The following is a 139,605-nucleotide window of genomic DNA, read 5'->3' as shown; positions in this document are numbered from 1 at the left end:
CGGGGTGATGAGGCAGATGGGTGCACTCAGGCAAGGATAGCCTCCATCCCCGAGGATGCACTTGCCTGCAGGTGGATAAAGGCCGCCAGCATACACTGGACTGTTCCTCAGCACCCTGGCATCGTGCACAGACCCAGGATACCCCACAAACACATCAAGGAATTTCCCCCGGTGATCAGTGATGGCCTGGAGTTGGATGGAGTGAAACAGCTTTCTGTTGAAGTAGCAGTGGGAGTTATTTGCTGGAGGTTTGATAAGGATATGACAGCCGTCTATTGCACCAACTGCTCTGCTGAAAGCTGGTGAGCCAGACAGCTGTGCAAATCCTGCTCCCACTGCCTCCAGGTCATCTCCGGTCGGAAAGCAGATCACCCTCCTCAAAATTCCCATGATGGCCTTGCTCACTCTGTGCACAATGTTATACACAGAGGTCTTTGGGATGTCGAAGGCCTGCGACACCACCCTGTAGGATGCTGCATGGGCCAGCCAGTGCAGGAACACAAGGACCTCAATCTCCCGTTCCCATCCATGGTCCGATTCCAGTCTGACTGCAGCAATCAGGGACCTGATGGACAGCAGAGACAGGCGAAGGTGGGCACGGTGGTCAGCTGCTTCATCAAGATAAAGCCGCAGAATGGGAACCGCTCTATTGAGATGGCAGTATGATGTGGGGTTCACCGCCTGTAAATACATCATAGTTTGTTAGAACAAAAAGCTTGAATTAAGCAATGTTTCATATGGTATTGACTTGTATATGTATTTCTTTATAGTGATATGATATCTTTTATTCATTCATTTATTTTTATTCATGTTTCATATTAAATATTTATTCATGTTTCAATAAAATATTAATTTCATTAATTCTTGCATTAATCATTGCTTGAAGGAAATTGTATGTATTCACATCAGCTGCATTTGTCTAGTGTGTATTCATACATCTATGTCATATGACAATACAACAGTTTGCTTGTTTTACCAAAATATATCATTTTAATTAAGAAAATGTTAAATAATTAAGTGCTGGTCAGCATTTGTCATTATTGTGCATAAGTGTTGGGGTGGGCTAGTAATGCAATTCATTCTGGGGTAATCTTAATTTTTTAAGTAGTAATACTTGCTTTGTTTGAGTATAAAATCATCAGTCTTCTCCAAAGGCGAGATCTCCGAGCAGCAGCCCGACGTCTCCTTTGTCCACACATTCGTCTAGCTATTGCAGACATGCCAACCATTTCAGACGCTGATGAAAACAGTTCTAGTTAGGTTGTACTGATGCAGTGAGATGTCGGTGCACCTGTTGCTCATAACTTTTAAATTGTTGCGCTTGTGATAACGTCATAGGTCACATGATAACGTCAACATGGCGTATGATGTCCGGATCGCATTCATACTCAACGAGATTTGGCTATGAAGTACCTACTCTTTTCGCGCTCGTTGAGTAAGTACTCATTGAAATTAAGTACCTACTCATTGAGTATGCGGTTTGGAACGCAGCCAAGGTGTTAGTGCTGATGCCAGTGCCTGGGTCTGCATTGCAGGCTCGTTATTATGGTCCCTACCAAGTGAAAGAAAAGGTGAGTGAGCTTGACTACGTTATTTTGACGAAAAAAACTCGTCTTTGTCACATTAACATGCTTAAGCCGTACTTTGAGAGACCGCCAGATTTGTCTGGTAGGAAGTCGGCTGTGTTAATTGTTTCACCCACAGACTTTCCGGTGACCGGAGGACAGGTGCTGTCCAGTGCTGATGTACCTGAGGATGAGGTGCTGTCCAGTGCTGAATCTTTCATCCGCCCAGTGTGTCCTATATCGAACAACGTTGTTGATACCACTTTTGAGGGGGATGTTGAGTTCCCTGCTGTAGAACTGGTGGCGGGAAAATTGAAGAATTCTGCGATGATTCGAACCTTGGACTCACATCTTTCACATTTAACCGTTACCGAACGAGCTGATGTGACTAGTATTATTCGGACATATGGGAATTTGTTCTCTGATGTTCCCTCTTGTACTTCGTTAATAGAGCACGATATCGATGTTGGCGATTCATTGCCTATTAAACAGCACGCATATCGGGTGAGTCCTGAAAAGAGAAATCAGTTGCAAAACGAGGTGACCTTCATGCTTGAAAATGATTGAGGGTGATATGATAGGGGCGGCCGAAAACAGTCACCTTGGAGGTCGATATGAACAATCGCAGTGATCGGAAGGAATGGGTGTATTGTACTGCAACAGGAAATGACAAAGCAGTGCCGCCCGTCGGCGCTGAATACCGCAGCTAAGAATAATGGAAAAGGACTCCGGTTCTATTTTTTGGGATCTTGGAACTCTGCTGCAAAGATTGAGGGGGATGTGATAGGGGCGGCCGAAAACGGTCAATGTGAACAATCGCAGTAATCGAACGGAATGGTGCAGCTGCTATTACCATGGCAACTTCTCCCTCAATGCTGCCTTTGAGATCAAGCTACACTGGATGTTGTTTTTATTAATCAAGAACGAAAGTCGGAGGTTCGAAGACGATCAAATACTATAAGCACTTAGTAAGAAATGTAAAACAATGGGGATAAGCAATCATCTGTTTGTATCATAGTAAAACTTACAACACTATATTTATTAGTGTCTTTGTTACATATGCTTTCTGTGAAGGATGATGTGACACTATCTCTTATAGGTCCGCCAGAGCACTTTACAGATGCTGAAAAAACTACCACAAAAATGTTTTACACACTATTAGCTAACAGGTGCGGCCAGGAAAAAAGCCAGCCAGAGTGCAACCTCTCCGGCTTGGGTCACTGCATTGAAGGCCCTGGAGCTTTGAGACCACTGCAACATTATGGACTTTGGACTTCTCCTCAGGCCTGATTGTTGTGAAGTACAGCTCCAAGCACTGTAAAAAAAAGACCAAAGAGTTATTAAATGTAAAACAATGGGTGTCTTTGTAACATATGCTTTCTGTGAAGGATGATGTGACACTATCTCTTTTAGGACTCACCAGAGCACTTTACATATGCTGGCTCCGTTTCTGGCTGATCATCAGGCCTGCATTGGGCGCGCAGCGTTTACTGAAAACTGAGGCAAGTTAATAAAATGTGCAAACAACATGCAGTGTGTACGTATTCTTTCAGAGTGCAAACTGTGTTTGTTTGTAGCTGCTGCTTAAGCAAGCCCAACTCTCTCTCTCACACACACACACACACACCATTGAAATGCTAATGAGTTGGGCCACTGCTGTTACACACAGAATCACTTCATAAGTTTAGGGATCATATGTCGATTGGTGAAATCAAACAATTGTTTAAGGGAAATTGTATTTTATTAACAATTATTAAAAGGTTACATTACAACAAAAAGTAAAGAGAACGTTTTTGGGGTGGTGATGGCGCAGTGGATAAGACACATGCCTGTGGTGTGAGAGACCCGGGTTCGAATCCACTGTGAGACACCAATGTGTCCCTGAGCAAGACACTTAACCCCTAGTTGCTCCAGAGGCGTGCGACCTCTGGCATATAGCAATTGTAAGTCGCTTTGGATAAAAGCGTCAGCTAAATGAATAAATGTAAATGTAAATGTAAATGTAACTATATACAATAACATTCAAAGCTTGAGTCCCGGATAAGATTCTCCCCAGGTCTTGCATCTTTATCCTGCTCTCACCAAATTAAAGCAGAGAGGCATAATAACTAGGAATGCACAAATAATAAAGATTGCATGTCTATATATGCTCATCAGGCCTGTTCTCCTCCTGTATCACCTAGCTGTTTTCAGTTATTAATGTTCATTACAAATGAAAAAAGCCACTCACCTTCTCCCTAAACACATACAATCACGTGTGTTTGGCGCTTAAAGCAGTCTTCGCCGATTTTCTTCTGAGATCGTGACGTCACCGCGCGCCCACTGATCTCCGCGAAAACACTACTCAAAATCATGAAACATATATTGTTCTTTTCAGTTCGTCAAGGCGGTTCAAACGAGCTCAGTGTTCGCCAAATCCGTTGAGTTTTCGCCGAGATATTTGCGTTTTTAGCACTCGGGAAACAGTATCATAGCGCATAATGGTCGCGGCCATGTTTGTTTTGGTTGCAAAGCACTCTGGGACATGACGTCTTAGCGTCTACCGCGCTATCCTTCATGTAGACAAAAAAAACTTCGCTTCCCAGAATGCATTGCAACAAAACACATTCACTTCCTATCTGTATTTCTCATTCGAGCTTATGCAACATTGCATTTAAAGTGACGTTAAGCCAGTGATCTAGGGGCTGAAGAGAGCTGAAACAGGAGGTAGTACAGTGCCACTGCTGTCATGACAATGACTGCTAAAATTAAAGAAATAGTCAGTCGGAATAAGAGGAGGTACCAGGAGGATGGGTTCGATTTGGAGACAACACTAAAACGTTAAAGCACATTAGACGTGTGTGCTTCGCCACAAAATAAAACAGTGAAATGTGCCCGCGCACACCCACTCACACTATGGATCTGCATGCATAGGTCATATTCCTGATCCTCCTCCTCCTCTTCTTCCCCCTCCTCCTCCAAACAGCCCCAATTTGCCCCGCCATCCGCCCCCATCTCCTCCACAACCTCTTCCTCATCAGAATGCTTTTGATGAGTCGATGGACATACAGGTATCCAATGTAGGCTGTCAAACTCTGTTACAATTGTGTCAAACTCTGCTGCAATTGTGTTGATAATTTTTCGTTTGATTTTTATTTCTCTCCAGTATTTTGCAGACGACGAAGAGGAGGAGGATGACTACTGATTATTTATTTTAAATAAAAATAAATATTTTATAGAGATGCAGTGACAGGTGCAGTGAGAGATGCAGTGAAAGGTGCAGTGAGAGATGCAGTGACAGGTGCAGTGAGAGATGCAGTGACAGGTGCAGTGACAGGTGCAGTGAGAGGTGCAGTGAGAGATGCAGTGAGAGATGCAGTGACAGGTGCAGTGAGAGATGCAGTGAGAGATGCAGTGACAGGTGCAGTGAGAGATGCAGTGACAGGAGCAGTGAGAGATGCAGTGACAGGTGCAGTGACAGGTGCAGTGAGAGGTGCAGTGACAGGTGCAGTGAGAGATGCAGTGAGAGATGCAGTGACAGGTGCAGTGAGAGATGCAGTGACAGGTGCAGTGACAGGTGCAGTGAGAGATGCAGTGAGAGATGCAGTGACAGGTGCAGTGAGAGATGCAGTGACAGGTGCAGTGAGAGATGCAGTGACAGGTGCAGTGAGAGATGCAGTGAGAGATGCAGTGAGAGATGCAGTGAGAGATGCAGTGACAGGTGCAGTGAGAGATGCAGTGACAGGTGCAGTGAGAGATGCAGTGACAGGTGCAGTGACAGGTGCAGTGAGAGATGCAGTGACAGGTGCAGTGAGAGATGCAGTGACAGGTGCAGTGACAGGTGCAGTGAGAGGTGGAGTGAGAGGTGCAGTGAGAGATGCAGTGAGAGATGCAGTGAGAGATGCAGTGAGAGATGCAGTGAGAGATGCAGTGACAGGTGCAGTGAGAGATGCAGTGAGAGATGCAGTGACAGGTGCAGTGAGAGATGCAGTGAGAGATGCAGTGACAGGTGCAGTGAGAGATGCAGTGACAGGTGCAGTGAGAGATGCAGTGACAGGTGCAGTGACAGGTGCAGTGAGAGGTGGAGTGAGAGGTGCAGTGAGAGATGCAGTGAGAGATGCAGTGAGAGATGCAGTGAGAGATGCAGTGAGAGATGCAGTGACAGGTGCAGTGAGAGATGCAGTGAGAGATGCAGTGAGAGATGCAGTGACAGGTGCAGTGAGAGATGCAGTGACAGGTGCAGTGAGAGATGCAGTGACAGGTGCAGTGAGAGATGCAGTGACAGGTGCAGTGACAGGTGCAGTGAGAGATGCAGTGAGAGATGCAGTGAGAGATGCAGTGAGTGATGCAGTGACAGGTGCAGTGAGAGATGCAGTGAGAGATGCAGTGACAGGTGCAGTGAGAGATGCAGTGACAGGTGCCAGAACCTGAAACCCCTAACCTGAAACGAAAATCAATACAAGTATAAACACGTTAACTATATATTTAATTTAATAAATTTGTAATGTAACCTTTGATTAATTTTGTTAATAAAATAGTATAAAGTCAAATTATTAACACTGAAAATAATTAATTAGCCTAAATTTGCCTTTTTCCAGAGGCCCACTGTGAAGCACAGACCACAACTTAGTACCATCTATGTGCCTTTTTTCAACTTTTTAATGTTGGTATGTTTTAGAGTTTACTGAAATGGTTGTTTATATATGTATCTGTGCTTTGTTGTATATAGTTCCTTCGTGTTCCCGGAATAAAATGTGCTACAGATGTTCCCGGTCTTTTTTTTAAATTGACAGCCATGATTGAGGAGGACATGATTGTGAGGGATGGCCGGGGGCATTTGTATTGCGATGAAATTCTTGTTCGCAGCCTGAGAGAACAGGGATCATATCAGGGGTATAAACACGTTAACTTTTATTCAAAATAAAACAATATTTTCTAACAATATAAATATTTACTCTCAATTTTTTTAAATTTAATATTAACTTGCTCAGCATTAATTTATTCCACAAACTTTGATGGTAGGCCTATGCTGGAAATATATATTTTTTAAAAACGAGAAGAGTCATAATGATATATTATTTTTTTTATTAGAAATGTATATTTATTTACTTTTTAACTTTTATTTACAATTTTTATTAAAATTATTCATCATCCTCTTCCTCATTGTCGGCGAAATACTGAAGAGAAAGAAAAATCAAATGAAAAATAAAAGCTTTGAAGGCCGAAGTGGAGAAGCATTTGAGAGCTTGGGTTTAAAAAACGTTTGCTTTTGGAGAAACAGCAGTGCTGATTAAATCCCATTACAGAGAATCAAAGTATTTACATGACTGATTTGAAAGGAAGAAATTTTAACAACACAAATGAAACTGGAGAGTTTGACAGCCTACATTCAAAAAACATCAACCTGCGCCCTTGATGCACTTCCCACATCTTTTTTCAGAACGCATACCTTCAGTCTAGGGGTCAAACAACTAAAAATCAAGTCAGGAATCTTGGTGTGTCTCTGGAGTCAGACCTTAGTTTCAGTAGTCATGTCAAAGCAATAACTAAATCAGCATATTATCACCTGAAAAATATTGCAAGAATTAGATGCTTTGTTTCCAGTCAAGACTTAGAAAAACTTGTGCATGCTTTCATCACCAGTAGGGTGGATTATTGTAATGGACTTCTCACTGGCCTTCCCAAAAAGACCATAAGACAGTTGCAGCTCATACAGAACGCTGCTGCTAGGATTCTGAGCAGAACCAGAAAATATGAACACATCACACCAGTCCTCAGGTCTTTACACTGGCTGCCAGTTACATTTAGGATTGATTTTAAAGTATTATTACTGGTATATAAATCATTCAATGGCCTAGGACCTCAATACATTGCAGATATGCTCAGTGAATATAAACCCAACAGATCACTCAGATCATTAGGATCAAATCAGCTAGAAATACCAAGGGTTCACTCTAAGCATGGCGAGTCTGCTTTTAGCTACTATGCCAGCCGCAGCTGGAACCAGCTTCCAGAAGAGATCAGATGTGCTCCTACAGTAGTCACATTCAAATCCAGACTCAAAACACATCTGTTTAACTGTGCATTTACTGAATGAGCACTGTGCCACTGTTCGTCCGACTGTTTGCACTGTATTTTATTTTATGTTTTAATTATTCTGATTTCTGTATTTTATCTTTTATTCTAAACTGTTTTAATTATTCTGATTTCTTTTGATTATTTTAATTTCTTCTATGTAAAGCACTTTGAATTACCATTGTGTATGAAATGTGCTATATAAATAAACTTGCCTTGCCTTGCCTTGCCTACATTGAATATGTCTTACCTCATCATCAAAGTCCTCCTGAGGAGGAAGAACTGGTAATTTTGGAGGAGGTGGAGGTGAGGGTGGTGGTGGTGGATGATGAGGGAAAAGAGGACGGTGAAGAGGAGGAATGGGTCCTATCTCCTCCGAGGAGGATGAGTGCTCGCTGTCCTGCAAAATAACACAATACAACATCTGTACAACTGCACATCATACGATAATCTGTCTAAAACAGATGCACTGTTTACTGACAAGTGTACTCACAGTGCGGCTAATGATAACGGTGGTGGCCTGGGGTAGGAGAAAACATTGAAACAAAAAATGAAATGTGAATCATTACCACAAGCCTCTCGTTTGAATATTTGCTACTTAATAAAGATTAAGATTTGACCGAATGACAAAGCATTTTATATGAATACTTATTACTAAATGATCCTATCTAAAATCGTATTGTAATGAGAGATGTTTTACAAAGTTTATTTTAAAGTATAAAAATATTTCATTGCTTTTCTATGTGTTTAGGTTACTATTTGTGAGTGGATAAACAACATCATTGACAGCACATTAATGACTCCTCTTTTTGTCCACAGGTGTTGTTGCAACCAAGGCCTTCGGGAAGGACTCCATCCTGTGTGAGTGCCACTGCATAGTCATTCGGAATAAGAGGAAGTACCAGGAGGATGGGTTCGATTTGGATTTAACCTATATCGACCATCTGTGCTCCACACTTTGTTCAATGGTCCTCCAGTTGCCCAGAGCCACAGAAGAAAGAGTCCGTGTGGTGAACATGCTACTGGTCTCAGTAGAGAGCAGTGACCCGTCCTGCACCACCATGTCAACAGTGGAGTCATTAAAACTGCAACAATTCTATTTGTAGATCATCGGCCTCTTCTGCTGTTATGTTGTTTGTGTAAGCTTTATCTGTGTCTGGCACAAGTGAGGATGAATAAGAGCAGCTTAAAATCTTTTCTTTCTTTTTTTTTTTTTTTTGCATGTCTGTAAAATGTCACAGCCATGTTTTTGTTTTACAGATGTAGATCTTAACATCATTTCTTGAATCTCTATAAGCAGAAGTCACTGACTTATTTTTGTTTTCCAGTGATTTGACCTGCTGAGATGCTGGACCAGAGGAGGACAGACATGTTTTACGGACACACGCAACCAGTTAAGGTCACACACACGCACACACACACATACTGTTTTGTCTGTACATGGCTGTTTGACTTCTTCCAGAAGAAAGAGCCCAAAGCCGTGTGCTGCCCAGCGGCCCAGCAGATTCGGAGATGTGCGATTTCGGAGAGGCGTTTCTTTGATGTGCTCCGCTTCCTGGCACCTGTGCAAAACATTATTAGTTAGGGTTAGTTAACATTATTGTGTCTGGCACAAGTGAGGATGAAGACGAGCAGCTTGGGGAGGAAAGTGAAGACGAGCACACGGACGTCTCCCAGTACGGAAGCGCAACCAGGTATGGCACCTTAATCTTTAAGATTGAAGTGAAGTGCACATTAAATTATACTTTGACTTCTTTCATGTTTTTAAGACATTTAAAAATATTTGCTTAAGAGCGGTGTTCCCTCTCAACCGTGCATTATCTGGCAAAGGTGAGGATGAAGATGAGCAGCTTGGGTTCCAGGCGACTGGAGGGTGTCCACAGAAATAACATTTATAATGTGGTGAGATTCCTTGATTCAAAACAGTGACTGATTCACTTAATCATTTTAATTATAATTTAATAATAAAAAATGTTGTTGCAAATTAAAAACAGGAACCCAAAACAGGAGCACATTTCCAGTTTGAAACTTTGAATCTCCTGTTAAAATGAATGTGTATCATAATAATTATTAATAATTTTTTGCATCATATTAAATTTGTACTTATCAATGCTAATAATAACCCCCCACTCCCTCCATGGTCTTTATGGATTCTAGACCCAAATCGCCACCTGGTGGACATTTTTGGGAGCACATTTCCAGTTTGCAACTTTGAATCTCCTATTAAAATGAATGTCTTTCATTCAATATTTATGCAAAAGCCATGTTTTGCATGTCTATTTAAAGCTTATAATTTGTAGTTTAATGTATTCCTAATACATTTTCTGTATCTCTTTCAGGGAGAAAATTAAAGGAGAGAACAGGCTGGATGGTGACACTGCACAAAAACGGCTGAACGAATTTCTTTATTGTTCATTAAGACAAAGTCCAATCGGATTGAGCCTTACATCTTTGGAAAGCTCAAGTTTTGCACTTTCACATGAGCCCAAGCTCACTATTGTACGTTGTTCGCAGCCTGAGAGACCAGGGGTCAAATTGGTGTCGATTAAGGGCCCTAGGTTGTATGGTGACACTGCACAAAAACAGCTGTACGGATTTCTTTATTGTTCATTAAGACAAAATTCAATCAGACTGAGCCTTACATCTTTTGAAAGCTCATGTTTTGCACTTTCACATGAGCCCAAGCTCACTATTGTACGTTGTTCGCGGCCCGAGAGACCAGGGGTCAAATTGGTGTCGATTAAGGCCCTTCGGCTGTATGGTGACACTGCACAAAAACGGCTGTACGGATTTCTTTATTGTTCATTAAGACAAAGTCCAATCAGACTGAGCCTTACATCTTTGGAAAGTTCATGTTTTGCACTTTCACATGAGCCCAAGCTCACTATTATATGTTGTTCAAGGCTTGAGATAAAATGGGGTCACATTGGCCACCATTAAGGGCTCGCCGGTGGAAGGTGACTCTCACCGCACAAAAACGTCTCTCTTTCGGGCTGTGTACATGTACATATACAAATCTTTATGTCATCGTAAAGCTCATGTTATGCCGCTCGCAACGAGCCAAAGCACGTTGCTGTGTTTCGTTCGCCGAGCGCGAAATCCCACGTCAAACACGAACCTTCCTCTCGGACCGATTGGTCCCTCTCGAAGAGAGTCAGGCCAAAATCGCAAAAAGGGTCGTAAAAATCGACCCGAACTCCGTACGTCGAAAACGAAGGCACCGATGTTCTCAGGAGAGCGGGCCGGACGCTCCGATGCCAGACTCGATGGGATCGGGCGCTCGCTCACGTTTCTCCAAATTCCAGAGTGTGCTCTCTCGGCTCACTAAGCGATTTCCAAAGCTGTAAGGGGCCGCGCAAAATTGTGATGCCCGCACGCCTGGACAGTACGGCACGTGAGGCAAACGAATCAGGCGTCGTTTCGCCGTTCCGACGCACTGTCACACTCTTGGGACGATTGACACTCTTCTGCGGACGTCCCGATGGGGCTTTTTTTGGGCCTCACTCTGAAAAAATCGTTCCATACAAAAAAAACGCCGTCATCTCGATCGCGCCGCCGAGACGGTCGCAACGATGTAAAATTCACTGTTTGGACCTGGGACCAAGTGAGACTGTTGATTGTTTCTTTGACTTTAGTTTATTTGTTTAAACCAGGTAGTGGTGTTATTTTCTTAGTACACTTTTTGTTATTTATTTAGGACAGTGAAGGTAAGCAGCTGCCCGGAAGATTCACGCGTTCTAGTTCTTTTCGGGAGTTAGGTAAGATCTCGCCTGGAACTACAGGGTTAGTTAAGGGTTCCTGTTTTTCCTGTAGCTGCCCTAACTGTGTTGTTTATTTTGGTTAATTTATGATTTATTGCTTGTTCATCTCATGAGGTGCTTTGTCTCTGTCATTAAAGCCTTTGGTGTGATTAACATCAGAAACGCTACCCAATCACCTGTGATTTTTGATATGTTCGGTCCTTGTCTGTTGTATGATTTAAACCAGCTGAATTAGATTAAGGGCCGTAACATATTTATAAAAACAATAGTTATGAGTACTCTGAACTTATTTTAATCAATTCCACTAAAACAAGGATATTTCTTAATACACAATTAAACTTTACACTGCATTCAAATATCTTATATAGCTGAAACTTCACTATATTGAGTAAAAACAGTGAAATTACAAACTTTAAATGAACTTCTAAGTGCTTGTAGTTACTGCTAGGACACATTATCACACACAAAGTCAAATCCTTTAAGTTAAGCTAACTCATTACATTTGAGGACACCGAATACCTTAATTTAATTTTAAAAACTAAAAGAAGATATACATTGCAGTCAAGAAGTTAAGCGATTAATTAAGTGACTAATGAACTGATGATTGAGCATTAGTGATGAACACCTGCTGTTACCAAGCAAAATCACTGAAGGAAAGAAAAACTTTAAATGCAAATGAGCTGATGCTCCCAGCACAGGGGGCGGAGCTCAAGATGTTCTGTCCTTTTACCTCAAACAAACATGCACTTAAAATTTCAAAAATGTTTAGCCTTTTATTGTCAAACCGGAGTCAGACATAGATGGAGAGACACAAGAAGTGACAGAGGTTTAGAAGGTGATGATTTATTGAGGTTCGTTTAAGGTCACCATATTGGAGATTAGCGGTTGTTTTAGTTGGACTTGTGAATAATAAAAACTGTTGTTGCAAATTAAAAAGCAGGAACCAGAAAGATGGCTTCGACTTGGATCTGACATACATTTACCCAAATATCATTGCCATGGGTACAACATGGATGTTTAAAATGGGAACCGTAGTCTGCATGTGTTACGTTATTGTGTTAATAATAACTAAAGTACCTAATTATGTTACATAATTATTTTGTATGAAAACTAGCGCATTAGTTACTTATGGATTAAAAAGTACCGTTGTATCAGTGCTGCGCGAGCTCTCTCTCACAAACACAGACCGCGCGCACAGAGAGAAGATAATTGTAAATTGACGGGCTAAGTTTAAATTTTGTTCTTGGTTGTGTTTTTTTCTGTCAATGTCAGAAAGCAGTTTGTATTATCCATCCGTGTTTTTAAAATTCGTTAAAAGATAGACGTTTTACTATTAACACAGCCCCATATTTCGGATTCATCTCTAAACTTATACTTGATATTCTTTTTAGATTAAGTGATTCGTTTTGCTATTATTGGACTCCTGTCTATTCATTGTCAACTATTTTCTATAAATATGTTTGTATTGGCTAACATTTATTCAGCTAATGTGTGTCCTGTTTAAAATGTGCAATGTTCAAATGCAAAGACAGCACGTCACAAATAAAAGTCCTTTTTTCTGTGCGATTTAGTATCATATTTGGATATTGGAATAATAAATTAGGTAGCCTATCTTAAATGTACACATCTATTTATTGTTGTTTTTCACGGTTTCTAGGGGTTTCTTAATTTTAGAGTAGTTGACCAATACACATTGTATGCAATGCAATTTTTAATCATTACTAAAAAATGGTTTCGAGCAGTATTTTGGACTTTTACCGCAATTGCTAAATTGCTAGCTAAATTTTAAAACTTTAGAAGTCAAAACTACAATTATGAAGATAGGCACGTGTTTGAGTGTGTCTTGCATTGTCTCAAAAATATAAAATATAGAAAATCTCAGTCCCACGAGGGCCTTTAAGAAAAGCCAAACCCGGTGGTAGCTCAACAGAACCTGCTGAACTACCAACCCCTAAACTCCAGTAGAGACAAGGACCCAGGTCTTTGGTATTTTCGAACGCCAGGAACATGCACAAAACAAGTATGCCAATTGGTCCCCAAGTCCAAAAAAAACAATTCTGTTTCTGGGGGCATCAAACCTCTCTCACCTGCCCAAACTGAATAATGAGAAAATTCAGGTAGTTAGTTACCCTGGATCAAAGTTAGAACATGCCTAGCACATCTTAAAAAACAAAACAAATCACTCCGGAGGTCCAAATTGTCATCCTTAATTATGGAATAAATAACCGCGAACAGGGAAATGTCACAATCTTCAACAAAATAGCTGAGAGACTGTTGGGAGCGGCCAAACAAGCATTTCCATCGGCAATGATACTTTTTCAGTTCATCAACTACGACAAAAAACTGCCCACGCATATTAGAGAGAATCTAGAATTTTTAAAACAAATTTTAAAGGACAAGACACAGCACATTCCACTCTTGCCGACAAAATCATTCAGAATGGTAGCAGATAACATCCACTGGACCATGGAAACGGATTGGTTGAAATTTCTGAGATTATAAGAACAAAAAGGAAACAAAGCATAAAGACTCTTCGAAGAAACATAAGAACAAAGAGATCAATGGGAAACAAAGACAAAATATTTTAAAAAAAGTTTTGAAAAGTGTATATATAAAAAGTAAAAAAAAATATATATATATATATATATATTTTTTTTAAGAAATTAAGCCTACTTTTTTATTCACCAGCTCATCACTATTTTTATTTTTCTACCTTTTTTTAAATTTATTTTTTAAACACTCTCCTCTTGCCAGGGCTATATGATCAAGAGAGCGATCAGCCCAACAAATCGGCATATCATGTTAATGACACAATGTCTGCTTTTCAGTGAGTCGGAGAAGAGAGTGTCTGATAAGAAGCCCGCAGGAACGGTTTCTCGTTCGGGATTCGGTCAGTCTCTCCACTGCTCATAGTTTGTGAAATATATTCCAGATGTTTTCTTTGATTGTGTCAATAATTATTCCAACAGGCACTTATAATCCGTACAGAAGCTCCTGTTCCAGACGACTGGAGGGTGTCTACAGAAACAGCATTGATGTGGTGCGATTCCTTGATTTGTGGCTGGTGAGTGTTATTGTTATTGACGAACACAGCGACATTACGCCTTAATAATTTAAATTGTGATTTAATAATAAAAACTGTTGTTGCAAATTTAAAAAAAGGAACCAGGAAAGATGGCTTCGACTTGGACCTGACATACATTTACCCAAATATCATTGCCATGGTGTAAAGTTTTCCCACTCTCTTTTGTTTGGGTTTTTTATATGCTGGGGTGCCAGACAGGACTTCTGTCAGTAATTTAAGTTTCAGTTTAGGAAAATGTACAAAGATCTTGTGCAGTCTGATTGTTCTTTCACAAAACCCGTCACTTAATGAGATAAAGATTTTACACCAGTAATCAATACAGTAATACCCATAATAATCACTCTTAAATAGACCACCAACCATTCAATACGACAGGACACATAGAATTGCATTCAAAGAAGTATATTCACCAAATCCACAATTTCAAGTGTTTCAAAATTGACTTGGAAGAAGAAAGAAGAAAAACCAAAAACAGTTCATAAATTGTCCAGCCATAAAACAGGCTACAAAAAAAGAAACAAAATTAGTCCAGTTCAAAAAACCATCAGTAATCCCCACAGTAATCCACAGCAAAAATAGTTCACATAGTCAGTAGGGGAAAAAAGAATAACTTCCCCACTCAAAAACAGTCAAATGTTAAGTCAAGTCAAACAGTCATCCAGTACTGGCTAATTTGTACTCATGACTCCTTTTCCTTTTAAGAATCTGGTCCACATTTTCCAGGACTTCTCAGACGTGAATATATAGGCTCTAGACTCCCCATCCGTCAATCCAGTTCAGGTTTTGGAACTACCCACTCGTTCTGCTTCCCCTTCAGTGTCTCAACGACAATCAGCTAGCCACAGAATGACGAGGATACTTTCCTTTTAGTGATCCAGAGCGCGATCCGCTTAGAACGCCGACGATAAACACTCTTGCCGCGGATAAAACAATAAACCCCCGCGGGAGTCTTCTAGAGGAGCTCCGCGAGGTACACTCAATGCCTCCCGATAGCCACCGCCATCTTTTTATAAGCGATGCACGTCATCCAGATAAAGGTAACTAGGGGCTGGACTGAAGACGTCGCCATCTTGATTCTGGCACTTATGTTATGATGATTGTAGATTCATATAATATAGAGATGTTTTGATATTTGTAGATAATGATCTCAGAGTTATATTACAGATGAATGATGACTGATAAATGTAGGACAAAAACTTTTCATTGCAATTTATTTATTTATTTCATGATGACATCGTCACACTGGGTACAACATGGATGTTTAGAATGGGAGCCTAAAACCGGATCAACTTGGCACAGTCCCAGATGAGCCAGGAGGAGGAGCGATCACTGGCTTTTAATGAGGCTGACAACCTAATGGTTGATCTGTTGGACAACATCGCTACACAAGTGCAGGTTGTTTAAACACTTTTTCAATAGTGTGTGCAATAATTTTTTTTTTTTGCAAATTCTAAGCAGCTACATGATGTTGACAACAAATATGGTCAACTACTACATTTTCCACAATCGATCAAAATGGGCAAGTATTGTTTTAATGGCATACTTACTTGCGAATGTCCACTGAATGTCCAACGTAGCGTGTTAAACAAGATAGGGACCGTCTAAAAAGTTTTAATTTTTTTTTCATGGTGTGCAAATAGACAACTACATTTTAGCCAACTACAGATGTACCAGCAAATATCTCTCACATAATGTGTTCTAATGCTGTTGATTGACCTTTAGCAACAATAAAAAGTGCATTATAATGATTGTGTTTAGGAAACCTGCCTCACTGTACACAAATATTTTTTAGAATCAAATTACATCAATTTACCAAAGTGATTTTTTTGTTATCCAAAGTTTGTAGCATGTTCCTATTCACCAGACTGACTTACTACAGGTGAAATCTTGACAATACCTCCCTTACTGTACGTACAATAATAAAATGTTTATGAAAAAATTACTGTAATTCATCTAAAGTATTTTTTTGTGTTCCAAAGGCTGTAGTGCTTTACTAATGACCAGACTGACTTAATACAGGTGAAATCTTGACAATACCTCCCTTACTGTAATAATAATAATTCGTTACATTTATATTGCGCTTTTCTGGGTACTCAAAGCACTTTACATAGAAGGGGGGATCTCTCTCAACCACCACCAATGTGCAGCATCCACCTGGATGATGCGACGGCAGCCATATTGCGCCAGAACGCCCACCACACACCAGCTTACTGGTGGAGAGGAGACTGTACGTACAATTGTCAAATATGTTTATGAAAAAATTACTGTAATTCACCTAAGCTGTTTTTTCGTGTTCCAAAGGCTGTAGTGCTTTCCCAGTGACCAGACTGACTAACTACAGGTGAAATTGACGATACCTCCCTTACTGTACGTACCATTGTCAAATATGTTTATGCTAAAGTTTTTGTACAGGAATTTGAGAGCACTCTCTGCTCAATGGTGACGGACCGTCACTGTGGTTTTTATTACGGTATGCTGCCACATCCTGAAGGCAGAAAAGCCAGTTGCCCAGGGAAAGTAGGTATGACTTATTATTTTTTTTATTTTTAAACTCACTGGCTCATTATGATGAGATCTACTTTGTACAGGTCTGTCAGAAAGGGCGTTTTGAAATGCTAAAAGGGTAAACTAATTCCTATGATCCAGGAAAGCCATTCGCCCAGGGAAACCAGGTATGATTTTGGCGCCTTTCAGCGCCGATGTGATCATGTCTGATACAAAAACCGTAATCTTTTTCCATCTTAATCTTCATCTACCTGAGGACAGCAAAAAGGCCAGGCTGAGCATCAGTAGCGAGAAGGAGATATATATTGTGCAGGTGAGGTGTAAGGAAAGGTATGAAAGGTTGAAGATGATCAATGATGGTTTGGAATTTAGCGATGTTATGTCTCCATGTGACGTGGTCAAATACCGACAGAAACTGACCAGGCAACTTTAAAAAAGGCAACAACAGGAATGGTAAAAGATGGACGTGTCTGCTTTTACTTCCATGTCACAAAGTTGACTGGTTAGTAAAAATGCAATGTTTTTGTTTGAGTTCTTAATTTTTGACATGTAGTTAATTTATTTTTGCAGCATCCCCTGCTGACTGATTTTTAGGGGTTCAAGCACGTGGTGCTGAAACCGTATTGGTTTTGTTAATTTTCCCATGATGCAACATTCTCCATCTAAAACTGATCGGGCAGACCGAACAGTAAGTCGTAGAGACTTGAAACTTTGAGGGCGGATAGTACTCAATCCACCTACAACGTCACCAAGGCCCGATCGGCCTAACGGGGGCGTTACAGTGGTCAAAAGTATGAAATGGCTCATAACTCCTAAACCGTTGGGCGTAGGCTCAAGTGTCTTAAATCGTTGAAATCCTTGGCTCAAGGCAGACAACACACGTGCCTCGGATTTGCTCGCCTTTCAGGCTCCAGTTCTGAGAAAATTTAGGTTTTTCAAGAAACATACTTTTGCGAACTACTAGGTTTTTTGCCTGATCGGAGCCAAACCACTGCAGAAATATTCTCTGGACAGTGACTATAAATAATAATTTCAATTCACGATCGCTAAGGGGAATCAAAATATTCAATGTGTCCAGGGCCACTTTTACTAGAACGGCTATAACTTGTGAACGGAAAGAGATATTTTCTCTAAACTCAGGACGCATGTTCATGAGCTCAATGTGAGGTCACATGAAAAAAAAAATTGCGACGATTGGCCACTTGGTGGTGCTATAACAGGGTAAAAAATCATGAAAATGGCTATAACCGCACCCAACCATTAGTCCGATGAAAATTGGCATGCAGTGTCTTTGTCAAGGGTGCTATGATAGTCTATGAGAACATTGGCATATCTCAAAAAACTCAGTATGCCCTGAAAGAGCCTGAGAAGTTTCAAGCCACCGTTTTTCACGGGAGTGACCTCCTTAGACTCCTGAATCATTGCCGAGTCCAACGATGCCAAACATGCCAGGTTTCGCCTTATGGTTTGTGTAATGGTGTCATTTAGTGCTTAAAAAACTTGTGATTATCTTCGAAACCATTAATCCGATCGAAATAAAAACACTGAACTGACAAAAAAAACTATTTTTGGATGGATCACAGCAGAGCGCACAACACGACACTTTGGAGTGCAACCTGCAGATTTTTGATGTCTCTCTCTTATCTCTTGGAGTTTTTACGAATGAGCTGATGAGTTGAATCAGGTGTGTGTTTGATTGTCCGACCGTTGGTGAGGATTGCGGAGAGGGACAGGGTGCCTCTGACGGGAGGCCTGGGAATTCATACTTACCTGGCAGGGGAGACACCATGATCAGGAAGGTGGTTCACCCAGGGCGAGGCTCGGCCATTGCACTCCGGTTGTGCTGACCCCTGCGAATGGGGATGTGCTGTATGGAAGTGCAATTGATCTGCAACGTGATTGGATGGTCTATTGATGTTTTGGTTTCAGAACCCTCCCCCCCTCTTCTCCCATGTCTTTATATCATTTTGTTAAAAAGCAGTATATATGAATTGTTGAACCGACTGTACTGGCAGTTGCGCATCATATGTACATTAATGAAGTAGCCATTAAATTTATAAAGTCTGAATGATAAATAATATTTCATCTTCATACATGTATGTTGTATATATGAATATATGCGTGTATAACAATGTGCATGAGATGTATAATTTAGTGATATGCAATAAAATATATGAAATAAACTAAGAAAAAAATTATATTATATTTGTAAATGTAGGTTACATGAGAAATATTACTTGGATGAAATATTTGAATCTGTGTGTAGCACATGTGCTACTCACAGATAGTTCTAATATTTGTACATGTACGGTATATGTAGGATCCTTTTTATGTGTTTTAAAATGCATCCTGTTTATAAATGAAGTAGCCATTCACTTTGCAATTGTTTTTGTTGTTGAATGATTTATTCACTGAATCAGTTTACATAAAAATAGTAATCAGTAATCAGTTTACATAAAAAGTTAGTAAATAAACTGAAGCAAATAAAAGTTGAAATTAAATATAAGATAAATAGCAAAATAAAAAATACTGATGAAACATAAAATTTAAACATCAGAGGTAGATGAAATCTAAAAATATTACTTGCATTAAGTAAACAAACCTAAGATTGTAAACAAAACTGAATATTGACTTTGTTTACATGACACATTATTTGACATTATAAAACTATATAAAAACAAAATAAAAATAAAAACAATATAATCAATCAATATAAACTGTAGTAAACTTTTTTTCACTGGATTGCATCAACGACTGTGGTGAAATGTTCGTAACTGCTGTACACTACTGTGTCCAATCCTGCGGACGTAGACATCATTTTCACGTGACAGAAAGTCTTTTTTTTTTATTTTTGGTGCCCCTGAGTTGGTTGCTTGCACAGTCTACAGGTTGGCAAGTTGTGTACACGCGATACCTTGGCTCCGACTGGAGTAAGATTTTCTGTGTATTTTCTTTTGTATAACGTAGCTCGGGACCAGGCTGGATTGTTAGCTTGGGACCAGAATGCGGTGTTAGCTCTCTGTGATGTGTCGCCATGGCTGGAAGCTGCTTCCGCAAGTGTTGTGCTGGCGGAAGTGTCGTCATGGCTGGAAGCTGCTTCCGCAGGTGTTGCGCTGGCGGAAGTGTTGTCATGGCTGGAAGATGCTTGTGTTGCGATGGCAGATGTGTCCAGAATCTTAGTATTGGTGGTGGCAGCGGAAAAGAGTGGTGGTGGTGGTGGTGGTGGTGGTGGAATTGATTGTGCAGTAGTGGTAGATCCCAACATTGTAGGTAGAGGACTGAAGATGTTAGCAAAGACTGAAGGTTTCTGCTGGGGTATGAGAGATGTTAGGGGAGATTCATAGACGGAGACCTGGGACGGAGTCTTTGGAGCTGGTGTTCCGATGTCTGATCTTCCTTTTAACACTTTGGTACCTGCCTTGCTGGGAATGTGCTTATACACTATCTGTTCGTAGTCGGGTGGAGGGAGAACCGACGGTTGACACGGTGCCGGAGGTAAGTTTTTTGAAGAGATTGACGTAGTCTTTAACACGGTGGCAGATGGCATTCTTGTCGACTGCAGATTGATAAGCTTCTCCTGACGACGGATGAAATCACGCAGTGTCTTGATGTTGATTTTTGGTAGAGGAATACCCACTTTACTCAGAACTGGATCCTCCACCAATATGCAGTGCTGAATTCGTTCGTAAGCCTTCAGGATTACTGTTTTGTCTGGGTTTTGGGTTTTGGAACTTGTAGGTAAACCCAACCAGAGTAGTTTCACCAGCGTGTACATGAGTCTGTTGTGCTGAGCACTGATGTCTTGTTGAGCTGGGGCATAGCGTTTGGCCATTTTGACTTTCTGAATCACAGCAGCATCGACGAGATCATCTCTTTTTGTACGACAGTACAGCGTGTTACCCCAGTGTGTTCTGTACAGCTGATCAAACTTCTGCGGTAGTTTATCATGTTCCTCTACGGCTTGCCACGTTTCGATCAGCTCGTTCCTCTCTTTCGTCGTCAGGCTCAGCCTATTTACAGTGAGGCCAAAGTCTACCAGCAGTGCACAGAACTTTTCCAGCTTCTGGAGTCCAGGAAGTGGGCTAGGGCTACAGGTGTCCTCCTGTTGAAAAGAACAACGATCACATGTTAAGTTAAAATGTTTATGTAACTGAAGTTTAAAGTCAGTCAACACTAAGACTATAAAAAAATAAACATAAACAATACATGCTAGCGATGCGTACAGGTGAGCAGAAAATTACTCACAAAGGCTGGAGGGTGAGCAGTGGTGGTTTCATCGGTGGTAAGGGTTATGTGAGCTGGGTCAACAGCCATCCTGTCGTGATCTGTCTCTGGGTCACTCTGGTACGCCTCATCCTCCTCATCGAGGTCAGTTTGGCCTGGCTGAACCACCTCCTCCTCTGGGCTGGGTCCATCCTTAGAGAGGTCACCAATTGAGAAGGCACCAGATTCACCCGTGCTTTGGTTGAATAGGTATTCCAAACCAAGCAGCTCGTTGGACATCACAGCAGCAGGGGTGCGAAAATTGTCCTCCACAGTCTCTCCAAACAACTTCCGGCATCGGGTGTTGAGGCGTTCGATTAGAGGTGCAGAGTAGGTTCTGTGAATGCGCCCTTTGCCACCAAACACCGCGTCGCAACTGCGATCTGAGTTCCACCGCGCGATTCCACTAATCAAGTAAACCTGATAGGGACGTGCAGCACAGTGGGAACCTTGAAATGACAGAGAAGGACATTAAAATCCCGACACAGGCAAACAAAGCAAAGACCCAATTTTTTTGCAACCCAAAGCAGTGTTTTATCGGCAGCATATCAAGGAAGAACGCTACAAAAAGCATGATGGATGGCACAGCAGGGTGACTATGTCAGGTGAGTATGATAGAATTCGTCAGGAACAGACCGAGAACTGCTGATATGAAAGGCAGAGCTGATGATCAGACCGTCAGCAGGTACTGATTAGTCGAGCTGCAATGGCTATCCAAAGGTGGTAAGTACAGAAAGGTAAAGCTCTAATAACTGGCAAGTTCCCAAACTCACTTGAAGAATCCTTTTTTATAGGAACAAGGAGCTGTCTGAGAATGCGTTTGTTCTACCGGACAATACTGGTGACCAGGAGTAAGTGCCATCACAGCATGCGTTTCATGAATTCATATACGTGTAAAACTGCAAAATTCAACCCAGTTTACAACTTAATGCAATAAACAGTGAGTGTGAAAAAGACTCATTCCACTGGACTGTGAGGTGGTAAGCATAATGTAAAGGTATGGAATACGAATATATACAAATTTGTGGCGTATGTGCCGCTTCTTGTACCTGGTATCATGTGAGGAAGAACTTTGTGGAATCCCTCCAGACTGTTGCTTCCACGCAGACACTTGTAGTAGGGAACATCCACCCCATTGATGCTGGTGCTACGCGCCACCCTGTACATACTCATCTCCGGAGGATCTTGTATGCACTCGAGGTGTCGCTGCTGGCCTTCCCACACACTATCTATTGCTTCTGTAAAGAAATAAGAGCAAATATTTACATTTAGTCATTTAGCAGACGCTTTTATCCAAAGCGACTTACATTTGAGGATTAAACCAAGCGAGTTTGTATAATGCCGTATAATGCTTAGTAAATATTTAAGCATTATACGGTGTCAACACAGTACATGATAACCATAATAACATCCCCATACACGCTATGTGTTTATGATACACGCTAACAGTGGATTACAATATATAGATCATATAGTTTACCTGTGCCTCATATGCCTTGTGCCGTGTTTTCAATATGGAAAATGCTTGTAACAATGTTTTTAAATGTTTGCATCAGATTACTTACCTGCTGACGTGAAGAGGGGGATTCCACTTTCATCCAGCCCCACCGGACCTTTCAGCTCATCAATGGCTGTCTGGACAAGACGTAAGGTCTCCTGAACCCCAAGCGTGACTCTACGAACATGGTGCTTCAGCTGTTCCCGCACCACGTAGAGTCGCACCATGTCTTCATCGGTCACCGTGTCATAAGCCGGGTGCTTTGCTCTGACCGCCTTGATGAGAAGCTCCAGGTCTGCGCGGTTGTAGGCCAGCACCGCTCCTGCTAGGGCAGACTTGAAGACCGCGTATTTGGAGTGGCTCTCGGTACGGATGGCTGCATCAAAACGATGTATCCAGTGAAAAATATCCAAACGCACAACCATACCCTTGTCCACCCACGTCTGGAACAAGGTCTCCACAGCGGTTGGGCCTTGTGCGCGACAGCACCCACGGTCAATGTACAGTATATGAGGTACAGGTTGATTGGCCTGCTCGAATCTCTCCATCACCCCCTGGCACATGAGTCTCAGACACTCCGTGGATTCTTCGCAGGTTAGAACAAATGAGACAATCTGAGATTGCTCATTGCCTATACTTGTAAACCACTCCGCTGAGCCTTTGCCCTCTCCACTCAGCTTCTTAACCACCTGCGAGACACAAGGAACACCATTCCAGATTAAAATTTTACGTTCTGTATTTTATGTAAGTGTATGCCTATTCAAAAAGGTTTAACTTCTCTTTTTTTAGTTTTTTATACAAGCGGCTAAATATATTCTCTTCATTATTAGTGTTCTTTATTACATGTTGTCTGTACTATGTTTGTACTTCTGTACTGGAAGCTCCTAACACCAAGACAAATTCCTTGTGTGTGCAAACACACTTGGTAATAAAGCTCTTTCTGATTCTAAATGTCACCTTTTGTGTGTTTACAGAAGAAAGAAGGTGGTCATACAGGTTTGGCTAGTGGAGTAAATGATGATGTTCTAAAATATGTTGTAGACACAGCCCAGCCAGCACAACACTGATTCAGTGTTACATTTAACAGCCTGTAGTGTGCACACTGAGCAGTGTTCATTTCATCTGGGCAAACCCATGTGAGGCCTACATGGAAACTGAGGACAAAACTGTCTGGGTCCCAGTTAGATAGCCCAGGCCAAACCCATTTGGGCCCCACATGGCTGTGCTGGCTGGGAGTGTATTGCTTCATGTACCTTTTTAGTGGAGTCCATTTTAAGCACGGTGCCAAATGTGGAGAGAATCTGGGTCCTATAATCCTGTACGTTGTTGGCCTCTGCCAGCAGGAAGGCATGACGGAGCAGACGAGCAGAGGGAAGCTCTCTTTGAGGAGGTGGAGCCTCAAATGTGTACCCCAAGGCTGGCACGATCCCCCCAGGCTTCACCAGAGTCATCAGGAGGGTGGTATACAGATCCTTCCTGTGGAGATAGTCTTCCACGTGGTTCTCTTGAATCTGCCGCCACACTTTGGTCATGGTGTTACCCTCGGTCCGGTCCCTCAAAAGCCGCACGACGTTCTTGTCCACACCACGTCTATAAAGTTTGATAATCAGCACGTCAATCAACCGAGAGGTAATTGCTATTACAAGCGGACACCAGCTATTTTTCAGTATTCTTACCTAAATGTGAGAATGGCTGGGAACATGGCTTGGTGAGCCTCGCTGAGTTGGCAGAGGATAGCATTATCCCATGCTAACCAATGACCCACCTTTCCACCTTCACCTTTCCTGCCCGCTTTAGTGCATGGTCCACAGCAAAGGACCTCCGTCAACATGGTGTACCAATTGGACACGTCGCAGATGTGGCGAACCTGCAATAGCAGTAGAACATTGTTATTTGAACCTTGAATGTGTTTACATGAAAATCAATGTTGTAAAAATCTACCGTTGAACTGAAACTCTAGTAATAACAACAACAACCGATCCAATTATAGATATGTCGAACCTTGGTGTGGTAGCCAGACTTGTAGAGGTGAACGCCCTTTCCTCTACCCACGCATTCTTCACCACGGGGGCACTTCAGCGAGTATCTCCATACCCCAACAGGCCGCCAGACAAAGATGCGACTCCGAAAGAAGAGGTTTGGAGATGGCACAGCGCCACTAACGTAGCCTGGAGGTTCAGGAGGGTAGAACCACATCCGGTCTGACTTCATCACCCCCCGCCTCTTCAGCGCACCGGTACTCTGCTTGTACACCTGGACGTGGGTGAAGAGCCCTCTCTCTGTGTCATCCTTCACCCACGAGAGGTCCGCTGGAGAAATGCAATTAGCATTTTCCCATAGGCGTACCCATCCCTCAAGCTCAACCTGCAATATACATCAACACAGTAAATCACTACAATAATAAAAATTAATGTTGGATAATTTTTCACATGATATGAAATACTCACAGGGGAGTCACTCAGACATGGTTCTCCCGAAGAAGACTTCTGACTCATGGCTGTGGACTGTGACGCTTTGTGCTTTGAAGCAGACTTATGAAATATGCCCGTGGGAATGGCGGTCTGTGACGTGGCAGTGTCCGTGGCTGAAGTGGCAGCAGAAAGGACAGTGCACGTAGACATAGCAGGCGGCATGGCAATGGCAGTCTCTGATGTGGACGTGGCTGTGGACACAGCAGCAGATGTGGACGTGGCTGTGGACGCAGCAGCAGCAGATGTGGACGTGGCTGTGGACGCAGCAGCAGCGGATGTGGATGTGGCTGTAGACGCAGCAGCAGATGTAGACTCAGATCGGATCACCTCTAATATATGGCTGTCGTCCAGCCATGAAGGATCATTGCTGGGAGATTTTGACTGTGTAACAAATGCATTTAACAGACTTTTAAATCAAACATGTCTTGCATAAAGAAAAAAGTCACGTCTTGCATAAAGAAAAAAGTCACATCTACTTTTTTTTCCTTTTGTTTCCTGATATGTATTCATAAATATATATATATTTTTAAAAAAGTTAAAAAAAATTAAAAAAAATTTGCATTGCAGGCCACTTACTTGGTCATCCTTGTCATAAATGTACATCCTAAACCTTTTCATCTGAACACTGGTGATGTGTGTTACAGGTGTATGCAGCCACCGGCAGACAGAGCTGTGCGCCTTCTTGATCAGATCCCTCTGACTGCTGCTGAAGTCGTGTGGCCTGTCCTTCTGGGCAGAATGCTGGCTGTAGAGCTTCCACATCTCCTTAAAGGTATGATTTTCAAACCCTTTCTGCCCATATATACAGCGGTCGATGTTGGCCTCCAGGACGATGGATATTTGAGGGAAGCTCTCAGCGTACTCTGCCAGAAAGTCCTTTATCCAGTGATGGTTAATCTTCTTAGGTTTCTTAGCAAGTTCTTCTCTGTGCTTGTCAACCACACTGCAATTACACATATTATTTATACCAGCTGGTAAAAGCTGCACACTGAAAACATCATTAAACATAAAAACAATGCTTACTACTTCATGTAGCCCACATCATTTTCCACAAGCCAGTGGAACGGAGCATTAAGGTACTGGCCAAATGGCACCACCAGCTTCCCCAGGCACAGCTGCCGTGATGGTGCTGCTGGGATCCCTCCTGCACGAAGGAGCTTTTTCGCTTGGGCCAAGGCAGTGGACTCGTCTAGCAGCTGTGCAGGTGGCAGAGGGAAGGTCAGCCTTCTCTCTCTATACGCACGGGCCTCCTTCGTTGCCATTATTACAGCCTGCTGACGATCCGGTGGAGCACTTGGATTTAAAACTCGGATCACTGGACTTGCCATGTCAATGTTTGCTGAAATTAAAATATGCATATTGTGAAAGATAACATGTGGACATCCAGTTTTAAATGTGAGGTAGTAATAAGTTATTGATAACTTTAATAATGGGACAATTTAGTAATGGAACAATACAATTGCAATAAAATGCTATAATGCTTTCATCACTAGCTAAAAGGCATCAAAATGCATAAGTATGAATGGCTGATTAATGTTGGTTCATGTATGTCTTCATATTTAAATAAATATTCATTCATAAATGTTTGTTTTCACAGTCTTATCAACTATTGTTTGATGTTGTCGCCCAGGTTAAATGCTGCTTGTGAATATGCTGAGCCAGACATCAAATGCCTGTATACTACATTAAATGCTGCTTGTCAATATGAACATATGTTGTGATATTTTTCTACCAAATTTACATTGTACTTTACAGTATTATGAGGCAGACATCAAGTACCTGTATACTACATTAAATGCTGCTTGTCAATATGAACATGTGTTGTGATATTTTTCTACCAAATTTACATTGTACTTTACAGTATTATGAGGCAGACATCAAATTCCTGTATACTACATTAAATGCTGCTTGTCAATATGAACATATGTTGTGATATTTTTCTACCAAATTTACATTGTACTTTACAGTATTATGAGGCAGACATCAAATACCTGTATACTACATTAAATGCTGCTTGTCAATATGAACATATGTTGTGATATTTTTCTACCAAATTTACATTGTACTTTACAGTATTATGAGGCACACATCAAATACCTGTATACTACATTAAATGCTGCTTGTCAATATGAACATATGTTGTGATATTTTTCTACCAAATTTAAATTGTACTTTACAGTATATCTACTGTCTGCCGCGATTAGGAAAACAATAATAGATGCAATTGCCTTGACTAACAGTTAAGAAAACTATTTGTACTGTCAATACAAATTAATCAGTGAAATTAATTGATAGGCTTACCCTGCACTTTGTTGTCGTTGTCACTCAAAGTTTTTGACATCTTCTTCGCTCGTAAATTCTGGCTTTTACTAGTAGTTGCCGCTCCACTCCGTGATTGGCTGTCTACATCCAAGTCGTGGGTCTGTGATTGGCGGTTTACGTTCGCAGATGGTTCACAGCAGTTCTGGTCTGCAACTGGCTGTCTACGTTCGGGGAGGATATCTACGTTCCGATTGGTAGTCTACGGTCGCGGCAGAGTCTACGCTGAGTCTACGCTCAATGCACTACCGTAGACACGACCCCTGCGAATTCCCCAAATGTGGGAATCTCGACTGCATAATTTATGGTAGTGGGGGAATGCGTTCGCGCTCTCCCCTGGACACACTGGTTAAAAGAGCAGATTGTTCGAGTTCCTCTTCTTCTGGTAGTTAACGACCTAGGAAGTCCAGAGAATTGAACTGCAGTGGTTGATCGAGAGATGTAAAACTCTCAACCTAGGACCAGTCTGCAAAAGTAGGGCTGTTTTTTAGTTTTTTTTTTCCTTCATTCTTCAAATAATCTCCATTATTCAACCAGCGCTTTGATCTTTGGCTAAGATCAAGTGTCTGGTCCTAAGGTAGAGACAGCGATCGCCTCTTGTCGGACTTGGTCTCGTGTGTTGCTTGTCACACGGGACACACACCCTTCAGGAGGTACATTGACAAGCGGCTTTTAATTGACGACTCGTTCTACGAGGAATCTTCTGGTTTTAAGGTAAGCAGGTTTTAATTTATTTATTGTATATTTATTGTTGGGTTTTAGCCGCAGCAGGCTAGTGGTGCCTCCAACATGTCGGCTGCTCGTGCCGGCATGAGGAGGCACCACAGCGTGCGTTTTAAATTTAAACCAAAAGAGGATGGCACTCTCCAGGTCATGTCCAGGCTGGACTTTTCTAGGAAGTGCATCCAACAGTTACTCGGTTTTAAGGTTGTGGACATAAACTGCCTGTTGACTCTGCCCCTGAATCATGGCTTTGATGTAAGTTTTGCTTCTGCTTCCTTGCTAAGTACTTTTTGGACTCGATTTGAAATGTGTAAAGCCAATTTCTCCATGTTCACTGTGGAAAAACTGACTGATAATTCACTGAAAGTTGTGATTGTCAGGATGTTTAATGAAACAGTTAGTGGAGAAGATATTTCTGTATGGTTGGCAAGATATTGCTCTATTCGTGGACAACCAGTCAAGGTTTTAGATGAAGACGGTATCTGGAGCTGTGCGTGGAGAGTGCCCATTAAACAATGGGCAGATCCCAACAGCTACCATGGCCTGAGTCAAATACCTTCTATGATTGTGTTGGGAGAGAATAGAGGCTACATCCATTACCAAGGGATGCCCAAGCTATGCCGCAAGTGTGGCAAACTTGGACATCTCGCCGAGGCATGCCAAGAAGTAGTGTGTAGGAAGTGCAGAGAAATTGGGCACATTTTTGAAGAGTGCCAAAATGGCAGAAAGTGCAACCTCTGTGGAGAATCATCCCATCTCTACAGAGACTGCCCTAAAAGTTTTGCCAACAAGTTAAAAAGCAACAAAATGGCCGCCCCACCCAAAGAACAAACAATTGAGGAGGCGGGCCCCGAGGTTTTGGCGGGAAATTCAAACCCCCAGCCAGCCTCAGTGATTGGACAGGAAGGAGGAAGTGGGGCGGCCACAGGGGCGGAGTCAATTCTGGCAGTTGGTGAGGGGGAGGAAGCCAATCCTCAAAATGAAATTGAAAAAGAAGACAGTATGGAGGATGAAGAGGAGGAAATGGCTTCCTCCCTAGTAACCGTGTCTGAGGTTAGTGTGTCCACGAGTGGGAGTGAAACAGATGTTTCGCTCCCTAATGCTCAAGTGCAGAAAAGAACTGCGAGATCTCCTCTGGTTCAAACAGAGGAGAAAAAGCTGCGGGTAGCGCATCGGCTAGATAGTTCCCCCATGGAAGATCTAGACCGTATGTGGCCCGCAGAATCTCCTAATGAAGTCTCTTTTCTGCATTTCAAGCTAAGAACATCATCGCCAAAGGATTCGCAAGAGGCCTTCTCTGCGAGCCCTGAGGCGTCAAGCACTTGCCCCCCTGATCCCAGCTCATCTGGGGAAAAGGGAAGGCAAGTGCAACAAGAAATAACATGATTTTAATTATATCTCTGTAGTCCCTTGGTTGCTTTTAAATGTCTCACACCCTTTTAACCATACTGCTCATGGCTCTCACTATCTCCACAATCAATGTGAGAAGTGTGAAGAGCAATATACGAGCACAGAGTGTGTTATCCTTTTTAAAATCTTTTAAGTCAGATGTGTTTTTATTGCAAGAATGTGGTCTGCCTTTTCTAACAAATTACAGGAAGTGGGAGGAGATTTGGACCCCAGGACATTCCATCTGGAGTGGGTCCAATTTTAACAAAAATGACGGTGTTGCTATTTTAATAAAAAATCCCCATGTTTTGGTGAAGGGCAGCACTGTGGTGAGGGATGGGCGGGCAATTTTAGCTAATCTGACTTTTTTAGGTAAGGATTTTAACATTTTAAATGTGTATGGTTTTACAGGCAAAAACAACAGGTATGAGCTTTTAGAAGACCTGCAGCCCCACATGCTCGGGAGGGCTCCCCTAGTGGTAGCAGGGGATTTTAATTGTGTTTTATCAAGACAGGATAGAAAGAGGGTAGGAGAGGATTTTAAGGTCGACAAGACATCGGTTTTATTACAAAATATAGTCAAAGATTTTAAGTTAGTTGACTGCTTTAAAACAATGCATCAAAGAGAGGAGGGCTTCACCTGGTTCAGTGGTGATGGCGCCAGAGCCTCTCGAATTGACTATGTTTTTACAAGGGACTGCCCGCCGACCGATGCTACATTGAGCCCCCTCTTCTTTTCTGATCACATGATGCTCTCCTGCACCCTTTCACTACCCACGGGTGTGACCGTAGGGGGAGGGCTGTGGAAGCTGAACTGCTCCCTATTAGAGGATGAGGAAGTGATTAGTGAATATAGGGAGCAGTTCAGCCAATGGCAGACCCTCCAAGACTTTTTTGACTCACGTGCACAGTGGTGGGAGATGGTGAAACAAAGGACAGGACGGTTTTTTAAACAAATTGGAAAAGAAAAAAAGAATAAAGAAAAAAGACGCATGATGGGGCTGCAAAAAAGACTGCAGAGATATTTTAACCTTTTAAACAGTGGATTGGATTTTACAGAAGAAATTAAAGAAGTAAAGAAAGAAATGTCAGATTTGTCCGAAACAAAGACTAAAGGTGTCATTTTAAGATGTAAGGAGAGAGAAATAGAAGAAGGGGAAAAGTGTACTAGATATTTTTTTAAAAAGACAATAACACGGGGAGGGTCAATTAATACCTTTAAAAACTTTTACAGGTGGGGAGGTAAATACAACAGATCTGATTTTAGGGGAAATTGAAAGTTTTTACAATAATTTATACAGCACTAAAGAGGTACACAATGGCATCTTAGAGGAAGTTTTAGGGTTTTTAGACAAAAAGGTAAAGAGTCCAGATGTGCTTTTATCCCAAGATTTTACTCTTTTAGAAATGCACAAAGCGCTAAAAGGTTTTAAAAAGGGGAAGTCCCCAGGCTTGGATGGACTCCCCTTTGAGTTTTATCTGACTTTCTGGGACATTTTAGCACACGACTTATTGACAGTTTTTAAAGAACTTGAGACTCTTGACAGACTTCCAGACAGCTTTAGAGTAGGGATAGTTACATTACTATACAAAAAAGGGGACAAGACTGACCTGAGAAACTGGCGACCAATCACTCTTTTAAATTATGATTGTAAACTTTTTAGTAAGATTTTAGCTACACGTATGTCGACTGTTTTAGAGGACGTAATCCACCTGGATCAAGCATGCGCTGTGCCCGGCAGGAAGATCACGGACAGCCTGGTACTGATCAGAGACGCCATCTGTTTTGCGAGAGACAGAAACATTCGGCTAGTAGTCCTAAATTTAGATTTCGAAAAAGCCTTTGATCGCGTCTCGCACCAGTACCTGTTCCAGGTACTGGAAAAAATGGGTTTTCCTGGGAGGTTTATAGCCTGGGTGGGACTGCTGTACAACGAGCTGTCTAGCAGAATTTTGGTTAACGGGCATTTATCCAAAGCTGTAAATCTCTACAGCGGCGTCCGTCAGGGGTGTCCTTTATCTCCCCTTCTGTATGTGGCTTGTATTGAGCCACTGGCACAAATCTTGAGAAGGGATAAATGGATTAAAGGACTAGACATCCCAGGGACTGGTGGACTGACGGCGACCTGTGTTTTATATATGGATGACGTGACCCTTTTAGCGACTGACCTTTTATCAGTACGAAGAGCAATGGACTTGACTGACTGGTACGGTCGGGCCTCGGGCGCCAAGCTCAATAGGAGTACGTCCGAGGCCCAGCTCTTCGGGCCGTGGGGGAACGTAGACACAGCTGGATTAGATTTGGATTTTAAAGACAATGATTTGAAAATTTTAGGTGTAAAATTTGACAGAGAGGGTGGAGGACAAGGAAACTGGACTGACATGTTAGGGAAAGTCAGGCAAAGACTGGGCTTTTGGGGACTGAGACAATTGACGTTTGAAGGCAAGATTTTAATTTTTAAAGCAGTGATTTTACCACTAATTTTACTTGTCTGTTCTGTTTTTAGTCCCCCAAGACGATTCCTGGCCAACCTGGAGAGGGCGGTATTTTATTTCCTGTGGGGGTCCAAGTGGGAACGACTAAAGAGGGAGGTCGTCAAAAAGAAAAAAGAAAATGGAGGGAAAGGCCTCCCAGACCCCCACCTGTTTTTAGGCAGCCGCTTTGCCGCCCTCCACATCCAGTACGCACTGACCCCATCCAGAGAACACAAGACAGCAGCCATGACCCGATTCTGGATGGGGTCATACCTAAGAACTTTGAAAATTTTACCCATTGATCTTAAAAGTCCAGTGTCTTTTAATTTGTCAAAAGAGCATAGTTTTATTAAGAAATTTTTAAAGAAATACCTTTTAGAGACAAATGATGCCACTGTTTTAACTAATCACAAATCTCTTATCTCTCTTGTGCAGGATCGAGAATCGGTGAGCCCGGTTCCAGGCCTCACACTAGGTGAGGCCAAAGATGTTTGGAGGAACGCAGCCCACCCAGCTCTCCAGAACAGGCTTAAAGACTTGTCGTGGATGGTGGCCCATGAGATCCTCCCGGTCAGGGCGGTTATGCACTCCAGAGGCATGGCCAAAAACTCCACCTGCCCACGGTCCGGATGTGGTTCCCCGGAGACCGTTCGACATCTGCTCTGGGAGTGCGGCGCTGCGCGGGACCTGTGGGCCAAGACCGGCCCCCTGTTTTTCCCGTGCCTGCCAGCGGGTGGGGCCCAGGTGGACTACAAGCTCGCCATCCTGGGGGTGGGTCAGGGCTTGAAGGAGCTGACACAACCAAAATTTTCCTCGCTCTGGCTCACCCTAAACGTGGTCAAGGATGCCATCTGGGTCACCAGAAATCTGCTGGTGGGGAAACGCGTGACGGTCCCCCTCCGCGCGTGCGAGCAGAAAATAAGATCAACGCTGCAGGGTGGGCCGCACGTCGTTATTCGGATGGGGGGGCCGGGGTCACACGTAGAAGGTCCCGGCCGCCACCGACCCTGGCCGCCCGTAGATGCACCCTCACCACACCGGCTACGGGAACAGCGGGCCAGCGGGCCGGAGGAGAGGGGATCTCCGCTGGGCACCAGAAGCGGGGAGTCTGGGGCCTGTTCTGGAGACCTGGAGTGAATGGACAATCTTGATAGGGACTCACCCTCGATCCTGTACAAGAGATGTTTTATTTGGCATGTTTTATTGTTCTATTGTTTTTATGTTTTATTCCTATTTATTTTAATCCATTTACGTTTCCTTTAAAACAACACAAATATTAACATACATGGACTTTTACACAACACACAATCAATAATTGATTTTTAACTATAAATTGTGTCCTTTTATTTGTTTGTTTTGTTGTTTTAAGATGTGTAAATAAATACTTGATTTAAAAAAAAAAAAAAAATGTAAATGGAAAACATGGAATGAAAACTTGTGACAATAAAACTTTTTCGAAAGAAAAATCTGTTCTTATCAGTTTAATATCTGATACGTGCCCTACCCGGGCACCATATATTAAATTGATTTTTTGAACTGGGAGATGGAACAGGGGCTTGCTCCGTCCACTCCACGCATCGACCCGGTATTGCAGTACTTCTGGGAACGGTGCACCCCCCAAAACTGCGTTCAATGAAAGAGATGTTTTAGTCTTGTGTGGCAGCAGGTGTTAATGGAAGTAACGTATATTGCTGTGTATGGGTGCTTTAAAGGTGTTGTAGGTGATCATATGCTATACAGGTAATGGTGGTGTGAGAGGGAAAAAAACGGGAAAAAAAACAACAACTCTGTTCTGATCTCGTGTAACATCTGATTCGTCCACTATCCGGTGACCGCGTGTGAAATTGATTTTTGGCTCATGGATCCGGAGCATGAAAACAACATCATCCACAACAACAACAGCAAAAGAGCCCGACGCTGCAGATTTTTGATGTCTCTCTCTTATCTCTTGGAGTTTTTACGAATGAGCTGATGAGTCGAATCAGGTGTGTGTTTGATTGTCCGACCGTCGGTGAGGATTGCGGAGAGGGACAGGGTGCCTCTGACGGGAGGCCTGGGAATTCATACTTACCTGGCAGGGGAGACACCATGATCAGGAAGGTGGTTCACCCAGGGCGAGGCTCGGCCATTGCACTCCGGTTGTGCTGACCCCTGCAATTCCCCAAATGTGGGAATCTCGACTGCATAATTTATGGTAGTGGGGGACTGCGTTCGCGCTCTCCCCTGGACACACTGGTTAAAAGAGCAGATTGTTCGAGTTCCTCTTCTTCTGGTAGTTAACGACCTAGGAAGTCCAGAGAACTGAACTGCAGTGGTTGATCGAGAGATGTAAAACTCTCAACCTAGGACCAGTCTGCAAAAGTAGGGCTGTTTTTTAGTTTTTTTTTTCCTTCATTCTTCAAATAATCTCCATTATTCAACCAGCGCTTTGATTGGCAGCAGTGGTCCTAGAAGCAAAGTTGTTCCGAATGAGGAGTTCTATCATGTGGTATGAATACCTTGTGCATGTGTGAAAAATCACCTGACATACAGTCGCCTATGGCCGTATTCATGTTGTTGTTTTTACTGTTTACAGCGCCACCAAGTGGCCAGTCGCCACATCCCTTTTCACCTGAGCACAGGCTGAGCCCGTGCACAGGTGTACCGACTTGGGTGTAATTGTCTCATTCCGTTGGAGAGTTATGGCCATTTAAGTAGAGCCCGCCTCGCCCACTCCCAACGTTTTGGTGTCCCGTCGCCAACGTGAATCGAAATTCCGACTTTTTTCCCCATCGCTGTCGGCAATCAGACTCCAGGGAATCTTTCTGCACCGGTTTGGGTCAGATCGGGCGAAAGACCAAGGACTAGTGTGCAAAAGTAGCTTTTTCACAAAATCCCAAATACCCGAAAATCTCGCCAGCGCAACCATCGAATCCGAGGCCTGCGTCTTGTTCGGCCAGAGCCAAGGATTCCGGTAATGTAAGACACTTGGGTCTGCGACGGACGGTTCAGGAGTTACGAGGCATTTCGTACTTCTGATCGCTGCAGCGCCGCCTTGGGGCCGATTGGGCCGAGCCTTGGTGATGTTGTAGACCGGGCGGGTACTACCATCCCTCAAGAGTTTCAAGTCTCTACGACGTACGCTTTGGTCTGCCCGCTCACTTTTAGGGCAGAATGTTTGTTGGTCCAAAATCCCAGGTTGCACTCCAAAGTGTCGTGTTGTGCGCTCTGCTGTGATCCATTTTCGGTGTCAACAGTCAAGCTGAGCTTGTTTGCTGTGAGCTGAGCTTGTTTGTTGGCGACCTTTAGACCCTCTCGCCACGGCCCAGGTGGGCGTGGCCTTTGACGGCTCCCCCGCCTCTGCGTCATTGTGTCATCGCTTCTCGGCCTTTTGGCTAAGATCAAGTATCTGGTCGTCAGGTGGAGTTGCGATCGCCTCTTGGAGGTTTCCTGGCTCGAGATCGCTTGTGTCCCGGGCCCTACACCTTTCGGGAGGTAAATTGAACTTGCTGCTTTCTATTTTACAGATTTAAGGTACGACCTTTTTTTATCCTTTTATCTTGTTATTTATTTATTTATTTATTCATTGTATAGTTTTAAACCTTTTATGCTGTCAGTGCCTCCATCATGTCGGCTGCCCGTGCCGGCGTGCGGAGGCACCACAGCGTGCGTTTTATATTCAGAGAGGTTGAGGGGAAGCTCCTGGGTATGTCCCGTATGGATTTTTCCAGGAAGCTGATCCAAAAGACCTTACATTTTAAGCCAGACGTCTTGAATTGTTTGATGACTCTGCCCCTAAACAAGGGATTTGATTTGAGCTTCAAGACTGCTTCCCTTCTTAATGATTTTTGGCAAAGGTTTGAAACTGTTAAGGCCCAGTTCTCCATGTTCACGGTGGAGAAACTTTCTGATAACACACTTAAAACTGTGATTGTCAGGATGTTTAACGAAACAGTGACTGGAGATGATATTTGTGTCTGGCTGGGTAGATTTTGCACTGTTAGAAATCAGCCTGTCAAAGTGCTAGATGAGGATGGCATTTGGAATTGCTCCTGGCGGATTCCCATCAAACAATGGGAAGACGCTGGGGGCTACCAGGGCCTGAAACATCTGCCTTCTATGATTGTGCTGGGAGAAAACAGAGGCTACATACACTATCAAGGGATGCCCAAGCTGTGTAGGAAATGTGGAAGAGTTAGGCATCTTGCCGAGGAATGCCAAGAATTAGTATGTGGGAAGTGTAAAGAAATTGGTCACAGTTTTGAAATATGTACCAATGGCAGGCGGTGCAATCTTTGTGGAGAATCAACCCATCTCTACAGAGACTGCCCAAAAAGTTTTGCCAACAAGCTAAAAATGGCCGCCCCACAAGCACACCAAACAAAAGAACAAAGGAAGGAGGAGGCGGTCCCTGAGGTTTTGGCGGGAATTTCAAATCTCCTGCCAACCTCAGGGATTGGGCTAGAGGGAGCAAGTGGGGCAGCCACAGGGGCGGAGTCAAACATTCAAACTGAAAGGAAAGCCACCACGAATGAATTGAAAGCCACCATAATTGTGAAAGATAAGGAAGGAGAGGAGACAGAGGAAGAAACGGTGTCCTCTTTAGAAACAGTTCCGGATGCGTTTTCAGAAACCAGTGGGAGTGAAACTGAGCTTTCACTCCCAAATGCTCAGGTGCAAAAAAGGCCTGCGGGATCTCCTCTGTTTGATACAGAGGAGAAAAAGCCTAGGGCAGCACATCGTTCGGATAGTTCCGATCCGGAACGTATGTGGCCCCTAGATTCCCCAAATGCGGTATCCTTTTTGCACGTAAAGCTAAGAACATCATCACCGAAAGAGCTGCAAGAGGCTTTCTCTGTAGCCCCGGAGGTGGTAAGCATTTGCCTTCCTGACCCCAGTCCATCTGGGAGGAGGGAAAGGCAATTGCAACAAGAGATCACATGATTTTAATGATTTTATTGTAGTCTTTTATTTTCTTCTGTTTTAAATGTCTCATACCTTTTTAACCTTACTGCTCATGGCCCTCACCATCTCAACCATCAATGTAAGAAGTGTGAGGTCCACCATACGAGCACAGAGCATTTTATCCTTTTTAAATACTTGTAAATCAGATGTGTTTTTAATACAAGAGTGTGCTTTGCCCTTTTTAAATAGGTACACCAAGATGGAAGAACTGTGGCCCCCTGGTCCCTCCATATGGAGTGGATCAAACCAAAATAAAAATGACGGTGTTGCTATTTTAATTAAAAATCCCAATATCTTGGTGAAGGGCAGCACAGTGGTGAGGGAAGGGCGGGCTCTTTTAGCGAATCTGACTTTTTTAGGTAGAGATTTAAATGTTCTTAATGTGTATGGTTTTACAGGTAAAAATGAAAGGTATGAGCTTCTAGAAGACTTGCAGTCCCACATGTTAGGTAGGGTTCCCCTAGTGGTGGCAGGGGATTTTAACTGTGTTTTATCAAAAAAAGATAGGAAGAGGGTAGGAGAGGATTTTAAGGTCGATAAGACAACGGTTTTATTACAGGGCCTAGTGAGAGATTTTAAATTAGTCGACTGTTTTAAAAATGTTTTAAAAATACTAAATTTAGATTTCGAAAAAGCTTTTGACCGGGTCTCGAACCAGTACCTCTTTCAGGTACTGCAAAAAATGGGTTTTCCAGAGAGGTTTATAGCTTGGGTGGGACTGCTGTATAAGGGCTTGGTCAGCAAAATTCTTGTAAATGGGCATCTTTCCAAAGCTGTAAATATCCACAGCGGCGTCCGTCAGGGGTGTCCTTTATCTCCCCTTCTGTATGTGGCTTGTATTGAGCCACTGGCACAGATCTTGAGAAGGGATACATGGATAAAAGGACTAGACATACCTGGGACCGGTGGACTGACAGCAACGTGTGTTTTATATATGGACGACATCACTCTTTTAGCCACGGACATTTTATCCTTACGAAGAGCAATGGACTTGACTGACTGGTACGGTCGGGCCTCGGGCGCTAAACTCAACAGAAGCAAGTCCGAGGCCCTGCTCTTCGGACCGTGGGACGAGACCGACACAGATGGACTCGATATAGATTTTAAAGACACGGATTTCAAGATTTTAGGAGTTAAATTTGACAAGGAAGGGGGTGGACGTGAAAACTGGACTGACTTGCTAGGGAAAGTTAGGAAAAGACTGGGGTTCTGGGGACTACGACAGATGACTTTGGAAGGTAAAGTTTTAGTTTTTAAAGCCGTCATTTTACCTCTAATGTCACTTGTTTGTTCTGTTTTTATCCCACCTAGGAAATTCCTGAGGAACCTAGAGAGAGCGGTGTTTTATTTCCTGTGGGGGTCCAAGTGGGAAAGATTGAAGAGGGAGGTGGTCAAGAAAAGACCAGAAAATGGTGGAAAAGGCCTCCCAGACCCCCACCTGTTTTTAGGCAGCCGTTTTACCGCCCTGCACCTAAGATACGCCGTGACCCCATCCAAAGAAAACAAGACCGCAGCCTTTGCACGATTTTGGATGGGGTCTTATTTAAGATTTTTAAAACTTTTACCAGTTGATTTGACGACCCCTGTGTCTTTTAACCTCCCAAAAGAATACGGTTTTATTAAGAAGTTTTTAAAGAAGCATGTTTTAGAGGATTTAGATGTCACAGTTTTAACTAATCACAAGGCTCTTGTCTCTTCTGTGCAGGACCGGGAATCAGTGAGTCCAATCCCAGGCCTCACCCTTGGTGAGGCAAATCAAACATGGAAAAACGCGGCCCACCCTGCTCTCCGGAACGGGCATAAGGACTTAGCGTGGATGGTGGCCCATGAGATCCTCCCGGTCAGGGCGGTTATGCACTCCAGAGGCATGGCCAAAGACTCAACCTGCCCACGGTCCGGGTGTAATTGCCCGGAGACCGTGCGGCATCTGCTCTGGGAGTGCCGTGCTGCGCGGGACCTGTGGACCAGGACCAGCCCCCTGGTTTTCCCGTGCCTGCCAGCGGGTGGGGTCCGGATGGAATACAAGCTCGCCATCCTGGGGGTGGGTCAGGGCTTGAAGGAGATGACATCGAAACAATTTACCTCGCTCTGGCTCACCCTCAACCATATCAAGGATGCCATCTGGACCACCAGAAACCTGCTGGTGGGGAAACGCGTTACGGTGCCCCTCCACGCGTGCGAGCAACTTGTAAGATCAACGCTGCAGGAGGCGCCGGACGTCGTTATTCGGATGGGGGGGCTGCGGTCGCACGAAAGAGGTCCCGGCCACCGCCGTACCTGGCCGCCCGTAGATGCACCCTCACCAACGCCGGCTACGGGAACAGCGGGCCAGCGGGCCGGAGGGAGGGGACCTCCGCTGGGCACTGGAAGCGCTGGGCCGGTTGCCTGTTCCGGAGAGAGGAGTGAAGGGAAATCTTGATAAGGACTCACCCCGGTCCTGCACAAAAGATGACTTCCCTTTTTAGCATTTTATATTTATTTTATGATTGATTTTTATCTTCTAAAGATGGTTTTTGAAACATTCTAACAACAACAGCACCAACAAGACTCTTGAAAACACACATGGACTTTACAAACAAAACACAAGCACAAAGACTTTTAACAAACATGCATACATACATACACAAATTTTGTTTTCTTAAATGATTCCACCGTGGTTTTTAATTAAAAAATGTAATGTCTTTGTAAGTTGTATGATGTGAAAACTGTGACAATAAAACTTTTCGAAAGAAAAAATCTGTTCTTATCAGTTTAATATCTGATACGTGCCCTACCCGGGCACCATATATTAAATTGATTTTTGGAACTGGGAGATGGAACAGGGGCTTGCTCCGTCCACTCCACGCATCGACCCGGTATTGCAGTACTTCTGGGAACGGTGCACCCCCCAAAACTGCGTTCAATGAAAGAGATGTTTTAGTCTTGTGTGGCAGCAGGTGTTAATGGAAGTAACGTATATTGCTGTGTATGGGTGCTTTAAAGGTGTTGTAGGTGATCATATGCTATACAGGTAATGGTGGTGTGAGAGGGAAAAAAACGGGAAAAAAAACAACAACTCTGTTCTGATCTCGTGTAACATCTGATTCGTCCACTATCCGGTGACCGCGTGTGAAATTGATTTTTGGCTCATGGATCCGGAGCATGAAAACAACATCATCCACAACAACAACAGCAAAAGAGCCCGACGCTGCAGATTTTTGATGTCTCTCTCTTATCTCTTGGAGTTTTTACGAATGAGCTGATGAGTCGAATCAGGTGTGTGTTTGATTGTCCGACCGTTGGTGAGGATTGCGGAGAGGGACAGGGTGCCTCTGACGGGAGGCCTGGGAATTCATACTTACCTGGCAGGGGAGACACCATGATCAGGAAGGTGGTTCACCCAGGGCGAGGCTCGGCCATTGCACTCCGGTTGTGCTGACCCCTGCGAATTCCCCAAATGTGGGAATCTCGACTGCATAATTTATGGTAGTGGGGGACTGCGTTCGCGCTCTCCCCTGGACACACTGGTTAAAAGAGCAGATTGTTCGAGTTCCTCTTCTTCTGGTAGTTAACGACCTAGGAAGTTCAGAGAATTGAACTGCAGTTGTTGATCGAGAGATGTAAAACTCTCAACCTAGGACCAGTCTGCAAAAGTAGGGCTGTGTTTTTTTTTTTTTTTTCCTTCATTCTTCAAATAATCTCCATTATTCAACCAGCGCTTTGATTGGCAGCAGTGGTCCTAGAAGCAAAGTTGTTCCAAATGAGGAGTTCTATCATGTGGTATGAATACCTTGTGCATGTGTGAAAAATCACCTGACATACAGTCGCCTATGGCCGTATTCATGTTGTTGTTTTTACTGTTTACAGCGCCACCAAGTGGCCAGTCGCCACATCCCTTTTCACCTGAGCACAGGCTGAGCCCGTGCACAGGTGTACCGACTTGGGTGTAATTGTCTCATTCCGTTGGAGAGTTATGGCCATTTAAGTAAAGCCCGCCTCGCCCACTCCCAACGTTTTGGCGTCCCGTCGCCAACGTGAATCGAAATTCCGACTTTTTTCCCCATCGCTGTCGGCAATCAGACTCCAGGGAATCTTTCTGCACCGGTTTGGGTCAGATCGGGCGAAAGACCTAGGACTAGTGTGCAAAAGTAGCTTTTTCACAAAATCCCAAATACCCGAAAATCTCGCCAGCGCAACCATCGAATCCGAGGCCTGCGTCTTGTTCGGCCCGAGCCAAGGATTCCGGTGATGTAAGACACTTGGGTCTGCGACGGACGGTTCAGGAGTTACGAGGCATTTCGTACTTCTGATCGCTGCAGCGCCACCTTGGGGCCGATTGGGCCGAGCCTTGGTGATGTTGTAGACCGGGCGGGTACTACCATCCCTCAAGAGTTTCAAGTCTCTACGACGTACGCTTTGGTCTGCCCGCTCACTTTTAGGGCAGAATGTTTGTTGGTCCAAAATCCCAGGTTGCACTCCAAAGTGTCGTGTTGTGCGCTCTGCTGTGATCCATTTTCGGTGTCAACAGTCAAGCTGAGCTTGTTTGCTGTGAGCTGAGCTTGTTTGTTGGCGACCTTTAGACCCTCTCGCCACGGCCCAGGTGGGCGTGGCCTTTGACGGCTCCCCCGCCTCTGCGTCATTGTGTCATCGCTTCTCGGCCTTTTGGCTAAGATCAAGTATCTGGTCGTCAGGTGGAGTTGCGATCGCCTCTTGGAGGTTTCCTGGCTTGAGATCGCTTGTGTCCCGGGCCCTACACCTTTCGGGAGGTAAATTGAACTTGCTGCTTTCTATTTTACAGATTTAAGTTAAGACCTTTTTTATTCTTTTATCTTGTTATTTATTTATTTATTTATTCATTGTATAGTTCTAAACCTTTTAGGCTGTCGGTGCCTCCATCATGTCGGCTGCCCGTGCCGGCGTGCGGAGGCACCACAGCGTGCGTTTTATATTCAGAGAGGTTGAGGGGAAGCTCCTGGGTATGTCCCGTATGGATTTTTCCAGGAAGCTGATCCAAAAGACCTTACATTTTAAGCCAGACGACTTGAATTGTTTGATGACTCTGCCCCTAAACAAGGGATTTGATTTGAGCTTCAAGACTGCTTCCCTTCTTAATGATTTTTGGCAAAGGTTTGAAACTGTTAAGGCCCAGTTCTCCATGTTCACGGTGGAGAAACTTTCTGATAACACACTTAAAACTGTGATTGTCAGGATGTTTAACGAAACAGTGACTGGAGATGATATTTGTGTCTGGCTGGGTAGATTTTGCACTGTTAGAAATCAGCCTGTCAAAGTGCTAGATGAGGATGGCATTTGGAATTGCTCCTGGCGGATTCCCATCAAACAATGGGAAGACGCTGGGGGCTACCAGGGCCTGAAACATCTGCCTTCTATGATTGTGCTGGGAGAAAACAGAGGCTACATACACTATCAAGGGATGCCCAAGCTGTGTAGGAAATGTGGAAGAGTTGGGCATCTTGCCGAGGCATGCCAAGAATTAGTATGTGGGAAGTGTAAAGAAATTGGTCACAGTTTTGAAATATGTACCAATGGCAGGCAGTGAAATCTTTGTGGAGAATCAACCCATCTCTACAGAGACTGCCCTAAAAGTTTTGCCAACAAGCTAAAAATGGCCGCCCCACAAGCACACCAAACAAAAGAACAAAGGAAGGAGGAGGCGGTCCCTGAGGTTTTGGCGGGAATTTCAAATCTCCTGCCAACCTCAGGGATTGGGCTAGAGGGAGCAAGTGGGGCGGCCACAGGGGCGGAGCCAAACATTCAAACTGAAAGGAAAGCCACCACGAATGAATTGAAAGCCACCATAATTGTGAAAGATAAGGAAGGAGAGGAGACAGAGGAAGAAACGGTGTCCTCTTTAGAAACAGTTCCGGATGCGTTTTCAGAAACCAGTGGGAGTGAAACTGAGCTTTCACTCCCAAATGCTCAGGTGCAAAAAAGGCCTGCGGGATCTCCTCTGTTTGATACAGAGGAGAAAAAGCCTAGGGCAGCACATCGTTCGGATAGTTCCGATCCGGAAGATCCGGAACGTATGTGGCCCCTAGATTCCCCAAATGCGGTATCCTTTTTGCACGTAAAGCTAAGAACATCATCACCGAAAGAGCTGCAAGAGGCTTTCTCTGTAGCCCCGGAGGTGGTAAGCATTTGCCTTCCTGACCCCAGTCCATCTGGGAGGAGGGAAAGGCAATTGCAACAAGAGATCACATGATTTTAATGATTTTATTGTAGTCTTTTATTTTCTTCTGTTTTAAATGTCTCATACCTTTTTAGCCTTACTGCCCATGGCCCTCACCATCTCAACCATCAATGTAAGAAGCGTGAGGTCCACCATACGAGCACAGAGCATTTTATCCTTTTTAAATACTTGTAAATCAGATGTGTTTTTAATACAAGAGTGTGCTTTGCCCTTTTTAAATAGGTACACCAAGATGGAAGAACTGTGGCCCCCTGGTCCCTCCATATGGAGTGGATCAAACCAAAATAAAAATGACGGTGTTGCTATTTTAATTAAAAATCCCAATATCTTGGTGAAGGGCAGCACAGTGGTGAGGGAAGGGCGGGCTCTTTTAGCGAATCTGACTTTTTTAGGTAGAGATTTAAATGTTCTTAATGTGTATGGTTTTACAGGTAAAAATGAAAGGTATGAGCTTCTAGAAGACTTGCAGTCCCACATGTTAGGTAGGGTTCCCCTAGTGGTGGCAGGGGATTTTAACTGTGTTTTATCAAAAAAAGATAGGAAGAGGGTAGGAGAGGATTTTAAGGTCGATAAGACAACGGTTTTATTACAGGGCCTAGTGAGAGATTTTAAATTAGTCGACTGTTTTAAAAATGTGCATCAAAGAGAGGAGGGCTACACTTGGTTCAGTAGTGACGGCTCCAGAGCCTCTCGCATCGACTATATTTTTACAAGAGATTGCCCGCCAACCGATGCTACAGTGACCCCCCTCTTCTTTTCTGACCACTTAATGCTGTCTTCCACCCTTTCACTGCCCACGGGTGTGACGGTAGGGGGAGGGCTGTGGAAGCTGAACTGCTCCCTTTTAGAAGACGAGGATGTAGTAAAGGAATATAGGGAGCAGTTCAGCTTCCACAGCCCTCCCCCTACCATCACACCCGTGGGCAGTGAAAGGGTGGAAGACAGCATTAAGTGGTCAGAAAAGAAGAGGGGGGTCACTGTAGCATCGGTTGGCGGGCAATCTCTTGTAAAAATATAGTCGATGCGAGAGGCTCTGGAGCCGTCCCTTTTAGAAGACGAGGATGTAGTAAAGGAATATAGGGAGCAGTTCAGCCAATGGCAGACCCTCCAAGACTTTTACGATACACATGCACAGTGGTGGGAGATGGTAAAGGACCGGACAAGACAGTTTTTTATGAAAGTAGGAAGGGACAAGAAGAATAGGGAAAAGAGATACATGATGGGGCTGCAAAAAAGACTACAAAGATATTTTAATCTTTTTAACAATGGCTTTGATTTTAATGATGAAATGAAAGAGGTCAAAAAAGAAATGTCAGTTTTATCCAGTTTTCAAAGTAAAGGGGTTATTTTAAGAAGTAAAGAGAGAGATATAGAAGAAGGTGAAAAATGTACTAGGTATTTTTTTTAAAAGATATTAACAAGGGGAGGGGCTATGACCAGTGTAAAAGTAGAAGGGAGGGAAGTAAAAACAACACATGAAATTTTAAAAGGGGTTGAGCATTTTTACCAGGAGTTATATAGTCCAAAAGAAGTACATGAAACCACTCTAAAGGAAGTTTTAAATTTTTTAGTCAAGAAAGTAAATAGCCCAAATGAGCTTTTAACCCAAGATTTTACCATTTTAGAAACACAAAAAGCACTCAAAGGTTTTAAGAGGGGTAAATCCCCAGGGGCAGATGGGGGGTGCAAGTGGCATGACCGCAGTACCTGGTGGCTGAAAGTTTGAGAAAGAGTGGTGGAAAGATGGCGGAGGACGGTTTTGAGAGAAGAGTAAAGAACACGACGAGATTCTACTGGGAAGGATCCAGAGAAGAGGAGATGCCAGAAAGGGAGGAATTCATCCAAAAAGTCATTATCGATCTGTTGAAGATTGAGCCTCCGGGGATCCTTGGAATTCAAAGAAATGGCAAAGACAAGTACTTTGATGTCACAATGAAAGACAGCAATTTGTTCCAGGGACTTTTGGAAAAGTTCAGAGAAAAGGAAGGTGAGCATCCTCTGGATAAATTCAGAATACAGTCTTTGGGGAGAAATAATTTTCGGATTTTGACAATTAATATGTTTGACATGAACATGGAAGATGAAGAGGTGGAAGCTTTTCTCCGAAACCATGTGAGAATAAAATCTACAGCAAGGTACAGAAGAGACAGATTCGGGGTGTGGAATGGACAAAGACAGTATCAAGTATTACTCAACGAGGACCCAGCGGGTTTTCAGGGTTATCATCATCCTCCGGCCAGTTTCAAGATTGCAGGTGTAAGGGGATACATAGTGTACTCTGGTCAGCCTCAGTATTGTAGGAGATGTCAGGAATTTGGACACTTGGAATACCAATGCAACATAAGATGTCTGAATTGTAAAGATCCGGGACATGCTGCTTCAGAGTGTCAAAAACCTAAAGTGTGCAAAGAGTGTGGGGCTACTGATCATCTCTTCAGGACATGCCCAAAACGGAAAAGAACGTATGCCAGTGCAGTAAGAGGAGAAGAAGGAGGAGACCTTAGGCCCATTGATGTGGTTATTAAAGAAATACAGGACCAGATGGGCTCACCCACAGATATGGAAATAATGGAGGGAGTGAAGGAGGTTACAGCAAAGAGTTCTGTTTCAGGTTCAGTCCTAGCGGAGCTGACGAATCCAGCCAGCGAGGAGTCTGAGAAAATGGAGGAGGAGAGTGGAGAGTTACAGGGTACAGTGATTCCAGACACCTTACAGCACAAAGTCAATATCTCCTGGAGTGACAGAACTGAGGATGAGGAAGAGCAGGGAGCTGCAGAGTCTTGGAAGCTTGCTCCCAGGGTAAATAAAAGGAAATTAGAAGGAAATGAGGAAGAAAACAAGATAGAGATATCAAATTTCTTTAGTGCGCTGGAGCACCGGACGGGGGATGAAGAATCTTCGGACTTACCTGAGATTGCGGATGGGTCATCGACGCCTGGATCCCTGCTAGTGCCTCCTTTACCAGCATCAGAGGAGGAGGTGGAGGTTTCGGAGTCGGAGTTGCTGTCTGGTGGCTTCCTATCGAGGGACGATGTGGAGTTTTTCAAAGGGACCACTGGATTCATGGATGGGACAGACAAGGAGAAAGGAAATGAAAAGAAAAAGAAAACATTACCTGCTGATCTTTATGAATGATGGACTTGAAATTTGTATCTCTCAATGTGAGAGGTCTGAGGGAAGCTGGGAAGAGGAATGCTTTGTTTTTTTCCCTGCTATCCATGAACTTTGAGGTGGCATTCCTGCAAGAGTGTCATCTGAAGGGTGAAGAAGATATAATAACTTTCACTAAAGAATGGACTTCAGGGGTTTCATATTGGAGTATTGGAAATGTACATTCGGATGGTTTGGGGATTGTGTTTAAGAATGATGGATTCACGATAGAGGACTATGTATCACTGGTGCCGGGGAGATTACAATGTCTAGATGCACGATGGGGTGAGTACAGATATCGCTTTATTAATGTATATGCACCCTGCAATAGAAGTAAACGGCTGGAGTTTTTCAAAAACTTACCAAATTTTTTGGGATACCAATAGATATGTAATAATGGGGGGAGATTTTAATATAACTTTGGATAATTTGGAAAAAAATGGGGAAGTTGACTTCTCAGGGACTTATTTAAAAAAGGAATTAAAAGAGCATTTCTTACAGGATGCATATAGAAATGGTAATAAAGACGATTCAGGGTTTACATGGGGCAATACGAGGGGGGACAGAAGTAGACTAGACTATTTCTTTATAACCCAGGGGATAAAAATAAAAGGGCTGAGGATTTTGCCGTGTTGGTGTTAGTCACAATAGTAAATAATGAATCAAATATGGGTAAGGGCTATTGGAAAATGAATATTAGTTTGCTGGAGGATGATATCTTTAAAAAGGAATTTATGGATTTCTACAAATTATGGCAAGAATTTAAAGTGGGGTATACATCACTTCTTGAATGGTGGGAAGTGTTGAAAATAGAAATTGCTGGTTTTTGTATAAGATATACAGAAAAGAAAAGAAGACAGGAAAGGAAGGAGGTCTGGAGGGACAACAACAGATTGCAAAAAATAATGGCAAATCAGAATAGTGGGTTAGAGGTAAGAGGGGAGGAAATTGTGGAGATAAAGGGGAAAATCAAAAGGTACTATACTAAAAAAGCAAAGGAGTTTGCATTTTTAGCAAAGATAGAAGAAAGGGAAAAGGATGAAAAAGTAACTAAATATTTTTTTCAAACAATAAAACAAAAACAGAAAAGAGAAATAATTGATGGGTTTATGTCAGAAAAAGGAGAGGTTAAAGGGAAAGAAAACATGTTTAAATATGTCTGTGCCTTTTATAAGGAATTGTTTTCTAAAAGAGAGGTTGAGGGGAGGAAGGGAGAAGAATTATTGGGAGGTATAAAGAGAGTTTTATCTGAGGAACATAGAGAGGGAATGGAGGGGGAGATTAAGGAAGAGGAAATTAAAGCAGCCCTTACCTCCATGAAAGGAAATAAAACACCAGGGGGTGATGGGTTGCCTAAAGAGTTTTATGGGTGCTTCTGGGACATAATAAAAAAAGACCTGGTGTTGGTATACAGAGAGGTGTATAAGACAGGCAAGCTAACTGAGTCTATGAGCTCTGGGGTTATACACTTAATCCATAAGAAAGGTGAGAAAAAAGATATTAAAAATTGGAGACCAATAACTGTATTAACAACTGATTATAAAATTCTAAGCAAATGTTTAACAAATAGGTTACTGGAGGTGATGGCAGTATTAGTGGACCCAGATCAAACTTGTGGGGTTAAGGGAAGGGCTGGTTCTTTTAATCTATTACTCATAAGAGACATCATTAGCTGGGTGGAGGAGAGGGATCTGCCTTTATGCATACTGAGTTTAGACCAGGAGAAAGCCTTTGATAGGGTTAACCATGAATTTTTATTTAAGGTGTTGGGGAAAATGAATGTTGGGGAAGGGTTTATTTCATGGGTAAAGGTCTTATACCATGAAGTACATAGCAGGGTGAAGATAAATGGGTTTTTGAGTGAGCCGATTGAACAAAGGGGAGGCGTGAGGCAGGGATGTCCATTGTCTCCACTGTTATATGTCTTGTTTATAGAGCCTTTGGCAGAAAGAATAAGGAATGAGCGGCACATTGAGGGAGTTCACATTCCAGGGGGTTTGGGTGAACGAGTAAAAGTATCGCAGTATGCAGACGATACAACTGTATTTATATCTACAGATAGAGGGCTGGAGAAAATTGTACAAATATTGGAAATGTATTGTGCAGCTACTGGCTCGGCCGTGAACTATGCCAAATCTTCATTAATGTATTGTGGAAAATGGAAAGGAAGGAAGGAAGTGAGGCACGGTTTTTCGGTGTGTCCTACGGGAATCAAAATTCTGGGGGTTAAATTTTATCATAAAGATTCGGCTAAACTGAATTGGGAGGAAAAAATTGAGAGGGTGAAAAAGAAATTGAATATTTGGAAATGTAGAAAACTTAGTATTACGGGGAAGGGACTAGTAGTTAAGATAGACCTGTTGTCTAGTTTGATTTACTTAGCCCTAATCTTTCCAATTCCTACCAAAAGCAAATTAATTTTGACTAGGTTGGTCTTTTCATTTATATGGGGAGGGAAGTATGAACCTGTTAAAAGGGAACAGATGTACCTAGAGGTAGAAGAGGGAGGCAGAGAGGTGGTGTGTATTCCTTTAAAGTTAGAAGTACTGTACGTTTGTTTTTTAGGTAAGATACTAATGAACAATGTGCAGCATAAAGCTATGTATTTTGTAAAATTGTGGGCAGCCTTGCCATTAAGGGAAATTGTACCTCTAGATAACAGAGGACCAAAGGCTGAGAGTAGACCTTGGCAATATGAAAAGTTAATTTTGTTCTTAAGAGCCCATCCAGAGTGTGTAAAGGAGGAGCTACTAAAAAATCATAAACAATTATATCAAGATTTAAAAGGAAAAATGGTAGTAACACAAAGAACAGAATTGGGAAAGAAAAAAGTTAAGTGGAAATGTATTCAACATAAAGATTTAAGTAATGGAAGGAAGGATTTGAATTGGTTGACTGCATTGAACAGATTACCGGTGAGAGAAAGACTATATAATCAGGGATCCACATGTACCAGAGGTTGTCCAAGGGGTTGTCCAGGAGATGAGACTCTGCAACATGTTTTTTGGGAATGTTATCTAGCCCATTGCTTCTGGAAAAGAATACAAAAATTGTTAAGGGTAGTAAGAATAGATATTGTTTTGAATTCTGATTTAATTTTGAGAGGAGAAGGGTTGGGACAGTCGGAAAAAGAAGAGATAATCTGGTGCATAATAAGTATTGGTAAAGAGATATTGTGGGATGAAAGGAATGCTCACGTAAAAAAGAAAAAAGAAGGTAGAACATCAAAACAATTGTGGTATGAGTTGAAATACAAAGTGTTAATGGAAACTAAAATGTGGGAAATAAGAATGGGAAAAGAGAAATATATGGTTTTGTGGGGTGAAGTGGAAAAATATTGTAAATGAAATATTAGAATCTGATCTTAATTAAAAAAAAAAAAAAAAAAAAAAAAAATCTGTTCTTATCAGTTTAATATCTGATACGTGCCCTACCCGGGCACCATATATTAAATTGATTTTTGGAACTGGGAGATGGAACAGGGGCTTGCTCCGTCCACTCCACGCATCGACCCGGTATTGCAGTACTTCTGGGAACGGTGCACCCCCCAAAACTGCGTTCAATGAAAGAGATGTTTTAGTCTTGTGTGGCAGCAGGTGTTAATGGAAGTAACGTATATTGCTGTGTATGGGTGCTTTAAAGGTGTTGTAGGTGATCATATGCTATACAGGTAATGGTGGTGTGAGAGGGAAAAAAACGGGAAAAAAAACAACAACTCTGTTCTGATCTCGTGTAACATCTGATTCGTCCACTATCCGGTGACCGCGTGTGAAATTGATTTTTGGCTCATGGATCCGGAGCATGAAAACAACATCATCCACAACAACAACAGCAAAAGAGCCCGACGCTGCAGATTTTTGATGTCTCTCTCTTATCTCTTGGAGTTTTTACGAATGAGCTGATGAGTCGAATCAGGTGTGTGTTTGATTGTCCGACCGTTGGTGAGTATTGCGGAGAGGGACAGGGTGACTCTGACGGGAGGCCTGGGAATTCATACTTACCTGGCAGGGGAGACACCATGATCAGGAAGGTGGTTCACCCAGGGCGAGGCTCGGCCATTGCACTCCGGTTGTGCTGACCCCTGCGAATTCCCCAAATGTGGGAATCTCGACTGCATAATTTATGGTAGTGGGGGACTGCGTTCGCGCTCTCCCCTCGACACACTGGTTAAAAGAGCAGATTGTTCGAGTTCCTCTTCTTCTGGTAGTTAACGACCTAGGAAGTCCAGAGAATTGAACTGCAGTTGTTGATCGAGAGATGTAAAACTCTCAACCTAGGACCAGTCTGCAAAAGTAGGGCTGTGTTTTATTTTATTTTTTCCTTCATTCTTCAAATAATCTCCATTATTCAACCAGCGCTTTGATTGGCAGCAGTGGTCCTAGAAGCAAAGTTGTTCCAAATGAGGAGTTCTATCATGTGGTATGAATACCTTGTGCATGTGTGAAAAATCACCTGACATACAGTCGCCTATGGCCGTATTCATGTTGTTGTTTTTACTGTTTACAGCGCCACCAAGTGGCCAGTCGCCACATCCCTTTTCACCTGAGCACAGGCTGAGCCCGTGCACAGGTGTACCGACTTGGGTGTAATTGTCTCATTCCGTTGGAGAGTTATGGCCATTTAAGTAAAGCCCGCCTCGCCCACTCCCAACGTTTTGGCGTCCCGTCGCCAACGTGAATCGAAATTCCGACTTTTTTCCCCATCGCTGTCGGCAATCAGACTCCAGGGAATCTTTCTGCACCGGTTTGGGTCAGATCGGGCGAAAGACCTAGGACTAGTGTGCAAAAGTAGCTTTTTCACAAAATCCCAAATACCCGAAAATCTCGCCAGCGCAACCATCGAATCCGAGGCCTGCGTCTTGTTCGGCCCGAGCCAAGGATTCCGGTGATGTAAGACACTTGGGTCTGCGACGGACGGTTCAGGAGTTACGAGGCATTTCGTACTTCTGATCGCTGCAGCGCCACCTTGGGGCCGATTGGGCCGAGCCTTGGTGATGTTGTAGACCGGGCGGGTACTACCATCCCTCAAGAGTTTCAAGTCTCTACGACGTACGCTTTGGTCTGCCCGCTCACTTTTAGGGCAGAATGTTTGTTGGTCCAAAATCCCAGGTTGCACTCCAAAGTGTTGTGTTGTGCGCTCTGCTGTGATCCATTTTCGGTGTCAACAGTCAAGCTGAGCTTGTTTGCTGTGAGCTGAGCTTGTTTGTTGGCGACCTTTAGACCCTCTCGCCACGGCCCAGGTGGGCGTGGCCTTTGACGGCTCCCTCGCCTCTGCGTCATTGTGTCATCGCTTCTCGGCCTTTTGGCTAAGATCAAGTATCTGGTCGTCAGGTGGAGTTGCGATCGCCTCTTGGAGGTTTCCTGGCTCGAGATCGCTTGTGTCCCGGGCCCTACACCTTTCGGGAGGTAAATTGAACTTGCTGCTTTCTATTTTACAGATTTAAGGTAAGACCTTTTTTATTCTTTTATCTTGTTATTTATTTATTTATTTATTCATTGTATAGTTTTAAACCTTTTAGGCTGTCGGTGCCTCCATCATGTCGGCTGCCCGTGCCGGCGTGCGGAGGCACCACAGCGTGCGTTTTATATTCAGAGAGGTTGAGGGGAAGCTCCTGGGTATGTCCCGTATGGATTTTTCCAGGAAGCTGATCCAAAAGACCTTACATTTTAAGCCAGACGACTTGAATTGTTTGATGACTCTGCCCCTAAACAAGGGATTTGATTTGAGCTTCAAGACTGCTTCCCTTCTTAATGATTTTTGGCAAAGGTTTGAAACTGTTAAGGCCCAGTTCTCCATGTTCACGGTGGAGAAACTTTCTGATAACACACTTAAAACTGTGATTGTCAGAATGTTTAACGAAACAGTGACTGGAGATGATATTTGTGTCTGGCTGGGTAGATTTTGCACTGTTAGAAATCAGCCTGTCAAAGTGCTAGATGAGGATGGCATTTGGAATTGCTCCTGGCGGATTCCCATCAAACAATGGGAAGACGCTGGGGGCTACCAGGGCCTGAAACATCTGCCTTCTATGATTGTGCTGGGAGAAAACAGAGGCTACATACACTATCAAGGGATGCCCAAGCTGTGTAGGAAATGTGGAAGAGTTGGGCATCTTGCTGAGGCATGCCAAGAATTAGTATGTGGGAAGTGTAAAGAAATTGGTCACAGTTTTGAAATATGTACCAATGGCAGGCGGTGCAATCTTTGTGGAGAATCAACCCATCTCTACAGAGACTGCCCTAAAAGTTTTGCCAACAAGCTAAAAATGGCCGCCCCACAAGCACACCAAACAAAAGAACAAAGGAAGGAGGAGGCGGTCCCTGAGGTTTTGGCGGGAATTTCAAATCTCCTGCCAACCTCAGGGATTGGGCTAGAGGGAGCAAGTGGGGCGGCCACAGGGGCGGAGCCAAACATTCAAACTGAAAGGAAAGCCACCACGAATGAATTGAAAGCCACCATAATTGTGAAAGATAAGGAAGGAGAGGAGACAGAGGAAGAAACGGTGTCCTCTTTAGAAACAGTTCCGGATGCGTTTTCAGAAACCAGTGGGAGTGAAACTGAGCTTTCACTCCCAAATGCTCAGGTGCAAAAAAGGCCTGCGGGATCTCCTCTGTTTGATACAGAGGAGAAAAAGCCTAGGGCAGCACATCGTTCGGATAGTTCCGATCCGGAACGTATGTGGCCCCTAGATTCCCCAAATGCGGTATCCTTTTTGCACGTAAAGCTAAGAACATCATCACCGAAAGAGCTGCAAGAGGCTTTCTCTGTAGCCCCGGAGGTGGTAAGCATTTGCCTTCCTGACCCCAGTCCATCTGGGAGGAGGGAAAGGCAATTGCAACAAGAGATCACATGATTTTAATGATTTTATTGTAGTCTTTTATTTTCTTCTGTTTTAAATGTCTCATACCTTTTTAGCCTTACTGCCCATGGCCCTCACCATCTCAACCATCAATGTAAGAAGCGTGAGGTCCACCATACGAGCACAGAGCATTTTATCCTTTTTAAATACTTGTAAATCAGATGTGTTTTTAATACAAGAGTGTGCTTTGCCCTTTTTAAATAGGTACACCAAGATGGAAGAACTGTGGCCCCCTGGTCCCTCCATATGGAGTGGATCAAACCAAAATAAAAATGACGGTGTTGCTATTTTAATTAAAAATCCCAATATCTTGGTGAAGGGCAGCACAGTGGTGAGGGAAGGGCGGGCTCTTTTAGCGAATCTGACTTTTTTAGGTAGAGATTTAAATGTTCTTAATGTGTATGGTTTTACAGGTAAAAATGAAAGGTATGAGCTTCTAGAAGACTTGCAGTCCCACATGTTAGGTAGGGTTCCCCTAGTGGTGGCAGGGGATTTTAACTGTGTTTTATCAAAAAAAGATAGGAAGAGGGTAGGAGAGGATTTTAAGGTCGATAAGACAACGGTTTTATTACAGGGCCTAGTGAGAGATTTTAAATTAGTCGACTGTTTTAAAAATGTGCATCAAAGAGAGGAGGGCTACACTTGGTTCAGTAGTGACGGCTCCAGAGCCTCTCGCATCGACTATATTTTTACAAGAGATTGCCCGCCAACCGATGCTACAGTGACCCCCCTCTTCTTTTCTGACCACTTAAGGCTGTCTTCCACCCTTTCACTGCCCACGGGTGTGACGGTAGGGGGAGGGGTGTGGAAGCTGAACTGCTCCCTTTTAGAAGACGAGGATGTAGTAAAGGAATATAGGGAGCAGTTCCGCTTCCACAGCCCTCCCCCTACCGTCACACCCGTGGGCAGTGAAAGGGTGGAAGACAGCATTAAGTGGTCAGAAAAGAAGAGGGGGGTCACTGTAGCATCGGTTGGCGGGCAATCTCTTGTAAAAATATAGTCGATGCGAGAGGCTCTGGAGCCGTCCCTTTTAGAAGACGAGGATGTAGTAAAGGAATATAGGGAGCAGTTCAGCCAATGGCAGACCCTCCAAGACTTTTACGATACACATGCACAGTGGTGGGAGATGGTAAAGGACCGGACAAGACAGTTTTTTATGAAAGTAGGAAGGGACAAGAAGAATAGGGAAAAGAGATACATGATGGGGCTGCAAAAAAGACTACAAAGATATTTTAATCTTTTTAACAATGGCTTTGATTTTAATGATGAAATGAAAGAGGTCAAAAAAGAAATGTCAGTTTTATCCAGTTTTCAAAGTAAAGGGGTTATTTTAAGAAGTAAAGAGAGAGATATAGAAGAAGGTGAAAAATGTACTAGGTATTTTTTTTAAAAGATATTAACAAGGGGAGGGGCTATGACCAGTGTAAAAGTAGAAGGGAGGGAAGTAAAAACAACACATGAAATTTTAAAAGGGGTTGAGCATTTTTACCAGGAGTTATATAGTCCAAAAGAAGTACATGAAACCACTCTAAAGGAAGTTTTAAATTTTTTAGTCAAGAAAGTAAATAGCCCAAATGAGCTTTTAACCCAAGATTTTACCATTTTAGAAACACAAAAAGCACTCAAAGGTTTTAAGAGGGGTAAATCCCCAGGGGCAGATGGGGGGTGCAAGTGGCATGACCGCAGTACCTGGTGGCTGAAAGTTTGAGAAAGAGTGGTGGAAAGATGGCGGAGGACGGTTTTGAGAGAAGAGTAAAGAACACGACGAGATTCTACTGGGAAGGATCCAGAGAAGAGGAGATGCCAGAAAGGGAGGAATTCATCCAAAAAGTCATTATCGATCTGTTGAAGATTGAGCCTCCGGGGATCCTTGGAATTCAAAGAAATGGCAAAGACAAGTACTTTGATGTCACAATGAAAGACAGCAATTTGTTCCAGGGACTTTTGGAAAAGTTCAGAGAAAAGGAAGGTGAGCATCCTCTGGATAAATTCAGAATACAGTCTTTGGGGAGAAATAATTTTCGGATTTTGACAATTAATATGTTTGACATGAACATGGAAGATGAAGAGGTGGAAGCTTTTCTCCGAAACCATGTGAGAATAAAATCTACAGCAAGGTACAGAAGAGACAGATTCGGGGTGTGGAATGGACAAAGACAGTATCAAGTATTACTCAACGAGGACCCAGCGGGTTTTCAGGGTTATCATCATCCTCCGGCCAGTTTCAAGATTGCAGGTGTAAGGGGATACATAGTGTACTCTGGTCAGCCTCAGTATTGTAGGAGATGTCAGGAATTTGGACACTTGGAATACCAATGCAACATAAGATGTCTGAATTGTAAAGATCCGGGACATGCTGCTTCAGAGTGTCAAAAACCTAAAGTGTGCAAAGAGTGTGGGGCTACTGATCATCTCTTCAGGACATGCCCAAAACGGAAAAGAACGTATGCCAGTGCAGTAAGAGGAGAAGAAGGAGGAGACCTTAGGCCCATTGATGTGGTTATTAAAGAAATACAGGACCAGATGGGCTCACCCACAGATATGGAAATAATGGAGGGAGTGAAGGAGGTTACAGCAAAGAGTTCTGTTTCAGGTTCAGTCCTAGCGGAGCTGACGAATCCAGCCAGCGAGGAGTCTGAGAAAATGGAGGAGGAGAGTGGAGAGTTACAGGGTACAGTGATTCCAGACACCTTACAGCACAAAGTCAATATCTCCTGGAGTGACAGAACTGAGGATGAGGAAGAGCAGGGAGCTGCAGAGTCTTGGAAGCTTGCTCCCAGGGTAAATAAAAGGAAATTAGAAGGAAATGAGGAAGAAAACAAGATAGAGATATCAAATTTCTTTAGTGCGCTGGAGCACCGGACGGGGGATGAAGAATCTTCGGACTTACCTGAGATTGCGGATGGGTCATCGACGCCTGGATCCCTGCTAGTGCCTCCTTTACCAGCATCAGAGGAGGAGGTGGAGGTTTCGGAGTCGGAGTTGCTGTCTGGTGGCTTCCTATCGAGGGACGATGTGGAGTTTTTCAAAGGGACCACTGGATTCATGGATGGGACAGACAAGGAGAAAGGAAATGAAAAGAAAAAGAAAACATTACCTGCTGATCTTTATGAATGATGGACTTGAAATTTGTATCTCTCAATGTGAGAGGTCTGAGGGAAGCTGGGAAGAGGAATGCTTTGTTTTTTTCCCTGCTATCCATGAACTTTGAGGTGGCATTCCTGCAAGAGTGTCATCTGAAGGGTGAAGAAGATATAATAACTTTCACTAAAGAATGGACTTCAGGGGTTTCATATTGGAGTATTGGAAATGTACATTCGGATGGTTTGGGGATTGTGTTTAAGAATGATGGATTCACGATAGAGGACTATGTATCACTGGTGCCGGGGAGATTACAATGTCTAGATGCACGATGGGGTGAGTACAGATATCGCTTTATTAATGTATATGCACCCTGCAATAGAAGTAAACGGCTGGAGTTTTTCAAAAACTTACCAAATTTGTGGGATACCAATAGATATGTAATAATGGGGGGAGATTTTAATATAACTTTGGATAATTTGGAAAAAAATGGGGAAGTTGACTTCTCAGGGACTTATTTAAAAAAGGAATTAAAAGAGCATTTCTTACAGGATGCATATAGAAATGGTAATAAAGACGATTCAGGGTTTACATGGGGCAATACGAGGGGGGACAGAAGTAGACTAGACTATTTCTTTATAACCCAGGGGATAAAAATAAAAGGGCTGAGGATTTTGCCGTGTTGGTGTTAGTCACAATAGTAAATAATGAATCAAATATGGGTAAGGGCTATTGGAAAATGAATATTAGTTTGCTGGAGGATGATATCTTTAAAAAGGAATTTATGGATTTCTACAAATTATGGCAAGAATTTAAAGTGGGGTATACATCACTTCTTGAATGGTGGGAAGTGTTGAAAATAGAAATTGCTGGTTTTTGTATAAGATATACAGAAAAGAAAAGAAGACAGGAAAGGAAGGAGGTCTGGAGGGACAACAACAGATTGCAAAAAATAATGGCAAATCAGAATAGTGGGTTAGAGGTAAGAGGGGAGGAAATTGTGGAGATAAAGGGGAAAATCAAAAGGTACTATACTAAAAAAGCAAAGGAGTTTGCATTTTTAGCAAAGATAGAAGAAAGGGAAAAGGATGAAAAAGTAACTAAATATTTTTTTCAAACAATAAAACAAAAACAGAAAAGAGAAATAATTGATGGGTTTATGTCAGAAAAAGGAGAGGTTAAAGGGAAAGAAAACATGTTTAAATATGTCTGTGCCTTTTATAAGGAATTGTTTTCTAAAAGAGAGGTTGAGGGGAGGAAGGGAGAAGAATTATTGGGAGGTATAAAGAGAGTTTTATCTGAGGAACATAGAGAGGGAATGGAGGGGGAGATTAAGGAAGAGGAAATTAAAGCAGCCCTTACCTCCATGAAAGGAAATAAAACACCAGGGGGTGATGGGTTGCCTAAAGAGTTTTATGGGTGCTTCTGGGACATAATAAAAAAAGACCTGGTGTTGGTATACAGAGAGGTGTATAAGACAGGCAAGCTAACTGAGTCTATGAGCTCTGGGGTTATACACTTAATCCATAAGAAAGGTGAGAAAAAAGATATTAAAAATTGGAGACCAATAACTGTATTAACAACTGATTATAAAATTCTAAGCAAATGTTTAACAAATAGGTTACTGGAGGTGATGGCAGTATTAGTGGACCCAGATCAAACTTGTGGGGTTAAGGGAAGGGCTGGTTCTTTTAATCTATTACTCATAAGAGACATCATTAGCTGGGTGGAGGAGAGGGATCTGCCTTTATGCATACTGAGTTTAGACCAGGAGAAAGCCTTTGATAGGGTTAACCATGAATTTTTATTTAAGGTGTTGGGGAAAATGAATGTTGGGGAAGGGTTTATTTCATGGGTAAAGGTCTTATACCATGAAGTACATAGCAGGGTGAAGATAAATGGGTTTTTGAGTGAGCCGATTGAACAAAGGGGAGGCGTGAGGCAGGGATGTCCATTGTCTCCACTGTTATATGTCTTGTTTATAGAGCCTTTGGCAGAAAGAATAAGGAATGAGCGGCACATTGAGGGAGTTCACATTCCAGGGGGTTTGGGTGAACGAGTAAAAGTATCGCAGTATGCAGACGATACAACTGTATTTATATCTACAGATAGAGGGCTGGAGAAAATTGTACAAATATTGGAAATGTATTGTGCAGCTACTGGCTCGGCCGTGAACTATGCCAAATCTTCATTAATGTATTGTGGAAAATGGAAAGGAAGGAAGGAAGTGAGGCACGGTTTTTCGGTGTGTCCTACGGGAATCAAAATTCTGGGGGTTAAATTTTATCATAAAGATTCGGCTAAACTGAATTGGGAGGAAAAAATTGAGAGGGTGAAAAAGAAATTGAATATTTGGAAATGTAGAAAACTTAGTATTACGGGGAAGGGACTAGTAGTTAAGATAGACCTGTTGTCTAGTTTGATTTACTTAGCCCTAATCTTTCCAATTCCTACCAAAAGCAAATTAATTTTGACTAGGTTGGTCTTTTCATTTATATGGGGAGGGAAGTATGAACCTGTTAAAAGGGAACAGATGTACCTAGAGGTAGAAGAGGGAGGCAGAGAGGTGGTGTGTATTCCTTTAAAGTTAGAAGTACTGTACGTTTGTTTTTTAGGTAAGATACTAATGAACAATGTGCAGCATAAAGCTATGTATTTTGTAAAATTGTGGGCAGCCTTGCCATTAAGGGAAATTGTACCTCTAGATAACAGAGGACCAAAGGCTGAGAGTAGACCTTGGCAATATGAAAAGTTAATTTTGTTCTTAAGAGCCCATCCAGAGTGTGTAAAGGAGGAGCTACTAAAAAATCATAAACAATTATATCAAGATTTAAAAGGAAAATTGGTAGTAACACAAAGAACAGAATTGGGAAAGAAAAAAGTTAAGTGGAAATGTATTAAACATAAAGATTTAAGTAATGGAAGGAAGGATTTGAATTGGTTGACTGCATTGAACAGATTACCGGTGAGAGAAAGACTATATAATCAGGGATCCACATGTACCAGAGGTTGTCCAAGGGGTTGTCCAGGAGATGAGACTCTGCAACATGTTTTTTGGGAATGTTATCTAGCCCATTGCTTCTGGAAAAGAATACAAAAATTGTTAAGGGTAGTAAGAATAGATATTGTTTTGAATTCTGATTTAATTTTGAGAGGAGAAGGGTTGGGACAGTCGGAAAAAGAAGAGATAATCTGGTGCATAATAAGTATTGGTAAAGAGATATTGTGGGATGAAAGGAATGCTCACGTAAAAAAGAAAAAAGAAGGTAGAACATCAAAACAATTGTGGTATGAGTTGAAATACAAAGTGTTAATGGAAACTAAAATGTGGGAAATAAGAATGGGAAAAGAGAAATATATGGTTTTGTGGGGTGAAGTGGAAAAATATTGTAAATGAAATATTAGAATCTGTTCTTAATAAAAAAAAATAAAAAAATAAAATAAAAAAAAATTCTGTTCTTATCAGTTTAATATCTGATACGTGCCCTACCCGGGCACCATATATTAAATTGATTTTTGGAACTGGGAGATGGAACAGGGGCTTGCTCCGTCCACTCCACGCATCGACCCGGTATTGCAGTACTTCTGGGAACGGTGCACCCCCCAAAACTGCGTTCAATGAAAGAGATGTTTTAGTCTTGTGTGGCAGCAGGTGTTAATGGAAGTAACGTATATTGCTGTGTATGGGTGCTTTAAAGCTGTTGTAGGTGATCATATGCTATACAGGTAATGGTGGTGTGAGAGGGAAAAAAACGGGAAAAAAACAACAACTCTGTCCTGATCTCGTGTAACATCTGATTCGTCCACTATCCGGTGACCGCGTGTGAAATTGATTTTTGGCTCATGGATCCGGAGCATGAAAACAACATCATCCACAACAACAACAGCAAAAGAGCCCGACGCTGCAGATTTTTGATGTCTCTCTCTTATCTCTTGGAGTTTTTACGAATGAGCTGATGAGTCGAATCAGGTGTGTGTTTGATTGTCCGACCGTTGGTGAGGATTGCGGAGAGGGACAGGGTGCCTCTGACGGGAGGCCTGGGAATTCATACTTACCTGGCAGGGGAGACACCATGATCAGGAAGGTGGTTCACCCAGGGCGAGGCTCGGCCATTGCACTCCGGTTGTGCTGACCCCTGCGAATTCCCCAAATGTGGGAATCTCGACTGCATAATTTATGGTAGTGGGGGACTGCGTTCGCGCTCTCCCCTGGACACACTGGTTAAAAGAGCAGATTGTTCGAGTTCCTCTTCTTCTGGTAGTTAACGACCTAGGAAGTCCAGAAAACTGAACTGCAGTGGTTGATCGAGAGATGTAAAACTCTCAACCTAGGACCAGTCTGCAAAAGTAGGGCTGTTTTTTAGTTTTTTTTTTCCTTCATTCTTCAAATAATCTCCATTATTCAACCAGCGCTTTGATTGGCAGCAGTGGTCCTAGAAGTAAAGTTGTTCCGAATGAGGAGTTCTATCATGTGGTATGAATACCTTGTGCATGTGTGAAAAATCACCTGACATACAGTCGCCTATGGCCGTATTCATGTTGTTGTTTTTACTGTTTACAGCGCCACCAAGTGGCCAGTCGCCACATCCCTTTTCACCTGAGCACAGGCTGAGCCCGTTCACAGGTGTACCGACTTGGGTGTAATTGTCTCATTCCGTTGGAGAGTTATGGCCATTTAAGTAAAGCCCGCCTCGCCCACTCCCAACGTTTTGGCGTCCCGTCGCCAACGTGAATCGAAATTCCGACTTTTTTCCCCATCGCTGTCGGCAATCAGACTCCAGGGAATCTTTCTGCACCGGTTTGGGTCAGATCGGGCGAAAGACCTAGGACTAGTGTGCAAAAGTAGCTTTTTCACAAAATCCCAAATACCCGAAAATCTCGCCAGCGCAACCATCGAATCCGAGGCCTGCGTCTTGTGCGGCCCGAGCCAAGGATTCCGGTGATGTAAGACACTTGGGTCTGCGACGGACGGTTCAGGAGTTACGAGGCATTTCGTACTTCTGATCGCTGCAGCGCCACCTTGGGGCCGATTGGGCCGAGCCTTGGTGATGTTGTAGACCGGGCGGGTACTACCATCCCTCAAGAGTTTCAAGTCTCTACGACGTACGCTTTGGTCTGCCCGCTCACTTTTAGGGCAGAATGTTTGTTGGTCCAAAATCCCAGGTTGCACTCCAAAGTGTCGTGTTGTGCGCTCTGCTGTGATCCATTTTCGGTGTCAACAGTCAAGCTGAGCTTGTTTGCTGTGAGCTGAGCTTGTTTGTTGGCGACCTTTAGACCCTCTCGCCACGGCCCAGGTGGGCGTGGCCTTTGACGGCTCCCCCGCCTCTGCGTCACTGTGTCATCGCTTCTCTGCCTTTTGGCTAAGATCAAGTGTAGTATCTGTTCTTATCAGTTTAATATCTGATACGTGCCCTACCCGGGCACCATATATTAAATTGATTTTTGGAACTGGGAGATGGAACAGGGGCTTGCTCCGTCCACTCCACGCATCGACCCGGTATTGCAGTACTTCTGGGAACGGTGCACCCCCCAAAACTGCGTTCAATGAAAGAGATGTTTTAGTCTTGTGTGGCAGCAGGTGTTAATGGAAGTAACGTATATTGCTGTGTATGGGTGCTTTAAAGGTGTTGTAGGTGATCATATGCTATACAGGTAATGGTGGTGTGAGAGGGAAAAAAACGGGAAAAAAACAACAACTCTGTCCTGATCTCGTGTAACATCTGATTCGTCCACTATCCGGTGACCGCGTGTGAAATTGATTTTTGGCTCATGGATCCGGAGCATGAAAACAACATCATCCACAACAACAACAGCAAAAGAGCCCGACGCTGCAGATTTTTGATGTCTCTCTCTTATCTCTTGGAGTTTTTACGAATGAGCTGATGAGTCGAATCAGGTGTGTGTTTGATTGTCCGACCGTTGGTGAGGATTGCGGAGAGGGACAGGGTGCCTCTGACGGGAGGCCTGGGAATTCATACTTACCTGGCAGGGGAGACACCATGATCAGGAAGGTGGTTCACCCAGGGCGAGGCTCGGCCATTGCACTCCGGTTGTGCTGACCCCTGCGAATTCCCCAAATGTGGGAATCTCGACTGCATAATTTATGGTAGTGGGGGACTGCGTTCGCGCTCTCCCCTGGACACACTGGTTAAAAGAGCAGATTGTTCGAGTTCCTCTTCTTCTGGTAGTTAACGACCTAGGAAGTCCAGAGAACTGAACTGCAGTGGTTGATCGAGAGATGTAAAACTCTCAACCTAGGACCAGTCTGCAAAAGTAGGGCTGTTTTTTAGTTTTTTTTTTCCTTCATTCTTCAAATAATCTCCATTATTCAACCAGCGCTTTGATTGGCAGCAGTGGTCCTAGAAGCAAAGTTGTTCCGAATGAGGAGTTCTATCATGTGGTATGAATACCTTGTGCATGTGTGAAAAATCACCTGACATACAGTCGCCTATGGCCGTATTCATGTTGTTGTTTTTACTGTTTACAGCGCCACCAAGTGGCCAGTCGCCACATCCCTTTTCACCTGAGCACAGGCTGAGCCCGTTCACAGGTGTACCGACTTGGGTGTAATAGTCTCATTCCGTTGGAGAGTTATGGCCATTTAAGTAAAGCCCGCCTCGCCCACTCCCAACGTTTTGACGTCCCGTCGCCAACGTGAATCGAAATTCCGACTTTTTTCCCCATCGCTGTCGGCAATCAGACTCCAGGGAATCTTTCTGCACCGGTTTGGGTCAGATTGGGCGAAAGACCTAGGACTAGTGTGCAAAAGTAGCTTTTTCACAAAATCCCAAATACCCGAAAATCTCGCCAGCGCAACCATCGAATCCGAGGCCTGCGTCTTGTTCGGCCGAGCCAAGGATTCCGGTGATGTAAGACACTTGGGTCTGCGACGGACGGTTCAGGAGTTACGAGGCATTTCGTACTTCTGATCGCTGCAGCGCCACCTTGGGGCCGATTGGGCCGAGCCTTGGTGATGTTGTAGACCGGGCGGGTACTACCATCCCTCAAGAGTTTCAAGTCTCTACGACGTACGCTTTGGTCTGCCCGCTCACTTTTAGGGCAGAATGTTTGTTGGTCCAAAATCCCAGGTTGCACTCCAAAGTGTCGTGTTGTGCGCTCTGCTGTGATCCATTTTCGGTGTCAACAGTCAAGCTGAGCTTGTTTGCTGTGAGCTGAGCTTGTTTGTTGGCGACCTTTAGACCCTCTCGCCACGGCCCAGGTGGGCGTGGCCTTTGACGGCTCCCCCGCCTCTGCGTCATTGTGTCATCGCTTCTCGGCCTTTTGGCTAAGATCAAGTGTCTGGTCCTAAGGTAGAGACAGCGATCGCCTCTTGTTGGACTTGGTCTCGTGTGTTGCTTGTCACACGGGACACACACCCTTCGGGAGGTACATTGACAAGCGGCTTTTAATTGACGACTCGTTCTACGAGGAATCTTCTGGTTTTAAGGTAAGCAGGTTTTAATTTATTTATTGTATATTTATTGTTGGGTTTTAGCCGCAGCAGGCTAGTGGTGCCTCCAACATGTCGGCTGCTCGTGCCGGCATGAGGAGGCACCACAGCGTGCGTTTTAAATTTAAACCAAAAGAGGATGGCACTCTCCAGGTCATGTCCAGGCTGGACTTTTCTAGGAAGTGCATCCAACAGTTACTCGGTTTTAAGGTTGTGGACATAAACTGCCTGTTGACTCTGCCCCTGAATCATGGCTTTGATGTAAGTTTTGCTTCTGCTTCCTTGCTAAGTACTTTTTGGACTCGATTTGAAATGTGTAAAGCCAATTTCTCCATGTTCACTGTGGAAAAACTGACTGATAATTCACTGAAAGTTGTGATTGTCAGGATGTTTAATGAAACAGTTAGTGGAGAAGATATTTCTGTATGGTTGGCAAGATATTGCTCTATTCGTGGACAACCAGTCAAGGTTTTAGATGAAGACGGTATCTGGAGCTGTGCGTGGAGAGTGCCCATTAAACAATGGGCAGATCCCAACAGCTACCATGGCCTGAGTCAAATACCTTCTATGATTGTGTTGGGAGAGAATAGAGGCTACATCCATTGCCAAGGGATGCCCAAGCTATGCCGCAAGTGTGGCAAACTTGGACATCTCGCCGAGGCATGCCAAGAAGTAGTGTGTAGGAAGTGCAGAGAAATTGGGCACATTTTTGAAGAGTGCCAAAATGGCAGAAAGTGCAACCTCTGTGGAGAATCATCCCATCTCTACAGAGACTGCCCTAAAAGTTTTGCCAACAAGTTAAAAAGCAACAAAATGGCCGCCCCACCCAAAGAACAAACAATTGAGGAGGCGGGCCCCGAGGTTTTGGCGGGAAATTCAAACCCCCCCAGCCAGCCTCAGGGATTGGACAGGAAGGAGGAAGTGGGGCGGCCACAGGGGCGGAGTCAATTCTGGCAGTTGGTGAGGGGGAGGAAGCCAATCCTCAAAATGAAATTGAAAAAGAAGACAGTATGGAGGATGAAGAGGAGGAAATGGCTTCCTCCCTAGTAACCGTGTCTGAGGTTAGTGTGTCCACGAGTGGGAGTGAAACAGATGTTTCGCTCCCCAATGCTCAAGTGCAGAAAAGAACTGCGAGATCTCCTCTGGTTCAAACAGAGGAGAAAAAGCTGCGGGTAGCGCATCGGCTAGATAGTTCCCCCATGGAAGATCTAGACCGTATGTGGCCCGCAGAATCTCCTAAGGAAGTCTCTTTTCTGCATTTCAAGCTAAGAACATCATCGCCAAAGGATTCGCAAGAGGCCTTCTCTGCGAGCCCTGAGGCGTCAAGCACTTGCCCCCCTGATCCCAGCTCATCTGGGGAAAAGGGAAGGCAAGTGCAACAAGAAATAACATGATTTTAATTATATCTCTGTAGTCCCTTGGTTGCTTTTAAATGTCTCACACCCTTTGAACCATACTGCTCATGGCTCTCACTATCTCCACAATCAATGTGAGAAGTGTGAAGAGCAATATATGAGCACAGAGTGTGTTATCCTTTTTAAAATCTTTTTAGTCAGATGTGTTTTTATTGCAAGAATGTGGTCTGCCTTTTTTAACAAATTACAGGAAGTGGGAGGAGATTTGGACCCCAGGACTTTCCATCTGGAGTGGGTCCAATTTTAACAAAAATGACGGTGTTGCTATTTTAATAAAAAATCCCCATGTTTTGGTGAAGGGCAGCACTGTGGTGAGGGATGGGCGGGCAATTTTAGCTAATCTGACTTTTTTAGGTAAGGATTTTAACATTTTAAATGTGTATGGTTTTACAGGCAAAAACAACAGGTATGAGCTTTTAGAAGACCTGCAGCCCCACATGCTCGGGAGGGCTCCCCTAGTGGTAGCAGGGGATTTTAATTGTGTTTTATCAAGACAGGATAGAAAGAGGGTAGGAGAGGATTTTAAGGTCGACAAGACATCGGTTTTATTACAAAATATAGTCAAAGATTTTAAGTTAGTTGACTGCTTTAAAACAATGCATCAAAGAGAGGAGGGCTTCACCTGGTTCAGTGGTGATGGCGCCAGAGCCTCTCGAATTGACTATGTTTTTACAAGGGACTGCCCGCCGACCGATGCTACATTGAGCCTCCTCTTCTTTTCTGATCACATGATGCTCTCCTGCACCCTTTCACTACCCACGGGTGTGACCGTAGGGGGAGGGCTGTGGAAGCTGAACTGCTCCCTATTAGAGGATGAGGAAGTGATTAGTGAATATAGGGAGCAGTTCAGCCAATGGCAGACCCTCCAAGACTTTTTCGACTCACGTGCACAGTGGTGGGAGATGGTGAAACAAAGGACAGGACGGTTTTTTAAACAAATTGGAAAAGAAAAAAAGAATAAAGAAAAAAGACGCATGATGGGGCTGCAAAAAAGACTGCAGAGATATTTTAACCTTTTAAACAATGGATTGGATTTTACAAATGAAATAAAAGAAGTAAAGAAAGAAATGTCAGATTTGTCCGAAACAAAGACTAAAGGTGTCATTTTAAGATGTAAGGAGAGAGAAATAGAAGAAGGGGAAAAGTGTACTAGATATTTTTTTAAAAAGACAATAACACGGGGAGGGTCAATTAATACTTTAAAAACTTTTACAGGTGGGGAGGTAAATACAACAGATCTGATTTTAGGGGAAATTGAAAGTTTTTACAATAATTTATACAGCACTAAAGAGGTACACAATGGCATCTTAGAGGAAGTTTTAGGGTTTTTAGACAAAAAGGTAAAGAGTCCAGATGTGCTTTTATCCCAAGATTTTACTCTTTTAGAAATGCACAAAGCGCTAAAAGGTTTTAAAAAGGGGAAGTCCCCAGGCTTGGATGGACTCCCCTTTGAGTTTTATCTGACTTTCTGGGACATTTTAGCACACGACTTATTGACAGTTTTTAAAGAACTTGAGACTCTTGACAGACTTCCAGACAGCTTTAGAGTAGGGATAGTTACATTACTATACAAAAAAGGGGACAAGACTGACCTGAGAAACTGGCGACCAATCACTCTTTTAAATTATGATTGTAAACTTTTTAGTAAGATTTTAGCTACACGTATGTCGACTGTTTTAGAGGACGTAATCCACCTGGATCAAGCATGCGCTGTGCCCGGCAGGAAGATCACGGACAGCCTGGTACTGATCAGAGACGCCATCTGTTTTGCGAGAGACAGAAACATTCGGCTAGTAGTCCTAAATTTAGATTTCGAAAAAGCCTTTGATCGCGTCTCGCACCAGTACCTGTTCCAGGTACTGGAAAAAATGGATTTTCCTGGGAGGTTTATAGCCTGGGTGGGACTGCTGTACAACGAGCTGTCTAGCAGAATTTTGGTTAACGGGCATTTATCCAAAGCTGTAAATCTCTACAGCGGCGTCCGTCAGGGGTGTCCTTTATCTCCCCTTCTGTATGTGGCTTGTATTGAGCCACTGGCACAAATCTTGAGAAGGGATAAATGGATTAAAGGACTAGACATCCCAGGGACTGGTGGACTGACGGCGACCTGTGTTTTATATATGGATGACGTGACCCTTTTAGTGACTGACCTTTTATCAGTACGAAGAGCAATGGACTTGACTGACTGGTACGGTCGGGCCTCGGGCGCCAAGCTCAATAGGAGTAAGTCCGAGGCCCAGCTCTTCGGGCCGTGGGGGAACGTAGACACAGCTGGATTAGATTTGGATTTTAAAGACAATGATTTGAAAATTTTAGGTGTAAAATTTGACCGAGAGGGGGGAGGACAAGGAAACTGGACTGACATGTTAGGGAAAGTCAGGCAAAGACTGGGCTTTTGGGGACTGAGACAATTGACGTTTGAAGGCAAGATTTTAATTTTTAAAGCAGTGATTTTACCACTAATTTTACTTGTCTGTTCTGTTTTTAGTCCCCCAAGACGATTCCTGGCCAACCTGGAGAGGGCGGTATTTTATTTCCTGTGGGGGTCCAAGTGGGAACGACTAAAGAGGGAGGTCGTCAAAAAGAAAAAAGAAAATGGAGGGAAAGGCCTCCCAGACCCCCACCTGTTTTTAGGCAGCCGCTTTGCCGCCCTCCACATCCAGTACGCACTGACCCCATCCAGAGAACACAAGACAGCAGCCATGACCCGATTCTGGATGGGGTCATACCTAAGAACTTTGAAAATTTTACCCATTGATCTTAAAAGTCCAGTGTCTTTTAATTTGTCAAAAGAGCATAGTTTTATTAAGAAATTTTTAAAGAAATACCTTTTAGAGACAAATGATGCCACTGTTTTAACTAATCACAAATCTCTTATCTCTCTTGTGCAGGATCGAGAATCGGTGAGCCCGGTTCCAGGCCTCACACTAGGTGAGGCCAAAGATGTTTGGAGGAACGCAGCCCACCCAGCTCTCCAGAACAGGCTTAAAGACTTGTCGTGGATGGTGGCCCATGAGATCCTCCCGGTCAGGGCGGTTATGCACTCCAGAGGCATGGCCAAAAACTCCACCTGCCCACGGTCCGGATGTGGTTCCCCGGAGACCGTTCGACATCTGCTCTGGGAGTGCGGCGCTGCGCGGGACCTGTGGGCCAAGACCGGCCCCCTGTTTTTCCCGTGCCTGCCAGCGGGTGGGGCCCAGGTGGACTACAAGCTCGCCATCCTGGGGGTGGGTCAGGGCTTGAAGGAGCTGACACAACCAAAATTTTCCTCGCTCTGGCTCACCCTAAACGTGATCAAGGATGCCATCTGGCTCACCAGAAATCTGCTGGTGGGGAAACGCGTGACGGTCCCCCTCCACGCGTGCGAGCAGAAAATAAGATCAACGCTGCAGGGTGGGCCGCACGTCGTTATTCGGATGGGGGGGCCGGGGTCACACGTAGAAGGTCCCGGCCGCCACCGACCCTGGCCGCCCGTAGATGCACCCTCACCACACCGGCTACGGGAACAGCGGGTCAGCGGGCCGGAGGAGAGGGGATCTCCGCTGGGCACCAGAAGCGGGGAGTCTGGGGCCTGTTCTGGAGACCTGGAGTGAATGGACAATCTTGATAGGGACTCACCCTCGATCCTGTACAAGAGATGTTTTATTTGGCATGTTTTATTGTTCTATTGTTTTTATGTTTTATTCCTATTTATTTTAATCCATTTACGTTTCCTTTAAAACAACACAAATATTAACATACATGGACTTTTACACAACACACAATCAATAATTGATTTTTAACTATAAATTGTGTCCTTTTATTTGTTTGTTTTGTTGTTTTAAGATGTGTAAATAAATACTTGATTTAAAAAAAAAAAAAAAATGTAAATGGAAAACATGGAATGAAAACTTGTGACAATAAAACTTTTTCGAAAGAAAAAATCTGTTCTTATCAGTTTAATATCTGATACGTGCCCTACCCGGGCACCATATATTAAATTGATTTTTGGAACTGGGAGATGGAACAGGGGCTTGCTCCGTCCACTCCACGCATCGACCCGGTATTGCAGTACTTCTGGGAACGGTGCACCCCCCAAAACTGCGTTCAATGAAAGAGATGTTTTAGTCTTGTGTGGCAGCAGGTGTTAATGGAAGTAACGTATATTGCTGTGTATGGGTGCTTTAAAGCTGTTGTAGGTGATCATATGCTATACAGGTAATGGTGGTGTGAGAGGGAAAAAAACGGGAAAAAAACAACAACTCTGTTCTGATCTCGTGTAACATCTGATTCGTCCACTATCCGGTGACCGCGTGTGAAATTGATTTTTGGCTCATGGATCCGGAGCATGAAAACAACATCATCCACAACAACAACAGCAAAAGAGCCCGACGCTGCAGATTTTTGATGTCTCTCTCTTATCTCTTGGAGTTTTTACGAATGAGCTGATGAGTCGAATCAGGTGTGTGTTTGATTGTCCGACCGTTGGTGAGGATTGCGGAGAGGGACAGGGTGCCTCTGACGGGAGGCCTGGAAATTCATACTTACCTGGCAGGGGAGACACCATGATCAGGAAGGTGGTTCACCCAGGGCGAGGCTCGGCCATTGCACTCCGGTTGTGCTGACCCCTGCGAATTCCCCAAATGTGGGAATCTCGACTGCATAATTTATGGTAGTGGGGGACTGCGTTCGCGCTCTCCCCTGGACACACTGGTTAAAAGAGCAGATTGTTCGAGTTCCTCTTCTTCTGGTAGTTAACGACCTAGGAAGTCCAGAGAACTGAACTGCAGTGGTTGATCGAGAGATGTAAAACTCTCAACCTAGGACCAGTCTGCAAAAGTAGGGCTGTTTTTTAGTTTTTTTTTTCCTTCATTCTGCAAATAATCTCCATTATTCAACTCACCTTGGGGCCGATTGGGCCGAGCCTTGGTGATGTTGTAGACCGGGCGGGTACTACCATCCCTCAAGAGTTTCAAGTCTCTACGACGTACGCTTTGGTCTGCCCGCTCACTTTTAGGGCAGAATGTTTGTTGGTCCAAAATCCCAGGTTGCACTCCAAAGTGTCGTGTTGTGCGCTCTGCTGTGATCCATTTTCGGTGTCAACAGTCAAGCTGAGCTTGTTTGCTGTGAGCTGAGCTTGTTTGTTGGCGACCTTTAGACCCTCTCGCCACGGCCCAGGTGGGCGTGGCCTTTGACGGCTCCCCCGCCTCTGCGTCATTGTGTCATCGCTTCTCGGCCTTTTGGCTAAGATCAAGTATCTTGTCAGACGGTTGAGACTGCGATCGCCTCTTGTTGGACTTGGTCTCGTGTGTTGCTTGTCACACGGGACACACACCCTTCAGGAGGTACATTGACAAGCGGCTTTTAATTGAAGACTCGTTCCACGAGGAATCCTCTGGTTTTAAGGTAAGCAGGTTTTAATTTATTTATTGTATATTTATTGTTGGGTTTTAGCCGCAGCAGGCTAGTGGTGCCTCCAACATGTCGGCTGCTCGTGCCGGCATGAGGAGGCACCACAGCGTGCGTTTTAAATTTAAACCAAAAGAGGATGGCACTCTCCAGGTCATGTCCAGGCTGGACTTTTCTAGGAAGTGCATCCAACAGTTACTTGGTTTTAAGGTTGTGGACATAAACTGCCTGTTGACTCTGCCCCTGAATCATGGCTTTGATGTAAGTTTTGCTTCTGCTTCCTTGCTAAGTACTTTTTGGACTCGGTTTGAAATGTGTAAAGCCAATTTCTCCATGTTCACTGTGGAAAAACTGACTGATAATTCACTGAAAGTTGTGATTGTCAGGATGTTTAATGAAACAGTTAGTGGAGAAGATATTTCTGTATGGTTGGCAAGATATTGCTCTATTCGTGGACAACCAGTCAAGGTTTTAGATGAAGACGGTATCTGGAGCTGTGCGTGGAGAGTGCCCATTAAACAATGGGCAGATCCCAACAGCTACCATGGCCTGAGTCAAATACCTTCTATGATTGTGTTGGGAGAGAATAGAGGCTACATCCATTACCAAGGGATGCCCAAGCTATGCCGCAAGTGTGGCAAACTTGGACATCTCGCCGAGGCATGCCAAGAAGTAGTGTGTAGGAAGTGCAGAGAAATTGGGCACATTTTTGAAGAGTGCCAAAATGGCAGAAAGTGCAACCTCTGTGGAGAATCATCCCATCTCTACAGAGACTGCCCTAAAAGTTTTGCCAACAAGTTAAAAAGCAACAAAATGGCCGCCCCACCCAAAGAACAAACAATTGAGGAGGCGGGCCCCAAGGTTTTGGCGGGAAATTCAAACCCCCAGCCAGCCTCAGGGATTGGACAGGAAGGAGGAAGTGGGGCGGCCACAGGGGCGGAGTCAATTCTGGCAGTTGGTGAGGGGGAGGAAGCCAATCCTCAAAATGAAATTGAAAAAGAAGACAGTATGGAGGATGAATAGGAGGAAATGGCTTCCTCCCTAGTAACCGTGTCTGAGGTTAGTGTGTCCACGAGTGGGAGTGAAACAGATGTTTCGCTCCCCAATGCTGAAGTGCAGAAAAGAACTGCGAGATCTCCTCTGGTTCAAACAGAGGAGAAAAAGCTGCGGTTAGCGCATCGGCTAGATAGTTCCCCCATGGAAGATCTAGACCGTATGTGGCCCGCAGAATCTCCTAATGAAGTCTCTTTTCTGCATTTCAAGCTAAGAACATCATCGCCAAAGGATTCGCAAGAGGCCTTCTCTGCGAGCCCTGAGGCGTCAAGCACTTGCTCCCCTGATCCCAGCTCATCTGGGGAAAAGGGAAGGCAAGTGCAACAAGAAATAACGTGATTTTAATTATATCTCTGTAGTCCCTTGGTTGCTTTTAAATGTCTCACACCCTTTTAACCATACTGCTCATGGCTCTCACTATCTCCACAATCAATGTGAGAAGTGTGAAGAGCAATATACGAGCACAGAGTGTGTTATCCTTTTTAAAATCTTTTAAGTCAGATGTGTTTTTATTGCAAGAATGTGGTCTGCCTTTTTTAACAAATTACAGGAAGTGGGAGGAGATTTGGACCCCAGGACTTTCCATCTGGAGTGGGTCCAATTTTAACAAAAATGACGGTGTTGCTATTTTAATAAAAAAATCCCCATGTTTTGGTGAAGGGCAGCACTGTGGTGAGGGATGGGCGGGCAATTTTAGCTAATCTGACTTTTTTAGGTAAGGATTTTAACATTTTAAATGTGTATGGTTTTACAGGTAAAAACAACAGGTATGAGCTTTTAGAAGACCTGCAGCCCCACATGCTCGGGAGGGCTCCCCTAGTGGTAGCAGGGGATTTTAATTGTGTTTTATCAAGACAGGATAGAAAGAGGGCAGGAGAGGATTTTAAGGTCGACAAGACATCGGTTTTATTACAAAATATAGTCAAAGATTTTAAGTTAGTCGACTGCTTTAAAACAATGCATCAAAGAGAGGAGGGCTTCACCTGGTTCAGTGGTGATGGCGCCAGAGCCTCTCGAATTGACTATGTTTTTACAAGGGACTGCCCGCCGACCGATGCTACATTGAGCCCCCTCTTCTTTTCTGATCACATGATGCTCTCTTGCACCCTTTCACTACCCTCTGGTGTGACTGTAGGGGGAGGGCTGTGGAAGCTGAACTGCTCCCTATTAGAGGATGAGGAAGTGATTAGTGAATATAGGGAGCAGTTCAGCCAATGGCAGACCCTCCAAGACTTTTTCGACTCACGTGCACTGTGGTAGGAGATGGTGAAACAAAGGACAGGACGGTTTTTTAAACAAATTGGAAAAGAAAAAAAGAATAAAGAAAAAAGACGCATGATGGGGCTGCAAAAAAGACTGCAGAGATATTTTAACCTTTTAAACAGTGGATTGGATTTTACAGAAGAAATTAAAGAAGTAAAGAAAGAAATGTCAGATTTGTCCGAAACAAAGACTAAAGGTGTCATTTTAAGATGTAAGGAGATAGAAATAGAAGAAGGGGAAAAGTGTACTAGATATTTTTTTAAAAAGACAATAACACGGGGAGGGTCAATTAATACTTTAAAAACTTTTACAGGTGGGGAGGTAAACACAACAGATCTGATTTTAGGGGAAATTGAAAGTTTTTACAATAATTTATACAGCACTAAAGAGGTACACAATGGCATCTTAGAGGAAGTTTTAGGGTTTTTAGACAAAAAGGTAAAGAGTCCAGATGTGCTTTTATCCCAAGATTTTACTCTTTTAGAAATGCACAAAGCATTAAACGGTTTTAAAAAGGGGAAGTCCCCAGGCTTGGATGGACTCCCCTTTGAGTTTTATCTGACTTTCTGGGACATTTTAGCACACGACTTATTGACAGTTTTTAAAGAACTTGAGACTCTTGACAGACTTCCAGACAGCTTTAGAGTAGGGATAGTTACATTACTATACAAAAAAGGGGACAAGACTGACCTGAGAAACTGGCGACCAATCACTCTTTTAAATTATGATTGTAAACTTTTTAGTAAGATTTTAGCTACACGTATGTCGACTGTTTTAGAGGACGTAATCCACCTGGATCAAGCATGCGCTGTGCCCGGCAGGAAGATCACGGAAAGCCTGGTACTGATCAGAGACGCCATCTGTTTTGCGAGAGACAGAAACATTCGGCTAGTAGTCCTAAATTTAGATTTCGAAAAAGCCTTTGATCGCATCTCGCACCAGTACCTGTTCCAGGTACTGGAAAAAATGGGTTTTCCTGGGAGGTTTACAGCCTGGGTGGGACTGCTGTACAACGAGTTGTCTAGCAGAATTTTGGTTAACGGGCATTTATCCAAAGCTGTAAAACTCTACAGCGGCGTCCGTCAGGGGTGTCCTTTATCTCCCCTTCTGTATGTGGCTTGTATTGAGCCACTGGCACAAATCTTGAGAAGGGATAAATGGATTAAAGGACTAGACATCCCAGGGACTGGTGGACTGACGGCGACCTGTGTTTTATATATGGATGACGTGACCCTTTTAGCGACTGACCTTTTATCAGTACGAAGAGCAATGGACTTGACTGACTGGTACGGTCGGGCCTCGGGCGCCAAGCTCAATAGGAGTAAGTCCGAGGCCCAGCTCTTCGGGCCGTGGGGGAACGTAGACACCGCTGGACTAGATTTGGATTTTAAAGACAATGAGTTGAAAATTTTAGGTGTAAAATTTGACAGAGAGGGTGGAGGACAAGGAAACTGGACTGACATGTTAGGGAAAGTCAGGCAAAGACTGGGCTTTTGGGGACTGAGACAACTGACGTTTGAAGGCAAGATTTTAATTTTTAAAGCAGTGATTTTACCACTAATTTTACTTGTCTGTTCTGTTTTTAGTCCCCCAAGACGATTCCTGGCAAACCTGGAGAGGGCGGTATTTTATTTCCTGTGGGGGTCCAAGTGGGAACGACTAAAGAGGGAGGTCGTCAAAAAGAAAAAAAGAAAATGGAGGGAAAGGCCTCCCAGACCCCCACCTGTTTTTAGGCAGCCGCTTTGCCGCCCTCCACATCCAGTACGCACTGACCCCATCCAGAGAACACAAGACAGCAGCCATGACCCGATTCTGGATGGGGTCATACCTAAGAACTTTGAAAATTTTACCCATTGATCTTAAAAGTCCAGTGTCTTTTAATTTGTCAAAAGAGCATAGTTTTATTAAGAAATTTTTAAAGAAATACCTTTTAGAGACAAATGATGCCACTGTTTTAACTAATCACAAGTCTCTTACCTCTCTTGTGCAGGATCGAGAATCGGTGAGCCCGGTTCCAGGCCTCACACTAGGTGAGGCCAAAGATGTTTGGAGGAACGCAGCCCACCCAGCTCTCCAGAACAGGCTTAAAGACTTGTCGTGGATGGTGGCTCATGAGATCCTCCCGGTCAGGGCGGTTATGCACTCCAGAGGCATGGCCAAAAACTCCACCTGCCCACGGTCCGGATGTGGTTCCCCGGAGACCGTTCGACATCTGCTCTGGGAGTGCGGCGCTGCGCGGGACCTGTGGGCCAAGACCGGCCCCCTGTTTTTCCCGTGCCTGCCAGCGGGTGGGGCCCAGGTGGACTATAAGCTCGCCGTCCTGGGGGTGGGTCAGGGCTTGAAGGAGTTGACACCACCAACATTTGCCTCGCTCTGGCTCACCCTAAACGTGATCAAGGATGCCATCTGGGTCACCAGAAACCTGCTGGTGGGGAAACGCGTGACGGTCCCCCTCCGCGCGTGCGAGCAAAGAATAAGAACAACGCTGCAGGGTGGGCCGCACGTCGTTATTCGGATGGGGGGGCCGGGGTCACACGGAGAGGGTCCCGGCCGCCACCGTACCTGGCCGCCCGTAGATGCACCCTCACCAATCTGGCTACGGGAACAGCGGGCCAGCGGGCCGGAGGAGAGGGGATCTCCGCCGAGCACCGGAAACGGGGAGTCTGAGGCCTGTCCTGGAGACCTGCAGTGAATGGACAATCTTGATAGGGACTCACCCTCGATCCTGTACAAGAGATGTTTTATTTGGCATGTTTTATTGTTTTATTCCTATTTATTTTAACCCATTTACCTTTCTTTTAAAAACATACATGGACTTTTTACACAACACACAAACATAAATTTTTAACAGTAAATTGTTTTCTTTTTTGTTTAATATGTGTAAATAAATGTGATTTAAAAGAAAATATTAATGGATGTAAATGGAAATAATGGAATGGAAAACTGTGACAATAAAACTTTTCGAAAGAAAAATCTGTTCTTATCAGTTTAATATCTGATACGTGCCCTACCCGGGCACCATATATTAAATTGATTTTTGGAACTGGGAGATGGAACAGGGGCTTGCTCCGTCCACTCCACGCATCGACCCGGTATTGCAGTACTTCTGGGAACGGTGCACCCCCCAAAACTGCGTTCAATGAAAGAGATGTTTTAGTCTTGTGTGGCAGCAGGTGTTAATGGAAGTAACGTATATTGCTGTGTATGGGTGCTTTAAAGGTGTTGTAGGTGATCATATGCTATACAGGTAATGGTGGTGTGAGAGGGAAAAAAACGGGAAAAAAAACAACAACTCTGTTCTGATCTCGTGTAACATCTGATTCGTCCACTATCCGGTGACCGCGTGTGAAATTGATTTTTGGCTCATGGATCCGGAGCATGAAAACAACATCATCCACAACAACAACAGCAAAAGAGCCCGACGCTGCAGATTTTTGATGTCTCTCTCTTATCTCTTGGAGTTTTTACGAATGAGCTGATGAGTCGAATCAGGTGTGTGTTTGATTGTCCGACCGTTGGTGAGGATTGCGGAGAGGGACAGGGTGCCTCTGACGGGAGGCCTGGGAATTCATACTTACCTGGCAGGGGAGACACCATGATCAGGAAGGTGGTTCACCCAGGGCGAGGCTCGGCCATTGCACTCCGGTTGTGCTGACCCCTGCGAATTCCCCAAATGTGGGAATCTCGACTGCATAATTTATGGTAGTGGGGGACTGCGTTCGCGCTCTCCCCTGGACACACTGGTTAAAAGAGCAGATTGTTCGAGTTCCTCTTCTTCTGGTAGTTAACGACCTAGGAAGTCCAGAGAACTGAACTGCAGTGGTTGATCGAGAGATGTAAAACTCTCAACCTAGGACCAGTCTGCAAAAGTAGGGCTGTTTTTTAGTTTTTTTTTTCCTTCATTCTTCAAATAATCTCCATTATTCAACCAGCGCTTTGATTGGCAGCAGTGGTCCTAGAAGCAAAGTTGTTCCGAATGAGGAGTTCTATCATGTGGTATGAATACCTTGTGCATGTGTGAAAAATCACCTGACATACAGTCGCCTATGGCCGTATTCATTTTGTTGTTTTTACTGTTTACAGCGCCACCAAGTGGCCAGTCGCCACATCCCTTTTCACCTGAGCACAGGCTGAGCCCGTGCACAGGTGTACCGACTTGGGTGTAATTGTCTCATTCCGTTGGAGAGTTATGGCCATTTAAGTAAAGCCCGCCTCGCCCACTCCCAACGTTTTGGCGTCCCGTCGCCAACGTGAATCGAAATTCCGACTTTTTTCCCCATCGCTGTCGGCAATCAGACTCCAGGGAATCTTTCTGCACCGGTTTGGGTCAGATCGGGCGAAAGACCTAGGACTAGTGTGCAAAAGTAGCTTTTTCACAAAATCCCAAATACCCGAAAATCTCGCCAGCGCAACCATCGAATCCGAGGCCTGCGTCTTGTTTGGCTTGAGCCAAGGATTCCGGTGATGTAAGACACTTGGGTCTGCGACGGACGGTTCAGGAGTTACGAGGCATTTCGTACTTCTGATCGCTGCAGCGCCACCTTGGGGCCGATTGGGCCGAGCCTTGGTGATGTTGTAGACCGGGCGGGTACTACCATCCCTCAAGAGTTTCAAGTCTCTACGACGTACGCTTTGGTCTGCCCGCTCACTTTTAGGGCAGAATGTTTGTTGGTCCAAAATCCCAGGTTGCACTCCAAAGTGTCGTGTTGTGCGCTCTGCTGTGATCCATTTTCGGTGTCAACAGTCAAGCTGAGCTTGTTTGCTGTGAGCTGAGCTTGTTTGTTGGCGACCTTTAGACCCTCTCGCCACGGCCCAGGTGGGCGTGGCCTTTGACGGCTCCCCCGCCTCTGCGTCATTGTGTCATCGCTTCTCGGCCTTTTGGCTAAGATCAAGTGTCTGGTCCTAGGGTAGAGACAGCGATCGCCTCTTGGAGGTTTTTCCGGCTTGGGTCCTTCAGTGACTTGAGCCCCAAACTTTTTAGAGGTACATTGATCCAGCTGCTTTTATTCCGGTTCTGTTTTAAGGTAAGACCTTTTTATCTATTTATTTATTTATTGTTTTTTAAAGTTTTAGGCTGTTGGTGTCTCCACCATGTCGGCTGCCCGTGCCGGCATGAGGAGGCACCACAGCGTGCGTTTTTTATTCAAAGAAGTTGAGGGGAAGCTCCTGGGGATGTCACGTCTTGACTTCTCCAGGAAGCTGATCCAAAAAACTCTAAATTTTAAACCTGATGATCTGAATTGCATCGTGACTCTGCCCCTGAACAAAGGATTTGATGTTAGTTTTAGAGCGGTTTCCCACCTGAATGATTTCTGGCACAGATTTGAAGTAGCTAAATCCCAGCTGTCCATGTTTACTGTTGAAAAGCTCTCTGACAACACACTTAAAACTGTGATTGTTAGAATGTTTAATGAGACAGTGACTGGGGAGGACATTTGTGTCTGGCTGGGCAGATTTTGCACAGTTCGAAGCCAGCCAGTCAAGGTTTTAGATGAGGATGGTATTTGGACATGCTCCTGGCGAATTCCCATTAAACAATGGGAAGACGCTGGGGGCTACCAGGGCCTGAAGCATCTGCCTTCTATGATTGTGTTGGGCGAGAACAGAGGCTACATTCACTACCAGGGTATGCCCAAATTATGTAGAAAATGTGGAAAGTTTGGGCACTTAGCTGAAGCATGCCAGGAAATGATATGTGGGAAATGCAGAGAAATTGGTCATACTTTTGAAGAGTGTACCAATGGCAGGCGGTGCAACCTCTGTGGGGAGTCATCCCATCTCTACAGAGATTGCCCTAAAAGTTTTGCCAACAAACTGAAAGGCAACAAAATGGCCGCCCCACATGTGGAACAAACAAAAGAGCAAAGGAAGGAGGAGGCGGTCCCTGAGGTTTTGGCGGGAAATTCTATTTCCCAGCCAGCCTCAGGGAGTGGGCAGGAGGAAGGAAGTGGGGCGGCCACAGGGGCGGAGTCAAGTTTTAACAGCGAACAGCGTGAGGAAGCCGTTCCCCAACAAGAGAGAAGTGGAAACAAAATGGAGGAGGAGGAGGAGGATGCAACGGCTTCCTCACTCTACACCGTATCGGAGGTTAGTGTGGTGGATAGTGGGGGTGAATCCGAGGGTTCACTCCCCAATGCTCAGGTGCAAAAAAGGTCTGCGAGATCTCCTCTGCTTCAAACAGAGGAGAAAAGGCTGCGGGCATCGCATCGGCTAGATAGTTCCTCTTCGTTAGATCTAGACCGTATGTGGCCCGCAGAATCTCCCAATGAAGTCTCCTTTTTGCACGTTAAGCTTAGAACATCGTCACCGAAGGAGCCACAAGAGGTTCTCTATGTGGACTCTGAGGCGGCGAGCATTTGCCCTCCTGATCCCAGTTTTTCTGGGGAAAAGGAGAAGCAAGTGCTACATGACATAACATGATTTTAATGTAACTTTCTGCAGTCTTTTGGTTTTATCCTTCTATTAATGCTTGTATTTTTAACCATACTGCTCATGGCCCTCACTATCTCTACAATCAATGTGAGAAGTGTGAGGTCTACTTTGCGAGCACAGAGTGTGTTATCCTTTTTAAAAACTTTTAAGTCAGATGTGTTTTTATTGCAAGAATGTGGTTTGCCCTTTTTAACAAATTACAGGAAGTGGGAGGAGATTTGGACCCCAGGATTTTCCATTTGGAGTGGGTCCAATTTTAACAAAAATGACGGTGTTGCTATTTTAATAAAAAATCCCAACCTTTTGGTGAAGGGCAGCACTGTGGTGAGGGACGGGCGGGCAATTTTAGCAAATCTGACTTTTTTAGGTAAGGATCTTAACATTTTAAATATGTATGGTTTTACTGAAAAAAATAACAGGTATGAGCTTTTAGAAGACTTGCAACCCCACATGCTAGGCAGGGCTCCCCTAGTGGTAGCAGGGGATTTTAATTGTGTATTATCAAAAAAGGACAGAAGGAGGGTAGGAGAGGATTTTAAGGTCGACAAGACATCGGCTTTATTACAAAATATAGTCAAAGATTTTAAGTTAGTTGACTGTTTTAAAACAATGCATCAAAGAGAGGAAGGCTTCACCTGGTTCAGTGGTGACGGTGCCAGAGCCTCTCGAATTGACTATATTTTTACCAGGGACCTCCCGCCGACCGATGCTACATTGACCCCCCTCTTTTTTTCCGACCATATGATGCTGTCTTGCACTCTTTCACTCCCCACGGGTGTGACTGTAGGGGGAGGGCTGTGGAAGCTGAACTGTTCCCTATTAGAGGACGAGGAAGTGGTTAGTGAGTATAGGGAGCAGTTCAGCCAATGGCAGACCCTCCAGGACTTTTACGACTCACGTGCACAGTGGTGGGAGATGGTGAAACAAAGGACAGGACGGTTTTTTAAACAAATTGGAAAAGAAAAAAAGAATAAAGAAAAAAGACGCATGATGGGGTTGCAAAAAAGACTGCAGAGATATTTTAACCTTTTAAACAATGGATTGGATTTTACAAATGAAATAAAAGAAGTAAAGAAAGAAATGTCAGATCTGTCTGAAACAAAGAGCAAAGGTGTCATTTTAAGATGTAGAGAAAGGGAGTTAGAGGAAGGAGAGAAGTGTACCAGGTATTTTTTTAAAAAGACAATAGCTCGGGGAGGGTCGATCAATATTTTAAAAACTTTTAGAGGGGGGGAAGTAAATACAACTGACCTGATTTTAGGGGAAATTGAAAGTTTTTACAGTAATTTATACGGCACTAAAGAGGTACACAATGGCATCTTAGAGGAAGTTTTAGGGTTTTTAGATAAAAAAGTTAAGAGTCCAGATGTGCTTTTATCCCAGGATTTTAATCTTTTAGAATTGGAAAAAGCTTTAAAGGGTTTTAAGAAGGGGAAGTCCCCGGGCATGGACGGACTCCCCTTTGAGTTTTATCTGACTTTCTGGGACATTTTAGCACATGACTTACTTACAGTTTTTAAAGAATTTGAGACTCTTGACAGACTTCCAGACAGCTTTAGAGTAGGGATAGTTACATTACTGTACAAAAAAGGAGACAAGACTGACTTGAGAAACTGGCGACCAATCACTCTTTTAAATTATGATTGTAAACTTTTTAGTAAGATTTTAGCTACACGAATGTCGACTGTTTTAGAGGACGTAATCCACCTGGATCAAGCTTGCGCTGTGCCCAGCAGGAAGATCAAGGACAGCCTGGTACTGATCAGAGACGCCATCTGTTATGCGAGAGACAGAAACATTAGGCTTGTAGTCCTAAATTTAGACTTTGAAAAAGCTTTTGATCGGGTCTCGCACCAGTACCTCCTTCAGGTACTGCAAAAAATGGGCTTTCCAGAGAGGTTTATAGCTTGGGTGGGACTGCTGTATGAGGGCTTAAGCAGCAAATTTCTTGCAAATGGGCATCTTTCCAAAGCTGTAAATATCCACAGCGGTGTCCGTCAGGGGTGTCCTTTATCTCCCCTTCTGTATGTGGCTTGTATTGAGCCACTGGCACAGATCTTGAGAAGGGATAAATGGATTAAAGGACTAGATATCCCAGGAACTGGTGGACTGACGGCGACCTGTGTTTTATATATGGATGACGTGACCCTTTTAGCGACTGACTTTTTATCAGTACGAAGAGCAATGGACTTGACTGACTGGTACGGTCGGGCCTCGGGCGCCAAGCTTAACAGGAGTAAGTCCGAGGCCCTGCTCTTCGGGCCATGGGGCGACGTGGACACAGTTGGACTAGATTTGGATTTTAAAGAAAAGGATTTGAAAATTTTAGGAGTAAAATTTGACAGGGAGGGTGGAGGACCAGGAAACTGGACTGACATGTTAGGGAAAGTCAGACAAAGACTGGGCTTTTGGGGACTAAGACAACTGACGTTAGAAGGCAAGATTTTAATTTTTAAAGCAGTGATTTTACCACTAATTTTACTTGTCTGTTCTGTTTTTAGTCCCCCAAGACGATTCCTGGCCAAGTTGGAGAGGGCGGTATTTTATTTCCTGTGGGGGTCCAAGTGGGAACGAATCAAGAGGGAGGTCGTTAAAAAGAAAAAAGAGAATGGCGGGAAAGGCCTCCCAGACCCCCACCTGTTTTTAGGCAGCCGCTTTGCCGCCCTCCATATCCAGTATGCACTGACCCCATCCAGAGAACACAAGACAGCAGCCATGACCCGATTCTGGATGGGGTCATACCTAAGAAGTTTGAAAATTTTACCCATTGATCTTAAAAGTCCAGTGTCTTTTAATTTGTCAAAAGAGCATAGTTTTATTAAGAAATTTTTAAAGAAATATCTTTTAGAAACAAATGATGCAACTGTTTTAACTAATCACAAGTCTCTCGTCTCTCTTGTGCAGGATCGAGAATCGGTGAGTCCAGTTCCAGGCCTCACACTAGGTGAGGCCAAAGACGTTTGGAGGAACGCAGCCCACCCAGCTCTCCAGAACAGGCTTAAGGACCTGTCGTGGATGGTGGCTCATGAGATCCTCCCGGTCAGGGCGGTCATGCACTCCAGAGGCATGGCCAAAAACTCCACCTGCCCACGGTCCGGATGTGGTTCCCCGGAGACCGTTCAACATCTGCTCTGGGAGTGCGGCGCTGCGCGGGACCTGTGGGCCAAGACAGGCCCCCTGTTTTTCCCGTGCCTGCCAGCGGGTGGGGCCCAGGTGGACTATAAGCTCGCCATCCTGGGGGTGGGTCAGGGCTTGAAGGAGTTGACACCACCAACGTTTGCCTCGCTCTGGCTCACCCTCAACCACATCAAGGATGCCATCTGGGTCACCAGAAACCTGCTGGTGGGGAAACGCGTGACGGTCCCCCTCCACGCGTGCGAGCAGAGGATAACATCAACGCTGCAGGGTGGGCCGCACGTCGTTATTCGGATGGGGGGGCCGAGGTCACACGGAGAAGGTCCCGGCCGCCACCGTACCTGGCCACCCGTAGATGCACCCTCACCACTCTGGCTACGGGAACAGCGGGCCAGCGGGCCGGAGGAGAGGGGATCTCCGCTGGGCACTGGAAGCGAGGAGTCTGGGGCCTGTTCTGGAGACCTGGAGTGAATGGACATTCTTGATAGGGACTCACCCTCGATCCTGTACAAGAGATGTTTTATTTGGCATATTTTATTGTTTTATTGTTTTATATTTGCATTCCTATTATATTTTAATCCATTTTACCTTTACTTTAAAACAACACACAACATACATGGACTTTTACACAACACATCAACATAACTGATTTTTAGCTGTAACTTATGCCCTTTTTGTTGTTTTAAGATATGTGCAAAAATGTGATTTTATAAGGAAAAAATGGATATTGAAAGAATGGAATGAAACAATGTGACAATAAACTTTTTTCGAAAGAAAATCTGTTCTTATCAGTTTAATATCTGATACGTAGCCTACCCAGGCACCATATATTAAATTGATTTTTGGAACTGGGAGATGGAACAGGGGCTTGCTCCGTCCACTCCACGCATCGACCCGGTATTGCAGTACTTCTGGGAACGGTGCACCCCCCAAAATGGAAGAGATGTTTTAGTCTTGTGTGGCAGCAGGTGTTAATGGAAATAACGTATATTGCTGTGTATGGGTGCTTTAAAGGTGTTGTAGGTGATCATATGCTATACAGGTAATGGTGGTGTGAGAGGGAAAAAAACGGGAAAAAAAACAACAACTCTGTTCTGATCTCGTGTAACATCTGATTCGTCCACTATCCGGTGACCGCGTGTGAAATTGATTTTTGGCTCATGGATCCGGAGCATGAAAACAACATCATCCACAACAACAACAGCAAAAGAGCCCGACGCTGCAGATTTTTGATGTCTCTCTCTTATCTCTTGGAGTTTTTACGAATGAGCTGATGAGTCGAATCAGGTGTGTGTTTGATTGTCCGACCGTTGGTGAGGATTGCGGAGAGGGACAGCGTGCCTCTGACGGGAGGCCTGGGAATTCATACTTACCTGGCAGGGGAGACACCATGATCAGGAAGGTGGTTCACCCAGGGCGAGGCTCGGCCATTGCACTCCGGTTGTGCTGACCCCTGCGAATTCCCCAAATGTGGGAATCTCGACTGCATAATTTATGGTAGTGGGGGACTGCGTTCGCGCTCTCCCCTGGACACACTGGTTAAAAGAGCAGATTGTTCGAGTTCCTCTTCTTCTGGTAGTTAACGACCTAGGAAGTCCAGAGAACTGAACTGCAGTTGTTGATCGAGAGATGTAAAATTCTCAACCTAGGACCAGTCTGCAAAAGTAGGGCTGTGTTTTTTTTTTTTTTTCCTTCATTCTTCAAATAATCTCCATTATTCAACCAGCGCTTTGATTGGCAGCAGTGGTCCTAGAAGCAAAGTTGTTCCGAATGAGGAGTTCTATCATGTGGTATGAATACCTTGTGCATGTGTGAAAAATCACCTGACATACAGTCGCCTATGGCCGTATTCATGTTGTTGTTTTTACTGTTTACAGCGCCACCAAGTGGCCAGTCGCCACATCCCTTTTCACCTGAGCACAGGCTGAGCCCGTGCACAGGTGTACCGACTTGGGTGTAATTGTCTCATTCCGTTGGAGAGTTATGGCCATTTAAGTAAAGCCCGCCTCGCCCACTCCCAACGTTTTGGCGTCCCGTCGCCAACGTGAATCGAAATTCCGACTTTTTTCCCCATCGCTGTCGGCAATCAGACTCCAGGGAATCTTTCTGCACCGGTTTGGGTCAGATCGGGCGAAAGACCTAGGACTAGTGTGCAAAAGTAGCTTTTTCACAAAATCCCAAATACCCGAAAATCTCGCCAGCGCAACCATCGAATCCGAGGCCTGCGTCTTGTTCGGCCCGAGCCAAGGATTCCGGTGATGTAAGACACTTGGGTCTGCGACGGACGGTTCAGGAGTTACGAGGCATTTCGTACTTCTGATCGCTGCAGCGCCACCTTGGGGCCGATTGGGCCGAGCCTTGGTGATGTTGTAGACCGGGCGGGTACTACCATCCCTCAAGAGTTTCAAGTCTCTACGACGTACGCTTTGGTCTGCCCGCTCACTTTTAGGGCAGAATGTTTGTTGGTCCAAAATCCCAGGTTGCACTCCAAAGTGTCGTGTTGTGCGCTCTGCTGTGATCCATTTTCGGTGTCAACAGTCAAGCTGAGCTTGTTTGCTGTGAGCTGAGCTTGTTTGTTGGCGACCTTTAGACCCTCTCGCCACGGCCCAGGTGGGCGTGGCCTTTGACGGCTCCCCCGCCTCTGCGTCATTGAGTCATCGCTTCTCGGCCTTTTGGCTAAGATCAAGTGTAGTATCTGTTCTTAGTAACAGCAGGTAACAGCAGGTGTTAATGGAAGTAACGTATATTGCTGTGTATGGGTGCTTTAAAGCTGTTGTAGGTGATCATATGCTATACAGGTAATGGTGGTGTGAGAGGGAAAAAAACGGGAAAAAAAACAACAACTCTGTTCTGATCTCGTGTAACATCTGATTCGTCCACTATCCGGTGACCGCGTGTGAAATTGATTTTTGGCTCATGGATCCGGAGCATGAAAACAACATCATCCACAACAACAACAGCAAAAGAGCCCGACGCTGCAGATTTTTGATGTCTCTCTCTTATCTCTTGGAGTTTTTACGAATGAGCTGATGAGTCGAATCAGGTGTGTGTTTGATTGTCCGACCGTTGGTGAGGATTGCGGAGAGGGACAGCGTCCCTCTGACGGGAGGCCTGGGAATTCATACTTACCTGGCAGGGGAGACACCATGATCAGGAAGGTGGTTCACCCAGGGCGAGGCTCGGCCATTGCACTCCGGTTGTGCTGACCCCTGCGAATTCCCCAAATGTGGGAATCTCGACTGCATAATTTATGGTAGTGGGGGACTGCGTTCGCGCTCTCCCCTGGACACACTGGTTAAAAGAGCAGATTGTTCGAGTTCCTCTTCTTCTGGTAGTTAACGACCTAGGAAGTCCAGAGAATTGAACTGCAGTGGTTGATCGAGACATGTAAAACTCTCAACCTAGGACCAGTCTGCAAAAGTAGGGCTGTTTTTTAGTTTTTTTTTCATCATTCTTCAAATAATCTCCATTATTCAACCAGCGCTTTGATTGGCAGCAGTGGTCCTAGAAGCAAAGTTGTTCCGAATGAGGAGTTCTATCATGTGGTATGAATACCTTGTGCATGTGTGAAAAATCACCTGACATACAGTCGCCTATGGCCGTATTCATGTTGTTGTTTTTACTGTTTACAGCGCCACCAAGTGGCCAGTCGCCACATCCCTTTTCACCTGAGCACAGGCTGAGCCCGTGCACAGGTGTACCGACTTGGGTGTAATTGTCTCATTCCGTTGGAGAGTTATGGCCATTTAAGTAAAGCCCGCCTCGCCCACTCCCAACGTTTTGGCGTCCCGTCGCCAACGTGAATCGAAATTCCGACTTTTTTCCCCATCGCTGTCGGCAATCAGACTCCAGGGAATCTTTCTGCACCGGTTTGGGTCAGATCGGGCGAAAGACCTAGGACTAGTGTGCAAAAGTAGCTTTTTCACAAAATCCCAAATACCCGAAAATCTCGCCAGCGCAACCATCGAATCCGAGGCCTGCGTCTTGTTCGGCCCGAGCCAAGGATTCCGGTGATGTAAGACACTTGGGTCTGCGACGGACGGTTCAGGAGTTACGAGGCATTTCGTACTTCTGATCGCTGCAGCGCCACCTTGGGGCCGATTGGGCCGAGCCTTGGTGATGTTGTAGACCGGACGGGTACTACCATCCCTCAAGAGTTTCAAGTCTCTACGACGTACGCTTTGGTCTGCCCGCTCACTTTTAGGGCAGAATGTTTGTTGGTCCAAAATCCCAGGTTGCACTCCAAAGTGTCGTGTTGTGCGCTCTGCTGTGATCCATTTTCGGTGTCAACAGTCAAGCTGAGCTTGTTTGCTGTGAGCTGAGCTTGTTTGTTGGCGACCTTTAGACCCTCTCGCCACGGCCCAGGTGGGCGTGGCCTTTGACGGCTCCCCCGCCTCTGCGTCATTGTGTCATCGCTTCTCGGCCTTTTGGCTAAGATCAAGTGTCTGGTCACTGGTTGAGACAGCGATCGCCTCTTGGAGGTTTCTTGGCTCAAGATCACCCCGTATCCTGAGCCATACAACTTTTAGGAGGTACATTGATCCAGTTGCTTTTACTTCTGTACTGTATTAAGGTAAGATTTTTTATCTATTTATTTATTTATTGTTATTTGAATTATTATTTATTTGTATTTTATTTTATTGTTTATTTTTAGGCTGTTGGTGCCTCCAACATGTCGGCTGCCCGTGCCGGCGTGCGGAGGCACCACAGCGTGCGTTTTAGTTTTTTAGAAAAAGATGGAAAGAAGTTGGAAATGTCCAGACTAGATTTTTCTAGGAAACTGATGCAGAAATGTTTAGGGTTTACCCCCGTGGATTTGAATTGCATTCTGACCCTGCCTTTTAACAAAGGCTTTGATGTGAGTTTTAAGAATGCAGCACTGTTAAATGATTTCTTGCAACTCTTTGACACACATAAGACCCAGTTCTCCATGTTTAAAGTGGAGAAACTAACTGATAACACACAAAAAGTGGTTATTGTTAGGATGTTCAATGAGACTGTAAATGGAGAAGATGTTTGTACATGGTTGGGAAGATTTTGCACTGTGAGGGGCCAGGCTATGAAGGTTTATGATGAAGACGGTATTTGGAATTGTTCCTGGAGGGTCCCCATTAAGCAATGGGAAGACCCCCAGGGCTTCCAAGGTCTGAGGCATTTGCCACAAATGATAGTTCTGGGAGAAAACAGGGGCTACATCCACTATCAGGGGATGCCCAAACTCTGCCGGCGATGTGGGGAGTTGGGGCACCTTGTTGAAGCATGCCAGAAAGTCTTTTGTAACAAGTGTAGAGAAATTGGACACTCTTTTGACGAATGTCCCAATGGCAGAAGGTGTAATCTTTGTGGAGACTTTTCCCATCTCTACAGAGATTGCCCCAAATCGTTTGCCAACAAAGTTAAAGCACACAAAATGGCGGTTGAGGAGAGAGTGCAACAGGATAACGAGGAGGCGGAGCCAGATTCAAATCTCCCGCCAAACCCTGTGATTGGTGGAGAGAAAGCAGATGACAGAGGTAACGAAGGGGTGGAGCAAAGGAGTGAAGTAAAACAAGGTGAGGAAGATCAAATGGAAGGGACAGATGAAGACAACACAGAGGTAAGTGAAAATGCAGGGGAGGATACAGACGAGTTACAAACAAAAAGTCAATTAAGTGAGCAACTCCCCTGTGCTCAATCGATAAATAAAAAGAGAGCGGCACATTCCCCTCTCTTGAAAGAAACCGATAAAGATAAAATAGGAAGATTCTCTGACTCCTCCTCGTCAGACGACCTGAATAGATTATTCCCAAGTCATACAGCAAATGAGATTTCTTTCTTATCGATTGAGCTGAAATCATCCACACCCAGGAGCTCACCCTGTGATTCAGAAGGGAAAGAAACTCATTCCCCTGCCTCCCCTTTGGTGGGAACGCAGGAAGAGTTTGTTTTACAAGGAAATCTGTTTTTTAATGGATAGTTGTTTTTAAATTTTTTAAAATGTTGTATCTGTCTTCTTTTATACTCATTTTAATGCTCACGACCATCACTATCTCCACTTTAAACGTGAGAAGTGTGATGTCACAAATGAGAGCACAAACAGTTTTAAATTTTTTAAGTACACAACCCTCTGATGTCTTTTTACTACAGGAATGTGCCTTACCCTTTTTAAAAGACTACAAGAAGTGGGAAGACCAATGGCAGCAAGGACCCTCCTTATGGAGTGGTTCAAATCAAAATAAAGCAGACGGAGTAGCCATCCTGATAAAAAACACACAAATATTGGTGAAAGGGAGCACAATATTAAGAGACGGACGGGCCCTTTTAGCCAATTTGACTTTTTTAGGGAGGGATTTTAATGTTTTAAACTTTTACGGGAACACAGAAAAAAATGACAGATACAGCCTTTTAATAGATATGCAGTCCCACTTACTAGGAAAGACTCCTTTAATTTTCGCAGGAGATTTTAATTGTGTTTTACAGAGGAAAGATAGGAAAGGGGCAGGGGAGGATTTTAAAAAGGACAAGACTACAGTTTTACTGCAAAATATAATAAAAGATTTTAGACTGACTGACGTTTTCAAATCCATGCATCCCAACAATGTGGGCCACACCTGGTTCAGTGGTGATGGCACCAGAGCTTCCCGCATTGATTATATTTTTACCAGAGACTGGTCTTTATTGGATGCCAGATTAACCCCACTTTTCTTTTCTGATCACACTATGCTATCTTGCACCCTATCACTTCCTCCCGGTTTGACAACAGGTAGAGGTCTGTGGAAGCTAAACTGCTCCCTGTTGGAAGACCTGGAGATAGTAAAAGAATACAGGGAGCAGTACAGCAATTGGCAGACCCTACAAGACTTCTATGATTCAAGAGCACAGTGGTGGGAGATGGTGAAGGGAAAGACCAAGACTTTTTTTAGATGGGCAGGGAAAAAGAAAAAAGGAAAAGAATATAGACAAATGGTGGGACTGCAAAAGAGGCTACAACGCTACTTTCATCTTTTTAATCAGGGGTTCGACTTTAAGGATGAAATAAAAGACGTCAAAAAGGAAATGTCTGAATTGGCAGAAGTTAAAAGTAGAGGAATTATTCTGAGAAGTAAAGAAAAGGAAATAGAGCAGGGAGAGAAATGTACACGATACTTTTTTAAGAAAATACTTAATAGAGGTGGAGCAATGGTGAAATTGAGAAACAAAGAAAGAGAAATGATGACAGACACAAATGGTATTTTAACAGTAGTAGAAAGTTTTTATGAGGAACTCTATGGAAAAAAGGTAATTGATGATGGTATTTTAAATGAAACACTAACCTTTATAGAGAAAACTGTAAAAGATAGTGCAGGTCTGACAAATGATTTTAACCTCCTTGAGATGGACAAAAGCTTAAAAAATTTTAAAAAGGGGAAATCCCCTGGAGATGACGGACTCCCTCTAGAATTTTATCTGACCTTTTGGGACATTTTAAGACAAGACTTACTGGCTGTTTTTAATGACTTTGATAACCTCGACCGACTTCCAGACAGTTTTAGAATGGGTATAATGACACTTTTACACAAAAAAGACGACAAGACAGATTTAAAAAACTGGTGTCCTATAACCCTTTTAAACTTTGACTGTAAACTTTTTAGTAAACTTTTATCAACACGAATGTCAAGAGTTTTAGCAGAATTGATCAACCCGCATCAAGCCTGCGCCGTCCCTGGGAGAAAGATCACGGACAGCCTCGTACTGATAAGAGATGCCATCTGTTATGCGAGAGACAGAAATATTCGGCTGATAGTTTTAAACCTAGATTTTGAAAAAGCATTTGACAGAGTCTCGCACCATTACTTGTTTCAAGTATTGGGGAAAATGGGCTTTCCTGGGAGATTCTTAGCTTGGGTGGGATTGCTGTACAGGGACATAACCAGCAGAATCCTAGTTAATGGGAACCTTTCAAAAGCGATAGATATACGCAGCGGTGTCCGTCAGGGCTGTCCGTTATCTCCTCTCCTGTATGTGGCTTGCATCGAACCCCTAGCGCAGGTCTTGAGAACGGACAAGTGGATAACGGGACTGACCATACCCGGGACCGGAGGACTGACTGCAAAGACTGTTTTATATATGGATGATGTTAACCTTTTATGCACTGACGTTTTATCAATACAGAGGACCATGGACTTGACAGACTGGTTTGGGAAAGCGTCTGGAGCTAGACTGAACAGAGAAAAGACCCAGGCACAGTTCTATGGCCCATGGGAACCTAGCAAGACTGTTGGACTGGACATCACTATTAAAAAGACAGACTTAAAAATACTGGGCATAAAATTTGACAGAGACGGGGGAGGGAGTGGAAATTGGCATGATGTGATGGGAAAAGTGAGGAAAAAATTGGGGTTCTGGGGACTGAGACAGCTGACAGTTGAAGGGAAGGTTTTAATTCTAAAAGCGGTGATTTTACCACTGTTCTTATTGTTATGTTCTGTTTTTTTCCCCCCTAGATTCTTTCTTGTATCTCTGGACCGGTCCATGTTTTATTTCCTGTGGGGGTCCAAGTGGGAGAGGCTAAAAAGAGGAATTATGAAGAAAGCACCAAAAAATGGAGGAAAAGGCGTACCGGACCCTCACTTGTTTTTAGGAGCCAAATACACTGCACTACACCTAAAGTATGCCCTGACCCCATCCAGACAAGACAAAACAGCAGCCATGGCCCGGTTCTGGGTGGGGTCTTTTTTAAGATCCATCAATATTTTACCAACAGACTTGACAACACCACTTGCATTTGACCAACCCCCTGCATACACTCATATAAAAAAGTTTTTAAAGAATTTTAATTTGGAAAAAGAAAGAGTGACTGTTTTAACCAACCACCGCTCTATCCTCTCCCTTGTGCAGGAACGGGAACAAGTGTGTCCAGTGCGCGGGCTCACTCTAGGTGAAGCCCAAAAGGTTTGGCGAAATGTATCCCACTCAGCTCTTCATAACCGACACCGAGACCTGGCTTGGATGGCTGCCCATGAGATCCTCCCGGTCAGGGCCGTGATGCACTCCCGAGGCATGTCAGAGAATCCCATCTGCCCGCGGCCCGGGTGTGGCGCGCCCGAGACCGTGAGGCACGCCCTCTGGGAGTGCAGTGCTGTGAGGGACCTGTGGGCAACAGCTGGCCCCCAGCAATTCCCGTACCTGCCAGTAGGGGGGGTCCCAGACTACCCTATGGGGAGAGGAGGGGTGAGCCAAGATGAAACACCAGCTAAAACACCATCAAAGCTATGGCTCACCATCCTCTGTATCAAAGACGCCATTTGGACCTCCAGAAACCTACTGGTAGGGAAGCGCATGCAGGTGTCCCTCCACGCCACCATCCAGCTGGCTAAGTCAAGGCTGCAGGATTACACCGCATGTCGCCATTCGGATGTGGGGGTCAGAGCTTCACAGGAAAAGGTCCCCATAGCCACGAGCCCTGACTGCCCGTAGATGCCCCCCAACATCTTAGGTGGAGCAGCGGCGCCTCGGTTCAAGAGGATCTCCTCCGGGCCCAGAAGGGTTGGGTCCTTGGGACTGGTTCTGAAGAGCTGAGTGGAGGTTTAAAATGGTTATAAGGACATACCCACTCCTGTACAATGGAAGAGAGAGCTTTTAAACTCTGTTTTTTTTATTATTTTTTTATTGTTTTATCTGTATATTTATTCTATTTATTACCTTTTTTATTCATACCTTACTTAATTTTTTATTTTTAACAGAATGCTTTTCTTTTACTTAAAAAAAGTATATGTACTGTATATGTATATATGTATACGTGTATGTATTTATATATATATGTGTGTATGTGTATGTATATATATATATATATATGTACATGGGCAAATGGAACTGTTTTATCGCTTCAAAAACAAAAGAACAAAGAACAAAAAAGCATGTGAACATTCTGTAAAAATGATATGATGTATAAATGAATGAAATGGCACAATAAAAATATGTCAAAAGAAAAAAATCTGTTCTTATCAGTTTAATATCTGATACATGCCCTACCCGGGCACCATATATTAAATTGATTTTTGGAACTGGGAGATGGAACAGGGGCTTGCTCCGTCCACTCCACGCATCGACCCGGTATTGCAGTACTTCTGGGAACGGTGCACCCCCCAAAACTGCGTTCAATGAAAGAGATGTTTTAGTCTTGTGTGGCAGCAGGTGTTAATGGAAGTAACGTCTATTGCTGTGTATGGGTGCTTTAAAGGTGTTGTAGGTGATCATATGCTATACAGGTAATGGTGGTGTGAGAGGGAAAAAAACGGGAAAAAAAACAACAACTCTGTTCTGATCTCGTGTAACATCTGATTCGTCCACTATCCGGTGACCGCGTGTGAAATTGATTTTTGGCTCATGGATCCGGAGCATGAAAACAACATCATCCACAACAACAACAGCAAAAGAGCCCGACGCTGCAGATTTTTGATGTCTCTCTCTTATCTCTTGGAGTTATTACGAATGAGCTGATGAGTCGAATCAGGTGTGTGTTTGATTGTCCGACCGTTGGTGAGGATTGCGGAGAGGGACAGGGTTCCTCTGACGGGAGGCCTGGGAATTCATACTTACCTGGCAGGGGAGACACCATGATCAGGAAGGTGGTTCACCCAGGGCGAGGCTCGGCCATTGCACTCCGGTTGTGCTGACCCCTGCAAATTCCCCAAATGTGGGAATCTCGACTGCATAATTTATGGTAGTGGGGGACTGCGTTCGCGCTCTCCCCTGGACACACTGGTTAAAAGAGCAGATTGTTCGAGTTCCTCTTCTTCTGGTAGTTAACGACCTAGGAAGTCCAGAGAATTGAACTGCAGTTGTTGATCGAGAGATGTAAAACTCTCAACCTAGGACCAGTCTGCAAAAGTAGGGCTGTGTTTTATTTATTTTTTTCCTTCATTCTTCAAATAATCTCCATTATTCAACCAGCGCTTTGATTGGCAGCAGTGGTCCTAGAAGCAAAGTTGTTCCGAATGAGGAGTTCTATCATGTGGTATGAATACCTTGTGCATGTGTGAAAAATCACCTGACATACAGTCGCCTATGGCCGTATTCATGTTGTTGTTTTTACTGTTTACAGCGCCACCAAGTGGCCAGTCGCCACATCCCTTTTCACCTGAGCACAGGCTGAGCCCGTGCACAGGTGTACCGACTTGGGTGTAATTGTCTCATTCCGTTGGAGAGTTATGGCCATTTAAGTAAAGCCCGCCTCGCCCACTCCCAACGTTTTGGCGTCCCGTCGCCAACGTGAATCGAAATTCCGTCTTTTTTCCCCATCGCTGTCGGCAATCAGACTCCAGGGAATCTTTCTGCACCGGTTTGGGTCAGATCGGGCGAAAGACCTAGGACTAGTGTGCAAAAGTAGCTTTTTCACAAAATCCCAAATACCCGAAAATCTCGCCAGCGCAACCATCGAATCCGAGGCCTGCGTCTTGTTCGGCCCGAGCCAAGGATTCCGGTGATGTAAGACACTTGGGTCTGCGACGGACGGTTCAGGAGTTACGAGGCATTTCGTACTTCTGATCGCTGCAGCGCCACCTTGGGGCCGATTGGGCCGAGCCTTGGTGATGTTGTAGACCGGGCGGGTACTACCATCCCTCAAGAGTTTCAAGTCTCTACGACGTAAGCTTTGGTCTGCCCGCTCACTTTTAGGGCAGAATGTTTGTTGGTCCAAAATCCCAGGTTGCACTCCAAAGTGTCGTGTTGTGCGCTCTGCTGTGATCCATTTTCGGTGTCAACAGTCAAGCTGAGCTTGTTTGCTGTGAGCTGAGCTTGTTTGTTGGCGACCTTTAGACCCTCTCGCCACGGCCCAGGTGGGCGTGGCCTTTGACGGCTCCCCCGCCTCTGCGTCATTGTGTCATCGCTTCTCGGCCTTTTGGCTAAGATCAAGTGTAGTATCTGTTCTTATCAGTTTAATATCTGATACGTGCCCTACCCGGGCACCATATATTAAATTGATTTTTGGAACTGGGAGATGGAACAGGGGCTTGCTCCGTCCACTCCACGCATCGACCCGGTATTGCAGTACTTCTGGGAACGGTGCACCCCCCAAAACTGCGTTCAATGAAAGAGATGTTTTAGTCTTGTGTGGCAGCAGGTGTTAATGGAAGTAACGTCTATTGCTGTGTATGGGTGCTTTAAAGGTGTTGTAGGTGATCATATGCTATACAGGTAATGGTGGTGTGAGAGGGAAAAAAACGGGAAAAAAAACAACAACTCTGTTCTGATCTCGTGTAACATCTGATTCGTCCACTATCCGGTGACCGCGTGTGAAATTGATTTTTGGCTCATGGATCCGGAGCATGAAAACAACATCATCCACAACAACAACAGCAAAAGAGCCCGACGCTGCAGATTTTTTATGTCTCTCTCTTATCTCTTGGAGTTTTTACGAATGAGCTGATGAGTCGAATCAGGTGTGTGTTTGATTGTCCGACCGTTGGTGAGGATTGCGGAGAGGGACAGGGTTCCTCTGACGGGAGGCCTGGGAATTCATACTTACCTGGCAGGGGAGACACCATGATCAGGAAGGTGGTTCACCCAGGGCGAGGCTCGGCCATTGCACTCCGGTTGTGCTGACCCCTGCAAATTCCCCAAATGTGGGAATCTCGACTGCATAATTTATGGTAGTGGGGGACTGCGTTCGCGCTCTCCCCTGGACACACTGGTTAAAAGAGCAGATTGTTCGAGTTCCTCTTCTTCTGGTAGTTAACGACCTAGGAAGTCCAGAGAATTGAACTGCAGTTGTTGATCGAGAGATGTAAAACTCTCAACCTAGGACCAGTCTGCAAAAGTAGGGCTGTGTTTTATTTATTTTTTTCCTTCATTCTTCAAATAATCTCCATTATTCAACCAGCGCTTTGATTGGCAGCAGTGGTCCTAGAAGCAAAGTTGTTCCGAATGAGGAGTTCTATCATGTGGTATGAATACCTTGTGCATGTGTGAAAAATCACCTGACATACAGTCGCCTATGGCCGTATTCATGTTGTTGTTTTTACTGTTTACAGCGCCACCAAGTGGCCAGTCGCCACATCCCTTTTCACCTGAGCACAGGCTGAGCCCGTGCACAGGTGTACCGACTTGGGTGTAATTGTCTCATTCCGTTGGAGAGTTATGGCCATTTAAGTAAAGCCCGCCTCGCCCACTCCCAACGTTTTGGCGTCCCGTCGCCAACGTGAATCGAAATTCCGACTTTTTTCCCCATCGCTGTCGGCAATCAGACTCCAGGGAATCTTTCTGCACCGGTTTGGGTCAGATCGGGCGAAAGACCTAGGACTAGTGTGCAAAAGTAGCTTTTTCACAAAATCCCAAATACCCGAAAATCTCGCCAGCGCAACCATCGAATCCGAGGCCTGCGTCTTGTTCGGCCCGAGCCAAGGATTCCGGTGATGTAAGACACTTGGGTCTGCGACGGACGGTTCAGGAGTTACGAGGCATTTCGTACTTCTGATCGCTGCAGCGCCACCTTGGGGCCGATTGGGCCGAGCCTTGGTGATGTTGTAGACCGGGCGGGTACTACCATCCCTCAAGAGTTTCAAGTCTCTACGACGTACGCTTTGGTCTGCCCGCTCACTTTTAGGGCAGAATGTTTGTTGGTCCAAAATCCCAGGTTGCACTCCAAAGTGTCGTGTTGTGCGCTCTGCTGTGATCCATTTTCGGTGTCAACAGTCAAGCTGAGCTTGTATTGCTGTGAGCTGAGCTTGTTTGTTGGCGACCTTTAGACCCTCTCGCCACGGCCCAGGTGGGCGTGGCCTTTGACGGCTCCCCCGCCTCTGCGTCATTGTGTCATCGCTTCTCGGCCTTTTGGCTAAGATCAAGTGTCTGGTCACTGGTTGAGACAGCGATCGCCTCTTGGAGGTTTCTTGGCTCAAGATCACCCTGTATCCTGAGCCATACAACTTTTAGGAGGTACATTGATCCAGTTGCTTTTACTTCTGTACTGTATTAAGGTAAGATTTTTTATCTATTTATTTATTTATTGTTATTTGAATTATTATTTATTTGTATTTTATTTTATTGTTTATTTTTAGGCTGTTGGTGCCTCCAACATGTCGGCTGCCCGTGCCGGCGTGCGGAGGCACCACAGCGTGCGTTTTAGTTTTTTAGAAAAAGATGGAAAGAAGTTGGAAATGTCCAGACTAGATTTTTCTAGGAAACTGATGCAGAAATGTTTAGGGTTTACCCCCGTGGATTTGAATTGCATTCTGACCCTGCCTTTTAACAAAGGCTTTGATGTGAGTTTTAAGAATGCAGCACTGTTAAATGACTTCTGGCAACTCTTTGACACACATAAGACCCAGTTCTCCATGTTTAAAGTGGAGAAACTAACTGATAACACACAAAAAGTGGTTATTGTTAGGATGTTCAATGAGACTGTAAATGGAGAAGATGTTTGTACATGGTTGGGAAGATTTTGCACTGTGAGGGGCCAGGCTATGAAGGTTTATGATGAAGACGGTATTTGGAATTGTGCCTGGAGGGTCCCCATTAAACAGGGGCTACATCCACTATCAGGGGATGCCCAAACTCTGCCGGCGATGTGGGGAGTTGGGGCACCTTGTTGAAGCATGCCAGAAAGTCTTTTGTAACAAGTGTAGAGAAATTGGACACTCTTTTGACGAATGTCCCAATGGCAGAAGGTGTAATCTTTGTGGAGACTTTTCCCATCTCTACAGAGATTGCCCCAAATCGTTTGCCAACAAAGTTAAAGCACACAAAATGGCGGTTGAGGAGAGAGTGCAACAGGATAACGAGGAGGCGGAGCCAGATTCAAATCTCCCGCCAAACCCTGTGATTGGTGGAGAGAAAGCAGATGACAGAGGTAACGAAGGGGTGGAGCAAAGGAGTGAAGTAAAACAAGGTGAGGAAGATCAAATGGAAGGGACAGATGAAGACAACACAGAGGTAAGTGAAAATGCAGGGGAGGATACAGACGAGTTACAAACAAAAAGTCAATTAAGTGAGCAACTCCCCTGTGCTCAATCGATAAATAAAAAGAGAGCGGCACATTCCCCTCTCTTGAAAGAAACCGATAAAGATAAAATAGGAAGATTCTCTGACTCCTCCTCGTCAGACGACCTGAATAGATTATTCCCAAGTCATACAGCAAATGAGATTTCTTTCTTATCGTTTGAGCTGAAATCATCCACACCCAGGAGCTCACCCTGTGATTCAGAAGGGAAAGAAACTCATTCCCCTGCCTCCCCTTTGGTGGGAACGCAGGAAGAGTTTGTTTTACAAGGAAATCTGTTTTTTAATGGATAGTTGTTTTTAAATTTTTGAAATGTTGTATCTGTCTTCTTTTATACTCATTTTAATGCTCACGACCATCACTATCTCCACTTTAAACGTGAGAAGTGTGATGTCACAAATGAGAGCACAAACAGTTTTAAATTTTTTAAGTACACAACCCTCTGATGTCTTTTTACTACAGGAATGTGCCTTACCCTTTTTAAAAGACTACAAGAAGTGGGAAGACCAATGGCAGCAAGGACCCTCCTTATGGAGTGGTTCAAATCAAAATAAAGCAGACGGAGTAGCCATCCTGATAAAAAACACACAAATATTGGTGAAAGGGAGCACAATATTAAGAGACGGACGGGCCCTTTTAGCCAATTTGACTTTTTTAGGGAGGGATTTTAATGTTTTAAACTTTTACGGGAACACAGAAAAAAATGACAGATACAGCCTTTTAATAGATATGCAGTTCCACTTACTAGGAAAGACTCCTTTAATTTTCGCAGGAGATTTTAATTGTGTTTTACAGAGGAAAGATAGGAAAGGGGCAGGGGAGGATTTTAAAAAGGACAAGACTACAGTTTTACTGCAAAATATAATAAAAGATTTTAGACTGACTGACGTTTTCAAATCCATGCATCCCAACAATGTGGGCCACACCTGGTTCAGTGGTGATGGCACCAGAGCTTCCCGCATTGATTATATTTTTACCAGAGACTGGTCTTTATTGGATGCCAGATTAACCCCACTTTTCTTTTCTGATCACACTATGCTATCTTGCACCCTATCACTTCCTCCCGGTTTGACAACAGGTAGAGGTCTGTGGAAGCTAAACTGCTCCCTGTTGGAAGACCTGGAGATAGTAAAAGAATACAGGGAGCAGTACAGCAATTGGCAGACCCTACAAGACTTCTATGATTCAAGAGCACAGTGGTGGGAGATGGTGAAGGGAAAGACCAAGACTTTTTTTAGATGGGCAGGGAAAAAGAAAAAAGGAAAAGAATATAGACAAATGGTGGGACTGCAAAAGAGGCTACAACGCTACTTTCATCTTTTTAATCAGGGCTTCGACTTTAAGGATGAAATAAAAGACGTCAAAAAGGAAATGTCTGAATTGGCAGAAGTTAAAAGTAGAAGAATTATTCTGAGAAGTAAAGAAAAGGAAATAGAGCAGGTAGAGAAATGTACACGATACTTTTTTAAGAAAATACTTAATAGAGGTGGAGCAATGGTGAAATTGAGAAACAAAGAAAGAGAAATGATGACAGACACAAATGGTATTTTAACAGTAGTAGAAAGTTTTTATGAGGAACTCTATGGAAAAAAGGTAATTGATGATGGTATTTTAAATGAAACACTAACCTTTATAGAGAAAACTGTAAAAGATAGTGCAGGTCTGACAAATGATTTTAACCTCCTTGAGATGGACAAAAGCTTAAAAAATTTTAAAAAGGGGAAATCCCCTGGAGATGACGGACTCCCTCTAGAATTTTATCTGACCTTTTGGGACATTTTAAGACAAGACTTACTGGCTGTTTTTAATGACTTTGATAACCTTGACCGACTTCCAGACAGTTTTAGAATGGGTATAATGACACTTTTACACAAAAAAGACGACAAGACAGATTTAAAAAACTGGCGTCCTATAACCCTTTTAAACTTTGACTGTAAACTTTTTAGTAAACTTTTATCAACACGAATGTCAAGAGTTTTAGCAGAATTGATCAACCCGGATCAAGCCTGCGCCGTCCCTGGGAGAAAGATCACGGACAGCCTCGTACTGATAAGAGATGCCATCTGTTATGCGAGAGACAGAAATATTCGGCTGATAGTTTTAAACCTAGATTTTGAAAAAGCATTTGACAGAGTCTCGCACCATTACTTGTTTCAAGTATTGGGGAAAATGGGCTTTCCTGGGAGATTCTTAGCTTGGGTGGGATTGCTGTACAGGGACATAACCAGCAGAATCCTAGTTAATGGGAACCTTTCAAAAGCGATAGATATACGCAGCGGTGTCCGTCAGGGCTGTCCGTTATCTCCTCTCCTGTATGTGGCTTGCATCGAACCCCTAGCGCAGGTCTTGAGAACGGACAAGTGGATAACGGGACTGACCATACCCGGGACCGGAGGACTGACTGCAAAGACTGTTTTATATATGGATGATGTTAACCTTTTATTTACTGACGTTTTATCAATACAGAGGACCATGGACTTGACAGACTGGTTTGGGAAAGCGTCTGGAGCTAGACTGAACAGAGAAAAGACCCAGGCACAGTTCTATGGCCCATGGGAACCTAGCAAGACTGTTGGACTGGACATCACTATTAAAAAGACAGACTTAAAAATACTGGGCATAAAATTTGACAGAGACGGGGGAGGGAGTGGAAATTGGCATGATGTGATGGGAAAAGTGAGGAAAAAATTGGGGTTCTGGGGACTGAGACAGCTGACAGTTGAAGGGAAGGTTTTAATTCTAAAAGCGGTGATTTTACCACTGTTCTTATTGTTATGTTCTGTTTTTTTCCCCCCTAGATTCTTTCTTGTATCTCTGGACCGGTCCATGTTTTATTTCCTGTGGGGGTCCAAGTGGGAGAGGCTAAAAAGAGGAATTATGAAGAAAGCACCAAAAAATGGAGGAAAAGGCGTACCGGACCCTCACTTGTTTTTAGGAGCCAAATACACTGCACTACACCTAAAGTATGCCCTGACCCCATCCAGACAAGACAAAACAGCAGCCATGGCCCGGTTCTGGGTGGGGTCTTTTTTAAGATCCATCAATATTTTACCAACAGACTTGACAACACCACTTGCATTTGACCAACCCCCTGCATACACTCATATAAAAAAGTTTTTAAAGAATTTTAATTTGGAAAAAGAAAGAGTGACTGTTTTAACCAACCACCGCTCTATCCTCTCCCTTGTGCAGGAACGGGAACAAGTGTGTCCAGTGCGCGGGCTCACTCTAGGTGAAGCCCAAAAGGTTTGGCGAAATGTATCCCACTCAGCTCTTCATAACCGACACCGAGACCTGGCTTGGATGGCTGCCCATGAGATCCTCCCGGTCAGGGCCGTGATGCACTCCCGAGGCATGTCAGAGAATCCCATCTGCCCGCGGCCCGGGTGTGGCGCGCCCGAGACCGTGAGGCACGCCCTCTGGGAGTGCAGTGCTGTGAGGGACCTGTGGGCAACAGCTGGCCCCCAGCAATTCCCGTACCTGCCAGTAGGGGGGGTCCCAGACTACCCTATGGGGAGAGGAGGGGTGAGCCAAGATGAAACACCAGCTAAAACACCATCAAAGCTATGGCTCACCATCCTCTGTATCAAAGACGCCATTTGGACCTCCAGAAACCTACTGGTAGGGAAGCGCATGCAGGTGTCCCTCCACGCCACCATCCAGCTGGCTAAGTCAAGGCTGCAGGATTACACCGCATGTCGCCATTCGGATGTGGGGGTCAGAGCTTCACAGGAAAAGGTCCCCATAGCCACGAGCCCTGACTGCCCGTAGATGCCCCCCAACATCTTAGGTGGAGCAGCGGCGCCTCGGTTCAAGAGGATCTCCTCCGGGCCCAGAAGGGTCGGGTCCTTGGGACTGGTTCTGAAGAGCTGAGTGGAGGTTTAAAATGGTTATAAGGACATACCCACTCCTGTACAATGGAAGAGAGAGCTTTTAAACTCTGTTTTTTTTTTTTTTTTTATTGTTTTATCTGTATATTTATTCTATTTATTACCTTTTTTATTCATACCTTACTTAATTTTTTATTTTTAACAGAATGCTTTTCTTTTACTTAAAAAAAGTATATGTACTGTATATGTATATATGTATACGTGTATGTATTTATATATATGTGTATGTATATATATATATATATATATATGTACATGGGCAAATGGAACTGTTTTATCGCTTCAAAAACAAAAGAACAAAGAACAAAAAAGCATGTGAACATTCTGTAAAAATGATATGATGTATAAATGAATGAAATGGCACAATAAAAATATGTCAAAAGAAAAAAAAAATCTGTTCTTATCAGTTTAATATCTGATACGTGCCCTACCCGGGCACCATATATTAAATTGATTTTTGGAACTGGGAGATGGAACAGGGGCTTGCTCCGTCCACTCCACGCATCGAACCGGTATTGCAGTACTTCTGGGAACGGTGCACCCCCCAAAACTGCGTTCAATGAAAGAGATGTTTTAGTCTTGTGTGGCAGCAGGTGTTAATGGAAGTAACTTATATTGCTGTGTATGGGTGCTTTAAAGGTGTTGTAGGTGATCATATGCTATACAGGTAATGGTGGTGTGAGAGGGATAAAAACGGGAAAAAAAACAACAACTCTGTTTTGATCTCGTGTAACATCTGATTCGTCCACTATCCGGTGACCGCGTGTGAAATTGATTTTTGGCTCATGGATCCGGAGCATGAAAACAACATCATCCACAACAACAACAGCAAAAGAGCCCGACGCTGCAGATTTTTGATGTCTCTCTCTTTTAGAGACAAATGATGCCACTGTTTTAACTAATCACAAGTCTCTTACCTCTCTTGTGCAGGATCGAGAATCGGTGAGCCCGGTTCCAGGCCTCACACTAGGTGAGGCCAAAGATGTTTGGAGGAACGCAGCCCACCCAGCTCTCCAGAACAGGCTTAAAGACTTGTCGTGGATGGTGGCTCATGAGATCCTCCCGGTCAGGGCGGTTATGCACTCCAGAGGCATGGCCAAAAACTCCACCTGCCCACGGTCCGGATGTGGTTCCCCAGAGACCGTTCGACATCTGCTCTGGGAGTGCGGCGCTGCGCGGGACCTGTGGGCCAAGACCGGCCCCCTGTTTTTCCCGTGCCTGCCAGCGGGTGGGGCCCAGGTGGACTATAAGCTCGCCATCCTGGGGGTGGGTCAGGGCTTGAAGGAGTTGACACCTACAACATTTGCCTCGCTCTGGCTCACCCTAAACGTGATCAAGGATGCCATCTGGGTCACCAGAAACCTGCTGGTGGGGAAACGCGTGACGGTCCCCCTCCACGCGTGCGAGCAAAGAATAAGAACAACGCTGCAGGGTGGGCCGCACGTCGTTATTCGGATGGGGGGGCCGGGGTCACACGGAGAGGGTCCCGGCCGCCACCGTACCTGGCCGCCCGTAGATGCACCCTCACCACTCTGGCTACGGGAACAGCAGGCCAGCGGGCCGGAGGAGAGGGGACCTCCGCCGAGCACCGGAAACGGGGAGTCCGAGGCCTGTCCTGGAGACCTGGAGTGAATGGACAATCTTGATAGGGACTCACCCTCGATCCTGTACAAGAGATGTTTTATGTGGCATGTTTTATTGTTTTATTCCTATTTATTTAAACCCATTTACCTTTCTTTTAAAAACATACATGGACTTTTTACACAACACACAAACATAACAAATTTTTAACAGTAAATTGTTTTCTTTTTTGTTTAATATGTGTAAATAAATGTGATTCAAAAGAAAATATTAATGGATGTAAATGGAAATAATGGAATGGAAAACGGTGACAATAAAACTTTTCGAAAGAAAAATCTGTTCTTATCAGTTTAATATCTGATACGTGCCCTACCCGGGCACCATATATTAAATTGATTTTTGGAAAATTAAATTCTGCTTGTGTGGCAGCAGGTGTTAATGGAAGTAACGTATATTGCTGTGTATGGGTGCTTTAAAGCTGTTGTAGGTGATCATATGCTATACAGGTAATGGTGGTGTGAGAGGGAAAAAAACGGGAAAAAAAACAAAAACTCTGTTCTGATCTCGTGTAACATCTGATTCGTCCACTATCCGGTGACCGCGTGTGAAATTGATTTTTGGCTCATGGATCCGGAGCATGAAAACAACATCATCCACAACAACAACAGCAAAAGAGCCCGACGCTGCAGATTTTTGATGTCTCTCTCTTATCTCTTGGAGTTTTTACGAATGAGCTGATGAGTCGAATCAGGTGTGTGTTTGATTGTCCGACCGTTGGTGAGGATTGCGGGGAGGGACAGGGTGCCTCTGACGGGAGGCCTGGGAATTCATACTTACCTGGCAGGGGAGACACCATGATCAGGAAGGTGGTTCACCCAGGGCGAGGCTCGGCCATTGCACTCCGGTTGTGCTGACCCCTGCGAATTCCCCAAATGTGGGAATCTCGACTGCATAATTTATGGTAGTGGGGGACTGCGTTCGCGCTCTCCCCTGGACACACTGGTTAAAAGAGCAGATTGTTCGAGTTCCTCTTCTTCTGGTAGTTAACGACCTAGGAAGTCCAGAGAACTGAACTGCAGTGGTTGATCGAGAGATGTAAAACTCTCAACCTAGGACCAGTCTGCAAAAGTAGGGCTGTTTTTTAGTTTTTTTTTTTCCTTCATTCTTCAAATAATCTCCATTATTCAACCAGCGCTTTGATTGGCAGCAGTGGTCCAAGAAGCAAAGTTGTTCCGAATGAGGAGTTCTATCATGCGGTATGAATACCTTGTGCATGTGTGAAAAATCACCTGACATACAGTCGCCTATGGCCGTATTCATGTTGTTGTTTTTACGGTTTACAGCGCCACCAAGTGGCCAGTCGCCACATCCCTTTTCACCTGAGCACAGGCTGAGCCCGTGCACAGGTGTACCGACTTGGGTGTAATTGTCTCATTCCGTTGGAGAGTTATGGCCATTTAAGTAAAGCCCGCCTCGCCCACTCCCAACGTTTTGGCGTCCCGTCGCCAACGTGAATCGAAATTCCGACTTTTTTCCCCATCGCTGTCGGCAATCAGACTCCAGGGAATCTTTCTGCACCGGTTTGGGTCAGATCGGGCGAAAGACCTAGGACTAGTGTGCAAAAGTAGCTTTTTCACAAAATCCCAAATACCCGAAAATCTCGCCAGCGCAACCATCGAATCCGAGGCCTGCGTCTTGTTCGGCCCGAGCCAAGGATTCCGGTGATGTAAGACACTTGGGTCTGCGACGGACGGTTCAGGAGTTACGAGGCATTTCGTACTTCTGATCGCTGCAGCGCCACCTTGGGGCCGATTGGGCCGAGCCTTGGTGATGTTGTAGACCGGACGGGTACTACCATCCCTCAAGAGTTTCAAGTCTCTACGACGTACGCTTTGGTCTGCCCGCTCACTTTTAGGGCAGAATGTTTGTTGGTCCAAAATCCCAGGTTGCACTCCAAAGTGTCGTGTTGTGCGCTCTGCTGTGATCCATTTTCGGTGTCAACAGTCAAGCTGAGCTTGTTTGCTGTGAGCTGAGCTTGTTTGTTGGCGACCTTTAGACCCTCTCGCCACGGCCCAGGTGGGCGTGGCCTTTGACGGCTCCCCCGCCTCTGCGTCATTGTGTCATCGCTTCTCGGCCTTTTGGCTAAGATTAAGTGGTTGTCTTTTTGATCTTTGGAGAAGGAATGATGGCAGGTGCAGCTGCGCCTTCAGTCCCAAGGGCGGGACTGAGAAATACGTTGCGTTTCCAAATGAAGGAGCCTGTGATGGAGATGATGGAAAGAGAAGTGTTTGCACGGGTTATACTTTTGGACAAGATGAAGTTGAAAGTGGAGGACGTGTACTGCTTGCAGACCAACAGAATGGAAAAATGCTTTGATGTAACGCTGAGTACTGTGGAAATGTACAAAGATGTGATGGATAAAGTTGGAAAGATTGGCAAAGAAGGTATCATGGGGAAATTCAATGTGGTAAGCCTTGACAGACCCAATTTCAGAGTCATCACTTTGCACATGTTCAATCCATACGTTACTGATGAAGCATTGATGACGTTCCTTGCTAATTATGCTGAAGTCCTCACACCTGCAAGATATTTAAAAGATGGTGTTGGTTTATGGACTGGGAAAAGACAATTCCAAGTTCTTCTAAGAACTGACGAGAGTGGTTTTGAGGGGTTGATGCACCCTCCTGCATATTTCAACATTGGGGCTGATAAAGGTTTTCTGTTCTACTCTCGGCAGCCCCCTTTTTGTAGGAGGTGTAGACGGTACGGGCACGTTGATGGCAGGTGTGGTGAAGAAAGATGTCGGCGGCGTTCCAAGCTAGGTCACACGGCAAAAGATTGCAGCGTTCCTAAGACTTGCCACAGCTGCGGCTCATTAGACCACTTGATGAAGGATTGTAAGGTGGGTCGGAGGCAGCATGGCAGAGGATGGGGTGTGGGAGAAACAGAGAGACAGATGGAAGAGGTTGGCCAACAAGATGTCATGGTGCAACATGTAAAGGAGAAGATGGCGGTTGTGGAGGGAAAGGAGGGGGCCAAAGCGGCGGTGGAAGGTAATGCGACTGAGGAAGTGGAAGATGTGATGGTTGCTTTCTTGGAGGCATTGAACGGGGAACATTTCAGAGTCGCAGAGCAGCGCCCAAATGACGTGGAAAGCGTGATGGAGGTGGAGGGACAAGGCCTCCTAGAGGGATCGAGAGGAGAAGAAAGTCAGCTGGTTAGGAAGGCAGAAAAGATAAAGGAGAGACCAGGCAAGAGGGCGAGTGCTGAAAAGATGCTAAAGTTAAGCTTTTCGGAGGAATCCTCGTCCACAGACAGTCAAGAGGGGCTTGAGATGGACAATGCTAGGCCCTTATTTCTGCTGACAGAGGGGAAAGTTAGCAGCGAAGATGAGGATCAGATGGATGATTCAGTGGGCCTTAGCGAGGTTCCTATTCGCTGGTCGGATTTGGTTGTCAGTGACACTGGGTCCACAAGTTTGGAGGGACAAGAGACAAAGGGTACTCCACTGGCAGAATAAATGTTCTGCAGTGATGAATTGACTGTGGGGTCCATAAATGTTAGAGGTATTAGGGACTCGGTGAAGCGTAAAGCTGTTTTTTCTTTTTTAGGAAATTATAGGTGTAATGTGTTTTTTTTACAAGAAGTTCATTTAAAGAGTCTAGAGGATTCTAGGAAATTTACAAAAGAGTGGGGGAGAGGTGGAGCAGTATGGAGTGTGGGGGGGATTTATTCTTCAGGGGTCGGGATTTTGTTTTGGGATAAAGAGATTGAAGTCATAAATCATTTCATTGTTTCTCCGGGGAGGGTGATTGGGGCTGATGTAAAGTGGAGGGGGGGAGAATATAGATTGCTTTCAGTTTACGCTCCTCAAACTGTTGATGAGAGAAAGGAAATGTTTGAAAAGTTGTTAACAGTTTGTGCCACCAATAAGCAAATTATAATGGGAGGGGATTTTAATTTGCAATTGAAAGATATAGAGGACAGCAGTCTGACGGTGTTGGAAGGGGTTCTGCAAGGGCATGGGTTGGTAGATGGGGGCCAAGGGGTTAATCCAAAGGTTTGTGTAACAACGTGGAGGAACTCTAGAGGGGTGGAGAAAAGGTTAGATTATGTTTTTTTTTCTAAGACTTTTGTTTTGGAAAGGGGTGGAGTAAGGCCTGTGTTTTTTTCTGATCATGAAATGGTTTGGTTTGTAGTTAAAGGGAATAATTTAATGTTTGGTAAGGGGTACTGGAGGATGAATATTGAGGTATTGAAGGAGAAACAATTTTGTGATGAGTATGTATTCTTTTTTAGGGGGTTGGAGGGGTTAAAGGTCCTGTATAGCGATGTCGGGGGATGGTGGGAAATGGTTAAGAGTCGCTCAAAGGAATGGATTGTTAAATACTGTAAAAGAAGGATGAGGAAGATTTGGAGACAGGCAGGAACTTTGCAAAGAGATTTAGAGTTGAAGTTTGAAGAGTACAATGTTGGGGGTACTTTTGACTGGGACATGGTTCATTCCCTGAAGAGACAGATAAGGTTGATTTATGAAGACCAAGCTAAAAGGTTTTTGTTTAAAAGAAGACAGGAGACTCGAGAGAACGGGGAAAGTTGTAATGCAGCCCTTTTTAGATCTGTGAGGGATCGTAAAGAGAAGCAAGCAATTGTTGAGTTAAAAGATAAGGAGGGAGTGATTTTGACGAAAATAGAGAAAATAAGTGGATATGTAGAAGAGCATTTCAAACAGTTTTTTAGTGAGAGAAATATAGTTGTGGAGAAAAGTGAAATGTTTGTTAAATTTCTGGCAAATACAGTTCCGGAGGATGTAAAGGAAGAGTTGAGCTCCCCTATAACAATCGAAGAGGTCGAGGGAGTATTGAAGCGGATGGGTAAAGGTAAAGTACCAGGGGTTGATGGCTTACCGGTTGAATTTTATGTCAGATTTTTCAATATATTAGGCCCTTATTTGGTGGAGATGGTTAGAGGGGTGTTGGAGAACAAAAAAATAAAAGGCTCAATGTCAATCGGGGTTATGACCCTTCTTTATAAAAAAGGTGAAAGGGCAGATATTGCTAATTATAGGCCGCTTACAATGCTAACTGTGGACTACAAGATCATAGCAAAACTTTTGGCAGACAGACTGAAGAAAGCCCTACCTCATGTAGTGCATGTCGATCAAACATGTGGGGTAGTGGGTCGCAGTACTAAATGGAACTTGCAGCTTATTAGGGATGCCATTGCGTGGGCTGAAGATAGGGACCTTCCATTGATGGTGGTTAGTCTAGATCTAGCTAAAGCATTTGATAGGGTGAATAGATGGTTTATGTTCAAGGTTATGGAGAGGATGGGATTTGGGGAAGTCTTCATAGGATGGATTAGAACGCTGTATAAAGAAGCTAGTTGTTTGGTCCAGGTGAATGGGAGGTTAGGCCAGGGTTTTGAGATAAGGGAGGGAGTGAGGCAGGGGTGTCCTCTCTCACCATTACTCTTTATTCTTTATATGGAGCCGGTGGCAGAGGCAATCAGAATAGATGGTAGGATAAAGGGCTTGACGACACCTGGCAGCAAGGGTACTGTAGTTAAGTTATCACAGTATGCGGATGACACTACGTTGCTGTTGGAGTCAGATAAGTGTCTTGAAAGAGCCTTGTACTTATTTGGGGAGTTTTCTTTAGCGTCTGGGGCTTGCTTAAACATTTCAAAGTCATCTGTCAAGTTCTTTGGAAGGTTTAAACAGAGACTAGATGGAATTGGTGGTCTGCAGGTGTGTGAGGGCCCTGTTAAAATTTTGGGCATACATTTTCAGAATGAAGGGTCAGCAACTCTGAACTGGATTGGCCGTATTGCATCAGTACAGATGAGGCTGGCTAGATGGAAGGGGCGGAGGTTAACATTGATGGGGAAGGTTTTGATATTGAAGATGGATGTGTTGCCCGTGTTTCAGTATTTAGCTTACATTTATCCTTTACCAGCATGTATGAGGAAGGTGGTAATGAGGTTACTATTTAATTTTGTTTGGGGTGGTAGGTATGAATACGTGAAGAGGTCTGAAATGTTCAACCCTGTTAGCAAAGGAGGACGGGATGTGCCTCATATACCTTTAAAACTTGACTGCTTGTTTGTGTCTTCCATTCTAGCACAGTTAGCTGAGCCATTGAAGCATCCATCATGGTTTTTTCTTAGGTTGTTTTTTTCCTATCAGGCGAGGCATGTAATGAGGTGGTCCAACGATGGTCCAAGAGCAGAGGTGCAGCCTTGGCACTACAAGCATGCCGCTAGGTGGATGAGTAAATATCCTGAGAGTAAGGAGGTGGAAGTTTGTTTGGAGCAGAGGAAGTTGTATGGGATGGTAAGAGAAAGGGTGTCCAGTGTAGTTCAGGTTGGGGTTCCGCAGTTGGTGTGGACGAATATTCAGCCAAAAAACCTTGAGAATAGTTTAAAAGATCTTAATTGGTTATGTTTTTTGAGGCGTCTACCAGTGAAAGAGATTATGTACAGGCATGGGTTAGCTAAGGATGGAAGTTGTCCTAGAGAGGGGTGTTCTGGAGAAGAGACTATCAGGCACGCATTTTGGGAGTGTGCCTTTGCTCAGAGAGTGTGGACAAAGGGAGAGAGGTTATTAAGAATGATTTCAGGTAGCTTTAAGGTTTCTAGTGAGAATATAATGGAGGGCATTAGGTGCAAGAGGGGTGAAGGGAAAGATATCTTTTTGCTTTGGTTAATAATGAGTTTGATAAAGAAAGGACTGTGGGAAGAAAGGAAATGTATAAGTATGGGGAAGGGGAAAAATTCGGCAGAGGGAGTAATACGGGGTGTGGAGGCTGAATTAAGGGGAAGGATTAGGTGGGATTGTCAAAGGTGGGGCAAACATGCTGCTAGAGAAAGGTGGAAAAATTTGTTTGAATTTTAATGTGATGGATATATGTAGAATGTATGAGAAATAATATAATAAAAAAAATAAAAAAAATAAAAAAAAAATCTGTTCTTATCAGTTTAATATCTGATACGTGCCCTACCCGGGCACCATATATTAAATTGATTTTTGGAACTGGGAGACGGAACAGGGGCTTGCTCCGTCCACTCCACGCATCGACCCGGTATTGCAGTACTTCTGGGAACGATGCACCCCCCAAAACTGCGTTCAATGAAAGAGATGTTTTAGTCTTGTGTGGCAGCAGGTGTTAATGGAAGTAACGTATATTGCTGTGTATGGGTGCTTTAAAGCTGTTGTAGGTGATCATATGCTATACAGGTAATGGTGGTGTGAGAGGGAAAAAAACGGGAAAAAAAACAACAACTCTGTTCTGATCTCGTGTAACATCTGATTCGTCCACTATCCGGTGACCGCGTGTGAAATTGATTTTTGGCTCATGGATCCGGAGCATGAAAACAACATCATCCACAACAACAACAGCAAAAGAGCCCGACGCTGCAGATTTTTGATGTCTCTCTCTTATCTCTTGGAGTTTTTACGAATGAGCTGATGAGTCGAATCAGGTGTGTGTTTGATTGTCCGACCGTTGGTGAGGATTGCGGGGAGGGACAGGGTGCCTCTGACGGGAGGCCTGGGAATTCATACTTACCTGGCAGGGGAGACACCATGATCAGGAAGGTGGTTCACCCAGGGCGAGGCTCGGCCATTGCACTCCGGTTGTGCTGATCCCTGCGAATTCCCCAAATGTGGGAATCTCGACTGCATAATTTATGGTAGTGGGTGACTGCGTTCGCGCTCTCCCCTGGACACACTGGTTAAAAGAGCAGATTGTTCGAGTTCCTCTTCTTCTGGTAGTTAACGACCTAGGAAGTCCAGAGAACTGAACTGCAGTGGTTGATCGAGAGATGTAAAACTCTCAACCTAGGACCAGTCTGCAAAAGTAGGGCTGTTTTTTAGTTTTTTTTTTTCCTTCATTCTTCAAATAATCTCCATTATTCAACCAGCGCTTTGATTGGCAGCAGTGGTCCTAGAAGCAAAGGTGTTCCGAATGAGGAGTTCTATCATGCGGTATGAATACCTTGTGCATGTGTGAAAAATCACCTGACATACAGTCGCCTATGGCCGTATTCATGTTGTTGTTTTTACTGTTTACAGCGCCACCAAGTGGCCAGTCGCCACATCCCTTTTCACCTGAGCACAGGCTGAGCCCGTGCACAGGTGTACCGACTTGGGTGTAATTGTCTCATTCCGTTGGAGAGTTATGGCCATTTAAGTAAAGCCCGCCTCGCCCACTCCCAACGTTTTGGCGTCCCGTCGCCAACGTGAATCGAAATTCCGACTTTTTTCCCCATCGCTGTCGGCAATCAGACTCCAGGGAATCTTTCTGCACCGGTTTGGGTCAGATCGGGCGAAAGACCTAGGACTAGTGTGCAAAAGTAGCTTTTTCACAAAATCCCAAATACCCGAAAATCTCGCCAGCGCAACCATCGAATCCGAGGCCTGCGTCTTGTTCGGCCCGAGCCAAGGATTCCGGTGATGTAAGACACTTGGGTCGCCACCTTGGGGCCGATTGGGCCGAGCCTTGGTGATGTTGTAGACCGGGCGGGTACTACCATCCCTCAAGAGTTTCAAGTCTCTACGACGTACGCTTTGGTCTGCCCGCTCACTTTTAGGGCAGAATGTTTGTTGGTCCAAAATCCCAGGTTGCACTCCAAAGTGTCGTGTTGTGCGCTCTGCTGTGATCCATTTTCGGTGTCAACAGTCAAGCTGAGCTTGTTTGCTGTGAGCTGAGCTTGTTTGTTGGCGACCTTTAGACCCTCTCGCCACGGCCCAGGTGGGCGTGGCCTTTGACGGCTCCCCCGCCTCTGCGTCATTGAGTCATCGCTTCTCGGCCTTTTGGCTAAGATCAAGTGTAGTATCTGTTCTTAGTATTTTCTAATACTAAGAACTCCCTCTAGAATTTTATCTGACCTTTTGGGACATTTTAAGACAAGACTTACTGGCTGTTTTTAATGACTTTGATAACCTCGACCGACTTGCAGACAGTTTTAGAATGGGTATAATGACACTTTTACACAAAAAAGACGACAAGACAGATTTAAAAAACTGGCGTCCTATAACCCTTTTAAACTTTGACTGTAAACTTTTTAGTAAACTTTTATCAACACGAATGTCAAGAGTTTTAGCAGAATTGATCAACCCGGATCAAGCCTGCGCCGTCCCTGGGAGAAAGATCACGGACAGCCTCGTACTGATAAGAGATGCCATCTGTTATGCGAGAGACAGAAATATTCGGCTGATATTTTTAAACCTAGATTTTGAAAAAGCATTTGACAGAGTCTCGCACCATTACTTGTTTCAAGTATTGGGGAAAATGGGCTTTCCTGGGAGATTCTTAGCTTGGGTGGGATTGCTGTACAGGGACATAACCAGCAGAATCCTAGTTAATGGGAACCTTTCAAAAGCGATAGATATACGCAGCGGTGTCCGTCAGGGCTGTCCGTTATCTCCTCTCCTGTATGTGGCTTGCATCGAACCCCTAGCGCAGGTCTTGAGAACGGACAAGTGGATAACGGGACTGACCATACCCGGGACCGGAGGACTGACTGCAAAGACTGTTTTATATATGGATGATGTTAACCTTTTATGCACTGACGTTTTATCAATACAGAGGACCATGGACTTGACAGACTGGTTTGGGAAAGCGTCTGGAGCTAGACTGAACAGAGAAAAGACCCAGGCACAGTTCTATGGCCCATGGGAACCTAGCAAGACTGTTGGACTGGACATCACTATTAAAAAGACAGACTTAAAAATACTGGGCATAAAATTTGACAGAGACGGGGGAGGGAGTGGAAATTGGCATGATGTGATGGGAAAAGTGAGGAAAAAATTGGGGTTCTGGGGACTGAGACAGCTGACAGTTGAAGGGAAGGTTTTAATTCTAAAAGCGGTGATTTTACCACTGTTCTTATTGTTATGTTCTGTTTTTTTCCCCCCTAGATTCTTTCTTGTATCTCTGGACCGGTCCATGTTTTATTTCCTGTGGGGGTCCAAGTGGGAGAGGCTAAAAAGAGGAATTATGAAGAAAGCACCAAAAAATGGAGGAAAAGGCGTACCGGACCCTCACTTGTTTTTAGGAGCCAAATACACTGCACTACACCTAAAGTATGCCCTGACCCCATCCAGACAAGACAAAACAGCAGCCATGGCCCGGTTCTGGGTGGGGTCTTTTTTAAGATCCATCAATATTTTACCAACAGACTTGACAACACCACTTGCATTTGACCAACCCCCTGCATACACTCATATAAAAAAGTTTTTAAAGAATTTTAATTTGGAAAAAGAAAGAGTGACTGTTTTAACCAACCACCGCTCTATCCTCTCCCTTGTGCAGGAACGGGAACAAGTGTGTCCAGTGCGCGGGCTCACTCTAGGTGAAGCCCAAAAGGTTTGGCGAAATGTATCCCACTCAGCTCTTCATAACCGACACCGAGACCTGGCTTGGATGGCTGCCCATGAGATCCTCCCGGTCAGGGCCGTGATGCACTCCCGAGGCATGTCAGAGAATCCCATCTGCCCGCGGCCCGGGTGTGGCGCGCCCGAGACCGTGAGGCACGCCCTCTGGGAGTGCAGTTCTGTGAGGGACCTGTGGGCAACAGCTGGCCCCCAGCAATTCCCGTACCTGCCAGTAGGGGGGGTCCCAGACTACCCTATGGGGAGAGGAGGGGTGAGCCAAGATGAAACACCAGCTAAAACACCATCAAAGCTATGGCTCACCATCCTCTGTATCAAAGACGCCATTTGGACCTCCAGAAACCTACTGGTAGGGAAGCGCATGCAGGTGTCCCTCCACGCCACCATCCAGCTGGCTAAGTCAAGGCTGCAGGATTACACCGCATGTCGCCATTCGGATGTGGGGGTCAGAGCTTCACAGGAAAAGGTCCCCATAGCCACGAGCCCTGACTGCCCGTAGATGCCCCCCAACATCTTAGGTGGAGCAGCGGCGCCTCGGTTCAAGAGGATCTCCTCCGGGCCCAGAAGGGTTGGGTCCTTGGGACTGGTTCTGAAGAGCTGAGTGGAGGTTTAAAATGGTTATAAGGACATACCCACTCCTGTACAATGGAAGAGAGAGCTTTTAAACTCTGTTTTTTTTTATTTTTTTTTATTTTTTTTTATTGTTTTATCTGTATATTTATTCTATTTATTACCTTTTTTATTCATACCTTACTTAATTTTTTATTTTTAACAGAATGCTTTTCTTTTACTTAAAAAAAGTATATGTACTGTATATGTATATATGTATACGTGTATGTATTTATATATATATGTGTGTGTATGTGTATGTATATATATATATATATATATATATATATATATATATATATATATATATATATATATATATATGTACATGGGCAAATGGAACTGTTTTATCGCTTCAAAAACAAAAGAACAAAGAACAAAAAAGCATGTGAACATTCTGTAAAAATGATATGATGTATAAATGAATGAAATGGCACAATAAAAATATGTCAAAAGAAAAAAATCTGTTCTTAGTAACAGCAGGTAACAGCAGGTGTTAATGGAAGTAACGTATATTGCTGTGTATGGGTGCTTTAAAGCTGTTGTAGGTGATCATATGCTATACAGGTAATGGTGGTGTGAGAGGGAAAAAAACGGGAAAAAAAACAACAACTCTGTTCTGATCTCGTGTAACATCTGATTCGTCCACTATCCGGTGACCGCGTGTGAAATTGATTTTTGGCTCATGGATCCGGAGCATGAAAACAACATCATCCACAACAACAGCAAAAGAGCCCGACGCTGCAGATTTTTGATGTCTCTCTCTTATCTCTTGGAGTTTTTACGAATGAGCTGATGAGTCGAATCAGGTGTGTGTTTGATTGTCCGACCGTTGGTGAGGATTGCGGGGAGGGACAGGGTGCCTCTGACGGGAGGCCTGGGAATTCATACTTACCTGGCAGGGGAGACACCATGATCAGGAAGGTGGTTCACCCAGGGCGAGGCTCGGCCATTGCACTCCGGTTGTGCTGACCCCTGCGAATCCCCCAAATGTGGGAATCTCGACTGCATAATTTATGGTAGTGGGGGACTGCGTTCGCGCTCTCCCCTGGACACACTGGTTAAAAGAGCAGATTGTTCGAGTTCCTCTTCTTCTGGTAGTTAACGACCTAGGAAGTCCAGAGAACTGAACTGCAGTGGTTGATCGAGAGATGTAAAACTCTCAACCTAGGACCAGTCTGCAAAAGTAGGGCTGTTTTTTAGTTTTTTTTTTCCCTTCATTCTTCAAATAATCTCCATTATTCAACCAGCGCTTTGATTGGCAGCAGTGGTCCTAGAAGCAAAGTTGTTCCGAATGAGGAGTTCTATCATGTGGTATGAATACCTTGTGCATGTGTGAAAAATCACCTGACATACAGTCGCCTATGGCCGTATTCATGTTGTTGTTTTTACTGTTTACAGCGCCACCAAGTGGCCGGTCGCCACATCCCTTTTCACCTGAGCACAGGCTGAGCCCGTGCACAGGTGTACCGACTTGGGTGTAATTGTCTCATTCTGTTGGAGAGTTATGGCCATTTAAGTAAAGCCCGCCTCGCCCACTCCCAACGTTTTGGCGTCCCGTCGCCAACGTGAATCGAAATTCCGACTTTTTTCCCCATCGCTGTCGGCAATCAGACTCCAGGGAATCTTTCTGCACCGGTTTGGGTCAGATCGGGCGAAAGACCTAGGACTAGTGTGCAAAAGTAGCTTTTTCACAAAATCCCAAATACCCGAAAATCTCGCCAGCGCAACCATCGAATCCGAGGCCTGCGTCTTGTTCGGCCCGAGCCAAGGATTCCGGTGATGTAAGACACTTGGGTCTGCGACGGACGGTTCAGGAGTTACGAGGCATTTCGTACTTCTGATCGCTGCAGCGCCACCTTGGGGCCGATTGGGCCGAGCCTTGGTGATGTTGTAGACCGGACGGGTACTACCATCCCTCAAGAGTTTCAAGTCTCTACGACGTACGCTTTGGTCTGCCCGCTCACTTTTAGGGCAGAATGTTTGTTGGTCCAAAATCCCAGGTTGCACTCCAAAGTGTCGTGTTGTGCGCTCTGCTGTGATCCATTTTCGGTGTCAACAGTCAAGCTGAGCTTGTTTGCTGTGAGCTGAGCTTGTTTGTTGGCGACCTTTAGACCCTCTCGCCACGGCCCAGGTGGGCGTGGCCTTTGACGGCTCCCCCGCCTCTGCGTCATTGTGTCATCGCTTCTCGGCCTTTTGGCTAAGATCAAGTGTAGTATCTGTTCTTATCAGTTTAATATCTGATACGTGCCCTACCCGGGCACCATATATTAAATTGATTTTTGGAACTGGGAGATGGAACGGGGCTTGCTCCGTCCACTCCACGCATCGACCCGGTATTGCAGTACTTCTGGGAACGGTGCACCCCCCAAAACTGCGTTCAATGAAAGAGATGTTTTAGTCTTGTGTGGCAGCAGGTGTTAATGGAAGTAACGTATATTGCTGTGTATGGGTGCTTTAAAGGTGTTGTAGGTGATCATATGCTATACAGGTAATGGTGGTGTGAGAGGGAAAAAAACGGGAAAAAAAACAACAACTCTGTTCTGATCTCGTGTAACATCTGATTCGTCCACTATCCGGTGACCGCGTGTGAAATTGATTTTTGGCTCATGGATCCGGAGCATGAAAACAACATCATCCACAACAACAACAGCAAAAGAGCCCGACGCTGCAGATTTTTGATGTCTCTCTCTTATCTCTTGGAGTTTTTACGAATGAGCTGATGAGTCGAATCAGGTGTGTGTTTGATTGTCCGACCGCTGGTGAGGATTGCGGAGAGGGACAGCGTCCCTCTGACGGGAGGCCTGGGAATTCATACTTACCTGGCAGGGGAGACACCATGATCAGGAAGGTGGTTCACCCAGGGCGAGGCTCGGCCATTGCACTCCGGTTGTGCTGACCCCTGCGAATTCCCCAAATGTGGGAATCTCGACTGCATAATTTATGGTAGTGGGGGACTGCGTTCGCGCTCTCCCCTGGACACACTGGTTAAAAGAGCAGATTGTTCGAGTTCCTCTTCTTCTTGTAGTTAACGACCTAGGAAGTCCAGAGAACTGAACTGCAGTGGTTGATCGAGAGATGTAAAACTCTCAACCTAGGACCAGTCTGCAAAAGTAGGGCTGTTTTTTAGTTTTTTTTTTCCTTCATTCTTCAAATAATCTCCATTATTCAACCAGCGCTTTGATTGGCAGCAGTGGTCCTAGAAGCAAAGTTGTTCCGAATGAGGAGTTCTATCATGTGGTATGAATACCTTGTGCATGTGTGAAAAATCACCTGACATACAGTCGCCTATGGCCGTATTCATGTTGTTGTTTTTACTGTTTACAGCGCCACCAAGTGGCCAGTCGCCACATCCCTTTTCACCTGAGCACAGGCTGAGCCCGTGCACAGGTGTACCGACTTGGGTGTAATTGTCTCATTCTGTTGGAGAGTTATGGCCATTTAAGTAAAGCCCGCCTCGCCCACTCCCAACGTTTTGGCGTCCCGTCGCCAACGTGAATCGAAATTCCGACTTTTTTCCCCATCGCTGTCGGCAATCAGACTCCAGGGAATCTTTCTGCACCGGTTTGGGTCAGATCGGGCGAAAGACCTAGGACTAGTGTGCAAAAGTAGCTTTTTCACAAAATCCCAAATACCCGAAAATCTCGCCAGCGCAACCATCGAATCCGAGGCCTGCGTCTTGTTCGGCCCGAGCCAAGGATTCCGGTGATGTAAGACACTTGGGTCTGCGACGGACGGTTCAGGAGTTACGAGGCATTTCGTACTTCTGATCGCTGCAGCGCCACCTTGGGGCCGATTGGGCCGAGCCTTGGTGATGTTGTAGACCGGACGGGTACTACCATCCCTCAAGAGTTTCAAGTCTCTACGACGTACGCTTTGGTCTGCCCGCTCACTTTTAGGGCAGAATGTTTGTTGGTCCAAAATCCCAGGTTGCACTCCAAAGTGTCGTGTTGTGCGCTCTGCTGTGATCCATTTTCGGTGTCAACAGTCAAGCTGAGCTTGTTTGCTGTGAGCTGAGCTTGTTTGTTGGCGACCTTTAGACCCTCTCGCCACGGCCCAGGTGGGCGTGGCCTTTGACGGCTCCCCCGCCTCTGCGTCATTGTGTCATCGCTTCTCGGCCTTTTGGCTAAGATCAAGTGTAGTATCTGTTCTTATCAGTTTAATATCTGATACGTGCCCTACCCGGGCACCATATATTAAATTGATTTTTGGAACTGGGAGATGGAACGGGGCTTGCTCCGTCCACTCCACGCATCGACCCGGTATTGCAGTACTTCTGGGAACGGTGCACCCCCCAAAACTGCGTTCAATGAAAGAGATGTTTTAGTCTTGTGTGGCAGCAGGTGTTAATGGAAGTAACGTATATTGCTGTGTATGGGTGCTTTAAAGGTGTTGTAGGTGATCATATGCTATACAGGTAATGGTGGTGTGAGAGGGAAAAAAACGGGAAAAAAAACAACAACTCTGTTCTGATCTCGTGTAACATCTGATTCGTCCACTATCCGGTGACCGCGTGTGAAATTGATTTTTGGCTCATGGATCCGGAGCATGAAAACAACATCATCCACAACAACAACAGCAAAAGAGCCCGACGCTGCAGATTTTTGATGTCTCTCTCTTATCTCTTGGAGTTTTTACGAATGAGCTGATGAGTCGAATCAGGTGTGTGTTTGATTGTCCGACCGCTGGTGAGGATTGCGGAGAGGGACAGCGTCCCTCTGACGGGAGGCCTGGGAATTCATACTTACCTGGCAGGGGAGACACCATGATCAGGAAGGTGGTTCACCCAGGGCGAGGCTCGGCCATTGCACTCCGGTTGTGCTGACCCCTGCGAATTCCCCAAATGTGGGAATCTCGACTGCATAATTTATGGTAGTGGGGGACTGCGTTCGCGCTCTCCCCTGGACACACTGGTTAAAAGAGCAGATTGTTCGAGTTCCTCTTCTTCTTGTAGTTAACGACCTAGGAAGTCCAGAGAACTGAACTGCAGTGGTTGATCGAGAGATGTAAAACTCTCAACCTAGGACCAGTCTGCAAAAGTAGGGCTGTTTTTTAGTTTTTTTTTTCCTTCATTCTTCAAATAATCTCCATTATTCAACCAGCGCTTTGATTGGCAGCAGTGGTCCTAGAAGCAAAGTTGTTCCGAATGAGGAGTTCTATCATGTGGTATGAATACCTTGTGCATGTGTGAAAAATCACCTGACATACAGTCGCCTATGGCCGTATTCATGTTGTTGTTTTTACTGTTTACAGCGCCACCAAGTGGCCAGTCGCCACATCCCTTTTCACCTGAGCACAGGCTGAGCCCGTGCACAGGTGTACCGACTTGGGTGTAATTGTCTCATTCTGTTGGAGAGTTATGGCCATTTAAGTAAAGCCCGCCTCGCCCACTCCCAACGTTTTGGCGTCCCGTCGCCAACGTGAATCGAAATTCCGACTTTTTTCCCCATCGCTGTCGGCAATCAGACTCCAGGGAATCTTTCTGCACCGGTTTGGGTCAGATCGGGCGAAAGACCTAGGACTAGTGTGCAAAAGTAGCTTTTTCACAAAATCCCAAATACCCGAAAATCTCGCCAGCGCAACCATCGAATCCGAGGCCTGCGTCTTGTTCGGCCCGAGCCAAGGATTCCGGTGATGTAAGACACTTGGGTCTGCGACGGACGGTTCAGGAGTTACGAGGCATTTCGTACTTCTGATCGCTGCAGCGCCACCTTGGGGCCGATTGGGCCGAGCCTTGGTGATGTTGTAGACCGGACGGGTACTACCATCCCTCAAGAGTTTCAAGTCTCTACGACGTACGCTTTGGTCTGCCCGCTCACTTTTAGGGCAGAATGTTTGTTGGTCCAAAATCCCAGGTTGCACTCCAAAGTGTCGTGTTGTGCGCTCTGCTGTGATCCATTTTCGGTGTCAACAGTCAAGCTGAGCTTGTTTGCTGTGAGCTGAGCTTGTTTGTTGGCGACCTTTAGACCCTCTCGCCACGGCCCAGGTGGGCGTGGCCTTTGACGGCTCCCCCGCCTCTGCGTCATTGTGTCATCGCTTCTCGGCCTTTTGGCTAAGATCAAGTGTAGTATCTGTTCTTATCAGTTTAATATCTGATACGTGCCCTACCCGGGCACCATATATTAAATTGATTTTTGGAACTGGGAGATGGAACGGGGCTTGCTCCGTCCACTCCACGCATCGACCCGGTATTGCAGTACTTCTGGGAACGGTGCACCCCCCAAAACTGCGTTCAATGAAAGAGATGTTTTAGTCTTGTGTGGCAGCAGGTGTTAATGGAAGTAACGTATATTGCTGTGTATGGGTGCTTTAAAGGTGTTGTAGGTGATCATATGCTATACAGGTAATGGTGGTGTGAGAGGGAAAAAAACGGGAAAAAAAACAACAACTCTGTTCTGATCTCGTGTAACATCTGATTCGTCCACTATCCGGTGACCGCGTGTGAAATTGATTTTTGGCTCATGGATCCGGAGCATGAAAACAACATCATCCACAACAACAACAGCAAAAGAGCCCGACGCTGCAGATTTTTGATGTCTCTCTCTTATCTCTTGGAGTTTTTACGAATGAGCTGATGAGTCGAATCAGGTGTGTGTTTGATTGTCCGACCGCTGGTGAGGATTGCGGAGAGGGACAGCGTCCCTCTGACGGGAGGCCTGGGAATTCATACTTACCTGGCAGGGGAGACACCATGATCAGGAAGGTGGTTCACCCAGGGCGAGGCTCGGCCATTGCACTCCGGTTGTGCTGACCCCTGCGAATTCCCCAAATGTGGGAATCTCGACTGCATAATTTATGGTAGTGGGGGACTGCGTTCGCGCTCTCCCCTGGACACACTGGTTAAAAGAGCAGATTGTTCGAGTTCCTCTTCTTCTTGTAGTTAACGACCTAGGAAGTCCAGAGAACTGAACTGCAGTGGTTGATCGAGAGATGTAAAACTCTCAACCTAGGACCAGTCTGCAAAAGTAGGGCTGTTTTTTAGTTTTTTTTTTCCTTCATTCTTCAAATAATCTCCATTATTCAACCAGCGCTTTGATTGGCAGCAGTGGTCCTAGAAGCAAAGTTGTTCCGAATGAGGAGTTCTATCATGTGGTATGAATACCTTGTGCATGTGTGAAAAATCACCTGACATACAGTCGCCTATGGCCGTATTCATGTTGTTGTTTTTACTGTTTACAGCGCCACCAAGTGGCCAGTCGCCACATCCCTTTTCACCTGAGCACAGGCTGAGCCCGTGCACAGGTGTACCGACTTGGGTGTAATTGTCTCATTCTGTTGGAGAGTTATGGCCATTTAAGTAAAGCCCGCCTCGCCCACTCCCAACGTTTTGGCGTCCCGTCGCCAACGTGAATCGAAATTCCGACTTTTTTCCCCATCGCTGTCGGCAATCAGACTCCAGGGAATCTTTCTGCACCGGTTTGGGTCAGATCGGGCGAAAGACCTAGGACTAGTGTGCAAAAGTAGCTTTTTCACAAAATCCCAAATACCCGAAAATCTCGCCAGCGCAACCATCGAATCCGAGGCCTGCGTCTTGTTCGGCCCGAGCCAAGGATTCCGGTGATGTAAGACACTTGGGTCTGCGACGGACGGTTCAGGAGTTACGAGGCATTTCGTACTTCTGATCGCTGCAGCGCCACCTTGGGGCCGATTGGGCCGAGCCTTGGTGATGTTGTAGACCGGACGGGTACTACCATCCCTCAAGAGTTTCAAGTCTCTACGACGTACGCTTTGGTCTGCCCGCTCACTTTTAGGGCAGAATGTTTGTTGGTCCAAAATCCCAGGTTGCACTCCAAAGTGTCGTGTTGTGCGCTCTGCTGTGATCCATTTTCGGTGTCAACAGTCAAGCTGAGCTTGTTTGCTGTGAGCTGAGCTTGTTTGTTGGCGACCTTTAGACCCTCTCGCCACGGCCCAGGTGGGCGTGGCCTTTGACGGCTCCCCCGCCTCTGCGTCATTGTGTCATCGCTTCTCGGCCTTTTGGCTAAGATCAAGTGTAGTATCTGTTCTTATCAGTTTAATATCTGATACGTGCCCTACCCGGGCACCATATATTAAATTGATTTTTGGAACTGGGAGATGGAACGGGGCTTGCTCCGTCCACTCCACGCATCGACCCGGTATTGCAGTACTTCTGGGAACGGTGCACCCCCCAAAACTGCGTTCAATGAAAGAGATGTTTTAGTCTTGTGTGGCAGCAGGTGTTAATGGAAGTAACGTATATTGCTGTGTATGGGTGCTTTAAAGGTGTTGTAGGTGATCATATGCTATACAGGTAATGGTGGTGTGAGAGGGAAAAAAACGGGAAAAAAAACAACAACTCTGTTCTGATCTCGTGTAACATCTGATTCGTCCACTATCCGGTGACCGCGTGTGAAATTGATTTTTGGCTCATGGATCCGGAGCATGAAAACAACATCATCCACAACAACAACAGCAAAAGAGCCCGACGCTGCAGATTTTTGATGTCTCTCTCTTATCTCTTGGAGTTTTTACGAATGAGCTGATGAGTCGAATCAGGTGTGTGTTTGATTGTCCGACCGCTGGTGAGGATTGCGGAGAGGGACAGCGTCCCTCTGACGGGAGGCCTGGGAATTCATACTTACCTGGCAGGGGAGACACCATGATCAGGAAGGTGGTTCACCCAGGGCGAGGCTCGGCCATTGCACTCCGGTTGTGCTGACCCCTGCGAATTCCCCAAATGTGGGAATCTCGACTGCATAATTTATGGTAGTGGGGGACTGCGTTCGCGCTCTCCCCTGGACACACTGGTTAAAAGAGCAGATTGTTCGAGTTCCTCTTCTTCTTGTAGTTAACGACCTAGGAAGTCCAGAGAACTGAACTGCAGTGGTTGATCGAGAGATGTAAAACTCTCAACCTAGGACCAGTCTGCAAAAGTAGGGCTGTTTTTTAGTTTTTTTTTTCCTTCATTCTTCAAATAATCTCCATTATTCAACCAGCGCTTTGATTGGCAGCAGTGGTCCTAGAAGCAAAGTTGTTCCGAATGAGGAGTTCTATCATGTGGTATGAATACCTTGTGCATGTGTGAAAAATCACCTGACATACAGTCGCCTATGGCCGTATTCATGTTGTTGTTTTTACTGTTTACAGCGCCACCAAGTGGCCAGTCGCCACATCCCTTTTCACCTGAGCACAGGCTGAGCCCGTGCACAGGTGTACCGACTTGGGTGTAATTGTCTCATTCTGTTGGAGAGTTATGGCCATTTAAGTAAAGCCCGCCTCGCCCACTCCCAACGTTTTGGCGTCCCGTCGCCAACGTGAATCGAAATTCCGACTTTTTTCCCCATCGCTGTCGGCAATCAGACTCCAGGGAATCTTTCTGCACCGGTTTGGGTCAGATCGGGCGAAAGACCTAGGACTAGTGTGCAAAAGTAGCTTTTTCACAAAATCCCAAATACCCGAAAATCTCGCCAGCGCAACCATCGAATCCGAGGCCTGCGTCTTGTTCGGCCCGAGCCAAGGATTCCGGTGATGTAAGACACTTGGGTCTGCGACGGACGGTTCAGGAGTTACGAGGCATTTCGTACTTCTGATCGCTGCAGCGCCACCTTGGGGCCGATTGGGCCGAGCCTTGGTGATGTTGTAGACCGGACGGGTACTACCATCCCTCAAGAGTTTCAAGTCTCTACGACGTACGCTTTGGTCTGCCCGCTCACTTTTAGGGCAGAATGTTTGTTGGTCCAAAATCCCAGGTTGCACTCCAAAGTGTCGTGTTGTGCGCTCTGCTGTGATCCATTTTCGGTGTCAACAGTCAAGCTGAGCTTGTTTGCTGTGAGCTGAGCTTGTTTGTTGGCGACCTTTAGACCCTCTCGCCACGGCCCAGGTGGGCGTGGCCTTTGACGGCTCCCCCGCCTCTGCGTCATTGTGTCATCGCTTCTCGGCCTTTTGGCTAAGATCAAGTGTCTGGTCCTAAGGTAGAGACAGCGATCGCCTCTTGTTGGACTTGGTCTCGTGTGTTGCTTGTCACACGGGACACACACCCTTCAGGAGGTACATTGACAAGCGGCTTTTAATTGACGACTCGTTCTACGAGGAATCTTCTGGTTTTAAGGTAAGCAGGTTTTAATTTATTTATTGTATATTTATTGTTGGGTTTTAGCCGCAGCAGGCTAGTGGTGCCTCCAACATGTCGGCTGCTCGTGCCGGCATGAGGAGGCACCACAGCGTGCGTTTTAAATTTAAACCAAAAGAGGATGGCACTCTCCGGGTCATGTCCAGGCTGGACTTTTCTAGGAAGTGCATCCAACAGTTACTCGGTTTTAAGGTTGTGGACATAAACTGCCTGTTGACTCTGCCCCTGAATCATGGCTTTGATGTAAGTTTTGCTTCTGCTTCCTTGCTAAGTACTTTTTGGACTCGATTTGAAATGTGTAAAGCCAATTTCTCCATGTTCACTGTGGAAAAACTGACTGATAATTCACTGAAAGTTGTGATTGTCAGGATGTTTAATGAAACAGTTAGTGGAGAAGATATTTCTGTATGGTTGGCAAGATATTGCTCTATTCGTGGACAACCAGTCAAGGTTTTAGATGAAGACGGTATCTGGAGCTGTGCGTGGAGAGTGCCCATTAAACAATGGGCAGATCCCAACAGCTACCATGGCCTGAGTCAAATACCTTCTATGATTGTGTTGGGAGAGAATAGAGGCTACATCCATTACCAAGGGATGCCCAAGCTATGCCGCAAGTGTGGCAAACTTGGACATCTCGCCGAGGCATGCCAAGAAGTAGTGTGTAGGAAGTGCAGAGAAATTGGGCACATTTTTGAAGAGTGCCAAAATGGCAGAAAGTGCAACCTCTGTGGAGAATCATCCCATCTCTACAGAGACTGCCCTAAAAGTTTTGCCAACAAGTTAAAAAGCAACAAAAGGTTTCGGCGGGAAATTCAAACCCCCAGCCAGCCTCAGGGATTGGACAGGAAGGAGGAAGTGGGGCGGCCACAGGGGCGGAGTCAATTCTGGCAGTTGGTGAGGGGGAGGAAGCCAATCCTCAAAATGAAATTGAAAAAGAAGACAGTATGGAGGATGAAGAGGAGGAAATGGCTTCCTCCCTAGTAACCGTGTCTGAGGTTAGTGTGTCCACGAGTGGGAGTGAAACAGATGTTTCGCTCCCCAATGCTCAAGTGCAGAAAAGAACTGCGAGATCTCCTCTGGTTCAAACAGAGGAGAAAAAGCTGCGGGTAGCGCATCGGCTAGATAGTTCCCCCATGGAAGATCTAGACCGTATGTGGCCCGCAGAATCTCCTAATGAAGTCTCTTTTCTGCATTTCAAGCTAAGAACATCATCGCCAAAGGATTCGCAAGAGGCCTTCTCTGCGAGCCCTGAGGCGTCAAGCACTTGCCCCCCTGATCCCAGCTCATCTGGGGAAAAGGGAAGGCAAGTGCAACAAGAAATAACATGATTTTAATTATATCTCTGTAGTCCCTTGGTTGCTTTTAAATGTCTCACACCCTTTTAACCATACTGCTCATGGCTCTCACTATCTCCACAATCAATGTGAGAAGTGTGAAGAGCAATATACGAGCACAGAGTGTGTTATCCTTTTTAAAATCTTTTAAGTCAGATGTGTTTTTATTGCAAGAATGTGGTCTGCCTTTTTTAACAAATTACAGGAAGTGGGAGACGATTTGGACCCCAGGACTTTCCATCTGGAGTGGGTCCAATTTTAACAAAAATGACGGTGTTGCTATTTTAATAAAAAATCCCCATGTTTTGGTGAAGGGCAGCACTGTGGTGAGGGATGGGCGGGCAATTTTAGCTAATCTGACTTTTTTAGGTAAGGATTTTAACATTTTAAATGTGTATGGTTTTACAGGTAAAAACAACAGGTATGAGCTTTTAGAAGACCTGCAGCCCCACATGCTCGGGAGGGCTCCCCTAGTGGTAGCAGGGGATTTTAATTGTGTTTTATCAAGACAGGATAGAAAGAGGGTAGGAGAGGATTTTAAGGTCGACAAGACATCGGTTTTATTACAAAATATAGTCAAAGATTTTAAGTTAGTTGACTGCTTTAAAACAATGCATCAAAGAGAGGAGGGCTTCACCTGGTTCAGTGGTGATGGCGCCAGAGCCTCTCGAATTGACTATGTTTTTACAAGGGACTGCCCGCCGACCGATGCTACATTGAGCCCCCTCTTCTTTTCTGATCACATGATGCTCTCCTGCACCCTTTCACTACCCACGGGTGTGACCGTAGGGGGAGGGCTGTGGAAGCTGAACTGCTCCCTATTAGAGGATGAGGAAGTGATTAGTGAATATAGGGAGCAGTTCAGCCAATGGCAGACCCTCCAAGACTTTTTCGACTCACGTGCACAGTGGTGGGAGATGGTGAAACAAAGGACAGGACGGTTTTTTAAACAAATTGGAAAAGAAAAAAAGAATAAAGAAAAAAGACGCATGATGGGGCTGCAAAAAAGACTGCAGAGATATTTTAATCTTTTAAACAGTGGATTGGATTTTACAGAAGAAATTAAAGAAGTAAAGAAAGAAATGTCAGATTTGTCCGAAACAAAGACTAAAGGTGTCATTTTAAGATGTAAGGAGAGAGAAATAGAAGAAGGGGAAAAGTGTACTAGATATTTTTTTAAAAAGACAATAACACGGGGAGGGTCAATTAATACTTTAAAAACTTTTACAGGTGGGGAGGTAAATACAACAGATCTGATTTTAGGGGAAATTGAAAGTTTTTACAATAATTTATACAGCACTAAAGAGGTACACAATGGCATCTTAGAGGAAGTTTTAGGGTTTTTAGACAAAAAGGTAAAGAGTCCAGATGTGCTTTTATCCCAAGATTTTACTCTTTTAGAAATGCACAAAGCGCTAAAAGGTTTTAAAAAGGGGAAGTCCCCAGGCTTGGATGGACTCCCCTTTGAGTTTTATCTGACTTTCTGGGACATTTTAGCACACGACTTATTGACAGTTTTTAAAGAACTTGAGACTCTTGACAGACTTCCAGACAGCTTTAGAGTAGGGATAGTTACATTACTATACAAAAAAGGGGACAAGACTGACCTGAGAAACTGGCGACCAATCACTCTTTTAAATTATGATTGTAAACTTTTTAGTAAGATTTTAGCTACACGTATGTCGACTGTTTTAGAGGACGTAATCCACCTGGATCAAGCATGCGCTGTGCCCGGCAGGAAGATCACGGACAGCCTGGTACTGATCAGAGACGCCATCTGTTTTGCGAGAGACAGAAACATTCGGCTAGTAGTCCTAAATTTAGATTTCGAAAAAGCCTTTGATCGCGTCTCGCACCAGTACCTGTTCGAGGTACTGGAAAAAATGGGGTTTCCTGGGAGGTTTATAGCCTGGGTGGGACTGCTGTACAACGATCTGTCTAGCAGAATTTTGGTTAACGGGCATTTATCCAAAGCTGTAAAACTCTACAGCGGCGTCCGTCAGGGGTGTCCTTTATCTCCCCTTCTGTATGTGGCTTGTATTGAGCCACTGGCACAAATCTTGAGAAGGGATAAATGGATTAAAGGACTAGACATCCCAGGGACTGGTGGACTGACGGCGACCTGTGTTTTATATATGGATGACGTGACCCTTTTAGCGACTGACCTTTTATCAGTACGAAGAGCAATGGACTTGACTGACTGGTACGGTCGGGCCTCGGGCGCCAAGCTCAATAGGAGTAAGTCCGAGGCCCAGCTCTTCGGGCCGTGGGGGAACGTGGACACAGTTGGACTAGATTTGGATTTTAAAGACAATGATTTGAAAATTTTAGGTGTAAAATTTGACAGAGAGGGTGGAGGACAAGGAAACTGGACTGACATGTTAGGGAAAGTCAGGCAAAGACTGGGCTTTTGGGGACTGAGACAATTGACGTTTGAAGGCAAGATTTTAATTTTTAAAGCTGTGATTTTACCACTGATTTTACTTGTCTGTTCTGTTTTTAGTCCCCCAAGACGATTCCTGGCCAACCTGGAGAGGGCGGTATTTTATTTCCTGTGGGGGTCCAAGTGGGAACGACTAAAGAGGGAGGTCGTCAAAAAGAAAAAAGAGAATGGCGGGAAAGGCCTCCCAGACCCCCACCTGTTTTTAGGCAGCCGCTTTGCCGCCCTCCACATCCAGTACGCACTGACCCCATCCAGAGAACACAAGACAGCAGCCATGACCCGATTCTGGATGGGGTCATACCTAAGAACTTTGAAAATTTTACCCATTGATCTTAAAAGTCCTGTGTCTTTTAATTTGTCAAAAGAGCATAGTTTTATTAAGAAATTTTTAAAGAAATATCTTTTAGAGACAAATGATGCCACCATTTTAACTAACCATAAGTCTCTTATCTCTCTTGTGCAGGATCGAGAATCGGTGAGCCCGGTTCCAGGCCTCACACTAGGTGAGGCCAAAGATGTTTGGAGGAACGCAGCCCACCCAGCTCTCCAGAACAGGCTTAAAGACTTGTCGTGGATGGTGGCTCATGAGATCCTCCCGGTCAGGGCGGTTATGCACTCCAGAGGCATGGCCAAAAACTCCACCTGCCCACGGTCCGGATGTGGTTCCCCGGAGACCGTTCGACATCTGCTCTGGGAGTGCGGCGAAGCGCGGGACCTGTGGGCCAAGACCGGCCCCCTGTTTTTCCCGTGCCTGCCAGCGGGTGGGGCCCAGGTGGACTACAAGCTCGCCATCCTGGGGGTGGGTCAGGGCTTGAAGGAGCTGACACAACCAAAATTTTCCTCGCTCTGGCTCACCCTAAACGTGATCAAGGATGCCATCTGGGTCACCAGAAATCTGCTGGTGGGGAAACGCGTGACGGTCCCCCTCCACGCGTGCGAGCAGAAAATAAGATCAACGCTGCAGGGTGGGCCGCACGTCGTTATTCGGATGGGGGGGCCGGGGTCACACGTAGAAGGTCCCGGCCGCCACCGACCCTGGCCGCCCGTAGATGCACCCTCACCACACCGGCTACGGGAACAGCGGGCCAGCGGGCCGGAGGAGAGGGGATCTCCGCTGGGCACCAGAAGCGGGGAGTCTGGGGCCTGTTCTGGAGACCTGGAGTGAATGGACAATCTTGATAGGGACTCACCCTCGATCCTGTACAAGAGATGTTTTATTTGGCATATTTTATTGTTTTATTGTTTTATATTTGCATTCCTATTTTATTTTAATCCATTTTACCTTTACTTTAAAACAACACACAACATACATGGACTTTTACACAACACATCAACATAACTGATTTTTAACTGTAACTTATGTCCTTTTTGTTGTTTTAAGATATGTGCAAAAATGTGATTTTATAAGGAAAAAATGGATATTGAAAGAATGGAATGAAACAATGTGACAATAAACTTTTTTCGAAAGAAAAATCTGTTCTTATCAGTTTAATATCTGATACGTGCCCTACCCGGGCACCATATATTAAATTGATTTTTGGAACTGGGAGATGGAACAGGGGCTTGCTCCGTCCACTCCACGCATCGACCCGGTATTGCAGTACTTCTGGGAACGGTGCACCCCCCAAAACTGCGTTCAATGAAAGAGATGTTTTAGTCTTGTGTGGCAGCAGGTGTTAATGGAAGTAACGTATATTGCTGTGCATGGGTGCTTTAAAGGTGTTGTAGGTGATCATATGCTATACAGGTAATGGTGGTGTGAGAGGGAAAAAAACGGGAAAAAAAACAACAACTCTGTTCTGATCTCGTGTAACATCTGATTCGTCCACTATCCGGTGACCGCGTGTGAAATTGATTTTTGGCTCATGGATCCGGAGCATGAAAACAACATCATCCACAACAACAACAGCAAAAGAGCCCGACGCTGCAGATTTTTGATGTCTCTCTCTTATCTCTTGGAGTTTTTACGAATGAGCTGATGAGTCGAATCAGGTGTGTGTTTGATTGTCCGACCGTTGGTGAGGATTGCGGAGAGGGACAGCGTCCCTCTGACGGGAGGCCTGGGAATTCATACTTACCTGGCAGGGGAGACACCATGATCAGGAAGGTGGTTCACCCAGGGCGAGGCTCGGCCATTGCACTCCGGTTGTGCTGACCCCTGCGAATTCCCCAAATGTGGGAATCTCGACTGCATAATTTATGGTAGTGGGGGACTGCGTTCGCGCTCTCCCCTGGACACACTGGTTAAAAGAGCAGATTGTTCGAGTTCCTCTTCTTCTGGTAGTTAACGACCTAGGAAGTCCAGAGAATTGAACTGCAGTGGTTGATCGAGACATGTAAAACTCTCAACCTAGGACCAGTCTGCAAAAGTAGGGCTGTTTTTTAGTTTTTTTTTCATCATTCTTCAAATAATCTCCATTATTCAACCAGCGCTTTGATTGGCAGCAGTGGTCCTAGAAGCAAAGTTGTTCCGAATGAGGAGTTCTATCATGTGGTATGAATACCTTGTGCATGTGTGAAAAATCACCTGACATACAGTCGCCTATGGCCGTATTCATGTTGTTGTTTTTACTGTTTACAGCGCCACCAAGTGGCCAGTCGCCACTTCCCTTTTCACCTGAGCACAGGCTGAGCCCGTGCACAGGTGTACCGACTTGGGTGTAATTGTCTCATTCCGTTGGAGAGTTATGGCCATTTAAGTAAAGCCCGCCTCGCCCACTCCCAACGTTTTGGCGTCCCGTCGCCAACGTGAATCGAAATTCCGACTTTTTTCCCCATCGCTGTCGGCAATCAGACTCCAGGGAATCTTTCTGCACCGGTTTGGGTCAGATCGGGCGAAAGACCTAGGACTAGTGTGCAAAAGTAGCTTTTTCACAAAATCCCAAATACCCGAAAATCTCGCCAGCGCAACCATCGAATCCGAGGCCTGCGTCTTGTTCGGCCCGAGCCAAGGATTCCGGTGATGTAAGACACTTGGGTCTGCGACGGACGGTTCAGGAGTTACGAGGCATTTCGTACTTCTGATCGCTGCAGCGCCACCTTGGGGCCGATTGGGCCGAGCCTTGGTGATGTTGTAGACCGGACGGGTACTACCATCCCTCAAGAGTTTCAAGTCTCTACGACGTACGCTTTGGTCTGCCCGCTCACTTTTAGGGCAGAATGTTTGTTGGTCCAAAATCCCAGGTTGCACTCCAAAGTGTCGTGTTGTGCGCTCTGCTGTGATCCATTTTCGGTGTCAACAGTCAAGCTGAGCTTGTTTGCTGTGAGCTGAGCTTGTTTGTTGGCGACCTTTAGACCCTCTCGCCACGGCCCAGGTGGGCGTGGCCTTTGACGGCTCCCCCGCCTCTGCGTCATTGTGTCATCGCTTCTCGGCCTTTTGGCTAAGATCAAGTGTAGTATCTGTTCTTATCAGTTTAATATCTGATACGTGCCCTACCCGGGCACCATATATTAAATTGATTTTTGGAACTGGGAGATGGAACAGGGGCTTGCTCCGTCCACTCCACGCATCGACCCGGTATTGCAGTACTTCTGGGAACGGTGCACCCCCCAAAACTGCGTTCAATGAAAGAGATGTTTTAGTCTTGTGTGGCAGCAGGTGTTAATGGAAGTAACGTATATTGCTGTGCATGGGTGCTTTAAAGGTGTTGTAGGTGATCATATGCTATACAGGTAATGGTGGTGTGAGAGGGAAAAAAACGGGAAAAAAAACAACAACTCTGTTCTGATCTCGTGTAACATCTGATTCGTCCACTATCCGGTGACCGCGTGTGAAATTGATTTTTGGCTCATGGATCCGGAGCATGAAAACAACATCATCCACAACAACAACAGCAAAAGAGCCCGACGCTGCAGATTTTTGATGTCTCTCTCTTATCTCTTGGAGTTTTTACGAATGAGCTGATGAGTCGAATCAGGTGTGTGTTTGATTGTCCGACCGTTGGTGAGGATTGCGGAGAGGGACAGCGTCCCTCTGACGGGAGGCCTGGGAATTCATACTTACCTGGCAGGGGAGACACCATGATCAGGAAGGTGGTTCACCCAGGGCGAGGCTCGGCCATTGCACTCCGGTTGTGCTGACCCCTGCGAATTCCCCAAATGTGGGAATCTCGACCGCATAATTTATGGTAGTGGGGGACTGCGTTCGCGCTCTCCCCTGGACACACTGGTTAAAAGAGCAGATTGTTCGAGTTCCTCTTCTTCTGGTAGTTAACGACCTAGGAAGTCCAGAGAATTGAACTGCAGTGGTTGATCGAGACATGTAAAACTCTCAACCTAGGACCAGTCTGCAAAAGTAGGGCTGTTTTTTAGTTTTTTTTTCATCATTCTTCAAATAATCTCCATTATTCAACCAGCGCTTTGATTGGCAGCAGTGGTCCTAGAAGCAAAGTTGTTCCGAATGAGGAGTTCTATCATGTGGTATGAATACCTTGTGCATGTGTGAAAAATCACCTGACATACAGTCGCCTATGGCCGTATTCATGTTGTTGTTTTTACTGTTTACAGCGCCACCAAGTGGCCAGTCGCCACATCCCTTTTCACCTGAGCACAGGCTGAGCCCGTGCACAGGTGTACCGACTTGGGTGTAATTGTCTCATTCCGTTGGAGAGTTATGGCCATTTAAGTAAAGCCCGCCTCGCCCACTCCCAACGTTTTGGCGTCCCGTCGCCAACGTGAATCGAAATTCCGACTTTTTTCCCCATCGCTGTCGGCAATCAGACTCCAGGGAATCTTTCTGCACCGGTTTGGGTCAGATCGGGCGAAAGACCTAGGACTAGTGTGCAAAAGTAGCTTTTTCACAAAATCCCAAATACCCGAAAATCTCGCCAGCGCAACCATCAAATCCGAGGCCTGCGTCTTGTTCGGCCCGAGCCAAGGATTCCGGTGATGTAAGACACTTGGGTCTGCGACGGACGGTTCAGGAGTTACGAGGCATTTCGTACTTCTGATCGCTGCAGCGCCACCTTGGGGCCGATTGGGCCGAGCCTTGGTGATGTTGTAGACCGGACGGGTACTACCATCCCTCAAGAGTTTCAAGTCTCTACGACGTACGCTTTGGTCTGCCCGCTCACTTTTAGGGCAGAATGTTTGTTGGTCCAAAATCCCAGGTTGCACTCCAAAGTGTCGTGTTGTGCGCTCTGCTGTGATCCATTTTCGGTGTCAACAGTCAAGCTGAGCTTGTTTGCTGTGAGCTGAGCTTGTTTGTTGGCGACCTTTAGACCCTCTCGCCACGGCCCAGGTGGGCGTGGCCTTTGACGGCTCCCCCGCCTCTGCGTCATTGTGTCATCGCTTCTCGGCCTTTTGGCTAAGATCTAGTATCTGGTCCGAGGGTAGAGGCAGCGATCGCCTCTTGGAGGTTTTTCCGGCTTGGGTCGTTCAGTGGCTTGAGCCTCAAACTTCTGAGAGGTATATTGGCAGTGCCTTTTTTTTTTTTTTTATCCGGACGACTTGGTTTTCCAAGGAATCTTTTGTTCTTAAGGTAAGTTATTTATTTATTTATTTATTTATTTATTACGGTTTTAAGGTTGTGTTTTAAATAGCTGTTGGTGTCTCCACCATGTCGGCTGCTCGTGCCGGCATGCGGAGGCACCACAGCGTGCGTTTTTTATTTAAAGAGGTGGATGGTAAGCTCCTGGGGTTGTCACGTCTTGACTTCTCCAGGAAGCTGATCCAGAAAGCCCTAAATTTTAGACCCGAGGACTTGAACTGCCTAGTAACTCTCCCCCTGAACAAAGGTTTTGATTTAAGTTTCAAAAGTGCTTCCCTGTTAATTGAATTCTGGCAAAGGTTTGATGCATGCAAAGCCCAATTCGCTATGTTTACTGTGGAGAAACTTTCTGACAATTCATTAAAAACTGTGATTGTTAGGATGTTTAATGAAACAGTGAATGGGGAGGACATTTGTGTCTGGCTGGGCAGATTTTGCACTGTTCGGGGTCAACCAACCAAAGTGTTAGATGAAGATGGTATCTGGAATTGCTCCTGGCGAATTCCCATTAAACAATGGGAGGACGCCGGGGGCTACCAGGGCCTGAAGCATCTGCCTTCAATGATTGTGTTGGGAGAGAACAGGGGCTACATTCACTACCAAGGAATGCCCAAACTGTGCAGGAAGTGTGGGAGGATGGGGCATTTAGCTGATGCATGCAAGGAATTAACATGTGGGAAGTGTAGAGGAATTGGTCACATCTTTGAAGAATGTACCATTGGCAGAAGGTGTAATCTTTGTGGTGAAACTGACCATCTCTACAGAGATTGCCCTAAAAGTTTTGCCAACAAATTGAAAGGGAACAAAATGGCCGCCCCACATGTGGAACAAACAAAAGAACAAAGAGAGAAGGAGGTGGTCCCTGAGATTTTGGCGGGAATTTCAAATTCCCAGCCAGCCTCAGGGATTTGTCAGGAAAAAGGAAGTGGGGCGGCCACAGGGGCGGAGTCACAGCTTGAAACCGAACAGGGGGAGGAAACCACTCCCGGACAAGATAAAGGAAAGGAAACAGAAGACGGAGAGGATGAAACGGTTTCCTCCCTCAACACCGTCTCGGAGGTGAGTATGCCCTCCAGTGGGAGTGAAACTGACCTTTCACTCCCAAATGCTCAAGTGCAGAAGAGAACTGCGGGATCTCCGTTGTGTGTAGTAGTGGAGAAAAGAATGAGGGCTACACAAGGGCTGGATAGTTTCTCCCCGGAGGATCCAGACCGCATGTGGCCCTCAGAATCCCCTAATGAAGTTTCCTTTCTGCATTTTAAGCTAAGAACATCAACACCGAAAGAGTCGCAAGAGTTCAGCTCTGTGGCTTCGGAAGTGTCAACCTCTTGCCCTCCTGAACCCAGCCCCCATGGGAGAAGGGAGAGGCATGAGGAACAAGAAATAACATAATTTTAAAGATGCCTCTGTATGTCTTTTATTAGTCTTCTTTTAAAAGTTCATATCATTTTAACTATACTGCTCATGGCCCTCACAATCTCTACAATAAATGTGAGAAGTGTGAGAAGTGATATACGAGCACAGAGCGTTTTATCCTTTTTAAAATCCTGTAAGTCAGATGTGTTTTTATTGCAAGAATGTGCTTTGCCCTTTTTATCCAATTACAGAAAGTGGGAGGAGCTTTGGACCCCTGGACATTCTATCTGGAGTGGGTCCAATTTTAACAAAAATGACGGTGTTGCTATTTTAATCAACAATCCAAACATCTTGGTGAAGGGCAGCACGGTGGTAAGGGATGGGCGAGCAATTTTAGCAAACTTGACTTTTTCAGATAAGGATTTTAATGTTCTTAATGTGTATGGTTTTAATGATAAGAATGAAAGATATGAGCTTTTAGAAGACCTGCAGCCCCACATGTTAGGGAGGGCCCCTTTGGTGGTGGCAGGGGATTTTAACTGTGTCTTAACTCCGAAAGATAGGAAGAGGGTAGAAGGTTTTAAATTTGACAAAACATCGGTTTTATTGCAAAATTTAGTCAGAGATTTTAATTTAGTCGACTGCTTTAAAAAAATGCATCAGAGAGAGGAGGGCTTCACCTGGTTCAGTGGTGATGGCACCAGAGCCTCTCGCATTGACTACATTTTTACACGGGACTGCTTGCCAACCGATGCTACATTATCCCCCCTCTTTTTTTCTGATCACATGATGCTATCCTGCACCCTTTCACTGGCCTCTGGTGTGACAGTAGGAGGAGGGCTGTGGAAGTTGAACTGCTCCCTGTTGGAGGATGAGGAAGTATTTAGTGAGTACAGGGAGCAGTTCAGCCGATGGCAGACCCTCCAAGACTTTTATGATTCACGTGCACAGTGGTGGGAAATGGTAAAGGAACGGACGAGACAGTTTTTTAAGAAAATAGGAAAGGAGAAAAAGAAAAAAGAAAAGAGACGCATGATGGGGTTGCAAAAACGACTACAGAGGTATTTTAATCTTTTAAAAATTGGGTTTGATTTTAGTGAAGAAATAAAAGAAGTAAAACAAGAAATGTCAGTTTTAGCCCAAATTCAAAGTAAAGGTGTCATTTTAAGGAGTAGAGAACAAGATATTGAAGAAGGGGAAAAGTGTACAAGATATTTTTTTAAAAAAATTATAACACGGGGAGGGGCTTTGACAACTTTGAAATCGGATGGGAGGGTGGTAAATGAAACAGAAGAGATTTTAAGAGGGGTGGAAAACTTTTATAGTGATTTATATGGCCTAAAACAAGTACACGACGATACCTTAATGGAAGTTTTAAATTTTTTAGACAAAAAGCTCCAGAGTCAATGTGCACTTTTAAGACAGGATTTTACGATTTTAGAAATACAAAAAGCTCTGAAAGGTTTTAAGCGTGGGAAGTCCCCAGGACTAGACGGACTACCACTTGAATTTTACTTGACCTTTGGGGACATTTTAGCACATGACTTACTGACTGTTTTTAAAGAATTTGACAATGTGAACAGACTTCCAGACAGCTTCAGAATAGGGATAGTGACGCTATTACATAAGAAAGGCGACAAGACTGACTTAAAGAATTGGCGACCCATCACTCTTTTAAACGTTGACTGCAAACTTTTTAGCAAAATTTTAGCCACGCGTATGTCGACAGTTTTAGCAGACGTAATCCACTTGGATCAAGCATGCGCCGTGCCCGGAAGGAAGATCACGGACAGCCTGGTACTGATCAGAGACGCCATCTGTTTTGCGAGAGACAGAAACATTCAGCTAGTAGTCCTAAATTTAGACTTTGAAAAGGCATTCGACCGTATCTCGCACCAGTTCCTGTTTAAGGTACTGGAAAAAATGGGGTTTCCTGGGAGGTTTATAGCCTGGGTGGGACTGCTGTACAACGAGCTGTCTAGCAGAATTTTGGTTAACGGGCATTTATCCAAAGCTGTAAAACTCCACAGCGGCGTCCGTCAGGGGTGTCCTTTATCTCCCCTTCTGTATGTGGCTTGTATTGAGCCACTGGCACAAATCTTGAGAAGGGATAAATGGATTAAAGGACTAGACATCCCAGGGACTGGTGGACTGACGGCGACCTGTGTTTTATATATGGATGACGTGACCCTTTTAGCGACTGACCTTTTATCAGTACGAAGAGCAATGGACTTGACTGACTGGTACGGTCGGGCCTCGGGCGCCAAGCTCAATAGGAGTAAGTCCGAGGCCCAGCTCTTCGGGCCGTGGGGGAACGTGGACACAGTTGGACTAGATTTGGATTTTAAAGACAATGATTTGAAAATTTTAGGTGTAAAATTTGACAGAGAGGGTGGAGGACAAGGAAACTGGACTGACATGTTAGGGAAAGTCAGGCAAAGACTGGGCTTTTGGGGACTGAGACAATTGACGTTTGAAGGCAAGATTTTAATTTTTAAAGCTGTGATTTTACCACTGATTTTACTTGTCTGTTCTGTTTTTAGTCCCCCAAGACGATTCCTGGCAAACCTGGAGAGGGCGGTATTTTATTTCCTGTGGGGGTCCAAGTGGGAACGACTAAAGAGGGAGGTCGTCAAAAAGAAAAAAGAGAATGGCGGGAAAGGCCTCCCAGACCCCCACCTGTTTTTAGGCAGCCGCTTTGCCGCCCTCCACATCCAGTACGCACTGACCCCATCCAGAGAACACAAGACAGCAGCCATGACCCGATTCTGGATGGGGTCATACCTAAGAACTTTGAAAATTTTACCCATTGATCTTAAAAGTCCAGTGTCTTTTAATTTGTCAAAAGAGCATAGTTTTATTAAGAAATTTTTAAAGAAATATCTTTTAGAGACAAATGATGCCACCATTTTAACTAACCATAAGTCTCTTATCTCTCTTGTGCAGGATCGAGAATCTGTGAGCCCGGTTCCAGGCCTCACACTAGGTGAGGCCAAAGATGTTTGGAGGAACGCAGCCCACCCAGCTCTCCAGAACAGGCTTAAAGACTTGTCGTGGATGGTGGCTCATGAGATCCTCCCGGTCAGGGCGGTTATGCACTCCAGAGGCATGGCCAAAAACTCCACCTGCCCACGGTCCGGATGTGGTTCCCCGGAGACCGTTCGACATCTGCTCTGGGAGTGCGGCGCTGCGCGGGACCTGTGGGCCAAGACCGGCCCCCTGTTTTTCCCGTGCCTGCCAGCGGGTGGGGCCCAGGTGGACTACAAGCTCGCCATCCTGGGGGTGGGTCAGGGCTTGAAGGAGCTGACACAACCAAAATTTTCCTCGCTCTGGCTCACCCTAAACGTGATCAAGGATGCCATCTGGGTCACCAGAAATCTGCTGGTGGGGAAACGCGTGACGGTCCCCCTCCACGCGTGCGAGCAGAAAATAAGATCAACGCTGCAGGGTGGGCCGCACGTCGTTATTCGGATGGGGGGGCCGGGGTCACACGTAGAAGGTCCCGGCCGCCACCGACCCTGGCCGCCCGTAGATGCACCCTCACCACACCGGCTACGGGAACAGCGGGCCAGCGGGCCGGAGGAGAGGGGATCTCCGCTGGGCACCAGAAGCGGGGAGTCTGGGGCCTGTTCTGGAGACCTGGAGTGAATGGACAATCTTGATAGGGACTCACCCTCGATCCTTTACAAGAGATGTTTTATTTGGCAAGTTTTATTGTTTTATTGTTTTTATGTTTTATTCCTATTTATTTTAATCCATTTACGTTTCCTTTAATACAACTCAAATATTAACATACATGGACTTTTACACAACACACAATCAATAATTGATTTTTAACTATAAAGTGTGTCTTTTTTATTTGTTTTTGTTGTTTTAAGATGTGTAAATAAATACTTGATTTATAAAAAAATGTAAATGGAAAACATGGAATGAAAACCTGTGACAATAAAACTTTTTCGAAAGAAAAAAAATCTGTTCTTATCAGTTTAATATCTGATACGTGCCCTACCCGGGCACCATATATTAAATTGATTTTTGGAACTGGGAGATGGAACAGGGGCTTGCTCCGTCCACTCCACGCATCGACCCGGTATTGCAGTACTTCTGGGAACGGTGCACCCCCCAAAACTGCGTTCAATGAAAGAGATGTTTTAGTCTTGTGTGGCAGCAGGTGTTAATGGAAGTAACGTATATTGCTGTGCATGGGTGCTTTAAAGGTGTTGTAGGTGATCATATGCTATACAGGTTATGGTGGTGTGAGAGGGAAAAAAACGGGAAAAAAAACAACAACTCTGTTCTGATCTCGTGTAACATCTGATTCGTCCACTATCCGGTGACCGCGTGTGAAATTGATTTTTGGCTCATGGATCCGGAGCATGAAAACAACATCATCCACAACAACAACAGCAAAAGAGCCCGACGCTGCAGATTTTTGATGTCTCTCTCTTATCTCTTGGAGTTTTTACGAATGAGCTGATGAGTCGAATCAGGTGTGTGTTTGATTGTCCGACCGTTGGTGAGGATTGCGGAGAGGGACAGCGTCCCTCTGACGGGAGGCCTGGGAATTCATACTTACCTGGCAGGGGAGACACCATGATCAGGAAGGTGGTTCACCCAGGGCGAGGCTCGGCCATTGCACTCCGGTTGTGCTGACCCCTGCGAATTCCCCAAATGTGGGAATCTCGACCGCATAATTTATGGTAGTGGGGGACTGCGTTCGCGCTCTCCCCTGGACACACTGGTTAAAAGAGCAGATTGTTCGAGTTCCTCTTCTTCTGGTAGTTAACGACCTAGGAAGTCCAGAGAATTGAACTGCAGTGGTTGATCGAGACATGTAAAACTCTCAACCTAGGACCAGTCTGCAAAAGTAGGGCTGTTTTTTAGTTTTTTTTTCATCATTCTTCAAATAATCTCCATTATTCAACCAGCGCTTTGATTGGCAGCAGTGGTCCTAGAAGCAAAGTTGTTCCGAATGAGGAGTTCTATCATGTGGTATGAAT

The 139,605-nt window shown here is 44.9% G+C and overlaps 1 protein-coding gene, 32 non-coding genes and 13 pseudogenes across 33 annotated transcripts in view; all 46 read left to right on the top strand.

Moving 5' to 3' along the window:
* Positions 1 to 769, top strand: part of LOC143725462 (uncharacterized) — a 4,295-nt gene extending 3,526 nt beyond the window's left edge. Inside the window, exon 5 of the mRNA XM_077217899.1 lies at positions 470 to 769. Within this exon, the coding sequence (XP_077074014.1) occupies positions 470 to 625 (156 nt within the window). The 3' untranslated portion in view covers positions 626 to 769. The remainder of the gene's footprint in view (positions 1 to 469) is intronic.
* A 17,963-nt stretch (positions 770 to 18,732) lies between these two features.
* Positions 18,733 to 18,906, top strand: LOC143727012 (U1 spliceosomal RNA; annotated as a pseudogene).
* An 8,817-nt stretch (positions 18,907 to 27,723) lies between these two features.
* Positions 27,724 to 27,860, top strand: LOC143727015 (U1 spliceosomal RNA; annotated as a pseudogene).
* Positions 27,861 to 33,553: 5,693 nt separating this feature from the next.
* Positions 33,554 to 33,727, top strand: LOC143727272 (U2 spliceosomal RNA; annotated as a pseudogene).
* A 444-nt stretch (positions 33,728 to 34,171) lies between these two features.
* LOC143727001 (U1 spliceosomal RNA) lies at positions 34,172 to 34,334 on the top strand. Its single transcript, XR_013199221.1, has one exon. It is a non-coding gene; the product is annotated as a U1 spliceosomal RNA (small nuclear RNA).
* Positions 34,335 to 39,767: 5,433 nt separating this feature from the next.
* Positions 39,768 to 39,941, top strand: LOC143727307 (U2 spliceosomal RNA; annotated as a pseudogene).
* A 444-nt stretch (positions 39,942 to 40,385) lies between these two features.
* Positions 40,386 to 40,549, top strand: LOC143726608 (U1 spliceosomal RNA). The gene has a single exon (XR_013198848.1). It is a non-coding gene; the product is annotated as a U1 spliceosomal RNA (small nuclear RNA).
* Positions 40,550 to 49,753: 9,204 nt separating this feature from the next.
* LOC143727452 (U2 spliceosomal RNA) lies at positions 49,754 to 49,941 on the top strand. The gene has a single exon (XR_013199498.1). It is a non-coding gene; the product is annotated as a U2 spliceosomal RNA (small nuclear RNA).
* Positions 49,942 to 50,385: 444 nt separating this feature from the next.
* LOC143726527 (U1 spliceosomal RNA) lies at positions 50,386 to 50,549 on the top strand. Its single transcript, XR_013198768.1, has one exon. It is a non-coding gene; the product is annotated as a U1 spliceosomal RNA (small nuclear RNA).
* Positions 50,550 to 59,738: 9,189 nt separating this feature from the next.
* LOC143727475 (U2 spliceosomal RNA) lies at positions 59,739 to 59,937 on the top strand. The gene has a single exon (XR_013199503.1). It is a non-coding gene; the product is annotated as a U2 spliceosomal RNA (small nuclear RNA).
* Positions 59,938 to 60,380: 443 nt separating this feature from the next.
* Positions 60,381 to 60,544, top strand: LOC143726607 (U1 spliceosomal RNA). The gene has a single exon (XR_013198847.1). It is a non-coding gene; the product is annotated as a U1 spliceosomal RNA (small nuclear RNA).
* Positions 60,545 to 61,672: 1,128 nt separating this feature from the next.
* Positions 61,673 to 61,863, top strand: LOC143727180 (U2 spliceosomal RNA). The gene has a single exon (XR_013199387.1). It is a non-coding gene; the product is annotated as a U2 spliceosomal RNA (small nuclear RNA).
* A 443-nt stretch (positions 61,864 to 62,306) lies between these two features.
* Positions 62,307 to 62,470, top strand: LOC143726606 (U1 spliceosomal RNA). Its single transcript, XR_013198846.1, has one exon. It is a non-coding gene; the product is annotated as a U1 spliceosomal RNA (small nuclear RNA).
* Positions 62,471 to 69,098: 6,628 nt separating this feature from the next.
* On the top strand, positions 69,099 to 69,273 carry LOC143727295 (U2 spliceosomal RNA; annotated as a pseudogene).
* Positions 69,274 to 69,716: 443 nt separating this feature from the next.
* On the top strand, positions 69,717 to 69,880 carry LOC143726605 (U1 spliceosomal RNA). The gene has a single exon (XR_013198845.1). It is a non-coding gene; the product is annotated as a U1 spliceosomal RNA (small nuclear RNA).
* Positions 69,881 to 75,854: 5,974 nt separating this feature from the next.
* On the top strand, positions 75,855 to 76,027 carry LOC143727260 (U2 spliceosomal RNA; annotated as a pseudogene).
* A 444-nt stretch (positions 76,028 to 76,471) lies between these two features.
* Positions 76,472 to 76,635, top strand: LOC143726604 (U1 spliceosomal RNA). The gene has a single exon (XR_013198844.1). It is a non-coding gene; the product is annotated as a U1 spliceosomal RNA (small nuclear RNA).
* Positions 76,636 to 83,226: 6,591 nt separating this feature from the next.
* Positions 83,227 to 83,399, top strand: LOC143727496 (U2 spliceosomal RNA; annotated as a pseudogene).
* Positions 83,400 to 83,833: 434 nt separating this feature from the next.
* On the top strand, positions 83,834 to 83,997 carry LOC143726603 (U1 spliceosomal RNA). The gene has a single exon (XR_013198843.1). It is a non-coding gene; the product is annotated as a U1 spliceosomal RNA (small nuclear RNA).
* Positions 83,998 to 85,124: 1,127 nt separating this feature from the next.
* LOC143727512 (U2 spliceosomal RNA) lies at positions 85,125 to 85,243 on the top strand (annotated as a pseudogene).
* A 346-nt stretch (positions 85,244 to 85,589) lies between these two features.
* LOC143726601 (U1 spliceosomal RNA) lies at positions 85,590 to 85,753 on the top strand. The gene has a single exon (XR_013198842.1). It is a non-coding gene; the product is annotated as a U1 spliceosomal RNA (small nuclear RNA).
* A 6,634-nt stretch (positions 85,754 to 92,387) lies between these two features.
* Positions 92,388 to 92,573, top strand: LOC143727446 (U2 spliceosomal RNA). Its single transcript, XR_013199494.1, has one exon. It is a non-coding gene; the product is annotated as a U2 spliceosomal RNA (small nuclear RNA).
* A 444-nt stretch (positions 92,574 to 93,017) lies between these two features.
* LOC143726968 (U1 spliceosomal RNA) lies at positions 93,018 to 93,181 on the top strand. The gene has a single exon (XR_013199189.1). It is a non-coding gene; the product is annotated as a U1 spliceosomal RNA (small nuclear RNA).
* A 1,128-nt stretch (positions 93,182 to 94,309) lies between these two features.
* On the top strand, positions 94,310 to 94,500 carry LOC143727030 (U2 spliceosomal RNA). The gene has a single exon (XR_013199242.1). It is a non-coding gene; the product is annotated as a U2 spliceosomal RNA (small nuclear RNA).
* A 444-nt stretch (positions 94,501 to 94,944) lies between these two features.
* Positions 94,945 to 95,108, top strand: LOC143726967 (U1 spliceosomal RNA). Its single transcript, XR_013199188.1, has one exon. It is a non-coding gene; the product is annotated as a U1 spliceosomal RNA (small nuclear RNA).
* A 6,574-nt stretch (positions 95,109 to 101,682) lies between these two features.
* Positions 101,683 to 101,857, top strand: LOC143727487 (U2 spliceosomal RNA; annotated as a pseudogene).
* Positions 101,858 to 103,207: 1,350 nt separating this feature from the next.
* On the top strand, positions 103,208 to 103,374 carry LOC143727517 (U2 spliceosomal RNA; annotated as a pseudogene).
* Positions 103,375 to 103,721: 347 nt separating this feature from the next.
* Positions 103,722 to 103,885, top strand: LOC143726599 (U1 spliceosomal RNA). Its single transcript, XR_013198840.1, has one exon. It is a non-coding gene; the product is annotated as a U1 spliceosomal RNA (small nuclear RNA).
* A 5,935-nt stretch (positions 103,886 to 109,820) lies between these two features.
* Positions 109,821 to 110,008, top strand: LOC143727481 (U2 spliceosomal RNA). The gene has a single exon (XR_013199504.1). It is a non-coding gene; the product is annotated as a U2 spliceosomal RNA (small nuclear RNA).
* Positions 110,009 to 110,452: 444 nt separating this feature from the next.
* LOC143726983 (U1 spliceosomal RNA) lies at positions 110,453 to 110,616 on the top strand. The gene has a single exon (XR_013199204.1). It is a non-coding gene; the product is annotated as a U1 spliceosomal RNA (small nuclear RNA).
* A 1,075-nt stretch (positions 110,617 to 111,691) lies between these two features.
* Positions 111,692 to 111,797, top strand: LOC143727501 (U2 spliceosomal RNA; annotated as a pseudogene).
* A 2,987-nt stretch (positions 111,798 to 114,784) lies between these two features.
* On the top strand, positions 114,785 to 114,948 carry LOC143726861 (U1 spliceosomal RNA). The gene has a single exon (XR_013199087.1). It is a non-coding gene; the product is annotated as a U1 spliceosomal RNA (small nuclear RNA).
* Positions 114,949 to 116,077: 1,129 nt separating this feature from the next.
* LOC143727203 (U2 spliceosomal RNA) lies at positions 116,078 to 116,267 on the top strand. The gene has a single exon (XR_013199409.1). It is a non-coding gene; the product is annotated as a U2 spliceosomal RNA (small nuclear RNA).
* A 444-nt stretch (positions 116,268 to 116,711) lies between these two features.
* Positions 116,712 to 116,875, top strand: LOC143726598 (U1 spliceosomal RNA). The gene has a single exon (XR_013198839.1). It is a non-coding gene; the product is annotated as a U1 spliceosomal RNA (small nuclear RNA).
* Positions 116,876 to 118,003: 1,128 nt separating this feature from the next.
* Positions 118,004 to 118,193, top strand: LOC143727202 (U2 spliceosomal RNA). The gene has a single exon (XR_013199408.1). It is a non-coding gene; the product is annotated as a U2 spliceosomal RNA (small nuclear RNA).
* Positions 118,194 to 118,637: 444 nt separating this feature from the next.
* On the top strand, positions 118,638 to 118,801 carry LOC143726597 (U1 spliceosomal RNA). Its single transcript, XR_013198838.1, has one exon. It is a non-coding gene; the product is annotated as a U1 spliceosomal RNA (small nuclear RNA).
* A 1,128-nt stretch (positions 118,802 to 119,929) lies between these two features.
* Positions 119,930 to 120,119, top strand: LOC143727201 (U2 spliceosomal RNA). The gene has a single exon (XR_013199407.1). It is a non-coding gene; the product is annotated as a U2 spliceosomal RNA (small nuclear RNA).
* Positions 120,120 to 120,563: 444 nt separating this feature from the next.
* LOC143726596 (U1 spliceosomal RNA) lies at positions 120,564 to 120,727 on the top strand. The gene has a single exon (XR_013198837.1). It is a non-coding gene; the product is annotated as a U1 spliceosomal RNA (small nuclear RNA).
* A 1,128-nt stretch (positions 120,728 to 121,855) lies between these two features.
* Positions 121,856 to 122,045, top strand: LOC143727200 (U2 spliceosomal RNA). The gene has a single exon (XR_013199406.1). It is a non-coding gene; the product is annotated as a U2 spliceosomal RNA (small nuclear RNA).
* A 444-nt stretch (positions 122,046 to 122,489) lies between these two features.
* LOC143726595 (U1 spliceosomal RNA) lies at positions 122,490 to 122,653 on the top strand. Its single transcript, XR_013198836.1, has one exon. It is a non-coding gene; the product is annotated as a U1 spliceosomal RNA (small nuclear RNA).
* A 6,558-nt stretch (positions 122,654 to 129,211) lies between these two features.
* On the top strand, positions 129,212 to 129,387 carry LOC143727262 (U2 spliceosomal RNA; annotated as a pseudogene).
* Positions 129,388 to 129,831: 444 nt separating this feature from the next.
* On the top strand, positions 129,832 to 129,995 carry LOC143726594 (U1 spliceosomal RNA). The gene has a single exon (XR_013198835.1). It is a non-coding gene; the product is annotated as a U1 spliceosomal RNA (small nuclear RNA).
* A 1,126-nt stretch (positions 129,996 to 131,121) lies between these two features.
* LOC143727029 (U2 spliceosomal RNA) lies at positions 131,122 to 131,312 on the top strand. Its single transcript, XR_013199241.1, has one exon. It is a non-coding gene; the product is annotated as a U2 spliceosomal RNA (small nuclear RNA).
* A 444-nt stretch (positions 131,313 to 131,756) lies between these two features.
* LOC143726927 (U1 spliceosomal RNA) lies at positions 131,757 to 131,920 on the top strand. The gene has a single exon (XR_013199149.1). It is a non-coding gene; the product is annotated as a U1 spliceosomal RNA (small nuclear RNA).
* Positions 131,921 to 138,552: 6,632 nt separating this feature from the next.
* Positions 138,553 to 138,729, top strand: LOC143727264 (U2 spliceosomal RNA; annotated as a pseudogene).
* Positions 138,730 to 139,173: 444 nt separating this feature from the next.
* LOC143726926 (U1 spliceosomal RNA) lies at positions 139,174 to 139,337 on the top strand. The gene has a single exon (XR_013199148.1). It is a non-coding gene; the product is annotated as a U1 spliceosomal RNA (small nuclear RNA).
* The last annotated feature ends 268 nt before the right edge of the window (positions 139,338 to 139,605 follow it).

Source organism: Siphateles boraxobius, unplaced genomic scaffold, assembly GCF_051911475.1.
Source record: "Siphateles boraxobius isolate OS27281-9 unplaced genomic scaffold, OSU_SipBor_1 77, whole genome shotgun sequence".
Classification (NCBI taxonomy): domain Eukaryota; kingdom Metazoa; phylum Chordata; class Actinopteri; order Cypriniformes; family Leuciscidae; genus Siphateles; species Siphateles boraxobius.
This window is presented reverse-complemented; position numbering and strand designations above follow the sequence as displayed.